The sequence below is a fragment of the Pan troglodytes genome, chromosome 21 (genome assembly GCF_028858775.2).
Source record: "Pan troglodytes isolate AG18354 chromosome 21, NHGRI_mPanTro3-v2.0_pri, whole genome shotgun sequence".
Classification (NCBI taxonomy): Eukaryota; Metazoa; Chordata; class Mammalia; order Primates; family Hominidae; genus Pan; species Pan troglodytes.
This window is the reverse complement of record NC_072419.2, coordinates 39,534,500-39,656,395: the sequence shown is the minus strand read 5'-3', so window position 1 is coordinate 39,656,395 and position 121,896 is coordinate 39,534,500. Positions and strand designations below refer to the sequence as shown.

At 47.8% G+C, this 121,896-nt stretch overlaps 2 protein-coding genes across 13 annotated transcripts; both read left to right on the top strand.

Moving 5' to 3' along the window:
• The first annotated feature begins 2,985 nt into the window (after positions 1 to 2,985).
• On the top strand, positions 2,986 to 39,086 carry SNTA1 (syntrophin alpha 1). Of its 4 annotated transcripts, none has more exons than XM_003316860.4 (8): positions 2,986 to 3,439; positions 7,737 to 7,922; positions 28,823 to 29,027; positions 34,255 to 34,462; positions 34,611 to 34,741; positions 36,706 to 36,902; positions 38,156 to 38,343; positions 38,445 to 39,086. In XM_003316860.4, exons 1-8 carry the CDS (start codon positions 3,130 to 3,132, stop codon positions 38,535 to 38,537), a joined length of 1,518 nt encoding a protein of 505 aa, XP_003316908.2. In that variant the 5' UTR covers positions 2,986 to 3,129; the 3' UTR covers positions 38,538 to 39,086. The 4 variants fall into 4 exon arrangements, with proteins under 4 accessions (XP_003316908.2, XP_009435334.2, XP_009435336.2 ...); XM_009437059.3 differs by having other exon boundaries at positions 2,987 to 3,439; positions 38,448 to 39,086; XM_009437061.3 differs by having other exon boundaries at positions 2,987 to 3,439; positions 36,706 to 36,934.
• Positions 39,087 to 45,464: 6,378 nt separating this feature from the next.
• CDK5RAP1 (CDK5 regulatory subunit associated protein 1) lies at positions 45,465 to 87,115 on the top strand. 9 transcript variants are annotated; one of them, XR_010154199.1, is made up of 15 exons: positions 45,521 to 45,610; positions 49,959 to 50,282; positions 51,932 to 52,035; positions 52,988 to 53,022; positions 54,798 to 54,898; positions 58,124 to 58,334; positions 59,888 to 60,008; positions 65,943 to 66,173; positions 71,766 to 71,863; positions 73,284 to 73,339; positions 75,352 to 75,482; positions 78,968 to 79,117; positions 82,838 to 82,995; positions 85,461 to 85,601; positions 86,831 to 87,115. XR_010154199.1 is itself a non-coding variant. In XM_003953706.5 (14 exons), exons 1-14 carry the CDS (start codon positions 45,480 to 45,482, stop codon positions 86,909 to 86,911), a joined length of 1,683 nt encoding a protein of 560 aa, XP_003953755.3. In that variant the 5' UTR covers positions 45,465 to 45,479; the 3' UTR covers positions 86,912 to 87,115. The 9 variants fall into 9 exon arrangements, 8 of the variants coding, with proteins under 8 accessions (XP_003953755.3, XP_016793206.2, XP_063658894.1 ...); XM_003953706.5 differs by lacking the exon at positions 82,838 to 82,995 and having other exon boundaries at positions 45,465 to 45,610; positions 50,191 to 50,282; XM_016937717.3 differs by lacking the exon at positions 82,838 to 82,995 and having other exon boundaries at positions 45,465 to 45,610; positions 50,107 to 50,282.
• The last annotated feature ends 34,781 nt before the right edge of the window (positions 87,116 to 121,896 follow it).

Genomic DNA, 121,896 nt, shown 5'->3' with positions numbered 1-121,896 from the left:
AAGTGTGATCACAAACACACACACCCATACTCACATACAGATGTACACATATGCATACACACGTCACTGTTTCCTTGGCTCTACATCTTCTTTCTGTGTTAGCCCCTTTGCACACATCACTCCTTTCCCTACTTCCTTCCTTCCTGTTATATCCACAGGAAACTGTCCCCCAGAGGAGAAGCCCTCTCTTAGGGCTCTTTCTCAGCAAGTTTGTCTGAGCCTCATTAAGTCTTTTTTAAGCAGGGCAGTACGTGGGGGGACTTTTAAGGATCTGGTTCCAGGCTTCGGTCTTGGGAAAGGAGCTTCAATTCCCTGCTGGTCTCTTGCCTCCTGCCGGGTCTGTCCTCCCCTCCCTTCTCTACCATTGGAGTGAAGCTTCCACAAGCCAAGTAGGCTGTAGTTATTTATCACAAGTGCTTACCCCAAATTCCTCAGGCTGTCCTACAATCTTTAAGCACAGTCATACTTTTAAGATATCAATGCTTATATACAATGCTATATTCCTTCCCTGCCTCCCTTCTCTCCTTCCTTCCTCTCACTTTCTTTTATTTATTTTTGAGACAGGGTCTTGCTCTGTCACCCAGGCTGGAGTGCAGTGGCATGATTGTGGCTCACAGCAGCAGCCTCAAACAGGCCTCCTGCTGCAGCTTCCTAAGTAGCTGGGAGTACAGGTGCACATTACCACGCTTGGCTAATTTCTTTATTTTGTAGAGATGGAGTCTTGTGAAATTGCCCAAGTGGTCTCAAACTCCTAGCCTCAAGTGATCATTCCTCCTTGGCATCCCATATATATATGTATAAAAGACCCTGGGTTCTTTTTTTAAAACCTGTGTCTCTCCTGTTTTGACACCTACCACTCTAACTTAAAACAATTCCTTCTTTTTTTTGTTGTTCTTTTTTTTTTTGAGACGGAGTCTCACCCTATCACCCAGGCTGGAGTGCAGTGGTGCAATCTCTGCTTGCTGCAATCTCCGCCTCCCGGGTTCAAGTGATTCTCCTGCCTCAGCCTCCTGAGTAGCTGGGATTATAGGTGTCTGCCACTACGCCTGGCTAATTTTTTTATATTTTTAGTAGAGATGGGGTTTCACCATGTTGGCCAGGCTGAGTCTCAAACTCCTGACCTCGTGATCCACCTACCTTGGCCTCCTAAAGTGCTGGGATTACAGGCATGAGCCACCATACCTGGCCCCCTCTTTTTTTTCTTGATGGTATCTTATGTGGAGGATTTTACCCAAAAGTTCAGGGAGGCTAAACACTGGTGTAGTCCTACTTATTTATTGCTCAACATATCCCAGCTAGGAATGGAGGATAGAGACAAGGAGCAGGTATGAAGGCCAGTTGAGCTGTGTGATGTGGTGGATTTTTCAGATTACAATCATGCTTTACCTCTGTATTTGTCAGATTACAATCATGCTTTACCTCTGTATTTGTCAGCTGTCTAGCAGAGTGGTTCAGTGCCCAGGCACTGGTGTCAAACAGGCCTGGGTTTGAATCGCAGCTCTTCCTCACTCATAAATGTGTGACCTAGGCCAATTAGACTAAATCCAAGTTTTCCCTTCTGTATAATAGGGGTGCTCTTTTTTCTTGCTCTGTCACCAAGGCTGGAGTGTGATGGTGCAATCACAGCTCACTGCAGCCTGGACCTCCAAGGCTCAAGCGATCCTCCCACCTCAGCTGTGATTACAGGTGTGAGCCACTGTGCCCAGCTGGGGGTGCTCTTAGCTACTCCAGGAGGCTAATGTAAAGATAACACTTGGAAAATATTCTGCCAGCCCTAGGTAAGAGTAAGCATTCACTAAATGAAAGTGATTATTTCTATAGCATAGGGAGTCACAATTTACCACGTGTTTTCACATTGATTTAATCCTCACACCAGCCCAGTGAAGTAGGTATTATTATGATCCACATTTTACAGATGAGGAAATTGAGGCCTAGAGCAGTGACGTGAGGGGACCAAAGTCGACTTGGAGCTAACAGAGGCAGCAAAGATTAGAAACCATGTCTCCAGTCGCCCAGACCCAGAGCCCCACCTTGCAACCCTCTTCCCACACACCAGGAGTTCTGTTTTTTTTCTGCCAGGCCTCAAAAGTGTGGGACTTCAGGCTTTTCTATACTCGACTGTGAACACAGCCAGGGGTTAATCTCTTAAACTTCCCTCCAGTTTTGAAGTGGGGATCCTGCCCACACCTCCCCCAAGCCCTAAGCGGTGTCGGTAGCTGTCTCCTCCAGGGGGCGGGGCCTGTCATCTTTAGAAGCCACGCCAGCGATAAGCCACGCCCACAGACCAAAGCCTCGACCCCCACCCCCCACCCCCCGCCCTCCCCGATAGGAAACCAACTTCTTCCTCAGCTCCCCAACTAGCAACCGTGCCCGCAAGGTCTCTCGCGGCTCAGCATCTACCTTTTTTTTTTTTTTTTTGACACAGGGTTTCGCTCTGTCACCCAGGCTGGAGTGCAGTGGCGCGATCGCGGCTTACTGCAGCCTCGAGCTTCTGGGCTGTCATCTAGGCCTCCCAAAGTGTTGGGATTACAGGCGTGAGCCACCACGCCCAGCCGGTGTCTACCTCTTAAACTCAAGCCTTGGAGTCCAACGCTCTACCATACGCAGCCCAGCCCTCCGCCATATGCAGCCCAGCCCGATGCCCAGTGCTTCGCACCAGGATACGTGGTTCTGTCTCTTTTTCATGCGCTCCCACGTCCGGGAGTTACAGTCCCGGCCCTCGATGGGCATTCCGAGCGCCGAGCCCCCTGGGCGGGCTCACTGGGTTCCGCCCCCGACGCGAAGCCCCGCCCCCTGACGCCCCGCCCAGCACCACGCCTCCCGGGCTTTTCGCCTTACTTAGCGGCCCGCCCCGCCGCCCTTCTGACCCACCCCCCTAGGTAGTCCCACACGGCGGCCCTCGGCTCCCGGGCCCCGCCTCGGCCTCCTGCATTTGCCCGAGGCCCCCTCCCCAGCACTGGCCACACCCCCGGGTAGCCCCGCCCCCAGAGCTCCTCCCCCAGCGGCCGGGGTAGGGTGGCGGCTGGCCCAGCCGGGCCCCCGCTGCCCTCTGCCCTGGGCGCTTGGTCGGAGCGGGCTGGGCAAGGCGGGACAGGGCGAGCGCGGCGGCCCGGGGGCTCGGAGGCGAAGATGGCGTCCGGCAGGCGCGCCCCGCGCACCGGGCTACTGGAGCTGCGCGCCGGGGCGGGCTCGGGGGCCGGCGGCGAGCGATGGCAGCGGGTGCTGCTGAGTCTGGCGGAGGACGTGCTGACCGTGAGCCCCGCCGACGGCGACCCTGGTCCCGAGCCCGGCGCTCCGCGGGAGCAGGAGCCCGCGCAGCTCAACGGCGCCGCGGAGCCGGGCGCCGGGCCCCCGCAGCTGCCAGAGGCGCTACTGCTCCAGCGGCGCCGCGTGACGGTGCGCAAGGCCGACGCCGGTGGGCTGGGCATCAGCATCAAAGGTGGGCGCGGGACACCGAGGGCGCGGGGTCGTGGTGTCTGGGGGCAGCCGAGGGCGCAGGGGGCTGGCAGCGCGCCCAGGACATGGAGCTGGAGGCTTCCTGTCTAGGGGTAAGGGGGGTCTGAGGAAACAGGTCACGGAGGGCACTGGGCACACCAAGGTTGGAGGGGGTTTCAGTAGTTGGTGGCCTTAGGGGGCACGGAAGACACAGGTGTGGATAAGATTGTGGGAGCACCAAGGACACGTGGGTGGGAGTTCTGTGTGGAGGCGGGGGGGTCTGAGCATGAATATCAAGGACAAGAGGGGTCCCCCGGAAAGCAGAGTGTGGAGAAAGGGGGTTGAGGCCGGGACACCAGTGGGACAGGGAGGAGGGAGTCCCTGAGAAGCAACCAAGGTGGGTGCAGAGGGGAGGCCTGGAGTCTGGGAAGCACAGGGGTGGATAGGAGGCCTGGGTGCAGGCACAGGCTGGGGTCACAGGCAGAAGGCCAGCAAGGACCTAGGAATCTAAGGACCCAGGAAGGCTGCAGGGAGCCCTGACAGCTGGATTTGGGTCTCCTGATCTGACTATCTCCACCTTGCACAGGATAGAGCTTTCAGCCCCCAGGACTGACCGCTAGTGGGGTGCAGTTAGGGTTCAACCAGACTGTGTTTGAATCCAGGATCAGCTGTGTGAGGTTGCAAAAGTCCCGCCCCGCCTCTGAATCTGTTTCCTCAACTGTATAAGAGGATGACAGAGTTGTGATGTTTCTGAGAGCAGGGCTCACCACACCAGCACACTGTAGGTGCCTAGTTAATTACTGCTGTTAGCGGAGAGGAAAAATGGAGGCCAGCAGATACTCCCAAAGCAACTAAACATAGTTGTTAAAATCCTTGCACACCCCCAGCTGCTGGGTTCACTATTCCTGCCCATCTGTTTCTCAGGGTCCCAGCCCCCAGCAGGTGCTTTGGGAAAGGGTATCAGCCTTTGTCTCCACCTTGAATACATACCATACCCTCTGGGGTCTCCCTGGTACTGGTTCTGTTGACTAGTGCCTCCAGACCGTTTGGCTTGGCTGAGGCGGTGGGGATGGTGGTGAATGCCACCACTGTGTGCCAGGTGCTGTGCCCAGGACACTAGTCTCATGATCCACTTCATCCTGGCAACAAGTGGTGAAAGGTAGGGAGTATAATTCCCATATTGCAGGTGAAGAAACTGAGACTCAGAAAGTTAAAATGATTTTCCCACGATTACATAGTGAGTGTCAGTGCTGGGATTTGAACCTTAATTATCAGCTACTGTCCCTCAGAGAGTGCTCAGGGAAGTTGATTCTTTCCTGTAGAAGGGCAGATCCCCAGGCAGCCAACCAAGAGGGGCTAAAAAGGAGAAATGAGAAAATGAGGGTGTGGGCACCAGTCTTACCCCCAATCTCCAGCATGGGATAGGGCAACAGATGAATCCAAAAATTATACACTCAGTGTGTCAAAGCAGGAAGGAACTTATTCATACAGAATTCCATTCTGCAGATGGACACACTGAGACTCAGAGAGGAGCAGGGACTTTGCAAGGTCACACAAAGTTACTCCCCAGCTCCATACTTCTAGGTGGAGGGGAGGGTACTTTTAGGAGACTTCAGGTATTTCCATTGGATCCAAATCTGGGCTCCTGTTGCCATGGTAACCCCTCCTATAGAGTCTAGCTTAGTCTGAGGCAGCCATGAGTGATCATAGCTTCAAACTGAACTGAAGCCCCTAGTTTCAGGTGGGGGAGGGCAGATATAAATAGAAACCCCTTCCTCTCCTAGACTTCAAGCTCTGTGCAGATAAGCAAACGGTCGGGCCTGTGTGGGCGTCAAGAGAGGTGTTCCAGTCCCAGCTCCGCCACCAGACTTGTGTGACCTTGGAACAATGACCTCCCACTCTGGGCCACTAATTCTTCATCTTCAGTATTCTGGGGATGAGCCAGGAGTGTGATATCTGAGGGCCTGACTTGTCGTCTGTGGTAGGGCTAATAGTGTTGGTTCTGGAGCCTGGAGGCCTATGTGCAAATACTTGCTTCGCTACTTACTAGTTGAGTGACCTTGGACAAGGGGCTTCCCTCCACACTTCAGTTTCCCTAATAGGAAACTGAACATACCTATGTGATGGGGTATTGTAAAGACGCAATGAATCAACATTGAAAGCATTTAGCACAGTGCTTGGCATTTGGTAAGTGCAACTAAGGTGAACTCTTATTACTATTTCTTATTTTAAAAGGGCATTTAAGAGTTTGGTAATAAAGATGTTTAGTAAAATGTATTAGCTTCTTTTGTATCCAAGATGCCATTCAGGCAGGTTTTTAGAATCTCTAGACTCTAAGGCTTTGGTTTCCAGCCTGGACTTTGGATTGTAAAACATTATGATTGCTAAAGCAGTCTTTTGAGGCCATAGGAATAGCCGACTTGTCTCTTGATTCCGGTTTGAGGGGTATCAGTGGGTTCCCACATTGTTGCCTTTGTGTGTGTGTGTGTGTGTGTGTGTGTGTGTGTGTGTGAGAGACAGTCTTGCTCTGTTGCCCAGGGTGGAGTGCAGTGGTGCGATCTCGGCTCACTGCAATCTCCACCTCCTGGGTTCAAGCAGTTCTCGTGCCTCAGCCTCCTGAGTAGCTGGAATTATGGGCACACACCGCCACGCCTGGCTAATTTTTGTATTTTTGTTTTATTTTGAGATGGAGTCTTGTTCTGTTGCCCATGCTGGAGTGCAGTGGTGTGATCTTGGCTCACTGCAACCTCCACCTCCTGGGTTCAAGCAATTCTGCTGCCTCAGCCTCCTGAGTAGCTGGGACTACAGGCATGTGCCACCAGGCCCAGCTAATTTTTTGTGTTTGTATTTATTTATTTATTTATTTATTTTTTGAGATGGAGTTTCGCTCTTATTGCCCAGGCTGGAGTGCAATGGTGCAATCTTGGCTCATTGCAACCTCAGCCTCCCGGTTCAAGCAATTCTCCTGACTCAGCCTCCCGAGTAACTGGGATTACAGGCATGCGCCCCCATGCCCGGCTAATATTTGTACTTTTAGAAGAGATGGGGTTTTGCCATGTTGGCCAGGCTGGTCTTGAACCCCTAACCTCAGGTGATCCGCCCATCTTGGCCTCCCAAAGTGCTGGGATTACAGGCGTGAGCCACCACGCCCAGCCATATTTTTTATTTGTTTATTTTTTTATTATGTATTTATTTACTTTTTTGAGCAGAGTTTCACTCTTGTTGCCCAGGCTAGAGAGCAATGGCGTGATCTCGGCTCACTGCAACCTCCGCCTCCTGGGTCCAAGCGATTCTCCTGCCTCAGCCTCCCGAGTAGCTGGGATTACAGGCATCCGCTACCACGCCCAGTTAATTTTTTGTATTTTTGGTAGGGACAGGGTTTCACTATGTTGGCCAGGCTGGTCTCGAACTCCTGACCTTAGGTGATCCACCTGGCAGCCTTGGCCTCCCAAAGTGCTGGGATTACAGGCATAAGCCACTGCACCTGGCCCTTTTTTGTGTTTTTAGTAGAGGCAGGATTTCGCTATGTTGGCCAGGCTGGTCTCAAACTACTGGTCTCAAGTGATCTGACCACCTTGGCCTCCCAAAGTGTTGGGATTACAGGTGTGAGCCACTTTGTCCGGTTATTTTCATTTTTAATTTTTGTGGGTACATAGTAGGCATATATATTTATGGGTTGCATGAGAAAATCGAAAACATTTAAGAAAAAGTTGTTGAAGCACTTTGTAAGTTGCACAAACACTGGTGAACACCCAAAGCACTTAATCAAGAGATCCAGGGATCAAACTATAGCATTATGAATTTTGAAAATGATTTATTTAATTAATTAATTTATTGAGACAGGGTCTCCTTCTGCCACCGAAGCTAGAGTGCAGTGGCACAATCTCAGCTCACTGCAGCCTCGACCTCCTGGGCTCAAGTGATCCTCCTACTTCAGCTTCCCTAGTAGCTGAGACCACAGGTGCCTGGCTAATTTTTGTATTTTTAGTAGAGGCGGGGTTTTCCCATGTTGCCCAGGCTGATCCTGAACTCCTGACCTCAGGTGATCTGCCCACCTCAGCCTTCTAAGGTGCTGGGATTACAGGCATGAGCCACCGGACCTAATCAAAAATGATTTATTATTAGTGTTACTAGTGTCCCAAACTTCCAAGATTTTTCTCAGATTCCCTTTATTCTCCCATTGCCTTTTCCAGCACTGGGCTAGGCACCAAGGGAAGCCTTCAGAAATAATTGTGTCTTGATGTGACTCCCAAGTGTTGGAGTATCTGCCTAAGTCTTGTCCTCCTTCTGTACCTGTGCAGGCGGCCGGGAGAACAAGATGCCTATTCTCATTTCCAAGATCTTCAAGGGATTGGCAGCTGACCAGACAGAGGCCCTTTTTGTGGGGGATGCCATCCTGTCTGTGAATGGGGAAGACTTGTCTTCTGCTACCCATGATGAGGCGGTGCAGGTCCTCAAGAAGACAGGCAAGGAGGTGGTGCTGGAGGGTAAGCACTGACGTTCCAGGGTTCAGAGGGGCTGGGTGGAGGTGTTCCACTGCTTCTCTACCTCCCCCAGGCCTCAGAAGGCCCCATCCCAGCACTGGGGGCTGGGAGGTGGGCAGGACTGAAAACAGAAACAGAACTTGGGGACCTGCCTGAAGACAGTGTGGGGTGGTGGAGGGAGAGTTGGCATAGAGCCAAGCAGACCTGATTTGCATTTTCTGTCTTCCAGTCACTAGCTGTGTAGCCCTGGACAAGTCACTTAATTTCCCTGATCCTTAGTTTCCTCATCTGTAAAACAGGGATGTAGCTCCTGCCTTTCTGGGTTGTTGCGACTAGGGCAAAAAGGTACATGGCAGAGTGTGCCAGCACCTGAGTGACACAGGGAGAGAGGGGTGCGGACTGGGGAAGGGGCAGGTCAGATTCTTTCCTGTGGGGCCTGGAGAGCTCTTGACTTCAGGTTCTTTTAGTGCCTGGGCCTTAAAACCCCAAGACCCATCCTCCTTTGGGAGAAGCCTTGGCTTTTATTTTACTTTATTTTTTTTTTGAGATGGAATCTTGCTCTGTTGTCCAGGCTGGAATACAGTGGCATGATCTTGGTTCATCGCAACCTCTGCCTCCTGGGTTCAAGTGATCCTCCTGCCTCAGCCTCCCAAGTAGCTGGGATTACAGGTGTGCGTCACCATGCCCAGCTAATTTTTATATTTTTGTAGAGACAGGGTTTTGCCATGTTGGCCAGGCTAGTCTTGAACTCCTGGCCTTAGGTGATCCACCCACCTCAGTCTCCCAAAGTGCTGAGATTACAGGCATGAGCCACCATGCCCAGAAGCCTTGGCTTTTATAGAGTAGGACATCAAATCCTTCCAGCCAGGATCAGAGAGGAGTTTTGTGGAGGAACCTTGGTTGAATGGCTTTCTCCACTGTTCCCTCACAGTGTGGTCTTGGGTGGGACCCTTGCCCTCTGTGGGCCTCGGTTTCCCCATCAGTTGTTACAGGCCTCCTGCTGAGGTTGTCCCATGACCATCTTGTGCCATGTCTCTCAAGAGGTTTCTGCTTTGCTCAGCCCTTTCCTCAAACTCTGTCAGCTCTGGAAGCCCCGTGGGGGCCTGAGGAATGTGTCTCTGGCTTATGGCCCAGAACAGGCACAGGGAGGTGGCGGGGGATGATGGAGAATAACACGGCCAGAGAAGCTGCTGAGTTGAGTCCCAGGCCCAAATCCTGGTGGGTTGCCTTGGTTTCCCTAAAGGAGTGTCCAAGAGGCCACAGAAGCAAATAGGTTCTCGGTCCTTGGTTGACCCAGATATAAAATAAAATAAAATTTAAATAAAGAAAATAAAATATAAAGTTTTATTTTATATTTTAGGTATATCTATTTAAATGCCATGGATGCATTTTTTTTTCTTGTTTTCTTTTTCGAGACAGGTTCTTGCTCTATCACCCAGGCTGGAGTACAGTAGTATGATCTTGGCTCAATGCACCCTCTACCCCCCGGGGCTCAAACAATCCTCCCACCTCAACCTCCTGAGTGGCTGGGACTACAGATGCATGCCACCACACCTGGTTAATTTTTTTTTTTTTTCTGAGATGGAGTCTCACTCTGTTGCCCAGGCTGGAGTGCAGTGGCATGATCTTGGCTCACTGCAACCTCCGTCTCCCGGGTTCAAGCAATTCTTCTCCCTCCGCCTCCTGAGTAGCTGGGATTACAGGCACCCACCACCATGCCTGGCTAATTTTTTTATTTTTAGTAGAGATGAGGTTTCACCATATTGGCCAGGCTGGTCTCAAACTCCTGAGCTTGTGATCCACCTGCCTCAGCCTCCAAAAGTGCTGGGATTACAGGTGTGAGCCCCTGCGCCTGGCTTTTTTTTTTTTTTTTTTTTGAGATGGAGTCTTACTCTGTCGCCCAGGCTGGAGTGCAGTGGCGCGATCTTGGCTCACTGCAACCTCCGCCTTCCAGGTTCAAGCGATTCTTCTGCCTTAGCCTTCCGAATAGCTGGGACTACAGGTGCGCACCACCATGCCTGGCTAATTTTTTTTTTGTATTTTTAGTAGAGACAGGGTTTCACCATATTGGCCAGGCTGGTCTCGAACTCCTGACCTCGTGATCTGCCTGCCTCGGCCTCCCAAAGTGCTGGGATTACAGGCGTGAGCCACCACACCTAGCCAATTTTTTGTAGAGACAGGGTTTCACCATGTTGCCTGGGCTGGTCTCCAACTCCTGGGCTTAAGGAATCCTCCCACCTAAGTCTCCCAAAGTGCTGGGATTGCAGGCCACAGTGCCCAGTCTAGATGCATTTTTTTGATACTTAAAAAAAGCTGACTCTAGAGTGTTGATCCTTAGAAGCTTAAGTGTATCAATCATATTTTAATGGCAAAGTTAAATAATAGAATGCCACATAAATGATATGGATATAAGAGACTTTCCCCACATGCCTCATTACTTTGATATTTATAGTCAGCAATGCGGTTTGAAACCACTGACATTCATCGAAATGTCATATTTTAGTTGACTTGAAAGCTCTTTTAGCTTCTGTTGTTTGAAAGTTTAGTCTATGGTAAAATTTCTGCTATAGACACAATTCAAATCCACATTCACACGGAGGTCCCCTCACCTCCTCATCTTTATTTTTTATTTTTATTTATTTATATTTTTGAGACAGAGTCTTGCTCTGTCACCCAGGTTGGAGTGCAGTGGCAGGATCTCGGCTCACTGCAAGCTCCGCCTCCCGGGTTCACGCCATTCTCCTGCTCAGCCTCCCAAGTAGCTGGGACTACAGGTGCCCGCCACCACACCTGGCTAATTTTTTGTATTATTAGTAGAGACGTGGTTTCACCGTGTTAGCCAGGATGGTCTCGATCTCCTGACCTTGTGATCTGCCCGCCCCGGCCTCCCAAAGTGCTGGGATTACACGCGTGAGCCACCGCGCCCGGCCCACCTCCTCATCTTTAGATTAAAAATGTATCTATCTGGGTTCCTATGTATGTCGTTTTGAGAAGGTAGTATCTGTAAATGTGTGACCTTGAAGCATCTTCTGACTTTAGGAGCGAATACTCAAGCCTTCTCTCTAACTCATGTCATCCATTCCTCCTCACTAAGCCAAGAGACATTCATGGACATCTACTGTGTGCCTGCTGTGTATATTAAGGTCAGAAGCTAAACTACACCCAGGGCCTCTCCTGAAGGAGTTCACCATGTGGTAGGGGAGACAAAACATAAACACTATCTCCTCTACACAAACTGTGTTTTTTTCTTGAGGCAGGGTCTCACTCTGTTGCCCAGGCTGGAGTGCAGTAGTGCGATCTCAGCTTACTGCAACCTCCTTCTCCCAGGTTCAAGCGATTCTCTGCCTCAGTTCTGTAGCTGGGATTACAGGTGTGCACCACCACGGCCCGGTTAATTTTTGTATTTTTAGTAGAGACAGGGTTTTGCCATGTTGGCCAGGCTGGTCTCGAACTCCCGGCCTCAGTGATCTGCCCGCCTGGGCCTCCCAAAGTGCTGGGATTAAAGACATGAGCCACCATGCCTGGTCTACAGAAACTCTTTAAAAGCCGGTGGCTAGGTGCTGTGACTCACGCCTGTAATCCCAGCACTTTGGGAGGCTGAGGCGGGTGGATCACCTGAGGCCAGGAGTTTGAGACCAGCCTGGCCAACATGGCGAAACCCCGTCTCTACTAAAAATACAAAAATTAGCTGAGCCATGGTGGCGCGTGCCTGTAATCCCAGCTACTCAGGAGGCTGAGGTAGGAAAATCTTGAACACGGGAGGCAGAGGTTGCAGTGAGCCGTGATTGTGCCGCTGCACTCCAGCCTGGGCGACAAGAGCAAGACTCCATCTCAAAAAAAAAAAAAAAAAAAAAAAAAAAAAAAAAAGCTGGTGCCTGAAATCCTGTCTGCTCTGCAATAAATCTCTGTTTGGCCTTGGGTAAGACCCTTGCCTTCTGGGGGACTCAGTTTTCCTATTGAAGTTAGGCTAGATCAGAGGTGATCAATAGCTTTTATTTAGAGTGGCAGCTCCAGGCAGGCGTGGTGGCTTACGCCTGTAATCCCAACACTTTGGGAGGCTTAGGTGGGCAGATCACTTGAGCCTAGGAGTTCGAGACCAGCTTGGGCAACACAGTGAGATTTCACCTCTGTAGGAAAAAAAAAAAAAGAGTGTAAGCGTCAGCTCCACTGGTAGTTCTGTGAGTTCCATATTTGGAAGGATTGGGAGGCTTTGTCTGGGCTCAGCAGAAAGGAGCTGGAATTGATTAGCAATGTCTACTACAGATGCAGTAGAGAAGTAACATGTGTATCATCCCAGGACTGAGGGGCCCCTGCTCTTATATTCTCTGAGATGTTTCACAGGACGAGATCATTCCTTGGTGAACCCTGCCTATGGCCTGGGTAAGAGAAAGAAGAATGTGGCCTTCATGTTTTTCCCCACTTTTCCTTAGTTGAAGTCTTTTTCGACCTATTCTCCTGGCCCAAGATCTCATGGAAGGAGGTCATTCCACTCAAGATAGCAAAAAGAGGGGAGGAGGAGTGGTGGAAGGCACTGGAGTCAGGAATCTCTGAATGGCAAGAGTGATCAGAGAGGTCTGAAGGATAGGAGGATGCTGGGCCGTGGCTGGTCCTTGAGACTTTGGGGAGTGGAGAAGGTCTGGGCCTGGCAGTTGCACCAGTCTGGAGCAGCCAGTGTTCCTGGGACCCTCTCTGGGCCTAGGTTTCCCCGGAGTCTAATCACTGACCACATTGTTCAACATTTCCCCACTCACATCCCATTACTGAGGACGCCTCCAAGGGGCCATGGAAGGATGGCCTGTCCTTTGGATGTGAACTTGGCAAGGCAACTGGATATTTTTCCAGCTCAGTGGATAGTGAATCCCCTGAGGATGTCCTGGGAGAATAAGCATTACCAGCAAACTCCAGGTGTCAGCTAGAGCCTTACTTCCCTGGCCTAAGTTGGGGGCTCAGCTGAGCCTCAGCAACCCCAACCTGCCTCCTAGAACATTTCTTCTACTAGGTCAGGGGTTTGCAGAAATGTCCTGATCCTGTTCTCAGCCAGAGGGGTGTGTTTGTGACCACAGTCTGGGCCCAAGTTGGCAGCCAACATGTGTCTGTCCGCTGCTTAGAGAGGCCCGTTGTGTGTGCAGACCTCAAGCCAGGGCCAGCCTGGGCCCTTGAAGGCCAGGCCTGGGGGAAGAGGGAGGGACAGCCTCAAGGAAAACACCCTTCCCTCCTCCCATTCCAGTGTGGCTGGCAGGACTGTGACAACAGTGAGCCTGTCATGCATTAAAAATAATGCTGGCTGGGCGCGGTGACTCATGCCTATAATCCTAGCACTTTGGGAGGCTGAGGCAGGCAGATCAACTGAGGTCAGGGGTTCGAGACTAGCCTGGGCAACATGGTGAAACCCCGTCTCTACTAATAATATACAAAAATTAGCTGAGCATGGTGACACGCGCCTGTAATCCCAGCTACTCGGGAGGCTGAGGTAGGAGAATTGCTTGAACCCAGGAGGCAGAGGTTTCAGTGAGCCAAGATCGAACCATTGTACTCCAGCCTGGGGCAACAAGAGCAAAACTCCATCTCAAAAAAAAAAAAAAAAAAAGAAAAACCCCACAAAAAACAAAAAATAATACTAAGGCCAGGCAAGGTGGCTCACGCCTGTAATCCCAGCACTTTGGGAGGCTGAGGTGGGTGGACCACCTGAGGTCAGGAGTTCGAGACCAGCCTGGCCAAAATGGTGAAACCCCATCTCTACGAAAAATATAAAAATTAGCTGGGCGTGGTGGCAGGCACCTGTAATCCCAGCTACTCAGGAGGCTGAGACAGGAGAATCACTTGAACCCAGGAGGTGGACGTCGCAGTGAGCCAAGATTGCACCACTGCATTCCAGCTTGGGTGACAGAGTGAGTCTCTATCTCAAAAAAAAAAAATTAATAAAGTGAGTTTTAGTGCTTTATATAAAGTAAGGAAGGTATAGCCCTCATAGAGATCAGGCTTTTATTTATTTATTTAGGATCTCACTCTGTTGCCCAGCCTATAGCACAGAGGTGTGATTGCAGCTCACTGCAGCCTCAACTCTGGGTTCAAGCGATCCTCCTATCTCAGCCTCTCAAGTAGCCGGGACAACGGCATGTGCTACCACACCTGCCTAATTAAAAAAAATTAATAGAAACAGGGTCTCCCTGTGTTGTCCAGGCTAGTCTTGAACTCCTGGGCTCTAGCAGTCCTCCCAAAGTGCTGGGGTTACAGGCATGAGCCACTGTGCCTGATCCTGTTATTGTTTTCTTTAGTAAACTGGAAGCTGTTTGAGGGCAGGAACCACGTATAGCTTGTCTCTCAGCCCCCAGGTCTGGCACTGAGCACAACATACATTAGATCTTGGTGAGTGTTTGGAGACTGATCAGTGGGGTATATCTTGAACCCTTTCTACTTTACCTTTCACCTTTTCAATTGCTGTTGACTTTCCTAAATGTTTAAGATGGGACTTGAGAATCATGCTGAGCTTGACTGACTCTTGAGCTTTTCTGTTCTGAGTCCTCAGAACTCTAAGGCCAGCTCCCTACTGGCTCTTCCCAGGAAGATGGCCACTGCCAGGTGTCCTGCCTTTGATCTGGCTTGATGCATCACCACTGTCAAAAGCGGGATGTCATTCTGGATGTAGCTAATTTGGGGCCACCCTGTTTCAACTTAGCTGAGTCATGCTGTGCCCCAGAGATGCTGGAGGGACCCCTGTCCCAGGAAGAGGGCATGAATGGAACTCCTGTTCAGTTCTCCCACGGCCGCAAAGACCTGTTGTTCTGACCATTGTTCTCAGGGAAAAGTTTACTTGGCTGCGCACACGCATAGCTTTGGACCATGTGACTCCCCACAAACAAAACTTGGCTTAATCCAGCCCTGGCCTGTTCCCCGGACCTTGATTAAAATGTCTTGTGGGCCTCTGGAGGCAGGTTCTGGCCCTGACGAGCTGTGTGACCCTGGCTGCTGCTGGTGGTGGAGGAAATAATAGTGATAATAATCAGGATGGTAGCATCTGCTGCTTATTGAGCATCCACACTGTGCTCAACACCATGAGCACCTACTGTGCTAAGTCCCTTCCCTATGCTTGTTTTTTTCTTTGAGATGGAGTCTCGCTCCATTGCCCAGGCTGGAGTACAGTGGCACGATCTCGGCTCACTGCAACCTCCACCTCCCTGGTTCAAGCGATTCTCCTACTTCAGCCTCCCGAGTAGCTGGGACTACAGGCTCGTGCCACCATGCCTGGCTAATTTTTTGTATTTTTAGTAGAGATGGGGTTTCACCACGTTGGCCAGGCTGGTCTCGAACTCCTGACCTCAGGTGATCCACCCGCCTCGGCCTCCCAAAGTGCTGGGATTACAGGTGTGAACCACCGTGCCCGGCCCTTCCCTATGTTATTTAATTGAATCCTCAATGTCATCCCTGCGAATTAGGTACATTGTTCATTGTATAGATGAGAACACTGAAGCTCAGAGAGGTGACATTACTTGCCCAAGGTCACAGTGTGGCAGAGATGGAATATGAGCTCAGGTCTTTCAGATGCCAAAACTCATATATATATATTTTAATCAAAAACAAAAATTTTGTAAGAGACAGGGTCTCACTCTGTCATGCAGGCTGGAATGCAGTTGCATGATCATGGCTCACTGTAGCCTCGACTTCCTGGGCTCAAGTGATCCTCCCACCACAGCCTCTCCAGTAGCTGGGACTACAGGCATGTGCCACCATACCCAGCTATTATTGTTTTGATTTTTTGTAGAGACAGGGTCTCACTATATTGTCCAGGCTGGTCTCAAACTCCTGGACTCAAGTGATTCTCCTGCCTCAGCCTCCTGACGTGCTGGGATTACAGGTGTGAGCCAGTGTGCCTGGCTGAAAACCCATATTCTTTTTTTTTTTTTTGAGACGGAGTCTCGCTCTGTTGCCCAGGCTGGAGTACAGTGGCGTGATCTCGGCTCACTGCAATCTGCGCCTCCCCAGTTCAAGTGATTCTTCTGCCTCAGTCTCTAAAGTAGCTGGGATTACAGGCATGCACCACCACACCTGGCTAATTTTTGTATTTTTAGTAGAGATGAGATCTCACCATGTTAGCCAGGCTGGTCTCAAATTCCTGACCTCAGGTGATCCACCCTCCTCTGCCTTCCAAAGTGCTGGGATTTACAGGTGTGAGCCACTGCGCCCTGCGAAAACTCATTTTCTTAAATACTTATCTGCACTACAGGTTATGTCACTTCTCTGAGACTCAGTTTACTCACCCATTAAATAAAGATACTATGACTGGGTGCGGTGGCTCCCACCTGTTATCCCAGCACTTTGGGAGGCTGAGGCGGGTGGATCACCTGAGGTCAGGAGTTCAAGACTAGCCTGGTCAACATGGTGAAACCCCGTCTCTACTAAAAATACAAAATTTAGCGCGTGCCTGTAGTCCCAGCTACTCAGGAGGCTGAGGCAGGAGAATTGCTTGAGCCCAGGAGGTGGAGGTTGCAGTGAGCTGAGATCACGCCACGGCACTCCAGCCTGGGCGACAGAGTGAGACTCCGTCTCAAAAAAAAAAAAAAAGAAAAAAGTAATAAAAATGAACATAAATAAGGATATTAATTCATCTCATCAAATTGGTGAAATAAGGTGAAGGTGTGTTCGAGAGAGTTGAGCTTGGCCCCAATATATAGTAGGCGCTCAATAAGTACTGCTTTCTCCCATCACTAAGATTCTAGAACCCTGAATCTAGGCTTCCGAGTTGATACGAGCATTATCTCTGAACTATGGCTTGTATGGCTTGGTATGTGGTGGTATATTTTTGAAAAATAAACTAGATTTTTTAGAAAATTTAAAAAGTAATACATACTCATTCAAAAATATCCAGCTTAGCCTGAGCAACATAGCGAAACCCTGTCTCTCCAAAAAAAAAGTTACAAAAATTAGCCAGGCATGGTGGCACATTCCTGTAGTCCCAGCTACTTGGGATGCTGAGGCTGAAGGATCATTTGAGCCTGGGATGTGGAGGATGGAGTGAGCTGAGATTGTGCCATTGCACTCCAACTTGGGTGACAGAGTGAGACCCTGTCTCGAAAAAAAAAAAGTGGCTCATGCCTATAATTCCAGCACTTTCAGAGGCTGAGGTGGGAGGATTCCTTGAGACCAGGAGTTCGAGACTAGCCTAGGCAACATGGCAAGACCTTGTCTTTACAATTTTTTTGTTTTTGTTTTTGTTTTTTTGAGATGGAGTTTCTCTCTTGTTGGCCAGGCTGGAGTGCAATGGCATGATCTCGGCTCACTGCAACCTCTGCCTCCTGGGTTCAAGCGATTCTCGTGCCTCAGCCTCCCGAGTAGCTGGGATTACAGGCGCGCACCAACACATCTGGCTAATTTTTGTATTTTTAGTAGAGATGGGGTTTCGCCACTCCTGCCCTCAGGTGATCCACCTGCCTCGGACTCCCAAAGTGCTAGGATTACAGGCATGAGCCACTATGCCTGACCCAATTTTTTTTTTTTTTTTTTTTTTTTTAGGTGGAGTCTCACTGTGTTACCCAGGCTGGAGTGCAGTGGACTATCTTGGCTCAATCAAACCTCCACCTCCTGGGTTCAAGCAATTCTCCTACCTCACCTTCTCAAGTAGCTGGGATCACAGGCATGTGCCACCATGCCTGCCTAATTTCTGTATATAGTATAGGTGGGGTTTCACCATGTTGGCCAGGTCTCAAACTCCTGACCTCAAGTGATCTGCCTAAGGCCTCCCAAAGTCCTGGGATTACAGGCATAAGCCACCGTGCCTGGCCTACAAAAAATTTTTGTTTTTTTTGAGACCGAGTCTTGCTTTGTTGCCCAGGTTGCAGTGCAGTGGTACGATCTTGGCTCACTGCAACCTTTGCCTCCCAGGTTCAAGCAGTTTTCCTGCCTCAGCCTCCCAAGTAGCTGGGATTATAGGCGCCTGCCACCACACCTGGCTAATTTTTGTGTTTTTAGTAGGGATGGGGTTTCACTGTCTTGGTCAGGCTGGTTTTGAACTCCTGACCTCAAGCAATCCACCTGCCTCGGCCTCCCAGAGTGCTGGAATTACAGGCGTGAGCCACTGTGCCTGGCCAAAAATTTTTTTAAAAATTAGCTGGGCATAGTGTTGTGCATCTGTAATCCCAGCTACTCAGGAGGCTGGGTAGGAGGATTGCTTGAGCCCAGGAGTTCAAGGCTGTACCCAAACTATGATTATGCCACTGTACTCTAATCTGGGCAACAAAGCAAGACACTGTCTCTTAAAAAAAAAATTACCAATGAGAGTGTAAAGGGATCATCTTATAGAGATAACCAGTGTTGATACTTTCACACATTTTCTTCCAGAAAGTTTCCATATTTGCTTTTATCATGTAATAAGTTGAGAACATGTAAGTCTCATTCTTTTTTATCTTTTAATATTTTTTATTTTATAATTTTTTTGAGACAGTGTCTCACTCTGTTGCCCAGGTTGGAGTGCAGTGGCATAATCATTGCTCACTGCAGCCTCGACCTCCTGGATTCAAGCGACCCTCCCATCTCAGCCTCCTGAATAGCTGGGACTACAGGTGCACACCACCACACCCAGCTAAATTTTTGTGCTTTTTGTGGAGATGGGATTTCGCCATGTTGCCCAGGCTGGTCTTGAACTACTGAGCTCAGGTGATCTGCCCACCATCGGCCTCCCAAAGTGCTGCGATTACACGTGTGAGCCACTGTGCCCGGCCCCTCATTCTTTTTAATGGTTATGTGGTGTCCCATTATTGGGCTGGAGGACTACACATCTGTAGTCCTATTTACTCCTGAAGCTGAGGTTAGAGGATTGTTTGAGGCCAGGAATTCGAGGCCGGAGTGCACTATGATGCACCTGTGAACAGCCACTGCACTCCAGCTTGGACAACATAGCAAGACCCCATGTCTACAAATTAAAAAAAAAATCCCATGGATTTGTTTATTCATGTAACATATATTTACTGAGCTCCTGCTCTGTGCCAGGACTAGATGCAGGCACCAAGGATATAGCTGTGAACAAGACTGAGTAGTGAGTGTCTGCCAGTCAGGGAGTTCACATCTTGTTTTTAGCAGCCCCTATTCATGAATATTCATGTTGTCCCTAGCCTCTTGCAGGATGGACAATAGCGCTATAAGCCTTCTGTGCACCTGTGAGCACTCATCTGAAGGGTGGTTCTTGGAAGGGTTGCTGTTAGGTCAAAAGGGTCACATGCTTTTGGGATTTTGTATAGGTTGTAACCCCTGTACTACTCAAGGGTGTGGTAAGGTGAGATTTTATCCCCCAAAGTGTGGCAACCCCTGGGCTCTGCTGGTCATCCCTGTTATAGGGCCTGCCAGAGTCTGGGGACTATTTATAGTTCAGCCTTGCTAGACCAGCAAGACCTTAAAGGTCATCCCTTCCAGGGCCTGTTGGAATCCCAAGTCCTCTTCACACCATCCTGGGTGGATGGGTGGGCAGCTGGAACTTGAATCCTCAAGTTCAAGTTGAGGGTTGACATATCAGTGCCCATTATATAGGCAAAGAAACTGAGGCTCAGAGAGACCTTGCCTCATGCAAGTGATATTACGGGGCCTGGATTCAAATCCTTGTCTGTCTGTCATCACATTACATGCCTATCCCCTTATACTGTCACACTAGGAACAGCAGCAGAAATCATAACCACACTGCTGTCTCCAGACAGCCCTGTTCTATGCCAGGCAGGAGAAGGTGCTTTACAGGTATTGAATCTTTCACTTATTTATTTATTTTTAAATTGGCTTTTTTTTTTTTTTTTTTGAGACAGGGTTTCTCTCTGTCACCCAGGCTAGAGTACAGTGGCACAATCACAGCTCACTTTAGCCTCAACCTCCTGGGCTCAAGTGATCCTCCCACCTCAGCCTCCTGAGTAGCTGGGATTATAGGTGTGCACCACCACACCTGGCTAATTTTGTGTATTTTTGGTAGAGACGGAGTTTTGCCATGTTGGCCAGGCTGCTCTTAAACTCCTGGGCTCAAGCGATCGTCCTGCCTTGGACTCCCAAAGTGCTCACAGGTGTGAGCCACTGAGCCCAGACGAATCTTTTTTTTTGTTTTTGTTTGTTTGTTTGAGATGTCTGTCACCCAGGCTGGAGTGCAATGTCACGATCTTGGCTCACTGCAACCTCATTGCCTCCCGGGTTCAAGTGATTCTCCTGCCTCAGCCTCCCAAGTAGTTGGGATTACAGGTGTCTGCCACCATGCCTGACTAATTTTTGTATTTTTAGGAGAGACGAGGTTTCATCATGTTGGCCAGGCTGGTCTCGAACTCCTGACCTCAAGTGATCCGCCCGCCTCGGCCACCCAAAGTGCTGGGATTACAGGCATGAGCCACTGTGCCCAACCTGCAGCTGAATCTTTTTTTTTTTTTTTTTGTGACGGAGTCTCGCTCTGTCACCCTGGCTGGAGTGCAGTGGGGCGATCCTGGCTCACTGCAACCTCTGCCTCCTGAGTTCAAGCAATTCTCCTGCCTCAGCCTCCCAAGTAGCTGGGATTACAGGTGTGTGCCACCACACCTGGCTAATTTTTTTGTATTTTTAGTAGAGACAGGGTTTCACCATGTTGGCCAGGCTGGTCTTGAACTCCTGCCCTCAGGTGATCTGCCCACCTCGGCCTCCCAAACTGCTGGGATTACAGGCGTGAGTCACTGCGCCTGGCCCAGCTGAATCTTTTAATACCCTTTAAAGTAGATATATTTTACTTCTATTTTTACTTTTATTTTTTTTAATGTTTTATTGATTGATTGATTGAGACGGAGTCTTGCTCTGTCATGCAGGCTGGAGTGCCATGGTACGATCTTGGCTCACTGCAACCTCTGTCTCCCTGATTCAAGCGATTCTCCTGCCTCAGCCTCCCAAGTAGCTGGGATTATAGGCATGTACCACCATGCCTGGCTAATTTTTTTTTGTATTTTTAGTGGAGATAGGGTTTCACCATGTTGGCCAGGCTGGTCTCGAACTTCTGACCTCAGGTGATCTGCCCGCCTCGACCTCGTGAAGCACTGGGATTATAGGCGGGAGCCAGTGTGCCCGGCCCTTCCATTTTTAAAATAAGGAAACAGAGGCTCGCAGAGGTCAAGTCACTTGTCCAAGGTCACAGAGCAAGGACGTTATTACAAGCCTGCCTCACTCCAGGGCCCACTTTCTTTCTTTCCTTTTTGTTTTAGACAGGTTCTCACTGTGTGGCCCAGGCTGGAGTGCTGTGGCACAATCATGGCTCACTGCAACCTCTGCCTTCCAGGCTCAAGTAATCCTCCCATCTCAGCCTCCCTAGTAGGTAGGACTATAGCTGCACACTACCACACCTGGCTAATTTTTTGTATATTTAGTAGAGATGGGGTTTCGCTATGTTGCCCAGGCTGGTCTTGAACTCCTGGGCTCAAAAGATCCCCCTGCCTCGGCCTCCCACAGTGCTGGAATTATAGGCGTGAGCCACCATGCCCGGCCCCAGACCCACTTTCAATGTTTTTGCTCCACACTGAGAAGCCCCAGGGCTTTCAGTGTTTATTCATCTAACACATTTTTTTCTTTTATTTACTTATGTACTTATTTATAGATACAGGGTCTTGTTCTGTCACCCAGGCCGGAGTGTAGTTGCATGATCATAGCAGCCTTGACCTCCCTGGCTCAAGTGATCCTCCCATCTCAGCCTCCTGAGTAGCTGGGGCTACAGGTGTGCTCTACCATGCCCGGCTAATTTTTTTTTTTTGAGATGGAGTCTCGCTCTGTCACCTAGGCTGGAGTGCAGTGGCGTGATCTCGGCTCACTGCAACCTCTGCTTCCTGGGTTCAAGCGATTCTCCTGCCTCAGCCTCCCGAGTGGCTGGGACTACAGGTGCGTGCCACCACTTCTGGCTAATTTGTTGTAGTTTTAGTAGAGACGGGGTTTCACCGTGTTAGTCAGGATGGTCTTAATCTCCTGACCTTGTGATCTGCCCGCGTCGGCCCCCCAAAATGCTGGGATTACAGGCACGAGCCACTGTGCCCGGCCTAGTTTTTAAAAATTTTTTGTAGGCCAGGCACGGTGGCTCATACCTGTAATCCCAGCACATTGGAGGTTGAGATGGGTGGGTTGCTTGAGCCCAGGAATTTGAGACTAACCTGGGCAACATGACAAAACCCCATCTCTACAAAAAATAAAAAAATTAGCCAGGCATAATAACATGAGCCTCTGATCCCAGCTACTCGGAAGGCTGAGGTGGGAGGATCGCTTAAGCCTAGGAGGTCAAGACTGCAGTGAGCTGTGATCATACCACCGCACTCCAGCCTGGGTGAGAGTGAGTCCCTGTCTCGAAATTTTTTTTTTTTAATTTTTTCAAGACAGGGTCTCCCTATGTCACCCAGGCTGGTTTCAAACTCCTGGGCTCAAGCAATCCTCCCACCTAAGGCTTCCAAAGTCCTGAGATTACAGGTGTGAGCCACTGTGCCTGGCCCAGATTTCTTTTACTGCTTACTTGGTATATGTCAGGTACTATTTTCTTTTTTTTTCTTTCTTTCTTTTTTTTTTTTGAGATGGCGTTTCACTCTTGTTGCCCAGGCTGGAGTGCAATGGTACAATCTTGGCTCACTGCAACCTCTGCCTCCCACGTTCAAGCCACTCTCCTGCCTCAGCCTCCCAAGTAGTTGGGATTACAGGCATGCGCAACCACATCCAGCTAATTTTGTATTTTTAGTAGAGACAGGGTTTCACCATGTTGGTCAGGCTGGTCTCCAACTCCCGACCTCAGGTGATCCACTCGCCTCGGCCTCCCAAAGTGTTGGGAATACAGGTGTGAGCCACCGCGCCCGGCCGTCAGGTACTATTCTTGATGGTGAGGATACCCTAGTGAACTGGAAAACAGGGCAGCCCCTGCTCTCCGGGAACTGACATTCTGGTTAGGGGAGAAAGGCCATGGGCTAGTAAACAAATGGCTCTATCATCTAATTTCAAGCAGCGGTAAGTAAATGACCACCCACTGAACAGACAAGGAACAGCTTGAGCTTAGAGGACAGGCTTCCCTTCAGCCAGGACATTCAGTCACAGACATTTATTAAGCACTGGGATAAGTACTGGAGATCCTGTTGCCCAAACAGATGTGTTCCCTTCTCTCAGCAACGCATATGTGACCCCCAGTCCACTTATACTGGGCCTGATGAGTGATCCTGCCCTGTTTCTCTTCCATGTGTTTCCAGTGGAATCTATTCCTGGCTCTTTGGGGCCAGAGCCAGATCCTGGCTTCCCTCCTTGGCAGAGCTGGAGCTCCCTGGAAATTGGGGCCTCTGTTTATAGGTGCCTCAGCTTCCCTGAGGAGGAAGGGCCCATGTGTCACTGCTTATCAGGCTCCCAGGCCGGGGCTTGGCTGGGGAGGGTGGGGGCACTGGCCGGGCCTATCTTTGGAGTCTCGAGAATGCTGGCCACAGGGCTGTGGTCGTGCCCTCAGCTCTCTAGGCCATAGGCTTTGGCAGCCCCACCCTGCCTTGTCGGGTGACTCAGGCAGAAATCAGAGAGGGGAGGAGGCCTCAGAGTTGGGCTATTTATGGCCACACTCCGGGGCCCCCAGGACCCCACCCCCACTCTGGGACAGGCCACTTGGTTTGTGAAATGCAAGCCCTGATTCTGGCATCAGCTGGTATGCTGTCCATTTATAGCATGTTCCTGTGGGAAAGGAGGGGGACCCAGATCTGGGATGGCTGGGTGAGCAGGGGATCTGGCAGTTTCTCTGGCTTCAAAGTTGACAAATGTTCATTTGCTGAGCACGTAGCGTATGAGATCTCTGCTGGATTCTGGGGACACAGAGAAGAGTCAGACCAGGTCCCTGCCCTCAAAGTGCTCTCAGCTTAGTTGGGGACACAGACCCTACACAGACAATCACAGGGGAGTGAGGCGTAGGGGACTGCGGAGGTGATGGGTGTGATGGATCCAGACTGAGCATCTGATCACCTCTTCTGAGGTGACCTCTGAGCTGGGCCTGTCTCCTGGGCTATGGCACCTCTTCCCTCCTGCTAAATGAGCCTGTCCTGCCCTGGCATTCATTTTTCCATTCACAGAACACTGATACTGGGTTGGTTGGTTTGTTTGAAATGGGTCTTGCTCTGTTATCCAGGCTGACTATAGCCTCAACCTTCTGGGCTCAAGCAAGCCTCCCACCTTAGCCTCCCATCTCACCCTCCCAAGTACCTAGGACTACAGATGCACACCACCATGCCCAGCTAGTTTTTTGTATTTTTGGTAGAGACAGGGTTTTGCCATGTTGCCCAGGCTGCTCTCAAACTCCTAGGCTCAAGCGATCTGCCTGCCTCAGCCTCCCCAACTGCTGGGACTACAGGCGTGAGCTACTGCCCAGCCAACTCTGGGTTTGAAGAGCAAGCCCAGTTTCTTTCTTTTTCTTTTCTTTTTTTTTTTTTTTTTGAGACAGAGTCTTGCTCTGTCGCCCAGGCTGGAGTGCAATGGCACGATCTCAGCTCACTGCAACTTCCACCTCCTGGGTTCAAGCGATTCTCCTGCCTCAGCCTCCTGAGTAGCTGGGACTATAGGTGCACGCCACCATGCCCGGCTAATTTTTGTATTTTTAGTAGAGACGAGGTTTCACCACGTTGGCCAAGATGGTCTCGATCTCCTGACCTCGTGATCCACCCGCCTCGGCCTCCCAAGTGCTGGGATTACAGGCGTGAGGCACTGTGCCCGGCAATTTCTTTTAGGAGTTCCCAGTTTTGTGGAGGAGACAACCCTAACACACAGAATCGGAGACCTAGGAAGCGTGGGCAAGAAAGGCTGATAAGTGAGAAACACCTGCTTCTTGAGTCCTTAATACTCACCACATGCCTTACAACATTTTATTTAATCCTGACATCTCTCTGAGGCAGACTTTTTTTTTTTTTTTTTTGGAGACAGGGTCTTGCTCTGTCGCCCAGGCTAGAGTGCAGTGGCATAATCTTGGCTTACTGCAACCTCTGCCTCCTGGGCTCAAGCAATCCTCCCATCTCAGCCTCCTGAGTAGCTGGGACTACAGGCGCACACTACCATGCCTGGCTAATGTTTTGTGTTTTTGGTAGAGACAAGGTTTTGCTATGTTGCCCAACCTGGTCTTGAACTCCTGGGCTCAAGCAGTCTACCTGCCTCGGGCTCCCAAAGTGCTGGGATTACAGGCGTCTGCCACCATGTCTGGCTGTAGTTATTAATCTTTTATTTTTATTATTTTATTATTTTTTATTTTTATTATTATTTTTTTGAGATGGAGTTTCACTCTTGTTGCCCAGGCTGGAGTGCAATGGCACAATCTTGGCTCACTGCAGCCTCTGCCTCCTGGGTTCAAGCAATTCTCCTGCCTCAGCCTCCTGAGTAGCTGGGATTACAGGTGCGCACTACCATGGCCTGGCTAATTTTTGTATTTTTAGTAGAGACGGGGTTTCGCCATGTTGGCCAGGTGGTCTTGAACTCCCAGCTTCAGGTGATCCTCCCGCCTCAGCCTCCCAAAGTGCTGGGATTACAGGCGTCAGCCACTGTGCCCAGCCCTATTCATCTTTTATTGACTAGCAGATTGAGGCCCAGAGAGGTAAATGACCTTGTCCATGGTTACACAGTTAGACAGTGCTGGAGCTGGAATTCAAATCCAAGAGCATCTGACTCCAGAGGGAATTGCATTTTCTTTCTTTCTCTTTTTTTTTTTTTTGAGACAGGGTATCACTCTGTTACCCAGACTGGAGTGCAATGGCGTAATCATGGCTTGCTGCAGCCTCTGCTTGCTGGGTTCAAGCGATCCTCCTGCCTCAGCCTCTTGATTAGCTGGAATCACAGGCATGTGTCACCACACCTGGCTAATTTTTTTTTAAATTTTACTTTCTTTTTCTTTTTTTTTTTGAGACGGGGTCTTGCTCTGTCCCTCAGGCTGGAGTGCAGTGGCGCGATCTTGGCTCACTGGAACCTCCGCCTCCCGGGTTCAAGCAATTCTCCTGCCTCAGCCTCCCAAGTAGCTGGGATTACAGGTGCCCACGACCACGCCCAGCTAATTTTTTTCTGTATTTTTAGTAAAGACAGGGTTTCGCCATGTTGGCCAGGCTCGTCTCAAACTCCTGAGCTCAAGCGATCCACCCACTGTGGCCTACCAAAGTGCTGGGATTACAGACATGAGCCACCACACAAGGCCAGGAACTGCATTTTCAATAGTGTGGAAGTTTGGAAGCTCATACAGCCTCTGAGTAGTTAGTGTGATTGGACCAGAGGGTGAGATTAGGGATATGGCAAGAAGTGAAGCCAGGGAGGAAGACAGGACCTGTGGGCAGGGCCCACGTCCTAGAGGGCATTGAAGTTAGGCAAAGGGTGCAGGGGAGGCAGAGCAGGGCTTTGAGCAGGACGTGGCCACTTGTAGCAAGGAGATGTAGCAGTTGCACCATTGGGGGCTGTATTTGTCAGGATGCTTTTGACTGCAAGTAACAGGAATCCAATTCAATGAGGTTTAAACATCAAAGAAAATGTGTTATCCTCCCGAACATCTTGAGACAGCATGGCTCCAGGGAAGATTAATTTATGGGCTCATGGTATCATCGAAAACTCAGGTCTCTCCATCTTTCTGCTTCACCATCCTCAATGTGTGGATCCCAAACTTTGTGGTCAAAAAGTAGGCTGGGCACAGTGGTTCACGCCTGTAATCCCAGCACTTTTGGAGGCTGAGGCCGGCGGAGCACCTGAGGTCAGGAATTCAAGACCAGCCTGGCCAGCATGGCGAAACCCCATCTCTACTAAAAATACAAAAATTAGCTGGGTGTGGTGGTACGCACCTGTAATCCCAGCTACTTGGGAGGCTGAGGCAGGAGATTCGCTTGAACCCGGGAGGCAGAGGTTGCAGTGAGCCAATACTGCACCATTGTACTCCAGCCTGGGCGACAGAGTGAGACTCTGTCACAAAAAAAAGAAAAGAAAAAAAAAAAGTGGCTGTCGTTGCGCTAGGAACAAGCTCCCTCCCAGCAACTTTGAAAGGCTAAAGGAGGAAAAAAGGAAGGCAGTTTTTTTTCCCTCACATCTCATTGGCCAGAACTGTATCATTTGCCCCTTTCTAAACCAATCAAGCAAAAAGGATGGAATGATCATGATTTGATTTGACCAATCAAGATTCTCCCTCTAAGCTGGGGAGAAGCTGAGCCTCTAGGGCTCAGGGTTCTCTTAGCAAAGGAAAAAGAGGGGAGATGGTTTTTGGCTGTCAAGTAGGCTGTGATATGTCCCACTTCTGCTGCCCTTTGAGACATAATCCAATAGTCAGTCCTGGGGTAAGTCGTTGCTACAGTGATGATAAGTCATTTGAGTCCTAGTCCCCAAAAGTCAGACCCAGGCTTGCTTCTCCCAAAAAAACCTGACCCTGGTTTCTTTCAACATTGCTTCTATCCCAACCCCAATAGGGTTTGTAACTCCCTCTTATTTGCCTCCATTTGCTTTGAATCCTATCTGAGCCTCAGAGGCATCTCCTGCGACAGAAATAGCTTCTTATCTGGTTCTTCCAGGGAGGTGGGCTAAGAATTACTTCCTAACTCCTTCCTGGGCTGTCCACTCACAGGGCACGTTGGCTGGGCTTTGACTGCAGACGTCAGATAGCTAGCAAGCCAGATGGCCCTGGGAGCAGGTGTGGTTGAGAGCAGAGGAAGAGAGGCTGCCCACGGGCTAGCAGGCATCAGGCACCCACAGAGGGTATATCCTCGTTGGGAGAAGAGAGACAAGGTCTTGGGAAAGTCATCATTTTTTTTTTTTGAGGCAGTCCCACTTCATCATCCAGGCTGGAGTGCGCAATCTTGGCTCATTGCAACCTTTGCTTCCCATGTTCAAGTGATTCTCATGCCTCAGCCTCTCGAGTAGCTGGGATTACAGGCATGCACCACCCTGCCCAGCTAACTTTTGTATTATTAGTAGAGACAGGGTTTCACCTTGTTGGCCAGGGTGGTCTTGAACTCCTGACATCAAGTGATCCACACTGCCTTGGCCTCCCAAAGTGCTGGAATTACAGGCGTGAGCCACCATGCCCAGCCTGGGAGTCTTTTTTTTTTTTTTTTTTTTTTTTTTTTGAGACAGAATCTTGTTCTGTCACCCAGGCTGGAGTACAGTGGCACAATCTTGGCTCACTGCAACCTCCTCCTCCCGGGTTCAAGTGATTCTCCTGCCTCAGCCTCCCCAGTTGCTGGGATTACAGGTGCGAGCCACCACGCCCGGCTAGCTTTTGTATTTTCAGTAGAGACGGGGTTTCACCATGTTGGTCAGGCTGGTTTCAAACTTTTGACCTCAAATGATCTGCCCGCCTTGGCCTCCCAAAGTGCTAGGATTACAGGCATGAGCCAACATGCCCAGCCTGGGAAAGTCTTGTAACCACCTTCTTGTATACACTGTCTAGGAGTTCAAGACCAGCAACATGGCGTGACCCCATCTCTACAAAAAATTAATAGCTGGGTGTGGTAGTGCGTACCTGTAGACCCAGCTACTTGGGGAGCTGAGGTGGGAGGATTGATTGATCTGGGAGATTGAGGCTGTAGCGAGCTGTGATCACACCATGGCACTCTAGTCTGGGTGACAGAGAGAAACTGTCTCAAAAAAAAAAAAAAAAGTCACATGGCCACACCTCACTGCAAAGGAGGCTGGGAAATAGAGTCTTTCTTCCAGGTGGCTGTATGTCTATTAACCATGGGGAAAATGAGAGAAGGGATATAGGCGGGCCCTATCTCTATATAGGGATAGAGAGAAGGGATACAGTATTTTCTGCTCCACTGCCCTGTCAGAGACTTTAACTTAGAAGAATTTGTTAATATCACTACTGGACTCTTGCTTACTAAGGGTCTAATAGTGACACGTAAATTAAACTCTTAATAAATTAGTGACAATTGTGATATGTGCTGGGAGCCCATGTCACAGTGGTGACTGCTGATGTCTCTCCCAATCAGTCAAGTATATGAAGGACGTCTCACCGTATTTCAAGAACTCTACTGGTGGGACCTCGGTCGGCTGGGACTCACCTCCTGCCTCACCCCTTCAGCGGCAGCCTTCCTCCCCTGGCCCCACACCCCGGAACCTCAGCGAGGCCAAACACGTGTCCTTGAAGATGGCATATGTCTCGAAGAGGTGCACCCCCAATGACCCAGAGCCCAGGTAAGGCTGGGGTTGGGGGCAACTCAGATGGACAGATGCCCTGGCGTCAGGTGGTGGGACCAACGGAAAGACACCTCTGTGTTGTACGAATGACCAGCACAATGCCAGGACATAGTAGGTGCTTAAAAAATAGATTGACTGGAAGCCTGAGTGAAGCCATGGAGATGATGGTGTGCTTTGCTTCTCACTTCTTCCTCTGGGCAGCTCACATCTGGGGATGAACTTGGTCTGGGGAAGAACCCTGCGTTCCAGTCCTGGTCCTCTTTGAACTAGGCCCTTTTCCTCACTGACCTTTAGATTCTCCATTGTGAGATGAGGTTGTTGGACTCACTGATCCTCTCGTCTCTTCCCACTCTGCTGGAGCTCTGAGATGTCTGGTAACCTTTTTATCAGGGCCATGGAAGGTTACATCCTTCACATCTGAGCAGCCTTTAACAGTTCATTGATAATACTGATACCACCTAACATTTACTGAGTGTTTACTGTGTACCCAGCACTGTGTTGAGTGCTTTCCCTGTGCAATATTATTTAGCTCTCACAGAGGCCCAATGGGCAAAGTCCTATTATTTCACCTCCATTTTATTTTATTTTATTATTATTTTTGAGCCAGAGTTTTGCTCTGTCGCCCAGGCTGGAGTGCAGTGGTGCAAAGATCTTGGCTCACTGCAATTTCTGCCTCCTGGGTTCAGGTGATTCTCCTGCCTTAGCCTCCTAAGTAGCTGGGACTACAGGCGCCCACCACCACACCTGGCGGACTTTTTTTTTTTTTTTTTTTGACAGAGTCTCACTCTGTTGCCCAAGTTGGAGTGCAATGGCATGATCTTGGCTCACTGAAACCTCTGCCTTCCAGGTTCAAGCAATTCTCCTCCCTCAGCCTCCCAAGTAGCTGGGATTACGGGCGCCTGCCACCACGCCTGGCTAATTATTTGTATTTTTAGTAGAGACGGGGTTCTCCATGTTGGTCAGGCTGGTCACGAACTCCTGACCTCAGGTGATTCCCCCGCCTCAGCCTCCCAAAGTGCTGGGATTATAGGTGTGAGCTACTGTGCCCTGCCTAACTTTTGTATTTTTTGTAGAGATGGGGTTCCACCATGTTGGCCACGCTGGTTTCGCACTGCTGACCTCAGGTGATTTGCCTGCCTCGGCCTCCCAAAGTGCTGAGATTACAGGCATGAGCCATCGTTCCCGGCTCACCTCCATTTTATAGATGAGGACAGAGAGGGGAAGTAACCTACTTGAGATCACACAACCAGAAAGGGTGGCACTTGCCTCAATCCTGGTAGTCCTTTCTGCTTTGGAAGGTGCAAGATGCCTGAGTGATGGTGGTGGCTAAATGGAGCATATTTGGTCAAGTGGGATATGCATTGTTGGAGGTGATGCTTAACTGGTATATGCATTACAAGCTTGGGCTGTGGGTCCTAGTGACAGCCTAGGTTCAATGCCAAGCAAATGCCCAACATTGGCTGGGAGGGCTGGTTAACGTCCAGCATCCAAATCTCTTGGTCTCACTCGATGCCACACCTCTTGCCTGCCCCCATGAGGCAAGAACTGGTGATTCACAGGTCACTTGCTGATGCTCTAAAAAAGAGCCTTTGTTTTTGTTTTTGAGATGGAGTATCGCTCTGTTGCCCAGGCTGGAGTGCAGTGGTGTAATCTTGGCTCACTGCGGTCCCCTTCTCCCGGGTTCAAGCGATTCTCCTGCCTCAGACTTCTGAGTAGCTGGGATTACAGGCACCTGCCAACATGCCCAGCTAATTTTGTATTTTTATTAGAGATGGGGTTTCACCATGTTGGTCAGGCTGGTTTGGAACTCCTGACCTCAGGTGATCTGCCCACCTCGGCCTCCTGAAGTGCTAGGATTACAGGCATGAGCCATCGCCTGTATTTTTAATAGACTAATTTTTGTATATATATATATTTTTGCGACAGAGTCTTCTCTGTTGCCAGGCTGGATGGAGTGCAGTGGTACGATCTCAGCTCACTGCAACCTCCGCCTCCTAGGTTCAGGCAATTCTCCTGCCTCAGCCTCCTGAGTAGCTGGGACTACAGGTGCACGCCGCCATGCCTGACTAATTTTTTTTTTTTTGTATTTTAGCAGAGATGGGGGTTCACCATGTTGCCCAGGCTGGTCTTGAACTCTTGAGCTCAGGCATTCTGCCTGCCTCGGCCTCCCAAAGTGCTAGGATTACAGGCATGAGCCACCGCGCCCGGCTGTATTTTTACTAGAGACAGGGTTTCACCACATTGGCCAGGCTGATCTCAAACTCCTGACCTCAAGATCCACCCACCTTGGGCTCCCAAAGTGCTGGGATTACAGGGGTGAGCCACCATGCCCGGCCCGGAAGGGCCTTCTCTGAGTGTGAAGGTGAAGCAGTATTAGTCCTTCTAGAGACTCATAGAACCTTAGATTCCCAGCCTGATCCCAGACATTACCTGAAACGTGTGTATATGTTTCTAAGTGTGCGCACGTGTAGATGACATGTAAATGCAAGTGCTTGTATGTATATATGAGAGCATTTGCATGTATATGAGTATAGATTTGTACATGTGTTTGTTTATATGTTATTTGTATGTGTATGCACATATGTGTGTGCATGTGTGTTTTAACATGTACATGCCTGAGTACCTACATAGGTAACCTGAATATAACTGGGGTTCCATATGGCCCACTGTCAGTGCAGTATCCCAGTCATAGGGATACAGCCTGGCAACCAAAATATAATGAAAACTGCTTCAAACTTTTACTCAGTGTTAGGACTGCACTGGGCTGCAAGTACAGAAACTCCAACAAGCAATGACTTAAATAAAAGGGGTTAATTTTCCCACATGTTTAAAAAGAAGTCCAGGGGTCAGCTATTCAGGCTGCTGTAGATGCTCAAGGATGCCATCAAGGAACTAGGCTTCTAGCTTCCTGCTCTACCATTTTAATTATGGGTGGTTTTCTTCTTCGTGGAGGCAGGATGGTGGCTGCATCCCAAGAATTGTGTTCATATTCCAGGCAGAAATAAGACAAAAGCCAAAGAGTCTTTTCTGCTAGTATTTTGGCTATCTGTTGCTGTATCACAAACCATCCCTAAAATTTAGTGGTTTAGAAAACAATAATTTATTATTTCTTTTTGAGATGGGGGATCTCGCTCTGTCACCCAGGCTGGAGTGCAGTGGTGCGATCTCAGCTCACTGCAACCTCTGCCTCCCAGGTTCAAGTGATTCTGGTGCCTCAGCCTCCCAAGTAGCTGGGACCACAGGTGCCCGCCATGACGTCTGGCTAATTTTTTGTGTTTTTAGAGGAGATGGGGTTTTGCCCTGTTGGCTAGGTTGGTTTTGAACTCCTGGCCTCAAGTGATCTGCCCGGCTCAGCTTCCCAAAGTGCTGGGATTACAGGTGTGAGCCACCATGCCTGGCCTCAAGCCTCTTTAGTTTTGTTGCTGTTTTGTTTTTCTGTTTTTTTTTTTTTTTTTTTTTGAGACGGAGTCTCGCTGTGTCTCCCAGGTTGGAGTGCAGTGGCGCGATCTCGGCTCACTGCAAGCTCCGCCTTCCGGGTTCACGCCATTCTCCTGCCTCAGCCTCCCAAGTAGCTGGGACTACAGGCGCCCGCCAACACGCCCGGCTAATTTTTTGTATTTTTAGTAGAAACGGGGTTTCACCGTGTTAGCCAAGATGGTCTCGATCTCCTGACCTCGTGATCCGCCCGTCTCGGCCTCCCAAAGTGCTAGGATTACAGGCGTGAGCCACCGCGCCCGGCCTTTTTTGTTTTTTGTTTTGTTTTTTTTGAGACGGAGTTTCGCTTTTGTTGCCCAGGCTGGAGTGCAATGGCACGATCTCGGCTCACTACAACCTCCACTTTCTGGGTTCAAGCGATTCTCCTGCCTCAGCCTCCCTAGTAGCTGGGATTACAGGCATGTGCCACCACACCCAGCTAATTTTGTATTTTTAGTAGAGATGGGTTTTCTCCATGTTGATCAGGCTGGTCTTGAACTCCCTACCTCAGGTGATCCACCCGCTTTGGCTTCCCAAAGTGCTGGGATTACAGGCGTGAGCCATCACACCCTGTCTGTTTTTCTGTTTTTTTAAGATGAGGTCTTGTGCTGTCATCTAGGCTGGAGTGCACTGGCACCCTTATAGCTTACTGCAGCCTCAAACTCCTGGGCTCAAGTGGTTCTCCTGCCTCAGCCTCTAAGTAGCTGGGACTATAGGCACGTGTCACCATGCCTGGCTAATTAAAAAAAAATTTTTTTTTTCTTTTTTAGAGATGAGTGTCTCACTTTGTTGTCCAGGCTGGTCTCGAACTCCTGGGCTCAAGCCATCGTCCTGGCTCAGTCTCCCGAAGTTCTGGGATTACAGGCGTGAGCCACCATGCCCAGCTTAGTTTTTTTTTTTTTTTTTTCCCTGCTCTTATTAGTGAATTAGTTTGGTTCTGTGCAACAAGGAGAACCTGGGAGCTGGCCCAGAAGAGGATGTTCCTTAGAAACCAGGAGAAAGGGGCAAGATTAGGAATAGCCACACAGCAATAATTTAGGCCCTATCACACCATCATGCATGTTTGAGTGTGTGTGTATATTTGTGTGTATCTGCATAAGTGTAGGCTGGGCACGGTGGCTCATGCCTGTGATCCCAGCACTTTGGAGGGCGAAGGCGGGGTGATCATTTGAGGTCAGGAGTTCGAGACTAGCCTGGCCAACATGGTGAAACCCCATCTCTACTAAAAATAAAAAAATAAGGCCAGGCATGGTGGCTCATGCCTGTAATCCCAGCACTTTGGGAGGCTGAGGCAGGCGGATCACGGGGTCAGGAGATCGAGACCATCCTGGCCAACATGGTGAAACCCCATCTCTATTAAAAATACAAAAATTATCTGGGTGTGGTGGCGTGTGCCTGTAATCCCAGCTACTTGGGAGGCTGAGGCAGGAGAATCACTTGAACCTGGGAGGCGGAGGTTGGGCCATTGCAGTGCAGCCTGGGTGACAGAGCGAGGCTCCGTTTCAAAAACAACAACAAAAACCCCACAAAATATATGAACACGTGTATGTATGTCACACTCGCTTGTTCCTATGCCCCATGAGGCCCCAGCAACTGTGGCTGGAGCCCAGCAGTGAGGGTTGCTCCTGATTCTCTCACGGACATCCCCCTGGTTTCTCCTGGTTTGGTGGTGGGTGGGGTTTCTTGGGCCAGGGTTGGGCAGCTGCAGCCTAATGGTCAGGTCCTTGTCTCCACCCATTTGTGCCTGCAGGTATCTGGAGATCTGCTCGGCAGATGGTCAAGACACCCTCTTCCTGAGGGCCAAGGATGAGGCTAGTGCGAGGTCGTGGGCGACTGCCATCCAAGCCCAGGTCAACGCTCTGACGCCGCGGGTCAAGGATGAGCTGCAGGCACTGTTGGCAGCCACCAGCACAGCTGGGAGCCAGGACATCAAGCAGATTGGCTGGCTAACTGAGCAGGTACCTGCTGGGCCTGGGACCTATCCCTCCCTCTCTTCCGCTCCTTTGGAGCTGGCCCTGTTCCCAGTGCCCCTGGCCACCTCACCCTGCCCTGGCCCTCTGCCCTCTCTTCCCCCACCCATCCTCACTGCTGTTTTGTTCTCTGCAGCTGCCCAGTGGGGGCACAGCCCCCACCCTGGCCCTGCTAACTGAAAAGGAACTGCTCCTCTACTTGTCTCTCCCCGAGACCCGCGAGGCCCTGAGCCGGCCAGCCCGTACTGCCCCACTCATCGCCACCAGGTACCCACGGGCAGGGGCAGTATGTCTCCCCCAGAACTTGCCAGGAGATGCTCCAGCAGGGCCCCAGAAGCTGGGAACTCCAACCCTGTCCACCCTCAGCTATTCCCCAGGTGACCTGAAGCAAGTCTCTGCCCTGTATGGGCCTCAGTTTCCTCATCTGTAAAATGGGTGCTTGGAACTAAAGGATATAAGGTCCCCATTAGCCACTCATTCGCTGACACTTATGCCTTGTGCTGCATGGTTCAGAGGGCACAGAGCTGACCCCAACAGTTTCTGCCTCCAGAGAGAACCTTGTCTGGCTGGGGAGACAGACCCAGGAACAGCCATTACAGTGCAGGGTTTGTAGGAGCCACTTAACTCTGTTGGGGTAGTAGAGGAAGGCTTCAGGGAGGAGGTGACATTTGAGCTGGACTTTGATGGATGAGTAGAAGTTTTCTGTTTAAGAAAGGGTGAAAGAGCATCCCATGCAGAGAGAACATCATGGTCAAAAGTACAGAGGCATGAAGGGCTATAGCATGTTCATGGAGCTATGAGTTTGTGATAACCAGAATTCATGCAGGAAATGGAGAGAAGGGAGTTGGCAGGGCCTGATCTTGAAGAGCTTCTATTGCCTGATTAAGGAATGTTAGCTTTAGCTTAAGAGTTTGGTAGTGTTGAAGGGTTTAAGCTGGGGAGCGAGGTGCTCTGGTTGCTTTAAGAGAATCCCTGTGGCTGCCACGTGGAGAATGCAGTGGAGAGTGCAGGATGGAAGTGGGGAGGTGCTGCAGTCATGCAGGAGAGATGATGGTGGCTGGGGGAGGTGGAGGTGGGTGGCAGGAGCAGATGGGGAAGAAAGGCAGCATTGGCATTGGAAACCACATGGGTGTAAAATTAACAGGGCTCCGTGCTTGCCAGATGGGGCGGGTGAAGGAGGGGTCCGGAATGAACAGGAGGTTTGGAGCTTGTGTCTGGGTGAGCGTGGGACTGGGGGTGGGGGTGGAAAGGGAGGAGGCTGGAGCAAGATGCTGAGTTAAGTCCAGAGTGTGTGTGGGATGGAGAGGGAGCTTGGATAGGAAGCTTGGGGACTCGAGGGTCTGCAGCTCAGGGCTGGAAAGTCGAAGGCTGGTGTCAGCAGCAGTCTGTGGCGGGGGGAACTGAGCTATAGGAGAAAGAGTGGGTGGAGGGAGGAACAAAGAGGGATATGGGGCAGAACTCTCTGCCCCAGAGAGGGGCAGTTGGCTTACCAAGGCCACACAGCAAGTGAGAGTCAAGCTGCAGGGGTCTGAAGTCCTTGTCCCCCATGTCTCCTTACCTCAGGCTGGCTCTGGCCCATGTGTCAGGAGCCTGCTGGCTACTAGGGATAACTAGGTCCTGGACTGTCTGCCTAATCAAGTGATTCAAGTTAGGCAACAAAAGTTTACTGAGCACCTACTGTGGTCAGGCATGGTTTTAGTTACTGGGAATACAGTGGTGAACACAAGATCAAAATTTCTAACCTAGTTGACATTCTAGTGAAAAAGACAGTCAAAAACCAACGAAAACAAATAATAAAAAGTATAATTTCTGGTACCATGATTAAAAAGTAAGGCTAGTGAGTGACAAGGGTGCTATTTTGGACTGGGAGGTCAGGGAAGGCTTCTCAGAGGAGGTGACATTTAAACTAACATCTGAAGGAAGTGAGGGAGTGAGCCGTGCAGATAATCAGGGAAGCATGTATAGGCAGAGGGAAGAGCATATGCAAAGGTGCTGAGGCAGGCATGTGCTAGGTGTGTGTGACGACACCAGTATAGCCAGAGCCAAGGGAGTGATGGGGAGGGTGGCAGGAGATGTCTCCTGCTGAGTCAATCAGTGCCCCCTGGAAAGTCCTGTCCTGTTAGGTGGTAAAGGATTTACAGGGTTTCTTCCCAGGTCACTGGCCCCTTTGCCCAGAACTATTTGCCTCCGGCCCGAGGCCTCATGCTCAGCCCTCTGCCCCCAACCCCCAGACTGGTGCACTCAGGCCCCTCCAAGGGCTCAGTGCTCTACGATGCAGAGCTCTCTTTTGCCCTGCGCACGGGCACGCGTCACGGTGTGGACACTCACCTGTTCAGCGTGGAGTCACCGCAGGAGCTGGCTGCCTGGACCCGCCAGCTTGTGGATGGCTGTCACCGGGCCGCCGAGGGTGTGCAGGAGGTGTCTACAGGTGTGCTGGGAGGATCTGGGAGTGTCCCTCTGGTAATAAGCCTCTTATCCCCAGGGGCATTCAAGCTTCCTTCTTTAGGGCACTTCAGGAGGGGATAGAAAATGGGGTTTGGAGGTCAAGGTGGGTGGATCACCTGAGGTCAGAAGTTTGAGACCAGCCTGGCAAACATGGCAAAACCCTGTCTCTACTAATAATACAAAAATTGGCCAGGTGCAGTGGCTCACGCCTGTAATCCCAGCACTTTGGGAGGCTGAGGCGGGTGGATCACTTGAGGTCAGCAGTTTGAGACCAGCCTGGCCAAAATGGTGAAACCTTGTCTCTACTAAAAATACAAAAATTAGCCGGGCATGGTGGTGGGCGCCTGTAGTCCTAGCTACTCGGGAGGCTGAGGCAGAATTGTTTGAATCTGGGAGGTGGAGGTTGTAGTGGGCCCAGATTGCGCCACTGCACTCCAGCCTGGGCGACAGAGCAAGACTGTCTCAAAAAAAAAAAAATAATAATAATACAAAAATTAGCCGGGCATGGTACTAGGTGCCTGTAGTCCCAGCTACGCAGGAAGCTGAGGCACGAGAATCACTTGAACCCGGGAGGTGGAGGTTGTGGTGAGCCGAGATTGCGCCCACTGCACTCCAGCCTGGGTAACAGAGTGAGACTGTTTCTCCAAAAAAAAAAAAAGGAAGTTGGGTTTGGGCCCTCTGTTTTGGATGTGCAGGTGCCCTAGCAGGCAGAGACTCTTCTCCCTGGGGTTTTCTTGCCCCAGTTTTGTCAATCTGCTGGTGAGGATGTGAGAGATGGCACTTGGGGTAGGGTTGCCAGAGGAAATAAATACAGGACACCCAGCCTCATTTGAATTTCAGGTTAACAATGAATACTTTTTTCACAGAAGTATGCCCAAATTAGTCATTGTTTATCTGAAATTTAAATTTAGCCGGGTAACTCTGCAGGTCTCCAAGGGCGGTGCTTGGTAGATCTGATGATGCCTTTTTCAGCAGTGAGCCTCCTGTCCATGGCACATTTTAAGCTCCCCCTTTCTACTTGTGCTGCTGGAAGTGGGACTGGAAGTGGGTGTAGGTCCTCTGAGGGTGGGGGTGATGACTCTCTGCAGGGTGGGTGTACTGGTGCCACGACAAACAGTGAGCCTCCCATCCCTGGAGGCATTCAGGCCCCACTTTGTAAGCTGCGGTGGGGGTTGGAGGTTGGGGTGTAGTCTCTGAGGTGCCAGCTGTGCCTGTACCTATGTGCCCTCCCTGCAGCCTGCACGTGGAATGGGCGTCCCTGCAGCCTGTCTGTGCACATCGACAAGGGCTTCACACTGTGGGCGGCTGAGCCAGGTGCAGCCCGAGCTGTGCTCCTGCGACAGCCCTTCGAGAAGCTGCAGATGTCTTCAGATGACGGTGCCAGTCTCCTTTTCCTGGATTTTGGAGGTGCTGAAGGCGAGATCGTGAGTGAGGGGCTGCCTCTGCACCCTGGGGAGGAGGGGGTGTGCACTCTCGGAGGCCAGGCTGGCCAGGGCCCTGACTCTTCTCTCCATCCACCCTCCAGCAGCTGGACCTGCACTCGTGTCCCAAAACCATAGTCTTCATCATCCACTCCTTCCTGTCGGCCAAAGTCACCCGCCTCGGGCTGTTGGCCTAGAAGTCGCCGGATGCACTAGCCCTGAAGAGGGGTGTCCATGACATGGCCTGAGCTGGGCCTCCACCGACTGCCTGCTCACCCCTGGGCTGAGGGAAGGGAGAGGAGAGGAACAAGGGCCTCCGAGACCCCACCCCTGAGGGAGACTGGATTGGTCTTGGGGCCCAGGACCCAGACGCAGGACAGAGTGGACTCTGCCTGTGATGGGGTGGCCTTCCTGCTGCCCCCCTCCACCAGTGCCTTTTGCAGAGAGATATTTTGTGTACACAGAAGCCATTCCGAGTCTGGGACCTGCCCCTGTGCGGATCCTGACCCCAGCCAACAGCTGAGCTGCCAGGCCTCCTCGAGGCCCCTAAGCCATCCCCAGAGGTCCCATCTGAAGCTGGAGTACCCTGGGGTCAGCAAAAGAGAAAGAAGAGGAGATTTTCTGTTTGTTTTTCCCCTCAGCCCTGCCACCGTGGGGAGTCTGGTTTTTCTCTTCATCCTCTCTCTCTCCTCCTTACTCTTGGATAAATAAACAGCCTGTGAGCACACAGGCAGCCTGGCCCAGTGTATGTGGTCTGTGCCTTGGCCTTTGGGTCCTGGGGTGGCCCCTGCAGTCCCAAGATGGACCAGACCAAGGACTAGGGCACTTTTCCCTGGAGAAGAACAGACCTTTACCACATGGGCCAAAGACAGTGTATTGGTTATCTATTGTTGTGTGACAAATTACCCAAAATTTGCAGCTTAAAATGACAAATATTCATTATCTCTTAGGTTCTGTGGGTCAGAAATTTGAGAGGGGCTAAGCTGGGCTGTTCTTGTCTCAGGGTCGCTCATGAGGTTGCAGTCAAGTTGTCGGCTAGGGCTGCAGTCATCTGAAGGCTTGACTGGGGCTGGAGGATCCATTCTAATACTGCTCATGCACATGGCTGTGGGTAGGAGGTCTCAGTTCCTCACCATGTAGGGCTAACCCTAGAGCTGCTGCTTGAGTTTTCTCATGATATGGTAGTTGGCTTTCCCCACAGTGAGACAGAAGAGAGAGCAAGGAGGAAGCCACAAACAGTGCCTCTTATGACGCGGTCTTGGAAGCCTTACACTGTTGCTTCTGCTTTGTTCTATTCATTAGAAATGAGTCACTAAGTTCAGTCCACACTCAAAGGGAGGGGAATTAGGCTCCACCTCTTGAAGAAAGGAATGTCAAAGAATTTGTGGACCCATGTCAAAGCCATCTTAGAGAGCTTCAGGACCCTTTCCTGCAGAAGGGAGGTGGAGTGGAATGTGTTTGGTACTTCGGAAACTGCGATGTGCTGGCTGGATGTGAGTGGGCAGTGGTTATGACTCCCTACCTAAAATCACAATGACAATGGCAATGATGGAGAACTTTTTTTTTTTTTGAGACGGAGTCTTGCTCTGTCACCCAGGCGGGGTCTCAGCTCACTGCAACATCCACCTCCCAGTTCAAGCGATTCTCCTGCCTCAGCCTCCCGAGTAGCTGGGATTACAGGCGCCCACCACCATGCCCCACTAATGTTTTGTATTTTTAGTAGAGATAGGGTTTCACCATGTTGGCCAGGCTGGTTTTAAACTCCTGACCTCAAGTGATCCTCCTGCATCAGCTTCCCAAAGTGCTAGGACACCGCGCCAAGCCCAGAACTTTTTTTTTTTTTAAACTTTTGAAAAGTTCAGTTTCTTTAATGTAGCGACAAGATAAAACAAAGATGATGTGCCTGGTGCGATGGCTCATGCCTGTAATCCCAGCACTCTGGGAGGCTGAGGTGGGCGGATCACCTGAGGTCAGGAGTTCAAGACCAGCCTGGCCAACATGGTGAAACCCTGTTGCTACTAAAAATACAAAACTTAGCCGGGCATGGTGGCACCTGCCTGTAATCCCAGCTACTCAGGAGGCTGAGGCAGGAGAATTGCTTGAACCTGGGAGGTGAAGGTTGCGGTGAGCTGAGATCGCGGCCACTGCACTCCAGCCTGGGTAACAGAGTGAGACTCGGTCTCAGAAAAACAAACAAAACAAACAACAACAACAACAACAAATTAGCCAGATATGGTGGTGTGCACTTGTAATCTCAGCTACTCAGGAGGCTGAGACAGGAGAATCATTTGAACCCTGGAGGTGGAGTTTGCAGCGAGCAGAGATTGCGCTACTGCACTCCAGCCTGGGCCCCAGAGCGTGACTCTGTCTCAAAAAAAAAAAAAAAAAAAAAGAGAGACCAGGTAATTTAACTTTGAGGCAATCACTTTTAGCTTACTTATAATGGTAGCATTGTTTCTTTGTGAGAATGAAATTTTCTCAGCTTATCCACTAAATTTTCAGCAACATCCCAAACCACCAAAGACTCACTCCTTTTCCTTCTGGCCATCAGCAGTCTGGTGCCTTCACTTGGAACACCGCCCTCCGCCCTATTTTTTGTTTTGGAGGTGGGGTCTCGCTTTGTTGCCCAGGCTGGAGTGCAGTTGCGGGATCCCAGCTTACTGCAGTCTTGGCCTCCCAGGCTCAAGTGATCCTCCTACCTCAGCCTCCCAAGTTGCTAAGACTATAGGACTGTGCCACCATGGCTGGCTAATTTTTTATTTTTTAATTTGTTGTAGAGATGGGGTCTTGCCATGTTACCCAGGCTGGTCTCACACTCCTGAACTCAAGCAATCCTCCTGTCTTGGCCTCAAGCAATTCTCTTGCCTCAGCCTCCTGAGCAGCTGGGATTACAGGCGCTCGCCACCATGCCCGGCTAATTTTTTTGTATTTTTAGTAGAGACGGGGGTTTCACCATGTTGGCCAGGCTGGTCTTGAACTCCTGACCTCAGGTGATCCGCCTGCCTCGGCTTCCCAAAGTGCTGGGATTACAGGTGTGAGCCACTGCGCCTGGCCATAATTTTTGCACTTTTATTAGAGATGTGGTTTCACCATGTTGGCCAGGCTGGTCTTGAACTCCTGACCTCCAGTGATCTTCCCACCTTGGCCTCCCAAAGTGCTGGGATTACAGACATGAGCCACTGTGCCTGGCCACTATATGTATATTTCTACATCTAGAATGAGATTTATTATAAGGAATTGGCTCAAGTGATTACAGAGGCCGAGAAGTCCTACAATTTGCCATCTGCAAGCTGCACACCGAGGAAAGGTGGTGGTGTAAATTCCAGTTTGAATCTAAAAGACTGAGAATCAGGAGTGCCAATGGTGTTTAAGTCCCAGTCCAAGGGCAGGAGAAGACCAATGTCTCAGCTTAAGCAGTCAGGCAGACAGAGAATTCAACCTTGCTCTGTCTTCCTGTCCTATTTGGGTCCCCAAGGGGTTAGATGATGTCCATTCAGATTGTGGAGGGTAGTCTACTCTACTCAGTCCACCAAAGCTAATCTCTTCCTCAAGAAACACCCAGAAATAACGTTTAACTAGATATCTGGGCAACCTGTGGCCCAGTCAAGTTGACACAAATAATTAACCAGCACAGTGTTCTGCATTATTTCCCAGTGTTCTCCAGCAGGATTAAGACCTAGATGCCTGCAAGAAAGTTGCTTGTTAACAATGTTTATTGGCTGTCTCCCCTCCCTGTTTCACTCCCCTACTACCCTACCAGTGTTTCCTGAGATTACTTTGCAAATCAACTACCTGCACTCAAATACTTGTCTCAGTAGCCGGGCACAGTAGCTCATGCCTGTAATCCCAGCACTTTGGGAGGCCAAGGTGGGTGGATCACCTCAGGTGGGGAGTTAGAGACCAGTCTGGCCAATATGGTGAAACCCTGTTTCTACTAAAAATACAAAAATTAGCCGGGCATGGTGGCGCTTGCCTGTAATCCCAGTTACTCAGGAGGCTGAGGCAGGAGAATCGCTTGAACCCGGGTGGTGGAGGTTGCAGTGAGCCAAGATTGGGCCACTACACTCTAGCCTGTGTAACAGAGTGAGACTTGGTCTAAAAAAAAAAAAATACTTGTCTCAGGTCTGCTTCTGGGGAGCCCAAACTAAGACAGAAAGCAGTCATTTATTCATTCAACAAATTTTCATTAAGCCCTTCTATGAGTCAGACCCTTTGTAGATCATGGGGATAAAGTCATGAACAAGACACGACGTGTCCCTCCCTAGCTGATAGTCCAGGGAATAGGCAATGATAAGAAAATAAGTAACGCCAACATTTTGAATAGTGACAAATATGGTGAAGAAAATAATAAGAGAAGTGATAGAGTAGTTTATATGAAGTGGTCAGAGAGGGTCTCTCTGAAGAGCTGATATTTATGCTGAGACCTAAAGGATGAGAAGGGGCCAGCCATGAAACAATTTTGGAGAAGAGCATTCCAGAAAGATAACAGTAAGAAGAGAAGCTCTGTGGGCATGGTGTTGCGTGCCTGTAATCCCAGCTACTTGGGAGGCTGTGGCAGGATAATTGCTTGAACCTGGGAGGCGGAGGTTGTAGTGAGCCAACATCACGCCATTGCACTCCAGCCTGGGTAACAGAGCAAGACTCCGTCTCAAAAAAGAAAAGAAAAAAAAAAAGGACAGAGGGTCTGAAATAAACATTTGCTTGGGTTATTGAAGGAGCAAGATAAAATTATGTAGTTGAAGTATAGTCAACTAGAAAGAACACAGTAGGAGAAGTAAGTGGTAAGAAGTACGTGGGTTGGAGAAGTAAAAGTAAGCAGGGGGCCAGACATGGTGGCTCATGCTTGTAATTCCAGCACTTTGGTAGGCTGAGATAGGAGGATCACTTGAGGCAGGAGTTTGAGACCAGCCTGGCCAACATGGCGAAACCCCATCTCTAGTAAAAACAAAAATCAGCCGGGCGTGGTGGTGGGCGCCTGTAATCCTAGCACTTTAGGAGGTCAAGGTGGGCGGATCACTTGAGGCCAGGAGTTTGAGACCAATCTGGCCAACATGGTGAAACCCTGCTCTACTAAAAATACAAAAATTAGTTTGACGTGGTGGTGCACGCCTGTAATCCCAGCTACTCGGGAGGCTGAGGCAGGAGAGTCGCTTTAACCTGGGAGGCGGATGTTGCAGTGAGCCGAGATTGCACTACTGCACTCCAGCCTGGGCGACAGAGTGAGTGAGACGTCGTCTCAAAAAAAAAAGCAGGGGCCACATCATGCAGGCCCCTAGGATACAGTAGGAAATCTGGATTTTATTGCACGGGCAATGGAAAGCTCTTAAGCTTTTTTTTTTGTTTTTTTCTTTTCTTTTCTTTTCTTTTTTTTTGAGATGGAGTCTTGCTCTGTCGCCCAGGCTGGAGTGCAGTGGCTCCATCTTGGCTCACTGCAATCTCCGCTTCCCAGGTTCAAGCAATTGTCCTGCCTCAGCCTCCCGAGTAGCTGGGACTACAGGCACGCGGCACCATGCCCAGCTATTTTTTATTTTTTATTTTCAGTAGAGACGGGGTTTTACCATATTGGCCAGGTTGGTCTCGAATTCCTGACCTCATGATCCACCCACCTCAGCCTCCCAAAGTGCTGGGATTACAGGCATGAGCCACCGTGCCCGGCTGTTTTTGTTTGTTTCTTTTTCAAGACATGGTCTCATTCTGGTACCCATGCTGGAGTGCAGTGTTGAGGTCATGGTTCACTGCCGCCTCAACTTCCCTGGCTCAAGCAATCCTCCCTGCCTCAGCCTTCTGAGTAGCTGGGACCACAGGTACCCACCACCATGCCGGGGTAATTTTTGTGTTTTTTGTAGAGATGGGGTTTTATCATGTTGCTCAGGCTAGTCTAGAACTCCTGGGCTCAAGCAATCTGCCCATCTTGGCCTCCCAAAGTGCTGGGATTACAGATGTGAGCCACCACGCCCGGCCTGCCACGGAGAGTTTTCAGGAGAGGGGTGATATAATTTGATTTAATAAAACAAACACAAATTCCCTTAGGCTATGTGTGGGAAACTGTTCTCAGGAGACAAGGTGACCATTAGCAGGCTACTGTGATTGTTTCTGATGAGACAATGGTGGCCTGGGTAGTTGTAGCTACCGAGTAGACAGATTTGACATTTTGGAGTTAGAGTTGACAGGGCTTACTGACAGATAGAATGTGGGGATCCAGGGAGGTGAAGAAAATGACCATTCAGTTCCTCCTAGTGCACCTGGAAGGATGGTTGGGCCATTTACTGAGATGGGCCAGAATGACAGGTACAGGTTTTTGGTGAAGGTGCATGTGTGGAAATGAAGAGTTCTGTATAAGTTAGAGATGGTCATCAGACACTCAAGAAGGGGTGTCAAGTAGGCAGCTGAGCTATGGCTCTGGTACTGCAGGGAGGGTCCAGCTGGAGATGTGAATCAGGAAGTCATTAACCTACAGGGCAGCACCCTCCAATAGAAATAGAGCGTGAACCTCTTAGGTGACTTAAAATTTCCCAGTAAGGACCGGACACGGTGGCTCATGCCTACAATCCCGGCACTTTGGGAGGCCAAGGTGGGAGGATGGCTTGCGCCTAGGTAGGAGTTTGAGACCAACCTGGGCAACATGGGGAGACTGGTCTCTACAAAAAAATAAAAAAAATTTTAGCTGGGCGTGGTGGCGCCTGCCTATAGTCCCAGCCACTTGGGAGGCTGAGGTGGGAGGATTGCTTTAGCATGGGAGGCGGAAGCTGCAGTGAGCCATGATCACACCATATTATTTTTCCCCCGGCTAGCCACATTGAAAAAGTAAAAAGAAACAACAGGTGAACTTAATTCAAATATTTCTACCACCATAGCTACAAATAAAAAAAACTAATTCAACAAATGTACTTATTTAATCCAATATATCCCAACAATTATTGCAGCACATAATCAATATAAACATTATATATATGAACTATTTGACATTTCTTCTTCCACATCCGGTGTATCTGACATTTAGCGCACATTTGATTTGCACTCACCCACTTTGAGGAGCTCAATTGCCGCTTAAGTCCGTGGCTAGTGGCTGCCCTAAAGTTCAGCACCGCCACGGAGCTTTGGGTCCACCCGGACTGTAAAAAGGAAGCACTTCCGTTAGCATGACCCGGCCTGAAGTAGCGGCGGAACGGAAGTCGCTTGTGTATGAGCGCAGCGGCGGACCTGTGAGGGGATCCGACTTGCCGGCAGAACTTAGGCTGCGGGACCCCGGGCACTGTTGCTGCTGCGGGAGGTGAGCAGCGCGGCCGCCAGGGTGGGCTGCGCACCCGCTTTTGACTGGCGCCTGGGGCAGGAGGGGCCGCGGATCCCGGGAAGCGCACGGTGTTCAAGAGGGAGGATGGCACGGTGGTTATGGCGTGGGGCCTGGCGTCAGGCTGTAGGGGTTCGTACCCTAACCCCGCCGCCTAACCCCGTGTGACCTTGGACAGGTCACCTCCACTTCTTTCAAGGCTTCGCTTCGCCACCCGTGAAGTGGGGTTGACAGTACAGCCTGCCTCGCAGGGTTGCTGTGAGGGTTATAGGTAATAATTCGCGGAAAATGCTTTGCACCATGCCTAACGCATTGTAACCAGCCAATACAATGTTTGGGATGTTGTACGCTGTTGTTCCAGCCTCATTGCCGACTGTCAGAATTAATTTCGAGCCTCCAGAGAGGCTTCTACATTGCGTTATGCAAAGCATTTTGCTTGTATTATTGCATTTGATCCCACAGTAGGCTTATGGAGATAGGTGCTATTATCCCCATCTAGAGGCTCCCAGAGTTTAAGACAGGTGCCTAAGGTTTAGCTGGCTTGGCAGCAGTGGGGTCAGATTCTGACTCCAGGGTCCATACTTTTTTTTTTCTTGAGACGGAGTCTTGCTCTGTCGCCCAGGCTGGAGTGCAGTGACGCGATCTCGGCTCACTGTAGCCCCTGCCCCGCGAGTTCCAGCGATTCTCCTGCCTCAGCCTCCTGGGTAGCTAGGATTACAGGCGCATACCACCACACCCGGCTAAGTTTTGTATTTTTAGTGGAGTTCATACTCTTAACCAGGATGCTGTAATACTCTCTGTGAAAGGGGGTGTGGGCTGTGAATGTGCAGTTAGTGAACGCTTACTGTATCTCAAGTTGGGTTTTTAATATTTTATAACACTTCTGGGGTGGTAGGTGCTGCTTTTATCCTTATTTTACACACGTGGAATTGGCGGCTCAGAGACAGAAATTTGTCTTGCCAAAGGTCACACAGCAATTATGGAGTAGAAAGGGGCGATTTTAAAGCTCACACTTTAAGGCTGTTCTTCTCTGATTCTTGAAACTGGGTTGGCATTGCTCCTAAGTGCTAGTAGCAGATGTGGCAGGTGATCTCATTGGAAAGGTAATGGGCCACATCTGCTCTTTACACATGTATAGCAGGGTTCCCCTAACCCTAGGTGGTAGAATGGTACCTGTCCGTGCCCTGTGAGGAACCGGGTTGCACAGCAGGAGGTGAGCAGCAAAGCTGGCATTACTGCCCGAGCTCTGCCTCCCGTCAGATTGGCCACGGCATTAGTTTCTCAGGAACACAAACCCTATTGTGAACTGCGTATATGCAAGGCATCTAGTTTGTGCATTCCATTTCCTTTTTTTTTTTTTGAGACAAGGTCTCTCTCTCTCTGTTGCCCAGGCTGGAGTGCGGTGGCGCAATCTCAGCTCACTGCAATCTCTGCCTCCCCGGCTCAAGTGATCCTCCTACCTCAGCTTCCCAAGTTGCTGGGATTACAGGCACATACCACAATGGCCGGCTAATTTTTTATTTTTTAATTTGTTGTAGAGACAACAAATTAACATGGTCTTGCCATGTTGCCCAGGCTGGTCTCGAACTCCTGAGCTCAAACAATCCGCCTGCCTCGGCCTCCCAAAGTGCTGGGATTATAGATGTCAGCCACCGCACTGGCTCAAGATTGCATGCTCCTTGTGAGAATCTAAATGCCTGAGGTGGAACAGTTTCAACACACCCCTGCTTCCCTGTCTGTGGAAAAATTGTCTTCCATGAAACCAATTCCTAGTACCAAAAAGGTTGGGAACCACTGATGTTTAGCACCTGCCGTGAGGCAGCTACCACAATGGGAGATGGTGAAGGTGTAGAAATGAATGATACTTGTTCCCTGCTTGCAGGAACCTGCCAGTTTACTAGGGCTGGCAGAAGTGTCAGTGATAATTAACAGCAAAGTGTGATGAGTCTTGTGATGGAGAGGTAGAATAGAGCTTTGGGAACCCAGAGGAGGACCCCACCTAGACTTCGGGGGTGATGGCCAGAGCAGGCTTCCCAGAGGAAGAAAGCTGAAAGTACCATAGGCCACTAGAGAGAAGATAAATACCAGCCAGAGAACAGCATGTGTAAAATCCTATAAGCTAGTGAAGATTAATACAAAGAAGTGTGGCATGGCTGGAGTGTGGTAGGCCATAGATGTGGGGTCCAGTAAAAATATATGGTGATCCTAGAATTCTTCCTTAGTCAGAAAATTAAAAAAAAAAAAAAGTAAATAGTATGGCTTCATCTCCTGTACCTTAGTCACCTAAGTCTTCCTGGGAGGCAACTATTGTTTCTTATGCATTCTAGAGATATTGTATGTACCTGCAAATAGGTACCTAAATATTCCCACCCTCTTTCCCCACAGATTCAACAATAGTATAATGTAGGTAGCATGGAGCATATTGCTTCCTTGCCTTTGTCATGTATAGGTTCAGCCTCATTTATTTTTATTTTTATTTTTTTGAGATAGGGTCTTACTCTGTCACCCAGGCTGGAGTGCAGTGGTGCGATTATGGCTTACTGCAGCATTGATCTCCTGGGCTCAAGCAATCCTTTCATCTCAACCTCCTGAGTAGCTGGGACTACAGGTGTGCATCACTGTGCTCGGCTATTTTTTGTTATTTTTATAGAGATGAGGTCTCACTATGTTGCCCAGGCTGGTCTCGAATTCCTGGCTCAAGTGATGTTTCTGTCTCAGCTTCCCAAAATGCTGGGATTATAGGCATGAGCCACTGCACCCGGCCACCAGCCTTGGTTTCTAACAGTTGTATCTTGTTTCATTGTATGGATGCACCAGAACTTACTTAACTAGTCCTTTATTGATAACATTTAGATCTTTCCCTTTCCTTTGCTATTAGAAACACTGTTGCATTGAATATCTTTTATTTTTATTTTTTGAGACAGTCTCACTCTGTTGCCCAGGCTAGAGTGCAGTGGCGTGATCTTGGCTCACTGCAACCTTCTCCTCCTGAGCTCAAGAGATTCTCATGCCTCAGTCTCCCGGGTATCTCAGAATACAGGTGTGTGCCACCACATCCAGCTAATTTTTTGTATTTTTAGTAGAGATGAGGTTTCACTGTGTTGGCCAGGCTGGTCTCGAACTCCTGGCCTCAGGTGATCCACCAGCCTCAGCATCCCAAAGTGCTGGGATTACAGGCATGAGCCACTGTGCCTAGACTGAATGTCTTTATACATAGGTCATTTTGTATGTGTATAGATTTATCTGCAGGATAAATATGAGTGGAAATCCTTTGTCAGATGGTTTGCACACTTGTAATTTCGATGGAAAGTGGCAAATTGTTCTCTATAAAGGTTGTGTTATTTTCTAAACCAAGTGTGAGAGGGTCTGGGTGGAAAGTTTGAAGGTAGTAGTTTGAAACTCTTTTTTTTTTTTGTTTTGAGATGGAGTTTCGCTCTGTTGTCCAGACTGTAGTGCAGTGGTGCGATCTCGGTTCATAGCAACTTGTGCTTCCTGGGTTCAAGCGATTCTCCTGTCTCAGCCTCCTGAGTAGTTGGGACTATAGGCACTTGCCACCACATCTGGCTAACTTTTGTATTTTTAGTAGAAATGGGGTTTTGCCATGTTGGTCAGGCTGGTCTTGAACTCCTGCCCTCAAGTGATCCTCCTGCCTCAGCCTCCCAAAGTCCTGCCTGGGATTACAGGCATGAGCGGCTGCATCCAGCCAAGACTCTTGAAGGGTAGAAGGAGTCACTGATCGGGCATACAATGCCCTCACATTAGTTGCTTTCCTTCTGAAGGAACTCAGAGGAAGATGCCCTCAGACAGTGAGTGGTTTTCACTTTATTAAGAGGCAGTGTAGCAAGATGGATATTGGCACGGGCTTTGTATTCATACAGATTTTTATCTGAGTCCTTGTTTGACTGCTTACTGGCTGTAGGAGCTTAGGTGAGTTCCTCAACCTATGTCTTTCGGAATAGGAACAATAATAGTGTCTGCTTCCTAGGATTGCTGTAAAGATTTAATGAGTTAATACACTTAAAGCCTTGGGAACTGGTCTTGGCACAAGGTGCTATTTTGTCATTTTGTCAGGGCTTTCCATCTTATCTCTACCACCCCTTGTTTTGAAAACACTGCCTGGATTTGCATCTCATCTCTGGCACTCCTTTGTGTGGTCTTGGGCAAGTTGCCTCAGTTTTTTCCAACTGTAAAACAGAGGTCATATTATTAGGAGTACCTTCTTCATGGGCTTTTGTGAGGGGTAAATGGATGTATACACCTGAAGTGCTCACAGCAGTGTCCTGTCCATAGTGTTCAATAAATGCTGGTGATGTCTGTCATTCTTTTGCAGACTGTGGGCTGTTTAGTGCCATGCATCCTTTACAGTGTGTCCTCCAAGTGCAGAGGTCTCTGGGTTGGGGACCATTGGCCTCTGTGTCTTGGCTGACGCTGAGGATGTGCAGGGCACACAGCAGTCTCTCTAGTACCATGTGTCCCAGTCCAGAGAGGCAGGAGGATGGAGCTCGGAAGGATTTCAGCTCCAGGCTGGCTGCTGGACCGACTTTTCAACATTTTTTAAAAAGTGCCTCAGCTCCTCAGGAGAAGCTGTCTTCAGAAGTGGAAGACCCACCTCCCTATCTCACGATGGATGAACTTCTTGGAAGGCAGAGAAAAGGTTGGTTTTACTTCGCTTATCCCTTTGGGCTTCCTGCCTTGCTCCTCTTTGTCATTCCTGGCATGATTCTTTTATTACAGAACTGGCTTGGAAGGTTAACAGTGTGGGAAGGCTGTGGGAATCATTAGACTCCACCAAGTAATATTAATATCAAGAAACTCGACTGGGCACGGTGGCTCATGCCTGTAATCCCAGCACTTTGGGAGGCTGAGATGCGTGGATTGCTTGAGCCCAGGAGTTCAAGAACAGCCTGGGTAACATGGTGAAACACTGTCTCTACAAAAAATAAAAAATTAGCCGGGTATGATAGCGTGCACCTGTAGTCCTAGCTACTCAGGAGGCTGAGGTGGGAGAATCATTTGATCAAAAGCTGATTATCATTCAGCTCTTAACTTTTAGTTGGAATTTATTGGAGTCTGGAAATAAGACCTGCTGGTGGGGACAGGGGTTGATCTTGGAATATAGTTTGAAGCTGCCAGAATGTGAAATTCATATTCTTACAACTGTGTACAAAATTAGTTTTACTTCGTAATATAGCCTTGCTTTCATTTAAGATGAAGTTACTGTAAGAAGATGCCTCATTTTAATTTTGTGACTTTATGTACCCTCTGGCCACTGCTGCTACTTCCAGAGGCTGGAAAACCTCTTTATTTTGAGGAGGAGTGTAACATGTGGATTTAAACTTATTTTCCCTTCAGGCTGATGAACACTATCAGTTAGCCCTTTCTTTTCTTTTCTTTTCTTTTTTTTTTTTTTTTTGAGTCTTGCTCTATCTCCCAGGCTGGAGCACAATGGTGCGATCTCAGCTCACTGCAACCTCTGCCTCCTGGGTTCAAGTGATTCTCCTGCCTCAGCCTCCTGAGTAGCTGGGATTACAGGTGCACGCCACCACACCTGGCTAATTTTTGTATTTTTAGTGGAGACGTGGGTTTCACCATTTTGGCCAGGCTGGTCTCGAACTCCTGACCTCAAGTGGTCCACCCGCCTTGGCCTCCCAAAGTGCTGGGATTACAGGCGTGAGCCACCACGCTCAGCCTAGTCCTTCCTTTTCTAACTGTTTTTATAACTCTATTTCCTTGATTCTCAGGTACATGTTTTCCCCATTTAAAAGATAACATGGCTTGTAATTGGTGTGGATATATAATGTGGTATTTTTTTTGTTTGTTTGAGACAGGTTCTCACTCTGTTGCCCAGGCTGAGTGCAGTGGTGTGATCATGGCTCACGGCAGCCTCAGTCTCCTGGGCTTGAGCAGTTCTACCTCAGCCTCCTGAGTAGCTGGGACCACAGGCATGTATCACTTGGCTAATTTTTAAATTTTTTGTAGAGACAGGGTCTCCCTATGTTGCCCTGGCTGGTCTCAAACTCCTGGGCTCAAGTAATCCTCCTGTCTCAGTCTCCCAAAGTACTGGGATTATAGGCATGAACCACTGTGCCCAGCCTAATATGGTATTTCTTTTGTTCTGAAGGTCTATCATTAATTTGGGGGTACATCTGGCAATTTATGTTATCTTAAGATTGAAGCAATAGCGGACTTAGTGGATAACCAGATGCCTCAGATATTTCTAGAGCATTTGGGAAGGAGACCTTTTGAGACACGAGACCCCTTGTTGTCTGTCTACCATGGATTCCCCCTAACCTCTCACTGCAGTCTACCTCGAGACCTATGGCTGCCAGATGAATGTGAATGACACAGAGATAGCCTGGTCCATCTTACAGAAGAGTGGCTACCTGCGAACCAGTAACCTCCAGGAGGTACATGCATTTCCTATTTCCTTTGTTTCCTGGACCTGGGCAAGATTCTGCATTTGTGCCAGTTCTTAGGTGTAGTTTCAGGAGCAGGGTGCCCCCTGGTGAGAGAGAGTTCCCTTGGGTGAGGTGTTCACCATGGGACTGAGTTGTACTTTTGTTCCAGCTGTTTTTGAAACTTTTATGGTGATGTGCGCCTTCAGACAAGGAGCTAAGTTAAGAATTGGCTGTGGGGAGGGAAGTTGGAGAGTTACTGTTTAACGAGTACAGGGTTTTAGTTGCAGAAGATGAAAAAGTTATGGAAAATGCGTAGTTATGAAATTGCAGATGTTCTTAATGCCACAGGACTGTACCCTTAAAAGTGGTTAAAATGTCCAGGTGTGGGTCACCATGCCTGCAATCCCAGGACTTTGGGAGGCCAAGGCAGGAGGATTGCTTGAAGACAGGAGTTTGAGGCTGCAGTGAGCTATGGTTATGCTATTGCTCTTCAGCCTGGGCAAGTGAGCGAGACTCCTTTCTCTATTAAAAAAAAAAAAAGGAAAAAAATAGTTAAAGAAAAATAATAGGCCGGGTGCAGTGGCTCATGCCTGTAATCCTAGCATTTTGGGAGGCCAAGGCGGGTGGATCACTTGAGGTCAGGAGTTTGAGACCAGCTTGGCTAACATGGTAAAACCCCATCTCTACTAAAAATACAAAAATTAAATGGGCGTGGTGGTGGGCACCTGTAATCCCAGGCTGAGGCAGGAGAATTGCTTGAACCGCTCGGGAGGTGGAGGTTGCAGTGAGCCGAGATTGCCCCACTGCACTCCAGCCTGGGAAACAGAGTGAGACTCTGTCTCAAAAAAAAAAAAAAAAAAAAAGGAAAAAAAAATAATAAAGAGCTGTAGGGCAGGAATTGTACAAGGCTAATATCCAAGATATTATGTAATTTTCCTTGTTTTCCTTTCTCTCCATTCAGGCAGATGTGATTCTCCTTGTCACATGCTCTGTCAGGTGCGAATTTGTTCTTTTCCTAGGAGTGAATGTATTTCATGTAATAATGCCAGAGCTAACAGTGCCTGGCCTGGCTGTCTATGGAGATGAGCCAGTGGCCCCGTGGCAGTAGGACTTGCAGTTTTCCCACAGTGGAGATAGTCTTTATACAACTGGCTGACATCGGCTGGGCATGTACCGTGGTGTCAGGTTCTGAGTGAGTAACATAATGCATTAACAAATTTAATGATCACAACAACCCTGTGTGGTTGGTGCTGTTATAGATGAGGAAACCAAGAATGTGCCGAGCCACTCAGCTCTTCCTGAGCTTTGTTTTGTAACTAATGGCATATGTTTATAATATAGCTGCCCGGGGTAGGATGTAGTCATAGGCTCGGGGAGTTTTGAGTAGAGACGGGTGACTCCCATCAGAGGTGAACGTACCTCCTTTCTCACTTTGTTTCTGTGTTCAAGACATGCTAGTGTTAATGTTTCCATATCCGGCTATACCCTCAATTAATTCATCTGACATTTTTCTTCTGTAGGCCTCTGCTGCTTGACACCGAACTATGTGCTTTGGGTGATTCAGAAATGAACCCTTCTTCCATGGCCTGGCTTTAAGGAGCCTAGTCTGATATGGGAACTAAGATAGATGAACAAATAGCTCCAACATCTGGCAAAAAATGCTAGTTCAAAAAAAATCAAACAATGAGGCTGGGTGTAGTAGGTCACACCTATAATCCCAGCACTCTTGGAGGCCGAGGTGGGAGGATCACTTGAGTCCAGGAGTTCAAGGCTGCAGTGAACTATTCAAGACCAGCCTAGGCACAAAGTAAAGCCCTGTATCTACAAAGAAAAATAAAAGATAAATTGCTGGCCAGGCACGGTTGCTCACACCTGTAATCCCAGCACTTTGGGAGGCCAGAGTGGGCATATCATGAGGTCAGGAGTTGAAGACCAGCCTGGCCAACATAGTGAAACCCCATCTCTACTAAAAATACAAAAATTAGCCAGGCGTGGTGGTGCACGCCTGTAATCCCAGCTACTCAGGAGGCTGAGGCAGGATAATTGCTTGAACCAGGGAGTTGGAGGTTGCAGTGAGCCGAGATTGCGCTGTTGCACTCCAGCCTGGTGACAAAGCGAGACTCCATCTCAAAAAAAAAAAAGGAGAAATTGCTAAGTATAGGGAAAAATCTAGTTAAAGTAGAAGGGCATTAGGATCTGGAATCATAAAAAAAAAAGTTGAAGGGCAGTTAAAGGGAGGACAAACTGTCCAACAGAGGAGAACTGGAAGGCCTTGTGAAGTAGATTGTTTCTGAGTTTGGCTTAAAGGCTTGTCAGGATTTGAAGATGTGTAGGAAGGATGTCATTTTAGGAAAGGTAAATTATAGCAAGTGTTGCTTCTTCAGGTGGCCCCCTACCTACCTTCCGTAAGTCTAAATGGCAGATACACATTTAAGGCAGGGCTGTCCAATCTTTTGACTTCCCTGGGCCACATTGGAAGAAGAAGAATTGTCTTGGGCCACACATAAGATACACTAACACTAATAATAGCTGATGAGCTAAAAAACAAAAAAATCCCCCCCCCAAAAAATCTAATGTTTTACAAAAGTTTATGAATTTGTGTTGGGCTGCATTCAAAGCCATCCTGGCTGCATGCGGCCCGTGGGCTGCAGGTTGGAAAAGCTTGATTTAAAGGGTTGAAGGTGGTTTTTATTTTCTTCCCACTGACCTACTCTCTTAGATTCCTCTGTGGTTTATTTTTGGTTCAGTCTTGCCTCCTTTGATCTCTCTAGGGAGAAGGCTGAGCAGACCATCTGGAACCGTTTACATCAGCTTAAAGCCTTGAAGACAAGGTGGCCCCGCTCCCGGGTTCCTCTGAGGATTGGAATTCTAGGTATCTGGTAATTTGCACATTTTGTCAGCTTTGAAACTTGGACTCTATGTGGCTTTATTTGCTAGTGTTTCCTTTAGAGGCTGGATTCCCAGTGTCTGAAGAAATCTTATATATCCCATGCAATTCTTGTACTTACTGCCAGAGGTGACAGGATTAAATGAGATAAAGTTCATGAAAGGGCTTTCCGTAGTTCCTTGAAGTAATAGGTGCTCAGAAAGTGGTATATCCTGCCTAGAGTCTAATGTGGCTCATGGTAGCACAGAGTTATGGGTAGAGTTGGAGTCTGAAGGGACAGCATAAATTTCTTTTTTTTTTCTTTGAGATGGAGTTTCGCTCTTGTTGTCCAGGCTGGAGTGCAATGGCGAGATCTTGGCTCACCGCAACTTCTGGGTGCAAGTGATTCTCCTGCCTCAGCCTCCCGAGTAGCTGGGATTACAGGCTTGCACCACTATGGCTGGCTAATTTTGTATTTTTAGTAGAGACGGGTTTCTCCATGTTGGTCAGGCTGGTCTCGAACTCCTGACCTCGGGTGATCTGCCTGCCTCGGCCTCCCAGAGTGTTGGGATTACAGGCATGAGCCACTGTGCCTGGCCTGACAGCACAAATTTCTAATGTGGGTACCTTTCATTCTGACTCCTGAAGCAAGCTCAAGTGAAGATTTAGGTTTGCCTCACCAATATGGTAACCACTAGCCACATGCGGCTATTTAAATTTACCTATAATTAAATAAAATTTAAAATTCACTTCTTTAGTTCCATTAGCCACATTTCAACCTCTCAGTTGCCACACATGACCACATGACTAGGGGCTACCAGTTTGTACAGTGCAATTATTTTTCCATCCAGCATACTCTGTCACCCTTTTTTTTTTTTTTTCTAAAAACAGAGTCTCACACTGTTGCCCAGACTGGAGTGGCATGATCATGGCTCATTGCAGCCTCCAACTCCTGGGCTCAAATGAACCTCTCACCTCAGCCTCCTGGGTAGCTAGGTCTACAGGTGTGTACCACCACACTTAGCTAATTTTTTGACCTTTTGTAGAAACAGGGTCTTGCTATATTGCCCAGGCTGGTCTAGAACTTCTGGGCTGAAGTGTGATCCTCTTGCCTCAGTCTCCCAGAGTGCTGGGATTATAGGTGTGAGCCACTGCACCAGGCCTATCATCTTATTAGAAAGTTAGGTTGGGCAGTTCTGATCTATATGACTGGAGACATTTCAAAAATAAATATTCTCTACCCTTTTCTGTCTCAGAATTTAGTTAATGTATTTAACATTATGGAAAAACAGACTATCTCCATTGTGGAATAGTTAAATTAATCTCTCCTAATGATGGGTCCACACACAGATGGAGCATATTTAGTTATCAGATCCATGTAGTAATTGACACAGGAGGATGGAAGGGTCAGCTGAAATGTTCTGTTCCATTTCAGTTCTTCACTGTAGAAGCCTCAGGGTGTATATCTACTAAGAATTTCAGAAATCCCAAGAATAATTAAAAAAACTGTAGTAAAATATATATGAAATTACCATTTTAATCCTTTTTAATAGTACATTTCTGTGGCACTAAGTATATTCACATTGTTTTGCACCCATCACCACCATCCATCTGCAGGACTTTTTTCTCTTCCCAAACTGAGACTACATATCCATTGAACACACACTCCCCATTCCTCCTTCCCTCAGCCCCTGGCAATCACCATTTTACTTTCTGTTTATGAATCTGACTACTCTAGATACCTCATGTAAGTGGAACCATACAATTTTGTCTTTTTTTGTGACTGTCTTATTTGGCTTATCATAATGTCCTCAGGGTTCATGAGGTTACCTGTTGTAGCCTGTGTCAGAATTTCCTCCTTCTTTTTTTTTTTTTTTTTGGTGACAGGGTCTCAGTTTGTCGCCCAGGCTGGAGTGCAGTGGCGTGATCATGGCTCACTGCAGCCTCAACCTCCCAGGCTCAAGCAATCCTCCTGCCTCAGCCTCCTGAGTAGCTGGGACTGCAGGCATGTGCCATGAGGACTGACTAATTTTTTTATTTTTTGTAGAGATGTGGGTCTCACTATGTTGCCAGGGCTGATCCTGAACTCCTGGGCTCAAGTGATCCACCCTCCTTGGCCTCCCAAAGTGCTGGGATTACAGGTGTGAGCCATAGCACCTGGCCAGAATTTCCTTCCTTTATAAGGCTGAGTAATACTCCGTTGTAAAAAAAAAAAAATTCCATTGTGTATATGTAGTACATTTTGTTTGTTCATTGAAAAATTATTTATTTATTTAACTGGCTTTGTGTAGATGCAAATATCTCTTCATTCATTAATAGACACTTGGGTTGCTTGCACCTTTTGGCTATTGTGGATAATAGTGCTATGAACATGGGCATACAAACAAGAATAGCTGTTAAGTGTTTTCAAAGGGTATTTGTAATACAGTGGACTTTAAGATATTATAACTTTAATAACATAATTTTTTTAAGGATATGGAAAATAACAGCATAAATGGCTCACTCATTTCTTACAGGTTTTAGCAAGTATTATAGGCTAGAAGAGAGGGAAAGGGTTCAAGTGTAGTTGTGGGTAAGTAAATTCCAGACACAAAATACTTTTTATTTCAGCACTAAGTAATTTTCAGTTGAAAGAAGACATGGTTCATGTCTTGAAAGGTTTGTGGGTGGTGGTTTAATTTTTTTTTTTTTTTTTTGAGACGGAGTTTCGCCCTTGTTGCCCAGGCTGGAGTACAATGGTGCGATCTTGGCCCACCGCAACCTCTGCCTCCTGGGTTCAAGCGATTCTCCTGCCCCTCAGCCTCCCAAGTAGCTGGGATTACAGGCATGTGCCACCATGCCTGGGTAATTTTGTATTTTTAGTAGAGACGGGGTTTCTCCATGTTGGTCAGGCTGGTCTTGAACCCTCAACCTCAGGTGATCTGCCTGCCTCGGCCTCCCAAAGTGTGGGGATTACAGCCATGAGCCACCGCACCTGGCTGGTGGTTTAATTTTTTTCTGGGCATTTAATTGAATTGCTCTGAAACCCTTTTCTGTGATTTTCTTATATAGGAAGATGCAGGCTCCAGTGCGATGGGAGTGTTGGTTAAATTTGAAGGATGATACTCAATTCTTAGAGAAGTTTTCTGTGCCCTGGTCTCTAATCCCAGCTAGGGATAAAGTGGAATAAGAAGAAGGCATTAAACACCAGGTGAATTTGGGGAAAGGTGCTTGTTTCTTTTTCCCTTTCAGGCTGCATGGCTGAGAGGTTGAAGGAGGAGATTCTCAACAGAGAGAAAATGGTAGATATTTTGGCTGGTCCTGACGCCTACCGGGACCTTCCCCGGCTGCTGGCTGTTGCTGAGTCGGGTCAGCAAGCTGCCAACGTGCTGCTCTCTCTGGACGAGACCTATGCTGATGTCATGCCAGTCCAGACAAGCGCCAGTGCCACGTCTGCCTTTGTGTGAGTCACTGCCTAAGAGATAGGGAATAAGCCTCTTCTTTCTTTCACACCTTTTTTTTTTTTTGAGACAGGGTCTCACTCTTGTCATCCAGGCTAGAGTGCAGTGTCATGATCAGGGCTCACTGCAGCCTTGACCTCCTGGGCTCTTGCTTTAGTCCCCCGAGTAGCTGGGACTACAGGTGTGCACCACCACACCCGGCTAATTTTTTTTTGAATTTTTACAGAGATAGGGTCTCACTATATTGCCCAGGCTGGTCTCAAACTCCTGAGCTTGGGTGATCCTCCCGCCTCAGCCTTCCAAAATCCTGGGATTATAAGGGTGAGCCACTGCACCTGGCCATGGCATTAAATTTTCTGTAACAGAGGTTGCCAAATAGCTTACTACCTCTTTTTGTAAATAAGATTTTATTGGAATACAAGCATGCCCATTTATTCACATATTGCCTCTGGCTGCTTTTGCCACTAAAGCAAGGTTAAATACTTGGGACAGAGACTATAGCCTGCTAAGTCTCAAATATTTACTATAGGGTTTTTTTTTTTTTTTTTACACAGAAAAGTTTGTCAACCTCTGTTTATTTTAATGGCTATATAATATTCTCTTGTTGGAATGCTTAGTAAAAATAATAGCTAACATTTATTACATAATTCTTCAGTGAACGTCTTTGATACATAGCCGTAATTATTTCCTTCAGATAGATTGAGGCTTTCACATACAGGATGTGAATTAAAGAGAGTGATTTAACTTAGATATCTAATAGTTGGATCCGGAAGGCGTGAGAAATGTAGAATTCTGTGTTTTAAATCCAGGGTCTCCTTGCCCTATATGCACACATATACACACACTTTGTAATATTTATTTTTTTCTGGTCTGGATGTAAAAAGTTCAGATAATATACTCATATAAACAGTAGGTACAAACATATTCAGGCTGTCTGGAAAAAAGAATTTAAAAACAGTAGAGGGGCCAGGTGTGGTGGCTCACGCCTGTAATCCCAGCACTTTGGGAGGCTGAGGTGGGTGGATCATGAAGTCAAAAGATCGAGACCATCCTGGCCAACATGGAGAAATCCCATCTCTACTAAAAATACAAAAATTAGCCGGGCGTGGTGGCAGGCGCCTGTAGTCTCAGCTACTTAGGAGGCTGAGGCAGGAGAATCACTTGAACCTGGGAGGTGGAGGTTGCAGTGAGCTGAGATTGCAACTGCACTCCAGCCTGGTGACAGAATGAGACTCCGTCTCAAACAAAACAAAACAAAAAAACAGTAGAAAGTCCAAGTGTGGTAAATGTGTACTCTAGCTCCTCACCGCTGTGCTTCCTCAGGCTAGTCATTGTCCCACTGGTTATAGTTTGGTTTATATTCTGTGATTAGATACCAATTTTTAAAGATAAAAAAGGTCTACTTTAGTGCTTAGATCTCAGATTGGTCCAGTGTGAGCATTGTGGCAAGAGGATTCAGAGCCAAAGAATAATGCTATTGAAGCTGATACCTGCTCCTTGGGTCACACCAGCACACCCTGCTACTGTTACTAAGTTCTGGTACTTTCTTCTCCAGGTCGATCATGCGAGGCTGTGACAACATGTGTAGCTACTGCATTGTTCCTTTCACCCGGGGCAGGGAGAGGAGTCGGCCTATTGCCTCCATTCTAGAGGAAGTGAAGAAGCTTTCTGAGCAGGTGAAGCGTTCTCCAGGCTTTCTTGCTGTGAACATGTTTGGGGGAGGATGAGGATAACCTTTGTAGTTTTGAGCCTATGCTGTCTCTGACTTATTGAAGTTTAGGACCATGCCTGGCCAGAAAGAACTACTTTGGTGTACATCATTGGTTTATTGCCCACAAATTAGAGAGCTCCACTATGGAGGCAGCATGGTGGATGGAGGGGGCATGGGATTACAGTCAGGTGATGGAGTGTGAATTCTGGCTTGGTTCCTAGGCATGTCAATTTAACTGTCGTCGTAATGCAGTTTCCTCATCTATGAAAAGAGAATAAAAGAATACCTTGCTTGCAGGGTTATTAGAAGGATTGGAGGAAAAGTTTTTAAATTACCTGGCACATAGCTAAGTTTTTGAGAAATTATGAATTTGTCTCTTCCAGGAAAAACTCCCAGATTTATTGTTCATTTTATCACTGAGCCAGCTCACTAGTTGAGGGACAGAATAGATGAGGGGAATAAGGTGGATCAGAAGCCACAGGGGAGATCTGCTCTTCTTTCTCCCACTGGGAGCTGGTCCTCAGCTTTTGAGGAGGTCTTTTCCTTAGCCCCAGGCCTGAATCTGCTACCCCTGCAGAAGAGGACAATAGGTGGGAATATGGTGGCTTTTCCTAACAGTGGTGTCTCCCTGCTTCCTTACTTGTTTGGCTCAGGAATCATGGGAGAGGGCCAGGGTAGCCCCTGCCCCAGTTCTTTTTTTATTTTTTATTTTTGAGAGGGGCTTTCACTTTGTCACCCAAGCTGGAGTACAGTGGTGTGGTCAGAGCTCACTGCAGCATCACGTGCCTGGACTCAAGCAATTCTCCCACTTCAGCCTCCCAAGTAGCTGGGACCACAGGTAGGTGCCACCACGCCCAGTGAATTTTTAAATTATTTGTAGAGATGAGGTCTCACTATGTTCCCAGGCTGGTCTAGAACTCCTGGGATCAAGTAATCCTACTGTCTTGGCCTCCCAAAGTGCTGGGATTACAGTCATGAGCCACTGTGCCTGGCCTCCCTGCTCTAGTTCTAAGTCACCAGTTTGCTATCATCCTCACATTCTGGCAGTGCTGTCTTCTCTTGCCCTACCCCCAGATAATCAGTGGCCCCTAGCTGCTCCCCTGCTCTGTGAGGCATTCTCCATACCCCACCTCTCCAAGTGCTTCCTGGTCTAAAGTTGTCTCCTTCCTCTCCCCTTCCAGCTCGCCCTCAGTACCAAAACTCACTCCTTCAGGATAGAGACATTCTGTTTAAATAAACTGAGATGGTGACAAAACTCCCCAACCTTTCTAGGCCATTTGCCTATAAAAGAAGGAACTTAATAACATTAAAGTGAATCTTAGTGAATTCAAGGCCATAGACTTGTGGAAAATTAAGATTTTACTTGTATTTTAAAGTATCTGTTAGTCACTTAATAATTTTGCTTGTTTAGTAATTTTTAAAGATTTTTTCTTTCATTTAGATTTTTTAGACTACAGTTGCAAAGAGTATAGAATATTGTACCTTTAACAGAATGTCCATTTATTTATTCAAACAATGGTTATCTATTGGAAGTCTTCTAAATAAGCAACTTTTATAAAAAGTCTTTTCAATCTTTTTATATGAAAAATACTTAAATATACTGAAAAGAGGGAATAGTATAATGACCCCTCTGCCCCAGCTAACAATCACCTAAATTTAACAATTGTTGCATTTTGCCATATTTGTTTCATTTACTTTTATTTTTTATTTTTTTTTGGCTGGAGTGTAGTGGTATGATCTCGGCTCACTGCAGCCTCCACCTCCCAGATTCAAGCGATTCTCCTGCCTTATCCTCCTGAGTAGCTGGGATTTCAGGTGCCTGGCACCACACCTGGCTAATTTTTTTTTTTTTTTTGAGACAGAGTTTTGCTCTTATTACCCAGGCTGGAGTGCAATGGTGTGATCTCGGCTCACCACAACCTCCGCCTCCCGGGTTCAAACGATTCTCCTGCCTCAGCCTCCTGAGTAGCTGGGATTATAGGCATGCGCCACCACACCTGGCTAATTTTGTATTTTTTAAGTAGAGACGGGGTTTCTCCGTGTTGTTCAGGCTGGTCTTGATCTCCCGACCTCAGGTGATCCTCCCGCCTCGGCCTCCCTAAGTGTTGGGATTACAGGTAAGAGCCACTGCGCCCAGCTTAATTTTTGTATTTTTAATAGAGATGGGGTTTCACCATGTTAGGCTGGTCTCAAACTCCTGATCTCAAGTGATCCACCCGCCTCGGCCTCCCAAAGTGCTGGGATTACAGGTGTGAGCCCACTACGCCTGGCCTCATTTATTTTTTTCTTATTGAAAACGTATTTCAAAGTAGAGCATGTCGTTTCATCCTTGAGTATGCATCTCTAAAAAATAAGGATATTTTCTTTTTTAAAAATTTAAAAATCTTTTTATTATTTATTTATTTATTTATTTTTGAGATGGAGTTTCGCTCTTTTTGCCCAGGCTGGAGTGCAATGGCACAATCTTGGCTCACCGCAACCTCCGCCTCCCAGGTTCAAGTGATTCTCCTGCCTCAGCCTCCCAAGTAGCTGGGATTACAGGTGTGCACCACTACACCCAGCTAATTTTGTATTTTCAGTAGAGATGGGGTTTCACCATGTTGGCCAGGCTAGTCTCAAACTCCTGACCTCAGGTGATTCACCCGGCTCAGCCTCCCAAAGGGCTAGGATTACAGGTGTGAGCCACTATGCCTGGCCTATTTATTTATTTATTTATTTATTTATTTTGAGACAGAGTCTTGTTCTGTTGCCCAGGCTGGAGTGCAGTGTTATGATCTTGGCTTACTGCAACCTCTGCCCCCGGGACTCAAGTGATCCTCCTGCCTCAGCCTCCTGAGTAGCTGGGATTATAGGCACGTACCACCATGTGCTGCTAAAGAATATTTTTATTTTATTTTATTTATTTATTTAGAGACGGAATTTTGCTCTTTTTGCCCATGCTGGAGTGCAATAGCACGATCTCAGCTCACTGCAACCTCCACCTCCTGGGTTCATGTGATTCTCCTGCTTCAGCCTCCTGAGTAACTGGGACTACAGGCATGCGCCACCATACTCAGCTCATTTTTGTATTTTTAGTAGAGACGGGGTTTCACCATGTTGGGCAGGCTGGTCTTGAACTCCTGACCTCAGGTGATCCACCTGCCTTGGCCTCCTAAAGTGCTAGGATTACAGACATGAGCCACCGTGCCCGGCCAAGAGTATTTTTAATACCATTAGTTCTTCCAGTAAGATTAACAGAAATTGCTAAATACTGTCTCTTTCCAGTTCATCCTTATTCGGAGTTCCCCAATTGTTCCTTAAGTCATTCTGCATTTGGTTTGTATGTCTTTTTATATATGTGTGTGTATTTTACTTAGTTTTATATCCTACTTTTTAATAAACTTTTTGTTTTGGAATGACTTTACATTTACAGGAAAGTTGCAAAGAGAGTTTCCTCGAGCATTGCCATCTTTCTTTGGTACATTTTTTGGTGCTGTAATCCCAGCACTTTGGGAGGCCAAGGCAGGAGGGTGCCTTGAGCGTAGGAGTTCAAGACCAGCCTGGGCAACACTGGGAGCTGCTGTCTCTATTACAAAACAAACAAAGCAAAAACTAAGAGATTAATATTGGTATGTTACTATTAACTCTCTTCAGACTTTATTTGGATTTTGCCAGTTTCTCCACTAACGTCTTACTTCGTTTCCAGGATCTAATCTAGGATCCACATTGCATTTAGTATATCCTGCTTTTTAGATTAACAATATATCACGACTTACACAAATAAATAGCCTTTATGGAGACTGGAGTTAGGACAACTAAACGCATCACACGGTCCTCGATTGGGATTCTGATCAGGGAAAAAAATGTTATAAAGAACATTATTTGGGCCGGGTGTGGTGGCTCACACCTGTAATCCTAGCATTTTGGGAGACCGTGGTGTGCAGATTGTCTGAGATCCGGAGTTTGAGACTAGCCTGGGCAACTTGGCAAAACCCGTCTCTACTAAAAAATACAAAAAGTTAGCCTGGCGTGGTGACACACGCCTGTAGTCCCAGCTACTCAGGAGGCTGAAGCAGGAGAATCGCTTGAACCTGGGAGGCGGAGATTGCAGTGAGCCAAGATCACGCTAGTGCACTCCAGCCTGGGCAACAGAGTGAGACTCTGTCTCAAAAAACAACAATAACAACAACAACAACAACAAAACATTATTTGGACTATTGGTAACATTTGATTTATGGAAAGTAGATAATAGTGTTGTGTCAATATTTCTGATTTTGATAATTGTCCTGAAATTATATAGGAGAATGCCCTTGTTTTTAGGAAATACATACTAAAATATTTGGGAGTAAAAGAGTATGATATCTGTGACTTTTTCTCAGAAGGCTTAAAAAAATGTAGTCATATGTATGTTGAGAGAGAGTGTATATGAGTGTCTGAATGTGAATGATAAACAAATGGGGTACAGTGTTAACATTTGATGAATTTGGGCAAAGAGTATATGGGAATTCTTTTAATATTGCAGTTTGTCCGTAAATTATGTCAAAGTTACAAAACAAGTCTTTTTTAGCAACCATTATTTGTGAAACTTTATAATATAACATTTCTATTTTTTGAGATGGAGTCTCGCTCTGTTGCCCAGGCTGGAGTGCAGTGGCATGGTCTCGGCTCACTGCAGCCTCTGCCTCCTGGGTTCAAGCGATTCTCCTGCCTCACCCTCCTTAGTAGCTGGGATTAGGTGCCTGCCACCACGCCCAGCTAATTTTTTGTATTTTTAGTAGAGAAGGGATTTCACCATGTTAGCCAGGCTGGTCTGAACTCCTGACCGTGTGATCCGCCCACCTTGGCCTCCCAAAGTACTGGGATTTCAGGAGGGAGCCACTGCACCTGGCCTATAATATAAATTTTCAAACAGACAAATAGACTAGTATAATAGAAAAACGTGATTGTTAACATTTTGTCATACACCTATCTCCATGCACCCATAAATGTATTTTTTCTGAACCATTTGAAGTAATTTGTAGACCTCAGGACACTTGCCCCTAGATACTTTCAGTATGTATCTTCTATGAGTAACAATTTTTCTCTTCATAACCATGATATCATTATCATATGTAGGAAAATCAATAGTTATTTAAGCCAGACACTTTGGGAGGCTGAAGTGGGAGGATTGCTTGAGTTTAGGAGTTTAAAACCAGTCCGTGCAACGTGGTGAAATCCCATCTCTACAAAAGTAAAAAAAGGTAGTCCCAGCTACTTGGGAGGCTGAGGCAGGAGGACTGCTTAAGCCTGGGAGGTTGAGGCTACAGTGAGCTATGATCGTGCTGCTGCACTCCAGCCTGGGCAACAGAGGGAGACCCTGTCTCAAGAAGAAGAAGAAAAAAATCTAAAACAGCTCTTTTATTTTTTGTTGTTGTTCTTTGCTTTAAATGATGCATTAACTTTTTGAAGAGATCAGACATGAGTCTCCTTTGTCTGATTTTTTCCTCATGTTGTCATTTAATATATCTCCTTGAATTCTAGTAACTGGAAGGTAGGTGTAAAAGCTTGATTAGTTCAGGTTAAATATTTCTGGTGAGAATACTTTATATAGTCATGGTGTATAACATTCAAATGACAGATCTATCATAAATTAACCATTATTGTGGATTATTGAGTTTGTTTCCAGTTTTGATTCTAAATAATGTTTTGAAGATTAATTTTTATATAAGGCTTTATTATGAGGTTTAGCTCTTTAGGTAAGATGTCTAAGCTTGAAATTATTCGGTTATAGACACAACACACTTATAGGTGACTCTTGGTAGGTTCGATTTTTCTTTTGTTTAAAACGAAAGATATGTTAATTTCAGCTAATTTTTAATTAGTGTTTTTTTATGAAGCTACCCAAAAGTTTTAAAATTCCAATATATTTTCCCATGTTTAGGGGCTGAAAGAAGTGACACTTCTTGGTCAGAATGTTAATAGTTTTCGGGACAATTCAGAGGTCCAGTTCAACAATGCAGTACCTACCAATCTCAGTCGTGGCTTTACCACCAACTATAAAACCAAGCAAGGAGGACTTCGTTTTGCTCATCTTCTGGATCAGGTCTCCAGAGTAGATCCTGAAATGAGGATCCGCTTTACCTCTCCCCACCCCAAGGATTTTCCCGATGAGGTGAGCGTCAGGTTAGCTGTGACAAACTGATATTAGTATTCTTGAGCATGCCAAAGGCTGGACCCAGTAGGGATGCAGCAGAGACCTGGAGTCCTGCTTAGGGATTCTGTGGGGTATTGCTGCATCACCCTCTGGATCTGCTGGTCCTTTGAAGATTTGAAGTCCACCAGTGGCTGGGCACAGGGCTTACACCAATAATCTCAACACTTGGAGAGGCTGAGGCAGGTGGATTACTTGAGCTCAGGAGTTGGAAACCAGCCTGGGCAACATGGCGAAACCCCGTCTCTACTGCAAATACAAAAAATTAGCTGGGTGGGGTGGCATACGACTGTAGTTCCGGCTACTTGGGAGACTGAGGTGGCATACGACTGTAGTTCCAGCTACTTGGGAGACTGAGGTGGGAGAATCACATGAGCCCAGGAAGTCGAGGCTGCAGTGAGCTGAGATCGCACCACTGCCCTCCATCCTGGGTGAGATAGCGAGACCCTGTCTCGAAAAAAAAGTCTGCCAAGGTGGGAGTGGAGGTAGGACTGATATTCAGCGGGAGGTTAAGACCACCTGCGGGACCGTGAGGGCTGTACAGAGAGGATTTGTTACAAAGTGGGCAGCTGAGTGGTAATAATGGTGGTGGGGCGGTAATGGTGGTGTGGGGCGGACAGGAAGGAGGTGATGTGGTGCTCTGGGAAACAGCCCAGACTTTCGCCTCAGACAGACCCGGGTTCAAATCTCAGCTTTTCTACTGTTTTACCAGCGACAATGTGATGTTTTCAACTTTTCATCTTTATCTGTAAAATGGGGTTAATAAGGGGTTAACAATTACCTCCTGCTTTGGGTTGTTGTGAAATAGATACAAAGGCATACCTTGTTTTATTGCACTCTGCAGATATTATGGAGTTATTTTTAACAAATGGAAGGTTTGTGGCAACTCTGAATAAGTCTGTCAGCACCATTTTTCCAACAGCATGTGCTTACTTCATGTCTCTGTGTCATATTTTGGTAATTTTCACAATATTTCAAACTTCATTATTATTACGTCTGTTGTGGTGATCTGTGATCAGTGCTATTTAATGTTATTCTTAAAATTGTTTCGGGACACCATGAGCCACACCCACATAAGACAGTGACCTAAATTGGTAAATGATGTGTGTGTTCTCACTGCTGCACAGACGGCCATTCCCCCATCTCTCTCCCTTTTCTCAGGCCTCCCTATTCCCTGAGACACAACAATATTGAAATTGGGCCATTTAATCACCCTACAATGGCCTCTAAAGTGCTCAAGTGAAGGGAAGGGTCGCAGGGCTCTCACTTGAAATCAAAAGCCAGAAATGTTTAAGCTTACTGAGGAAATCATGTTGAAAGCCGAGCTAGGCTGAAAGCTAGGCCTCTTATGTCAACCAGCCAAGTTGTAAATGCAAAGGAAAAGTTCATGAAGGAAATTAAAAGTACTACTCCACTGAACACATGAATGATAAGAAAACAACACAACCTCTTTGGCCGGGTGTGATGGCTCACAGGCCGGGCGCAGTGACTCACACCTTTAATCCCAGCATTTTGGGAGGCCAAGGTGGGTGGATCACCTGAGGTCAGGAGTTCTAGACCAGCCTGGCCAACATGGCAAAACTCTGTCTCTACTAAAAATAGAAAAATTAGCTGGGTTTGGTCGTGCAGACCTGTAATCCTAGCTGCTTGGGAGGCTGAGGCAGGAGAATTGCTTGAACCCGGGAGGCAGAGGTTGCAGTGAGCTGAGATTGTGCCACTGCATTCCAGCCTGGGCAATAGAGTGAGACTCCATCTCAAAAAGAAAAACAAGAAAACCCAAAAAAACCACTAACAACAAAACCCAGCCTTTTTGCTGATATGGAGAAAGCTTTAGTGATCTGGAGAGAAGATCAAAGAAGCCGCAGCACTGCCTTAAGCCAAAGCCTAATCCAGGGCAAGGCCTTACCTCTCTTCAGTTCTCTGAAGGCCAAGAGAGGTGAGGAAGCTGAAGAAGAAAAGTTTGAAGCTAGCAGAGGTTGACTTACAAGGTTTGAGGAAAGAAGCCATCTCTCTAACATCAAAGTGCAAGGGGAAGCCATAGTGCTGATGTAGAAGCTGTGCAAGTTATCCAGAAGATCTAGCTAAGATCAATGCTGAAGGTGGTTCTACTAAACAACAGATTTGCAGTGTAAATGAACAGTCTTCTGTTGGAAGAAGATGTCATCTGGGACTTTCATAGCTAGAGAAGAGAAATCAGTGCCATTCTTCAAAGCTTCAAAGGACAGGCTGACTCTGTCTCTTGTTTCCTTTTAAAAAAGCTAGAGGTGGGGTCTTGCCATATTGCCCAGGCTGGTCTTGAACACCTGACCTCAAGCAGTTCTCCCACCTAGGCCTCTCAAAGTGCTGGGATCACAGGCGTGAGCTACTGCGCCCAGCCAGACTCTCTTGTTAGGGGCCAAAGCAGCTGGTGACTTTAAGTTGAAGCCAGTGTTGATTTGCCATTCTGAAAATCCTAGGGCCCTTAAGAATGATGCTAAAGAGGATGTTACTTCCTCCACTGAAGTCGTGAGCCCCTCAAAATCATCCATGAATGTTGAAATCAGTATCTTCCAAACTCCTATTAATGTTGACATTTCGACCTCTTCCCATGAATCATTAATGTTCTTAATGGCATCTAGAATGATGAATTCTTTCTGGAATGTTTTCAGTTTACTCTGCCCAGATCCATCACAAAAGTCACTATCTACGACAGCTATAGCTTTATGAAATATATTTCTTAAATAATAAGAATTGATCTTATATAAACTAAAAATTAAAATAATAGGGCTTGAAAGTTGAAATTACTCCTTGATCCATGGGCTGCAAAATGGATATTGTGTTAGCAGGCATAAAAACAACACTAATAATCTCCTTGTACATCTCTTTCAGAGCTCTGGGATGACCAGGTGCATTGTCAATGAACAGTCACATTTAGAAAGGAATCTTTTTTCCTAAGCAGTAGGTCTCAACAGTGAGCTTAAAATATTCAGTGGTGGCTCATCCCTGTAATCCCAGCACTTTGGGAGGTTGAGGCAGGAGAATCACTTGAGCCTACGAGTTGGACACCAGCCCAGGCAGCATGACAACTTTATAGTTTTTATTTTTTATTTTTATTTTTATTTATTTATTTATTTATTTATTTTCTTTTTTTTTTTTTTGAGACAGAGTCTCCCTCTCGCCCAGGCCAGAATGCAGTGGCACGATCTGGGATCACTGCAAGCTCCGCCTCCCAGGTTCACGCCATTCTCCTGCCTCGGCCTCCCGAGTAGCTGGGACTACAGGCACCCGCTACCATGCCCGGCTAATTTTTTTGTATTTTTAGTAGAGACGGGGTTTCACCATGTTAGCCAGGATGGTCTCGATCTCCTGACCTTGTGATCTGCCTGCCTCGGCCTCCCAAAGTGCTGGGATTACAGGCATGAGCCACCGCGCCCGGCCTATTTTTTATTTTTATTTTTTTTCGAGACTGAGTCTTGCTCTGTCACCCAGGCTGGAGTGCGGTGGTGCAATCTCAGCTCACTGCAACCTCTGCCTCCCAGGTTCAAGCAATTCTCCTGCCTTGCCTCCCAAATAGCTGGGACTACAGGCACGCACCACCATGCCTGGCTAATTTTTGTATTCTTAGCAGAGACTTAGTAGAGATGTTGGCCAGGCTGGTCTCGAACTCTTGACCTCATGATCCACCCACCTTGGCCTCCTAAAGTGCTGGGATTACAGGCGTGAGCCACTGTGCCCAGCCCTATAATTTTTAAATAAAAAAATTAGCTGGGCACGGTGGCACATGCCTATAGTCGTAGTTACTTGGGAGGCTGGAACAGGATGATCGCTTGGCCTAGCAGTTCAAGGTTGAGGTGAGCTACAGTTTCATTGCACTCTAGCGAGGGTGATAGAGTGAGACCCTATCTCGATATATTTAAAAAATATAAATATAATGAAATTAAGGTATGTACATTGTTTTCACTTAATAGACTGCAGTATAGAGTAAATATAACTTTTATTTGCACTGGGAAACCAAAAAATTTGTGTCACTCACTTTATTGCAATATTCTCTTCATTGTGGTGATCTGGAACCAAACCTGTGATATCTCTGAGGTATGCCTATATTGTGTCAAAGGTACTTAGCACAGTGCCTGGCATGGAGTAGGTAGCCCACATCTGAAACCTTTTTCTGGAGGTTTTTTGTTTCAGTGAAAAGTCTTTCTTTTGGCCCCCCACTTTTGTCTTTTTTCCTCTGGATTGTCTTCTTATTGAGTTGTAAAAGTTCTTTACATATCCTTTATTTTTTTGACCACTGCAAAGAAGCCTTTCTTGCAATGGAGGAGAGAGACTGGACTGTGTTCTCTTTATGTTTTCTTTTCTTTTTCCTTTTTTTTTTTTTTTTTTGAGATGGAGTCTTGCTCTGTCACCCAGGCTAGAGTGCAGTGGTGTGATCTGGCCTCACTGCAACCTCTGCCTCCCGGGTTCAAGTGATTCTCCTGCCTCAACCTCCTGAGTAGCTGAGATTACAGGTGCACACCACCATGTCCAGCTAATTTTTGTATTTTTAGTAGAGACGGGGTTTTACCATGTTGGCCAAGCTGGTCTCGAACTGCTGACCTCAAATGATTTGCCCACCTCAGCCTCCCAAAGTGCTGGGATTACAAGCGTGAGCCACTGCGCCCAGCCTCTTTATGTATTCTTGATTCAAATCCTTTGTCAATATGTTTTCAAATATTTTCCCCTAGTATCAGTTTTTTGATGGTATCTGTTTTTTTCTTTCTTCTTCTTTTAAACATTAAAAAAAAAAATAGACCCAAGGTCTCACTATGTTGTCCAGGCTGGTCTTGAACTCTTGGCCTCAAGCAATCCTCCTGACTTGGCCTCCCAAAGTGCTGGGATTACAGAGGTGAGCCATGACACCTGACCTGATGGTATCTTTAAAAATGACTAGTTTGGGCTGGGCGTGGTGGCTCACGCCTGTAATCCCAGCACTTTGGGAGGCTGAGGCAGGCGGATCACTTGAGGTCAGTATTTCTTGCCCAGCCTGGGCAACATCATCTCTACTAAAAATACAAAAGTTAGCCAGGTGTGGTGGTTTGCGCCTGTAATCCCTGCTACTGGGGAGGCCGAGGCAGGAGAATCGCTTGAACCCAGGAGACAGAGGTTGCAGTGAGTGGAGATGGCACCACTGTACTCCAGCCTGGGCAATGGAGTGATACTCTGTCTCAAAAAAAAAAAAAAAAGAAAGTGACTGCTTTGTAAGCTAGCTGAAAGAAGTGCCATTTTTTTCCTGCTTTGCCTGCTGACCCTAGTGTCAGCACTACCTGTATTCAGCTCCATGGCTTTAATCTGACCTCTGCTTACTTTCTTCTCTCTACTCTTTGAAAGCAGAGATGCCATCAGGTGAAGTGTCTGAGACAAATAGAACGGGGCTTGAACAAAAGTTAGGGAATAGGTGATTTTGTGTGTCTGGTTTAATTAGCCTCTTAATTATGTGAAAATTGACCTTGGAGGATACATAGTAAGAGCGGTATTGCTTTCTGTAAGGTTCTTTGGTGAGATTGTGATTACCTATAATGTGTTCTGTTTCATCAGGTTCTGCAGCTGATTCATGAGAGAGATAACATCTGTAAACAGATCCACCTGCCAGCCCAGAGTGGAAGCAGCCGTGTGTTGGAGGCCATGCGGAGGGGGTCAGGCTTGCTTGGAGAGGGGGCATCCCTCACTTTTCCATGTTTCCTTAATGACCAAACAGTGTCCTTGTTGCCAAGAACCTAGCATAGTGTGTGGCACAAAGTAGCTGCTCAGTAAATATTTATTGTATGACTAAGCCACTGGGCACTGGAGTTTGCTTCTGCTCACTTCATAAGCAAAGGCTAAGGACTGGTCACCCATTTTCACTGTTTAGTTTAAAAAGCATAAATATTTACTGAGCAGCTACTGTGTGACAGTAAGTATTTATTGTATGACTATGCCACGGGGCACTGGAGCTTGCTTCGCTAACTCCATAACATAGGCTAAGGACTGGGTCACCCATTTTCACTGTTTAGTATGTTTTTTTTTAATTAAGCACCTACGGTGTGGCACACTCTGAGATTTTAATTCTTTAATGTTAACATTAAGGTTTTGTTACATCTTGGAATTTAAATGTCGCTCTATGTTTTCACTTTCTTTGAGAATAATAAGTATTACACAGATGAGACTGAAGGGAGAATCTGTCCCAAGGCAAGCTGTATGGAATTAGTGCTTTGTCTTGTTTTCCACAGGGCATAGTGTTTTAGAGGTCCTCTAAAATGTTTAATCTGTCTAGATTTATTAGTTAAATAAAAAAAGCTATTTAGAATAGTTTGTGCTGGCCAGGCACTGTGGCTTCTGCCTGTAATCCAAGCACTTTGGGAGACTGAGGTGGGCAGATTGCCTGAGCTCAGTAGTTTGAGAATAGACCAGCTTGGGCAACATGGGGAAACCCAGTCTTTACACACACACACACCTGGGCAACATGGCGAAACCCAGTCTCTACACACACAAACACACACACACACACCTGGGCAACATGGTGAAACCCAGTCCCTACACACACACACACATGCACACACCTGGACAACATGGTGAAACCCAGTCCCTACACACACACACACACACACACGGGCAACATGGCGAAACCCAGTCTCTACACACACACACACACACACACACACACAGACACAGACACAGACACACACACACACACACACTAGCTGGGTGTGGTGGCGCACATCTGTGGTCCCAGCTACTCAAGAGGCTGAGGTGGAAGGATCACTTGAGCCCAGTAAATTGAGTTGCAGTGAACCGAGATTGTGCCATTGCACTCCAGCCTGAGAGACAGAGTGAGACTGTCTCAAAAAAAAAAAAAAAAAAGTTTATGTCCTTAAATAAAAATTCATAGGCTCTAGATTAGATTAGAAGATACAGCTTGGATCAAAAGGGCTCTTTTGGATACTTTAATTTACTCGTGTGCTCTGCCATGTGGATGAGAAGTGATTACATGTGGGAATTCATAGTGTTATCTTTTTATAGCATTCATTTAAAAAGGTTGGATTTATGTAGGCCTTTTCCTTTTGTTGTTTATTGCAGATATTCAAGAGAAGCTTATGTGGAGTTAGTTCACCATATTAGAGAATCTATTCCAGGTACATTTAAGAAACTCATTCCGCTGAGCATGTTACTCTACCAGTGACCAGCCTTGTGGTTAGATACAGTCAACACCTTTGGCATTTCCTTGTGACACAATTTCATAACTTTTGTGCTCTTCTTCTTTCTCTTTCTCTCTCCTCGTACTCTTTCTTTTATGTCTTTCTGATTTTTTGTTGTCTTAGTCCTGCAGGAAATACTTAGGTGTGGATCACCTTGTGGCCTCAAGGCTATAGAGATTCCTTTTCTATGGTCTTTGTATCTGGACATAGAGGAAAGACCTTATCTTATCTTGTAAGATGACAAAGTTATGTCTAAATTAGTTCTGATTTGAGAACCATTGATATCTTTTTTTTTTTTTTAGAAATAAGAACTTACTATTCTTATTTATTCATCTTCATTTTCTATATTTTATACCACATTTGACTTTCTTTTTGAGGCCGATTTTACAGATACATTTTAAAATCACTTTTGAGTTAGAATACTTTAAGCATAATATGGAGAGAATAACACTTAGATTATGCCTTTGGGGAACTTCCAGATTAGGTGGGAAAAGAAAGCAGTTACAGTGTTGTTTATTTTCAGATATGCTTCAGAGAAGTCTTGATGAAATGAGGAAATGTAGGTATAAAGATGATTGTACAGATCAGCAGTAAAATGTGTACTTTTTCTAACTAGCTTTATGGCAACTTATTACTGTAAATTTTAGAGATAATTCCTTTCGTATTATCTTATTCCATATTCCCCTTCACTGTCCCCTTCCTCCTAATAAAATACTCTGTAGTCATTTAGTTTAGATTTGGTTGAGGGTGTATACATTTTTCCTCAAATTTCTAATTATTACAACTTTTTTTTTTGAGACAGAATCTTGCTCTATTGCCCAGGCTAGAGTGCAGTGGCGCAATCTCGGCTCACTGCAGCTTCTGCCTGCCAGGTTCAAGCGATTCTTGTGCCTCAGCCTCCCAAGTAGCCGGGACTACAGGCCACCATGCCCAGCTAATTTTTGTATTTTTTGGTAGAGATGGGGTTTCACCATGTTGCCCAGGCTGGTCCCGAACTCCTGACCTCAAGTGATCTGCCCGCCTCAGCCTGCCAAAGTGGTGGGATTACAGGCATGAGCCACTGCACCTGGCCTAATTATTTTAACTTTTATGCACAAATACTTTCGTTTTGATGGGGCAGGGTAATGCAGAGGCTAGGTATGTGGCTATGGGTCAAGCTCCACTGTTACAGGTCGTGTGATAGCAGATAAGAGACTTCATTTCTGTGGGATGCAGCTTTCTCATCTGTAAAATGGAGTTAATAGTACTCACCTCATTGGGTCATTGGAATAATTTTTTTGGTGGGGGATAGGTTATCATTCTGTCGCCCAGGCTGGAATGCAGTGGCATGAACACAGTTCACTGCAGCCTTGACCTCCCTGGGCTCAGGTGATCCTCCCACCTCAGCCTCCTGAGTAGCTGGGACTACACTTGAATACCACCCTGCCTGGCTAATTTTTGTATTTTTTGTAGAGATGGGATTTTGCCATATTGGCCAGGCTGGTCTCGAACTCCTGACCTCAAGTGATCCACCCACCTTGGCCTCTCAAAGTGCTGGGATTACAGGGGTGGGCTACCGCACGCAACCACTACTACTGTCTTAGATGACCATTGTATCAAACCAAATTCAGAAATATATTTTTGTATGAAGCACCACAAGGTTTTCACTGGTAAGAGGACTGATATGAAAATGTGGACTCCCTACTGTGTCCCTAAATGCAGCATTGGAAGTGGAAATACCTTTTCTAGTGCTTAGGGGAAATGTAGGCCAAGAAGCTGGTCTCTGTCATGGAATGCTGTGGATGAACAGGGCTATCCCGCCTTACTCTCTACTATTTTGTTTTACTTATGAATAGTCCTAGGGAGGACCTTATAGTTGCTATCCCTCCCTTGTAATCCGCATATGCTGAAGGCCTCCCTTGAAGGTAAACAGCAGGCAGTGACCTGTCATCCTTTGCTGTGTGTGACAGGTGTGAGCCTTAGCAGCGATTTCATTGCTGGCTTTTGTGGTGAGACGGAGGAAGATCACGTCCAGACAGTCTCTTTGCTCCGGGAAGTTCAGTACAACATGGGCTTCCTCTTTGCCTACAGCATGAGACAGGTGAGCCCTGGGGTTGGGGAGGACTGACATCATTCCTGACCAGTTTTGGGGTGATTGTAGAGAACAGGGCAGAAAAGAGAGTGGCGGCAAGGCAGTCCTTGAGAAACCACAGGCTCTTACGATTCACTTCCGTTCATTTTTCTAGTACACTCTGTCTACTCTGAAACGGTTCAGCAATTTGATGATACATGCTTACTGTGCCAGTATTCCTCATTAAAATATTTTAAAATTATGTTTAGATTGTTTGCAATTTGAATATGGAAGGAGAAAACCTTTTCTTTACGAGAAACCTAAAATTGTTTCTTAACATGCAGAACTCCTTTTTGGTCTGCAGATGTGATTTATTTTACCGGGGCCCCTGGTCATCTTCCCAGCCATCCTCAGTGATTCCTAATTTCTGTTTTCCTAGGCAAGTGAACTCACTTGGAGGCTTCCCAGGAAACAAAGCAGATTCCCAGGCAAAGCAGAAGGAGATTAGGAAAGGAGAGATTAGTGCACTTTTCCTGCAGAGAAGGATAGTCCTGGTTGGCTGTCATTTTCTTGATTGTAGGCATGGATTTGCATGGTTCACTCCTCATTCCCTCAGTCACCTTTGTGGCAATGTGCTTGTGTTTGGGCAGGAGGTTGAAGGCCCCCTGTGGCCAGGGGGCTCAGAAAAGCTGGCTGACAAACGACTGAACCCATGACTTTATTGTCATTGTTACTGAGCTGCCATCAACCAAATTAATTTTTTTGTTTTATTAAGAGGCAGTGTCTTTCTATGCTGTCCAAGTTAGTCTCAAACTCCTGGCTCAGGCAGTCCTTTCACCACGCTCTCTCAAAGTGCTGAGATGACAGGTGTGAGTCATGACACCTCAACTAATTCGTTTTAAAGCCACTGCATAGTGTTCTGTGGGCAGCGTAACTGTGCCATGTATGTATCATATTCATGTATCTTTTAGTGTTTTGGAGAGATGAAGCTTCAGAGGAGCTGTTAGTTTCTGTTTTGCTTCTTTTTTTTTTTTTTTTTGAGACGGAGTCTCAGTCTCGCTCTGTCGCCCAGGCTGGAGTGCAGTTGCGCAATTTCGACTCACTGCAAGCTCTGCCTCCCGGGTTCATGCCATTCTCCTGCCTCAGCCTCCCGAGTAGCTGGGACTACAGGCACCCGCCACCATGCCCCGCTAATTTTTTGTATTTTTAGTAGAGACGGGGTTTCACCGCATTAGCCAGGATGGTCTCAATCTCCTGACCTCGTGATCTGCCTGCCTCGGCCTCCCAAAGTGCTGGGATTACAGGTGTGAGCCACCGTGCCCAGCCCCTTCTATTTTGCTTCTTTTCCATGAACATCACAAATATGCAAGAGAAATTCTTTTTTTTTTTTTTTTTTTTTTTTTTTTTGAGACAGTCTCGCTGTGTCACCAGGCTGGAGTGCAGTGGCATGATCTTGGCTCACAGCAACCTCCACCTTCCAGGTTCAAGCAATCCTCCTGCCTCAGCCTCCCGAGTAGCTGGGATTACTGGTGTGTGCCACCACACCTGGCTAATTTTTGTATTTTTTAGTAGAGACAGGGTTTTACCATGTTGGCCAGGATGGTCTTGATCTCTCGACCTCGTGATCCACCCACCTCAGCCTCCCAAGAGAAATTCTTTTTTTTTATTTTTTGAGACGGAGTCTCGCTCTTGTTGCCCAGGCTGAAGTGCAATGGCACGATCTCAGCTCACCACAACCTCCACCTTCCAGGTTCAAGTTTTTCTCCTGCCTCAGCCTCCCGAGTAGCTGGGATTATAGGCATGTGCCACCACGCCTGGCTAATTTTGTATTTTTAGTAGAGATGGGGTTTCTCCATGTTGGTCAGGTGGGTCTCAAACTCCCGACCTCAGGTGATCCACCACCTCAGCCTCCCAAAGTGCTGGGATTACAGGCATGAGCCACTGCGCCCGGCCTGAGAAATTCTTTTTAATACTAGGATTGGTAGAGGTGGGAGTTTGAGACCAACCTGGATAACACAGGGAGACCCTTCTCTACCAAAAAACAAAAACAAAAAAAATTAGCCAAGAGTGGTGGCACATGCCTGTGATCCCAGCTATTTGGGAGGCTGAAGTGGGAGGATCACTTGAGCCTGGGAGGTTGAAACTGTGGTGATCCAAGATTGTGCCACTGCACTCCGGTTTGGCAACAGAGTGAGACCCTGTCTCAAAAAAGAAAAAAAAAATCCTAGGGATGGGAAATGGGTTTTCAGCTTGTGGCAGAAGCATCCTATGGTCAGTGAATATGAATGTTCACTTTGGGACCTAATTCCTAAGGGTTAAGGTTATAGGAACTTAATCAAGAACCTAGTGGATGAGAGCAAGCACTCAAATTGTGCCTCTGCTGCTTAATAACTATGTGACATTGGGCAAATGTCTTGGTTTCCAACATTAGTACCAACCTCATAGGGTTGTTCTGGGGATTAAGTAAGATAATATGTTTAAAGCAGTTATAATTGTGTTTCATGCATAGTAAATGCACAACAGAGGTAAGTTATTGTTGTTAGTAGTAAGACAGAATGGAGTAAACTCTGCAATATTTTTAGGATTCTCCATTTTCCTCCATGGATACTTCTCTTCAAGGTAGATTGGTTTGAATGTCCAAACTTTGGTATATAGATATTCCTTTTATTCCATACTTTTGTCTAGCTCAGTGGTTCTCCAGCTGTACTGAGCATGAGCTCATGTCATAAAGATATAATACACACTGTGGTTTTGGATGATTTAAAGGTGTTTTAAGGATAAATTCCCTTTTTTCTTTTGGACTAGGTAATACATGCTTGAATAAAATTCAAAAGGTTAAGTGCTGTACATGAGTAGTTCTTCCTTCTTCCCAGGTTACCTAGTTTTTTAGTTCCTTCCCTGAAGGCAACCACTCTTAGCAATTTCTTTTGTAACTTTCTGGGCATATTTCATGTGTTTATAAGCATGCCTGTATGTATTCTGTCTACACTAAAGTTACATGTGTTGATCTGTACTTTGCTTATTTCAAGTAACAGTAGATTTTGGAGAATAATCCACATTAGTACATATAGAACTATCATTCTGTTTAACAGCTGCACAATATTCCATTGTATAGATAAACCATAATTTCTGTGACTACTTGCCTATTGAAATATTTAGGCTGCATTGCATCTTATGTCTTCTTAAATAGTACTGCTGAGTAACCTAGTATATGTGAGTCATTTGGTATATGTATAAGTGTAACGTTAGGATAAATATCAAGAGTAATTTTGGGTCTATGATTTTCATGTGCTAAATTTAGAATTTAACCCTTGCAAAAATGTGACTCCACTACCTTTTTATCTTGGAATGCTCCCAGAGCCAGAGAAACCTCTTGCCTCTGGCTTGGGTTTCTGTACATGTGTCTGTTACTTGTAGGTAGAATGAACATGGTCCCCCTCTGTGCATTAAGAATAGATTCTACAAGTCCTTGGTGACCTCCATCTTCTCTCTCTCTTTTTTTTTTTTTTTAATAGAAGACACGGGCATATCATAGGCTGAAGGATGATGTCCCGGAAGAGGTAAAATTAAGGCGTTTGGAGGAACTCATCACTATCTTCCGAGAAGAAGCAACAAAAGCCAATCAGACCTCTGTGGGCTGTACCCAGTTGGTGCTAGTGGAAGGGGTGAGGCCATATGTGTGTGTGTTATGTTGTTTTTTATGTTTCAGAACATTAGATCTTTGATTTTTTCCTCATTATGTTGCCTAGGCTGGACTCAAACTGCTGGGCTCAAGTGATTCTCCTGCCTCAGCCTCCCAAGTAGGTGGGACTACAGGCTGATGTTTTAAATCAAAGTTTTTGTAGTTTTCAGTATACAGATTTTGTCCATGTTTTGTTAGATTTACACCTAAGTATTTCTTTTCTTTTTTTGAGACGGAGTCTCGCTCTTTTGCCCAGGCTGGAGTGCAGTGGCACAGTCTCGGCCCACTGCAACCTCTGCTTCCCAGGTTCAAGCGATTCTCTTGTCTCTGCCTCCCGAGTAGCTGGGATTACAGGTGTGTGTCACCATGCCTGGCTAATTTTTGTATTTTTTAGTAGAGACGGGGTTTCATCATGTTGGCCAGGCTGGTCTCGAAGTTATCCGCCCACCTCAGCCTCCCAAAGTGCTAGGATTACGGGCATGAGCCACCATGCCTGGCTTTTTTTTTTTTTTTTTTTGAGATGGAGTCTCACTCTTTCACTTAGGCTGGAGTGCAGTGGCATGATCTTGGCTTACTGCAACCTCTGTCTCCCAGGCTCAAGCAATTCTCCTGCCTCAGCCTCCAGAGTAGCTGGGATTGCAGGCATCCACTACCACACCCAGCTAATTTTTGTATTTTTAGTAGAGACAGGATTTCACCATGTTGTCCAGGCTGGTCTCAAACTCCTGACCTCAGGTGTTCCACCCACCTTGGCCTCCCAAAGAGCTGGGATTACAGGTGTGAGCCACCGCTCTCGACCACAAAGCTCTTTCTTATACATCCAACATAGCCATTACTTACTTGGGGCTAGAGAATAAATGGGTTTTTCAAGGCCAGCAGTTGGAGTCATTGCTTTCCCTTAGAGGAGACTTTCTTTCCTCCAGACATGGCCAGTTTAAAACACCAAGTTGCTACGTCCAGAGTGGCAGAAAAGATGATAATGGCTCACATCCCTCAGCATTTACTGTCTGCCAGGAACTGCGCACTTTATGGCCATCGGCACAGAGTGCCACCACTGTCCTTGGAGAAAGGTGCTATTACTAGCTCCCTTTTGTGCATGAAGGTAATGAGCTCAGAGACAGAGCATAACTTCCCTAAGGTTACATAGCTAGTGTGTGGCAGAGTCAGAATTAGATACAGCTCTCTCTCCAGAGTCTATAATCACCCTGCCCTTTTTTTTTTTTTTTTTTTTTTTTTTACATTATAGAGGATTTTAAACATATATAAATATAGAGGCTGGGCGCAGTGGCTTGTGCCTGTAATCCCAGCACTTTGGGGGGCCGAGGCGGGTAGATCACTTGAGGCCAGGAGTTCGAGACCAGCCTGGCCAACATGGTGAATCCCCATCTCTACTAAAAATACAAAAATTAGTTGGGTATGGTGGTGCACACCTGTAGTCCCAGCTACTCAGGAGGCTGAGGTGGGAGAATTGCTTGAACCTGGGAGGCGGAGGTTGCAGTGAGCTGAGATCGGGCCATTGCACTCCAGCCTGGGCAACAGAGTGAGACTCTGTTTCAAAAAAACCCAAATAAACAAACAAACAAAAATATAGAGAATAGTATAATGAATGCTGGCATACCTATTAACCAGCCTCAACAAATGTCAATACTGCTGGGCATGGTGGCTCAAGCCTGTGATCCTAGCACTTTGGAAGGCCAAGCCTGGAGGATCGCGTGAGCCCAGGAGTTCAAAACCAGCTTAGGCAACATGGTGAAACCTAATCTCTACAAATTAAATAAATAAAAATTAGTCAAGTGTGGTGGTGCCCACCTGTAGTCACAGCTACTTGGGAAGCTGATGTGAGAAGATTGCTTGAATCCAGGAGGTCGAGGGTGCAGTAAGATGAGATTGTGCCACCTTACTCCAGCCTGGGTGACACAGCGAGAGTCTGTATCAAAAAAAAAAAAAAAAAGAGGCTGGGCACGGTGGCTCATGCCTGGAATCCCACCACTTTGGAAGGCCGAGGCGGGTGGATCACCTGAGGTCGGGAGTTGGAGACCAGCCTGACCAACATGGAGAAACCCTGTCTCTACTAAAAATACAAAATTAGCTGGGCATAGTGGCACATGCCTGTAATCCCAGTTACTCGGGAGGCTGAGGCAAGAGAATGGCTTGAACCTGGGAGGCAGAGGTTATGGTGAGCCGAGATCGCGCCATTGTACTCTAGCCTGGGCAACAAAAGCGAAACTCCGTCTCAAAAAAAAAATAAGCCAAAAAATAGTTGTCAATACTTGACTAATCTTGTTTCATTTCCACTGCTCCTGGTGGGTGATTTTAAAGCAAGTATAAGATACCTCTTCAGGCCAGGCGCGGTGGCTCACGTCTGTAATCCCAGCACTTTGGGAGGCTGAGGCAGGTGGATCATGAGGTCAGGAGTTCAGGACCAGCCTGGCCAAGATGGTGAAACCCCATCTCTACTAAAAATACAAAAATTAGCCAAGTGTGGTGGCAGGCACCTGTAATCCCAGTGACTCTGGGAGGCTGAGGCAGAGAATTGCTTGAACCTGGGAGGCAGAGGTTGCAGTGAGCCAAGATCGCGCCACTGCACTCCAGCCTGGGTCACACAGCGAGACTCCATCTCAAAAAAAAAAAAAAAAAAAGATATTTCTTCAGTAAATATTTCAGTATATATGTCTAGAAGATAAGGACTTTAAAAAATTATAAACAAAATGCTATTATCATACCTGACAATAATTGACAAAAATGTCTCAATATTCTTTTTAGATTTCCAAAGCACTTCTAATTTTCTTAATATTACCAAATATTTGCTCAGTGTTCTAATTTCCCTGTTTGTCTCATGAATGTTCTTTTACACTTGCTTTTTTTCAAATCATAGAACCTGAAATCTCAATTTAATTGATTTTATTATTTATTTTTTATATTTTTTGAGACAGTCTCTCGTTCTGTCTCCCTGGCTGGAGTGTGGTGGTGTAATGATAGCTCACTGTAACTTTGAACTCCTTGGGCTCATGCGACCCTCCTGCTTCAGCCTCCGGAGTAGCTGGTACTATAATGTGTACAACCACGCCTGGCTAATGTTTCAAATTTTTTGTAGAGATGGGGTTTTGCTCTGTTGCCCAGGTTGGTCTCAAACTCCTTGCCTCATGCAATCCTCCTACCTCAGCCTCCCAAAGTTCTGGGATTACAGGCATGAGCCACTGCAGTGGCCTGAACTCTCTTTTAAAAAAAAAAAAATTACTGTAAAACAACTGCAAACCCATAGAGAAGTTCCAAGTGTATTATAAAGAACTTTTTTTCCCCTTGAATCATTTCAGAGTAAGTTGCTGCCCTGATGTCCCCAAACCCCCAAATACTGTAATGTGTATCTTGTACAAACAGGGACATTCTCCTAGATAACTGTAGTACAACTATGAAAATCAGGAAATTAACCTTGTTAGATTACTACCATCCAATCCTGAGACCCCATGTAAGTTTCCTCCAGTTGTCTTCGAACTGTCCTTTATAGGAAAAGGATTTGGTTTAGTATCATATGTTGCATTTAACTGTTATGTCTCTTTAGTCTCCTTTAGTCTAGGATGGTTCGTCATTATTTCTTTGACTTCCATGACCTTGACACTTAAAGATTACAGGCCAGTTATTTTGTAGAATGTCCATAATTTGATGTATTTTCATGATAAGATTCAGGTTATGCATTCTTTGGCAGGAATACCAGAGAGATGATGTTGCATTCTAATCGTATACTGTGAGGTGGCATACAATTTTGATTTGTCTCATTGCTGATGATGTTAACTTTGAAAACATGGAAGATACTGTCTGCCAGCCTTCTTGACTGTAAAGTTACTCTTTTTCCTTTTGTAACTAGTAAGTATTTTGTAGGGAATAGTAGAGCCTCTAAATCTCAGCTGAAGGTTGTTTCCCTAAAGTGGTATTCATTTAAAGACTGAACTCCTTTCTGTGTCTTTGATTACTTAAGAATATAGCATGTTGTCAGAGCTTGATTTTCTAATGGCAGATTATGTGCCCTTTGGATTCTCTTTGGCCCATTATTTTAACCCCAAACTGGGTACCACTCAGTGTATATAATGTAAGATTCTTGTAATGATATACTTCTGTCCCTTCCTCCTCCTTTTGTACTATTTTTACAGAGTTTTACTTTTGTATCCCTAAATCATTGTTATTTTTGCTTTAAACAATTATCTTTTAAAGGAACTTTAAAAAATGAGAGAAAGTCTGTATTTACCCACTCATTTACTATTTCTGGCATTCTTCATCCCTTGTGTACGTTCACGTTTCCACTGGGCATCATTTTGTTTGTGCTTGAAAGGCTTCCTTTAACATTGCTTGTAATGCAGGTCTTTTGGCAATGATGCCGCTCAGCTTCTGTTTGTCTGAAAAGATCTTTATTTCACCTTCCTTTTAAAAATATATTTTCACCGAGTGTTGACTTTTAGGTTGACATTTTGAAGATATCATTCTGTTGACTTCTGACATACGTGATTCTGACAGGTTTGTGGTCATTCTTCTTTACTCTATGCCATTTTCTTTGGCTGCTTTTAAGATTTTGCTTTATCACTGTTTTTAGGAATTTGATGTGGCTGGGGGTGGTTTTCTTTGTGTTTACCCCTTTGTGTTTTCTTTGGGATTTTTTTGAGGCTTTTTAGTTTCTGGGGTTATAGTTTTCATCAAATCTGGAAAAATTTCACCTGTTACTCTTCAGATTTTTTTGCTCTGCTTCCTCTTCCACCCACCTTCACCGCTTCCGTACTTGAATTACACATATGTCCCACCACTTGATATTGTCCCAGAGGTCACAGAGATTGTTCCCTCCCTCTCTCCCTTCCTTCCTTTTTTTTTTTTTTTTTTTGAGACAGAGGCTCACTCTGTTGCCCACACTGGAGTGCAGTGGTGTGATCTCGGCTCACTGCAACCTCTGCCTCCCAGGTTTAAGCGATTCTCCTGCCTCAGTCTCCTGAGTCACTGGGACTACAGATGTGCGCCACCACACCTGGCTAATTTTTGTGTTTTCAGTAGAGACGGGGTTTCGCCATGTTGTCCAGGTTGGTCTCAAACTCCTGACCTCAGGTAATTCACTCGCCTCAGCCTCCCAAAGTGCTGGAATTACAGGCGTGAGCCACTGCGCCTGGCCAGGAAAACTTTTTTATTCTCTGGATAGTTTAGTTTCACTACTAAGATGTGGCCTTCTGTCAGGAATTGCTAGTGAATATATCCCAAGGAATCGATGAGCACAATTTCCACCCTCCAAGAACTTATGACTGTGACAAATCCATAAACTCTTATATTTGGTAGTGGATTCCAGGCCACATGTGAGTTCTGGGAACTGTTCAGTGGACAGTTGCCAGGTTACTGTCTTTGCCTGACTTCATGGAGTTTTATGCTACACATGCAAGTGTTAGTGTTCAGTGAAGACTCATAAGGACCCCCTGCATATTTCTGAAGTTCTTTTTCCGCTTTGCTCCCTTCTCTCTAGAATTTGCTTCACAGTTTCTAACTATTTCAGTCTCCCTGAACCTTGATCCCTCTCTCTTCAGTGCAGGGAGGACCACTGTGCTGTGCTTGAGCTCTCCCCTCCTGCTTCACAGGCTCTCGTCTGGCATGTACCTTCTGTCAGAAAGCAGGGGTGATTGGGGGGCTCACTTTGTTTTCCTTCTCTCACAGTTCACAGTCTTGTATGATCTTTTGTCCAGTATCCGAAAACAGTTGTTTCATATATTTTACCCAATTCGCTGGTTATTATTTATAAGGCTGAAGGGTAAACTTGTTTCTGTCTCTTTACCATGGCTGGAAGAGAAGGGTTTCTGTAGACTCTAGAAGTTAATCCCATCATAGTGATGTTAGTATCTTCCTGGCTCTGTCTTCTGTGTGTTGTGTTGGAGATTCTGCCTTTCAGTCTGTCTATTCAGTAAGGGCAAGTAATGCAGGCCAAACAATCCCAGAACATTCATTCATAAGTGACTAGTATGAGACTGGGTGAAGTGAAAGTTGGTTTTCCAAATGCATCGCTCATAAGTCTCTGGCTTTAGGCCTGTTGGAGGTCCATTCCTGCAGAAGGCAGTTCTGCACAGACTTATTGATTAATTGATTCATTATAATATAGTTAGCAAAACTTTACAGTGTTTCTGTTGTGGGCCATACACTGCCCTTGCTGGTGAAGCAGCAGCAAACACTGAGTCTTCAGTGATTCCTTGGTTAAGGAATGCTCTGTGGGTCAGACTCTTGGGGATCCGAGACAGAGAAGGCACAATTTCTACCCTCCAAGAACTTACAACTGTGACAAATCCACGAACTCTTCTCTCTTCTTTCTGCAGCTCAGTAAACGCTCTGCCACTGACCTGTGTGGCAGGAATGATGGAAACCTTAAGGTGATCTTCCCTGATGCAGAGATGGAGGATGTCAATAACCCTGGGCTCAGGGTCAGAGCCCAGCCTGGGGACTATGTGCTGGTGAAGGTGAGGAGTCCTTTTGGGCTTTTGGCTTGCACTGTGAAATGGGTGTTGGTTTGGATATTTGTGGTAATAAAGTTTTTTCCTAGAGACACATTTTATTAAAATAAAAATCCCCTCTCAACCAGTACAATGGAAGGGCACTTTGGATTGGATTTTAGACTGCTCCTTACTAATGGCCTCTTATTCTTCTTACCTATTCTCCTGCCCTGGAAGCGTTCTTTGTGGGAATTTGGTGAGTTTGGAGTATGCAGTGGCGTGTAGTTTCTTGCTGCAGAGAGGCCAGGAGGTGGAGTGATTTCGAGTGAGTAGAGAGTGTTCCCTGTTGGAGATCAACATTTTTTTTGTGATCTCCGACGGCTCAGGCCTCTTTAACTTACATGTGCTCCAGTTTCTTGGGTCTCTTCCCTGGACTCACAGATCAGCTATATGGCTGTGGGATTTTCTCTCCCTTTCTTTCTCTCTTTCTTTTTCTCCCTTTCACTGGCGATATGCTTCTCTTATTCTGTCCTTCCATTTCTTCCTTTCTTCTGCCTTCTCTTCTCACACTGCCCAGTTCTGCTACTGCCACCTTCCCTGTCTTGTTCTCATATCTGCTTCGCCTCAGAACCAGAAGCTGGCAGGACGCAGACTGATGCCCTAGAGCATCCACAGAAGTTCCTTTAAGGGCAGGGAAAATGCCTGTTTTGTTTCTGTTTGTTTATCTTTGTTTATCTTCTAGCACCTAGGGCAATTCCGGGTACAAAATATGTACTTAGTAAGTATTTACTAATGGACTGACTTGTTCTTATGATAAGACATGTGACCACAGATAACTTTGGGGTCACATTCTTTTAGCTCTCAATTGGAGGAGAGAGAACATTTCTCACCAGATGTTGGCTGTAAATATCCTAAGGAAGGATTTGACTGGCTCAGCCTTGGAGTTAGGAGGGCAGGGCCTGTGATGGGCAGTTTCACCTGAATTTTATGGTTAGAGCTGAGGAGGAGCCATCTTCCAAGAGAAAAGGGAGAAGTGGCTGGGACTGACCTGCTTTGATTTCTTAAATTATATCCATTGCCGTTCCATGAGACCTCGCTTCCTGCCAGGATCGGGGGCACACAGGAGCCATGTGGTCTCTGCCAGCCGGTCGCCTCCATCAGATTCCTTTTGAGGGCTTCTCCTCTAGAGGCTCCCCGTGAAGTCCCAGTGCTACAGTCCTAGTTATTTTGCCTTCTTCTGCCTGGTTTTCTTTCAGATCACCTCGGCCAGTTCTCAGACACTTAGGGGCCATGTTCTCTGCAGGACCACTCTGAGGGACTCTTCTGCATATTGCTGACCTGAGAGGATGGCCTCAGAGCTGACTTGGGCAGTCCTCCCCAACAGGAAGGGGAGACATTGCCGGCCACTGAGGAAAGAGGTCATGAAGGTGGAGATAAGCTGCAAGGCGCGAAGCAACTTTGTGTCAGTGGAAAACGTGTCTCTTTAAAGCTGCTATGTGAACAGCTTTTACAGTCATTAAATTTACCTAAACTAAGGTTAACCCTTTGTCTCTCACTTTGACTTCGTTTTTACCTTGGTTAGTGTTTCTGGAGTTTTCCCTGCAGTCTGTGTTAAGTGTTTCCCCACCCAGTTTCTCCTGTGGACACTGCTCCCTCTCAGGTTTTCTCCCCTGGGCCCTAGGAGGCAGAGACTGAAGGAGAGGAAGGTGGGGAGAACCATTTGCTTGGGAAAACTGCTCTTGACCTTTCTGACATTTGCATTGGATGCCACTGACTTAGCTGCCTATCGCTGCACTTTATTTTGCATGTTTTACCTGAGGATTTCCCTCATGGACCTCTTTTTATCTGGCACCAAAGTTGACTTTTAAATTGTTCTAAAGCCACTCAAGCAAAAAAGTTGATAAAACACTGCTTTCCTTTACAACCCCCAACATAAAAAAATTATTTGTTGGAGAAAAATGTTTTTTTTACATGAGATGAAACAATATTGTCTGGGTGCGGTGGCTCACACCTATAATCCCAGCACTTTGGGAGGCTGAGGCGGGTGGATCACTTGAACTCAGGAGATCAAGACCAGCCTGGTCAACATGGTGAAACCCTGACTCTGCTAAAGAAAAATCCAAAAGTTAGCCGGGCATGGTGGCAGGCACCTGTAGTCCTAGCTACTCAGGAGGGTGAGGCAGGAGAATCACTGAACCTGGGAAGTGGAGGCTGCAGTGAGCTGAGGTCATGCCACTGCCCTCCAGGCTGGGGGACAGAGCAAGACTCCGTCTCAAAAAAAAAGAAAAAAAAAAAAACTATTAATTCAAAACATAAGCCGGGGATGGTGGCTCATACCAGTAATCCCACCACTTTGGGAGGCTGAGGCGGGTGGATTGCTTGAGCCCAGGAGTTGGAGACCAACCTGAGCAATGTGGCAAGACCCTGACTTTACAGGAAAAAAATAAATAAATAAATTAGCTGGGTGTGGTGGTGCAGGCCTTGTAGTCCCAGCTACTTGAGAGGCTGAGGTGGGAGGATCACTTGAGCCCAGGAGATAGAGGCTGCAGTGAGCCGCGATTACACCGCCACACTCTAGCCTGGGTGACAGAGCAAGACCCTTTCTCAAAAAAATAAAAAACAAGAAAAACCATCAAAACTTACAGATATGGGTTAGCTCTATCACTCATTTCTTTAAACGTTTTCATGAGTATTCAGTCAAAACCAACTATCCCCTTGAAATATTATCTGTCTGAATTTCCAAGTGGACCACAGGACTGTAGACAATCTTGGAATGTCCTCAGAAGGCTCTGTGATGGATCAGGCACAGAGTAAAAACCCGAGTCCTTTCAAATGGAAGAGGAAAAGACAAGGATAGAAGAAGCTTTTCAAACTTCATCTTCTTTCCTGTAGCTGTGGTCTCTTCTTCCTCCTCTGCCTCCTTGGAAGCCTCCTTGCCCTCCAAAGCCTCCCTGGCCTTTGCCACCAGTGGACCTCTTTTTCAGCCTGTGAGGTCTGACAGCACTTGGAGTTTTAGAAAATGTCATTACCAGGCGGGGCACAGTGGCTCACGCCTGTAATCCCAGCACTTTGGGAGGCCGAGGCAGGTGGATCACCTGAGGTCAGGAGTTCAAGACCAGTCTTGCCAACATGGCAAAACCCTGTCTGTACTAAAAATAACAAAAAAAATTAGCTGGGCATGTTGGTGGGTGCCTGTAATCCCAGCAATTTGGGAGGCTGAGGCAGGAGAATAGCTTGAACCCAGAAGGTGGAGGTTGCAGTGAGCCGAGATCGCGCCATTGCACTCCAACCTGGGCGACGAGCGAAACTCAGTCTCAAAAAAAAAAAAAAAAAAAAAAGATGTCATTACTTTTTAGGCTTTAAAAAAATTACGTCTCTTTTCCCTTGGACCTATTAGTAGGTTTCGAGTAGTGGTTCTGAGCCCCCTTCACCACCAAGGTTATTTCATTTTGTGGGTATCATGAAAAAAATATCCAAGAGATGGTAGCATGGAATTTTTGGAGTCAGAGGACTTTGGTTCACATCCCCACTTTATTGCTTGAGAGTTGTCTGAAACTGAGTAGTTAATTTACTCTTCTCCTCTTCTCTGTCTTGTGTTTTTTTTTTTTTTTTTTTTTTTGAGGTGGAGCCTCGCTCTGTCACCCAGGCTGGAGTGCAGTGGCACGATCTTGGCTCACTGCAACCTCTGCCTCCTGGGTTCAAGCGATTCTCTCCTGCCTCAGCCTCCCGAGTAGCTGGGATTACAGGCGCCTGCCACCACGCCCAGCTAATTTTTTATTTTATTTTTAGTAGAGAAAGAGTTTCACTGTGTTGGCCAGGCTGGTCTCAAACTCCTTCCTGACTTCAAGTGATCCGCCTGCCTTGGCCTCCCAAAATGCTGGGATTACAGGCATGAGCCACTGTGCCCGGCCTGGCTTGGTTTTTTGATGTGAAACATGAAGATAATCACATGCATATCTCACGTGGAATTCAGTGACACAATCATGCTTCTAGAGAGTTTAGCACAGTCCATGGAACATTATAAGGTCTTATCAAATGGGAGAGATCATCAAAAGATTTTGCTTCTCAAACAGATTGTGTATATTAGGATACACTGGGGCTTTTATTGTGTGTCTGGCCATGATGTCCTTTAGACCTTCTTCATTTACCTGCACAACAGGAACCTCTTCCTCAGGTGCTGGTTCAGCGCTCAAGGATTGGTTTCTACTCTTAGGGTCCGTCTTCTATTGAGAACATTTATCTGTGATGGTTCCTTACCCTAGTCCTTTCTTCAGAAGGCACTTAAAGCAGGTTTTGAAATTATTTCAATTTTTATAAAAAGGTAAAACAGGCCGGGTGTGGTGGCTCACGCCTGTAATCCCAGCACTTTGGGAGGTCAAGGCGGGTGGATGACTTGAGGTCTGGAGTTTGAGACCAGCCTGACCAACATGGCGAAACCCCGTCTCTGCTAAAAATACACAAATTAGCCAGGCGTGGTGGCACATGCCTGTAATCCCAGCTATTCGGGAGGCTGAGGCAGGAGAATGGCTTGAACCCAGGAGGTGGAGGCTGCAGTGAGCTGAGAGTGCACCACTGCACTCCAGTCTGGGTGACAGAGTGAGACCCTGTCTCAAAAACAACAAACAAACAAAAGGTAAAACATACATATGGTAAATAATCCAAACAATACAGTAGGTATCTGTAATCAATCACCTCCCCGCCTACTAATCCCCTAGTTCCCTTTTACAAAATCCAGCACATTAATCATTTTCTAATGTATCTTTTCAGAGATAATCTCTGTGTATAAAATGATTTATATTTGTGATTATTTTACACAAATGATTGTATACCATACACACTATTAACAGCTTTATTGAGGTATGTGTAATTTACATACAATTGATGTGTACATTTTTTCTTTTCTTTTTTTTTTTGAGATGGAGTTTTGCTTTTGTTGCCCAGGCTGGAGTGCAATGGTGCGATCGATCTCGGCTCACCGCAACCTCCGCCTCCTGGGTTCCAGCGATTCTCCTGCGTCAGCCTCCTGAGTAGCTGGGATTATAGGCATGCGCCACCACGCCTGGCTAATTTTGTATTTTTATAGAGATGGGGTTTCACTATGTTGGCCAGGCCGGTTTTGAATTCCTGACCTCAGGTGATCCAACCACCCCGTCCTCCCAAAGTCTTGGAATTACAGGTGTGAGCCACCATGCCTGGCCATTCCTGACCTTTTCTTTCCAGAGTGTGTGTGGCACTGAGCACCTGGCACTACAATCTTTTCTCACATACCATCAATAAATATATTGAAAACATAAAAAACTTGGGGGGTGTTGTATTGTGTTCAGAGCTGTCAGGAAACAAAGTACAGAGAAATATTAGATTCAGGTAAAAATACAACTCCATTGTAGAGCTAAGTAGGATGTCAGTTGCTCCTTAAAGTCACTTATAAATTGGAAACTACTGAGCAGAAAGAGTCAATGTAAGATGAACAACAGCATGTGAGTTCAAAACTCCGTCCTGATTTCTCTGTAATTTTGCAGATACTTCCCAAGAACCTTGTGATTATTTTGCTTATGTAGTTTTTTTTTTTTTTTTTTTTTTTTCCTTAGAGACAGAGTCTTGCTCTGTTGCCCAGAGCTGGAGTGCAGTGGCATGATCTCAGCTCACTGCAAACTCTGCCTCCCGGGTTCAAGTAATTCTCCTGCCTCAGCCTCCTGGGATTATAGGCACCTGCCATCATACCCAGCTAATTTTTGTATTTTTAGTAGAGACAGGGTTTCACCAAGTTGGCCAGGATGGTCTCAAACTCCTGACCTTGTGATCCACCCACCTCGGCCTCCCCCCACCTCGGCCTCCCAAAGTGCTGGGATTACAGGCGTGAGCCACTGCACCCAGCCGGTTATGTGATTTTTATCAGACCTTAGATCATCTCTTATATAGACAGGCAGATTATGTAGTTACAGACAGTACCTCAGAAGTTCGACGTCTGTGATCAGTTTGTCTTTCGAAATCTTGCTCACGAATGAGATGATTAATTCCTGAATTAATACAAAATGAACATGAGTTAACAATAACACCTTGGCCTGGCTATCAGCAAACATGTCACACTGCGCGATGGCCAACAGGGTCCCAGGTCAGAGGGTTGTCTGCCTGGCCTTATCCTCCTAAGCCAACCTGCTCACTCCATTCTCCCTTTGGGGGCTGAGCCCACCAGCCTGGCTGGACTCCCTCATCCTAGGGACACCCAGACACTCTGAGCCTCAGAGTTTAGGGAGTAACTAAACCCACTAAACACTGCTCCTTGCAATTCTTCCTCTCAACTCTGCTCTGATTCATTTCTCAGCACTCACCATTTGCCCGGTGACAAAGCTCCCACCGTCCTTGGTGATGTTAACCCAGTAGCTGGCTTGGATTTTATGTCTGGCCGGTGGGAGTAGGTTAGTTTGGTGATTCTTGCATCCAGGTTATTTCTCTGTTAGAAAGAAGTCATCATTTAGAGTGTGTTGAGTAAGGGCTGCAGGATGTTGCAGTATGAAACACTCTCGCATCATTCAGATCATTCATACAAATATTTATTGATCGTCTGGTGTAAGTTGGTCACCTGCGTGCTGGTGCAGCTGGTGTGACCATGACAGACAAGGCCTATTTCTAAACATTCACCTTGATAATGTTTCCTTTCTTTGAAGGATGGTGGGGGCATGCAACATGTAAAATCTTACTTTTCTATTACACCTTGTCCAATCTGAAGCCTGTCTCTCTGTATGCCTTTGTGGGAAGAGAGTTCTGCACTTGATCATTTGATCACTTTGGGACACGCTTTTAAAAAAATTATATTTTGTTTCAAAGAGAGCCTGGCACATAGAGAAAAGTCAATTATGATTGTTACTATTGCTACTATTCCCTCTGCCACTTCTAGGGCCGGTAGCAAATGAACAACTGCCTTATGTTTTTTGCTCATTCTGTGACTGTTGGTGCTTCCTTCCCTCACTCTCGTCATCTGTAAAACGGGGATAAGAAACCCTACATCCTAGTGCTGTTTTGAGGATGAAATGATGTTGGTTATGTAAAGACACCTGGTTTTGCCCCTAGCACACAGATGGCACTTAGAACCCCTCCTCCCCCACTTTTTTTTTTTCTGAGACAAAGTCTTACTCTGTCACCCAGGCTGCAGTATAGTGGTGCAATCACAGCTCACTGCAGCCTCAACCTCCCTGGCTCTGGTGATCCTCCTGCCTCAGCCTCCCAAGTAGCTGGGACTTACAGGCATGCACCACTAGGCCTGGCTAATTTTTTGCAGAGATAAGGTGACAACATGTTGTCCACGCTGGTCTTGAACTCCTGGACTCAAGCAATTTGCCTGCCTCGGCCTCCCAAAGTGTGGGGATTACTGGCATGAGCCACCTCACCCGGCTTCAGACCACATTTTTCCTCCCAAGTCCCTGTTCTCTGCTTTCCACCAACATAAACCAGGACCCATTTACATGACAATGAAGGGAAAAGGTGCATCCCATGGCAATCGTGTATTAACCTGAAAGAACATTCAGAATCCACTTTCACCCCCACCTTCTTGCTGTCAGAGGCTGACCGGCTGAGCTTGAGGAAAGTGCTGAGCCACGCCGGGCCCCGTGGACGACCCTTACCTGCACAGAGCTCTGCTTGGCAGTGTGAGTGATGATGACCTTCAGCATCGTGTAGGACAGAATTAGGGAAACGCTGACATTTTTAGTGTCTGAAGAGAGAGAACTTCCAGGCACAGTGTCCAGGCACAGTGACGGTATTTTTGTTAAAGTGGGCTTTAGCCTACAGTGAAAAAGCAGAAAAAACATCTCGGTAATCACATGAGACCGACACCCATTTCAATGCCTTTGGAGGTCTGACTGGGGAGGTGGAGGGTGAGGTGGTCCTGAAGGTATTGCTGTGGGAGGAGCCTGAGGACACATGGCTGTTGACCTCCCCAACTCCACTGTGGTGGGGGACCGTGGGCATGGTGGGGTTTGCAGTGCCCTGAGGGCAGGCACCTGGTGAAGGAGGAGCTGCTGCTGAGCTCCGGCTGCCCGTGGACCCCGTGCAGTTAGGCTCAGGGCACCCAGATCTCTGACTTTCCAGGAGAAGCCACATTCATTATTTTTCAGGTGAATGGCCCTTAAGTGTTTCTCCCAGTAAGGTGCGTGTGTGTGTGTGTGTGTGTGTGTGTGTGTATCACTTTTTTTTTTTTTGAGACAGAGTCTCACTCTGTTGCCAGGCTGGAGTGCAGCGGTGCAATCTCGGCTCACTGCAACCTCTGCCTCCTCCTATCCAAGTGATCCTTCCACCTCAGCCTCCCTAGCAGCTAGGACTACAGGCACATGCCACCATGCCTGGCTGATTTTTGGATTTTTTGTAGGGACAGGATTTTGTCATGTTGCTCAGGCTGGTTTCCAACTCCTGGATTCAAGCGATCCACTCACCTTGGCCTCCCAAAGTGCTGGGATTCTAGGTGTGAGCCACCTCGCCTGGCCAACAGTCACATTCCTTACCTTCCTGTACATGCGCTATCAGCCTGGCAGGCCCTCATTCCTTCCCACATTCCAAAGCCCATCTTGTCTGTAATTTCCTTTCATGGATATTCTGACCTTCATTGGTTAATATGCATTTCCCCCTGCTTATGAAATGCAAACTCCACAGAGCAGGAAAGTTAGAAGTTTCAGCAAAGTAAACTTTGCTATTGTTAGTTTAAAAACTAACAATAGCCGGGCATGGTGGTGCACACCTGTAATCCCAGCACTTTGGGAGGCCGAGGCAGGCAGATCATTTGAGGTCAGGAGTTTGAGACCAGCCTGATGAACATGGAGAAACCCCATCTTTACTACAACAACAGAGAAATTAGCCAGGTGTGGTGGTGTGCACCTGTAGTCCCAGCTACTCGGGAGGCTGAGGCAGAAAAATCATTTGAATCCAGGAGGCAGAGGTTGCAGTGAGCCAAGATCACGCCACTGCACTCCAGCCTGGGCGACAGAATGAGACTCCATCTCAAAATAAAATAAAATAAAACTAACAATAGCTGGGTGTGGTGGCTCACACTTGTAATCCCAGCACTTTGGGAGGCCCAGGCAGGAGGATTGCTTGAGCCCAGGAGTTTGAGACCAGCCTGAGCAACATAGCAAGACCTGGTCTCCACAAAAAATTAAAAAAAAAAAAAAGAAGTTAGCTGAGCACCTTGGCATATACCTGTGGTCCCAACTACTTGAGAGGCTGAGGTGGGAGGATCACCTGAACCTAGGAGATCCAGGCTGCAGTGAGCTGTGATTGTGCCTCTGCACTCCAGCCCCGGTGACAGAGTGAGACCTTGTCTCAAAAACAAAACAAAACAAAACAACTTCACAAGCATTTCTGTATACCATTATAAATGTTGTCAGCATTTCTAATCTTGTACTTGGTTTAATTATTTGCTTTTTGTTTCAGGTTTTTTGTCTTTTAAATTCCCATGATGAATACCCCTATGTCTTTGTGTTTAAATGTATCTGTACTTAGGTTTTTTGGACAGATTCCTGTAAGTGAAGCTAACTGAGTCTAAAACCTTGCCTCTTTCAGCACTTTTCATGACCTAGTTTTGCCTTCTCTAGTGGCTTAGTGGGGTGGGTGGGGTGAGTGGGTCCTGTCATTTTCTTTTTTTTTTTTTTTTGAGATGGAGTCTCACTCTGTCACCCAGACTGGAGTGCAGTGGCACGATCTCGGCTCACTGCAACCTCCGCCTCCCAGGTTCACGCCATTCTCCTGCCTCAGCCTCCCGAGTAGCTGGGACTACAGGCGCCCGCCACCACGCCCAGCTATTTTTTTGTATTTTTAGTAGAGACGGGGTTTCACTGTGTTATCCAGGATGGGCTCGATCTCCTGACCTCGTAATCCGCCCGCCTAGGCCTCCCAAAGTGCTGGGATTACAGTCGTGAGCCACCACACCCAGCCTGTCAACATTTTTGTTCACATTATTGGAGGATGAGGCTCCCTGGACCATTCTCTTGCCTTGCCCACCTGTACTGGGGCAGAGGGGCAGCTGTGTGCAGTGCCCACTTTGCCCCATCCTCACCCATGCTACTGTCCTCTCTGTTGTCTCTACCTGGTCTTTGCTCACTGGACGTTACAACCCTGGGGCAGGGTGACCCAGTGGACTGCTGTGTGCACAGACTCACCCTTTTCCACCTATGAAGGCCGTAGTCGTGGCTTGGACATGGATCCCATTGCCTGTCGTGGTTGACTTCATGCTCTCCACAGTTACTTTTTCAACCTGTAATCTGCAAAGCGAAAGCATCAAGAGTCAGTTCTGTTTCAATGAATCAGCCTGGACAGCAGGAGAAATGCCTTTGAAGCAGACAATTAACAGCCTACCAAGCCACCATCCAGTCCCTTGACCCCTCAGCTGTCTAATCTGCCCAGGCCTATAAGCTCAAAAATGTTGATCCTGTTTCCCCCTGAAAGGATACAGGCACAGCATAGAGCGAGAATATTTCTGGTGAAATATATCAATCTCAAGCAATATACCCATCCCAATCCGTGGGACTGTTGGAAGTTGAAAATGAGCATCTAAATCAGCAGGTTTCTGGTGGAGAAGTCATACATAGGGTCAAGGAAGCACTTACCCCAGCAAGAGCTGTTCCAGGTCAGCATTTTTCAGCAGGTCTGGGAGTGCATTGCTGATGCCTGAGGGCAGGGTGCTGTTCAGCACGCCCTGAGCAGACTCTTTGAGGTCTTGGACTTTGTCGGTCACATCCTTCAGAGGCCGCTGGAGAGTGGAGAGACCAGTGCCACTGAGGAGTCCTTTTACAGGGTTCTTGTCTGAACCAGTGGGTAGTAGGCTCACCAGACCCTCCGTCCCCTGGGGTAGCAGACCACTGACAGCACCAGTGAGTTCTGAGAGCAATGGAAGGTTCGAGGACTTGCCGCCATTTCCCTCACCTAGGATACCACTGAGGCTGGCACCTCCAAGTATATCAAGGGGTGAAGTGAGGTCTAATAGAGACAGCAGGTCCAAGTCGCTCACTGTGGATAATACGGTCCCAAGCAAACCAGCCAAGTTAACCTTCTCACACTTCAGAATCTTCTCAATCTGCAGGGGCAAGGTGGCATTCATATCTGAAAAGGGTCAAGAGACACATTCTTGCTGTGGCCTTCCCAGTTGGTTCAGCAAGAAGAAGCTTTCCTGCCAGGCAGCTGGCACCTTTGAATTGAGGGGTCCATAGGAACTGTATATGGTGCCTCCTGGAAAAAACAGTGCTTGCTACTGCCTACTCCAAGGACAGCCTGGTGTCAGAGAAATTTGCCTGTGCCCTTATTAAGAGCTACCATTTATTAGCAACTACTATGAGATCAGCCTGCTGTTGAGTACATCTAAGGGGATTTGGGCATGGAGTGAAGGGGCCTCGTGCCACTGGACTGCAGCCTAGGCAACAGAGCAAGACCCTGTCTCAACACAAACACAAACACAAACAAAACAAAGCAACCAAAATTAACCACCATTACCTCCAAATCACTGTGTGATGCGTACAAAGCTGTCTTTTTTTTTTTTTTTTTAACCATGTGTGGTCTTTTTTCTATATATTTGAAGTATTTTGTACCAAGGAAGGCTGCTGGAAGAGCAAAGCACATGTCTTCCTGAGTCAAAGCAGTCTGCATTGGAGTCGTGGGGCTGGCCCTTTGGTCATGCAGCATGTGCCAGGTCTCCCTGTGTGGCCCTGTCCTCTCATCCTGGATGGCTGAGGTGGGCCATGACTGTGAGGCTGGCGTCAGAGCACTGAGAGCCTTCCTGCTGGCCTTCATTTGCTAGTAAATCTCTGCTCCTTCTGGCTCCTCAGTGGGAGTCACTTCTTTGCCCAGCCTTAAATTCCTGAGTTGCTCTGCCCTCACTCTCTGCGGGGTTCTTGGAGGAAAGAATTCCTCATTGTCTAATGCAGGAGGTGAGACTCAGGGAGTGAGTGAACAAAAGGAGTTTGGAGAGAGCAAATCGGGTCAAGGGGATGATGGCGGGGCCCAGATTTCCCATTTCCTGGCTCCTGTTAAAGCGGATTGAGGTTTCAGCACCTGTGGGAGTCTGGGTGAGCCCTGGGGCCCAGCAGGGAGGGGCTGGGCAGTCTCTCCGCACAGTCTCCAGGTGAGGTGGGAGGTAATCAGTCTGCCGGGTGGGAGAGTTCCCTCCTCCAGGGTTGTGTAGACCAGCCCTAACCTACGTGTGGACCCTGGACAAGCAGCCTCAGTGCCATCTTGGAGCAGATGAGGAAGCCAGACTCTCAGGCCCACTGCAGTAGTGCCGGACCAGAATGGCTAGGGGGGCCTGGGCAACTGTTCTTTCACAAGCTTCTAAGGTGAGTCCAACACCCCCTCATGTTCGGGACCCACATGTTCAGAAGGCAGAACCCCCCGCTGAGCTTAGGAATGAGAAGCCTGTGTGAGGGGCTGAAAGAACCAAGGGTGTGTAGCCCTTACTTACAGTCTTCGAGTTTGCTGTCAGATATGAAGTACTTGGTGACGCGTGGACACCTGCCTCCTTTGGTCCTCGCTGGGTATTTTCCGGTTAGAGGGACTTTTGAGGCTGACAGACTTCCAGGGAGCAATCCAGGTGGAAAACGGACAGGCAAAGTGGGTATTAGGGAAGGCCTATCTGCGAGCTCCAGCTGGCCAAGTGCTTCCTCGACCGCCAACATGACAGCCAGGGCCCAGAGAGTCAGCATCGTGGTGGCTGATACCTGCAAAAGAGGGCTTCTTCAGACACCACATTCCCCAGGGACCATCAGGCCACCATGTACGTTTGTGTAGGACGTCCACATACTAGGGTCCTGGCCCTTGCGGGAGGGCGCCATTCCCATCGTAGATATTCTAGTCTGTATGCTGCAGTCATGGGAAAATGTTGCAGTATGTAGCAGTCAATGTCTTGAAGAAAGGGCTTTTTCCTACTTCTTTTCTTTTCTTTTCTTTTTCGAGACGGAGTCTTGCTCCTGTCACCCAGGCTGGAGTGCAATGGCATGATCTTGGCTCACTGCAACCTCCGCCTCCCGGGTTCAAGCGATTCTTCTGCCTCAGCCTCCTGAGTAGCTGGGATTACAGGTGCCTGCCACCACGCCTAGCTAATTTTTGTATTTTTAGTAGAGACAGGGTTTTGCCATGTTGGCCAGGCTGGTCTCGAACTCCTGGCCTCGTGATCCACCCGCCTTGACCTCCCTACTTCTTTTCAACTGTGCATAGACCTACTCTCCAGGCTGGTCATTGCGTTTAAGTACAGGCCAAGCCCTGCTCACTGGTGTTACCTTCAGGTCACATATTCTCATGCCACCTTCCTCTGTCACATCCCTGGAGCCATCTGAGTCACCAACTGGGGAACTGGAGAGTTCTGAATCCTGCAGCTGCACTCTCAGGTCTATCTCTTGTCACTGGGGTGTGTGCATATGTCTGCTCACACTGAGGATTCTGAGACTCAGGAGGCAGAGAGCTGGTTCCACACCCAGTCAGGACACCCCTGTTTGAGTGTGAGCTGTGCTGGGTGACTTTCGAGATTGATCCCCACCACTGACCCTCACTTTCCTCCAAAAGTGTGATTCCCAAGTTTTTCCCTCTAACGTTTAGGGTGAGGTGGAGGTTTGTGTCCCCTGGCATTTTACCTTGGTGAGGCAAGGTGAGCTTGTTTTGTAAAATTGGGTTGGGGGCCTTTTTTTTTTTTCCCCCACAAGGTCTTGCTCTGTCACCCAGGCTGGAGTGCAGTGGGGCAATCTCAGCTCACTGCAGCCTCTACCTCCCAGGCTCAAGTGACTCTCGTGCCTCAGCCTCCTGAGTAGCTGGGATTACAGGTGCGCACCACCACACCCAGCTAATTTTTGTATTTTTAGTAGAGAAGAGGTTTCACTGTGTTGGTCAGGCTGGTCTCTGACTCTTGACCTCAGGTGATCCACTTGCCTCGGCCTCCCAAAGTGCTGGGATTACAGGTGTGAACCACTGTGCCAGGCTGGGTTGTGAATCTTTGCCCTTGCCATGTATAGGCATTAACAAAAGCAAGCCATTTGCCATTTGCCAACACCCTAAAAAAGTGTCTATCCCGGCCTGAGTAAAAGGGTGAGACCCCGTCTCTACAAAAAAAAAAAAAAAAAAAAAAAAAATTTAGCTGGGCGTGGTGGTTCATACCTGTAATCTACTTGGGAGGCTGAGGTGGGAGGATCGGTTGAGCCCAGGAAGTTGAGGCTGCAGTGAGACAAGTTCACACCACTGCACTCCAGCCTGGGCAACAGATCGAGACTCTATCCCTAAAAAAGAAGAGCAACTATGGCAGGAATGTGAGGAAGGGTACAATCTGAATGAAGCCAGTGAGAATTCTTCAGTTTGAATTAATTAGGCCTTATGAAAAAAATCTCAACACAGCTTCATTAATTTTTAAAATTTTACTCTCATCTGCGGGAAATTCAACCTCAGTATCTCACATGACATCTAAGCATACTTTCGCAGAAAATAAATCTATGCCTGTGACTGAGTTGATGGCAATATTGTCAGACTTTAACTTGAGTGAAACCTTTTGAGAATCCCAGGACTAAATCCATTCTCTGAAAACCAATGCCTAACAGGCAATTGTCAACCACCTTCCCTGTGCTAGGCAGAGTGCATTTCAGCAGGGGAGGGACATTGCTAAAGCGATCAAAAAATGCATAAACCCTCGTTATGGGTCCTTAGATGGACTGTGCGTTGCTTGTTGCCACCTGAGAGCTGGACCTTCTCTTTCACCCGTTCGACGCAGCAAGTTCTTACCTTGCCTGCGGTGGATGGGTCCAAGTTTTCGGAAGCTGCCTTTCCTTCTGCTCCTGCCGCCAGACTGTTGATGACAGAGCTGCATCCCAATTTTATAGCCCAATGTCTGTCTGAAAAGTCAGACAAGAAGGGACACAATCCAAGCATGCTGATAAGGGCAGCGTGATTCAGGCTGCCTTCCAAATCATCCCCTTCTCATTGCTGCAACATTGCCAGTGTCTTCCTGAAAGATGTTTGGAGTGCTTGGAGCTTCTTGTGAAGGGGGCGGGCAGGCCAGGTGTCTGTCTCTCTGAGGTAGGTTAGATAGTAGAGCCTCTCTTAAAAAAAACACTTATCAAATTTATGGCAAGAACAAGCCACTTGGTATTCCATGAACCGCATCTGGGGCTTGTGGTTAAAGACATCCTGTAGCAGAGAGGAGCAAGAACCGAGGGGAAAAAAAAAAAAAAAAAAAAAAATCCCCAGGCCTGCACAGGTGCGGAAACCTGGAACTAATGACCTCAAACTGACCTAGGCTCTTTTTGATGCTAAAAAAAACTTTAGTTTAGCTATACCCATGGGTAGAGATTTAAGATTTTAATGAGACATGCGATGTATGTAATAGGGCGTACAGCCACTGAATATGCAGGCCTCATAAAGCACCCCCAACGTGTTTCGTAGCAGCCCCTCTTTCTTGCCCCTTGATGAATAATCATGCAAATCTCCCATAAAGGAAGATCCCTCCCATCACACGGAGCTGTCTCACTTTTGATGAGCTGTCAGAGGGTTCTTTTGCTTTGTAATAAACTCTTTTTTTTTTTTTTGAGACGGAAATTTATTGTCACCAGGCTGGTGTGCAATGGTGTGATCTTGGCTCACTGCAACCTCCGCCTCCCAGGTTCAAGCGATTCTCCTGCCTCAGCCTCCTTAGTAGCTGGAATTACAGGTGTACACCACCACACCGGCTAATTTTTGTATTTTTAGTAGAAACAGGGTTTTGCCATGTTGGCCAGGCTGGTCTCAAACTCCTGACCTCAGGTGACCTACCCACCTTGGCCTCCCAAAGTGCTGAGATTACAGGCGTGAGCCACCGTGCCCAGCCTGCTTTGTAATAAACCCTTTTGTTTACTTTTACTCTGGACTAGCTCTCAGATTCTTTTGTGGGGCAAAGTCAAGAACATGAACCAGCCCGCTGACGTCTCCTGATTTTAATTCTCCATTTTAAGCCGTTAGGAGCCATTGGGGCACTAGAGAGTGACAGAGCAGAGGGACTGAGAGGCTGGCAGGTAGCAGCCCTGGGGGAGCCCTCTCTGGTGCCCGTGCTGTGCTCTGGGCATGGATGGCACTCAGCACTGAGTCCATGAGCTGCTGAGCCACTGACTCTGGGCACTGGAGTCAGAAAGTTTTTTTTTGTTTTTTTGAGATGGAGTTTCACTCTTGCTTCCCAGCCTGGAGTTCAGCGGCACAATCTTGGTTCACTGCAACCTCTGCTTCTGGGGTTCAAGTGATTCTTGTGTTTCAGCTTCCCAAGTAGCTGGGATTACAGGTTTGCACCACGACGCCCGGCTAATTTTTGTATTTTTAGTAGAGATGGGGTTTCACCATGTTGGCCAGGCTGGTCTCAATCTCCTGACCTCAGGTGATCCACCTCCCAAAGTGCTGGGATTACAGGTGTGAGCCACCACGCCTGGCCTGGAGTCAGAAAGTTCTGGGCTCAGATCCTGGGTAGGCCGCTTGCTTGTTGTGTGGTCCTTGGCTTCCATTACCATCATGCACTTCTCTGGTTACAAATGTGCCAGGCTCTGGCAGGTGGGAAAGACCCAACCCTGTCTCTGGTGGCGGGGCTCTTCCAGTTTTATGCGTGGGACAGATGTGAATGAAGTAATTCAGTGTACGCCACTACTTATTGAGGGACTAGTGAAGAAAGGGTGTGTTCTGAGGGAAAGGAGCCCAGTTCTGTGAGGGAACAGGAGAAATCTGGGAGGGCTTCCCTTAGGAGGTGATGTGAGAGCTGCTGTCTGAAGGATGAGCGGGTGTCATTGAGGTGATCTATGATCATCCTGCAGAGAAACATCCCAGGTAGAGAGAAAAGTGTTCACAGGCTCTGTAGTGAGTGGGTGGCCCTGAGGTGAGTTTGGGGCATTCACCTCTCCTGGGAGAAGGTTGCTGGGAAGATTAGAAGAAGCAGATAAATAATTTAGTATAGAAGTTGACAGAAAGGGTCAGATGCGGTGGCTCATGCCTGTAATCCTAGCACTTTGGGAGGCCAAGGTGGGCAGATCATGAGGTCAGGAGATCGAAACCATCCTGGCTAACATGGTGAAACCCCATCTCTACCAAAAATACAAAAAATTAGCCAGGCATGGTGGCACATGCCTATAATCCCAGCTACTCAGGAGGTGGAGGCAGGAGAATCACTTGAACCCAGGAGGCGGAGCTTGCAGTGAGCCGAGATTGCACCACTGCACTCCAGCCTGGGTGACAGAGCAAGACTCTGTCTCAAAAAAAAAAAAAAAAAAAAAAGAGTTGACGGAAAGGAAAAAACCTTATGAATGCGTCTGGGTAGTTAATTCAGTTCAAATGTGCCTAAAGTAAGTAGAGTAGATGGCCCCTGTCTATTGGGTTCAATCAGCCCCCAAGATACATGACATTCTTGTGCATTCATACAGTAGTGACTGTATGGGGCAGTCCCTGTTCCCTATGGCAAATGTGTCCCAACCTCTGTTTCATGGTCCAGGCTCTGGGCCTGACTGCACAGCGGGGAGGTGGGCCTCTCCTTGTCTGGAGATTCTCTGAGTGACTTTTTTTTTTTTTTTGAGACAGTGTCTCATTCTGTCACCCAGGCTGGAGTGCAGTGGTGCTATCTCGGCTCACTGCAGCTTCCATCTCCTGGGTTCAAGCGATTCTCCTGCCTCAGCCTCCTGAGCAGTTGGGACTACAGGTGTGCACGATCATGCCTGGCTAATTTTTGTATTTTTAGAAGAGATGGGGTTTTGCCATGTCAGCCAGGCAGGTCTTGAGCTCCTGGCCTCAAGAAATCCGCCCGCCTCTGCCTCCCAAAGTGCTGGGATTACAGGGGTGAGCCACCGTGCCTGGCCTCTCTGAGCATCTTAATTCATTACAGGCTCCAAAAAGCCCCACAGTAATGGGCCTGCGTGCTCTTGTTCATTCCTTCATTCCCACAGACACATATTGTGCCAGGCAGTGTTTCTGGACAGCAGTAGAACATTGCATATCACAGACAGGGTTCCAGCCCTAAGGCTGCTGATGGTCAGCTGGGAGAGACTGACACTCCTAGCTCATCCCAGGGATGAGTGAATGAGCATGGATCAGGCTCGGAGGGAAAGGAAGCTGGTTCCGGGAGCTGCACGAGCTGGGCTTGGGCAGAGCATCTGGAAGGTTCTCTGGAGAGTCCATGTGGCAGCCATGGGCCTGGGCCTGCCCTTTATTCCAGTACCTCTGAGTTCAGAAGAACCTGGAGGTCCCAATAGACATCATTATCACCTTGGTGCGTATGTTACAGGTTTTAATTCTTGGTTCCTCTCTTCCCCAACTTCTGGATCCTGCTTTAATAAGTAAGGGTGGAGGTGCAGGAATGTTTTAGAAGGCCTCTCTGCAGGCGGCCCAGATTGGAGAACCACTAGTCTAGTCCATTCTGCACCCTCATTTTGTAGGTGAGGACACTGAGTTCCAGAGCAGGGGTCACATGCCCCAAGACACCCAGAAGTCTGGAGCTGGTCTAGGATTTGGACTTGGATCATCCTACTGGACATAAAATGACCTTCCAGTACCGACTTTTCCTTTCTGGAAATGAAGTGGGAAGTTGTCAGGGTTCCAGCATGTGTGCAACACATGCATTCTTTCAGCAAACAGCCCCTGCACTTTCTCCCTGCCAGGTACTGCGGTGGGTGGTAGGGATCAGGCAGGGGACATGCCATACTGTGTCCTCCCTCATGCAGTTCACCCCTTAGTGGGGGACACTGATAACAGGACAATTCTATTTTTTTTTTTTTTTTTTGAGACAGAGCTCTGTCTCCCAGGCTGGAGTGCAGTGGTATGATCTTGGCTCACTGCAACTTTTGCCTCCTGGGTTCAAGCAATCCTCTCACCTCCCAAGTAGCTGGGACTATAGGTGCGTGGTACCACGCCCAGCTAATTTTTCTATTTTTAGTGGAGACAGGGTTTTGCCATGTTGCCCAGGCTGGTCTCAAATTCCTGGACTCAAGGAATCCACCTGCCTTGGACTCCCAAAGTGCTGGGATTACAGATGTGAGCCACAGCACCCGGCCTGACAATTCTTGATAATGATACATGTGTGAAGAAAGAGAAACAAAGATGATGGAGAAGAGGGGGTGAGATTCCTTTGGACCCACACCTCTGTGCTGAGTGACATTTTATCCCAGACGTGGGTGACATGATGATGGATCGAACCATGCAAAGACCTGGGGAGTGAGTAATGGATGCAGGGCAGTTGGAAAGTATAAAAAACCTGAGTGGGCATGAGCTTGAGTAGCCCTAGGGGTGAGAGCTTGGCTGAAGATGAAGGAGACAGTAGAGAAATGGGAAGGAAGATGTTGATCCGCAGATGTTACCAGGCAAGGAGCTGCCCTGCTCTGAACGCCTTCCGGGTGAAATCATCAATAAGAGCCTGTTTTCTGTTGCCTGTGACCAGATGCATCCTGAGGGATACACTGTGGTAGACTTTGGATTTTTGTTTTCAGGGTGATTGGAAGGTGGAGGGGTTTAAGCTTGGGAGTTACATAACTGGCTCAGCCCACTTTGCTTCCCCTGGTTGCCCCTGGAATGAGACTTGAATGGTGTCACTAGGCTGCTGAGGTTCTCATTTATATTTAAGAAATTCAGCTGGGAGCAATGGCTCATGCCTGTAATCCCAACACTTTGGGAGGCCAAGGCAGGTAGATTGCTTGAGCTCATGAGTGCAAGACCAGCCTGGGCAGCATGGCGAAACCCTGTCTCCACAAAAATACAAAAATTATCTAGGCATGGTGGCATGTGCCTGTGGTCCCAACTACTCGGGAGGCTGAGTTTGGAGGATCGTTTAGCCCAGGAGGTTGAGGCTGCAGTGAACCTTAATCACACCACTGCACTCCAGCCTGGGTAAGAGGGCAAGACCCTGTCTCAAAAAAAAAAAAAAAAAAAAATCTAGTCTTTGGACAGGGCTCCTTCTTACCTGTTATCTCATCGAATGGCTCCCCAAATTCTAGAACCTATTCTTTGGGCCTGAGGCTTTCCCTGTATAGCAGGAGAAGGCCCAGTCACCATCTAGGTTCCTATCACTTGAAGATTTGTGATTTTGTTTTGTGCATCCTATCATGCTGTTTGGTGTAACCACAGCTTACAAAGCAAGAGTCCAGGTGAGGAAGCTGATTTTGCCTCAGGGGGTGGTGAATGCCCACTTCAGGGACCTGCAGGCTAGGCATTGGACTGGGGTCCTGCCTTCAAGCAGGCTCAGCATGTCTGCTGCATGGCCCTCCCTAGGCTGCAGGACCTCTCCAGCTCCACTGCAGTTCTCATGCCGTGAACCTCAACTATGGTTTCATTTGTCAAAGGCCCCACTTTGGACATTGCTGAACAGACAGTGCGTAGACCTTTGTATTAGATACGTAGACCTTTGCATCAAATGTCAGAGGGCAGAACTTAGAGTTTTATTCATGATGATAAGTAGGAGCCAAAACTCAACTGTCCTGGGTCTTATTTTTCTTGGACATTTGAGGGAAATTGAATCATCTTTGAGATGAAATTTGTGCCACCCATTGATGGGTGTGGCCCTTGAGTTTGGTGCCTCGAATGATTCTCTGAACCCAAACAATGAACCCAACCACAGAGGTCATGAAGGGGAAGGGGCACATCCGGGAGGCAGCCTCTGATGGGCCTCGGGGCTTTCTGCTTCTTTGTCTCTCTCCTCTTCAACTTTAGGAGGTGGGGCAGCCATTGACTTCTGCTAATCCAGGGTCCCCATGGTGGATTACGTGACATAGGGTGGCTTATCAGCTGGGAACAACGGCCAGTTTGTCCCTGAGCCCTAAGCGATTTGACCTGCAGACTCTTTGAAGGGAAGTCCTTTTCAAGGCTGGCCAAGTCTTGGCTGAGATCACAATGACCAGTGATAATGCAGTCTGCCAACTCTTAATAGCCTCTGTGTGAGATCACAATAGGCCAGGTTGAGCCGAGGATGTCCCAGGGACAGAAACTTCAGGATTCTTTAGTGATGGACACACGTCTGCATACATGTTTATGCTTTTATCTTTTTATGTGCTTGTCTGTGTCTGTCTAGGCCCCTGGAACTCGGAGGCCATGGCCTGCCTTCCTTGGCTCAGTCCTCTGGCGTAATCAGTGTCAGATCTCTGCCAGTCACACGAGGTCACGGGGGGCTACCGCAGGCAGTTTGTGTCCCTGGACCCTCTGAAGTTGCATATAAAATTTGGTGTTAATGTTCACTTCTCAGAGATATGTTTAATGAGATTCTTTTTTTTTTTTTTTTTTTGAGACAGGGTCTCGCTTTGTTGCCCAGGCTGGAATGTAGTGGTGCCATCACAGCTCACTGCAGCCTTGACCTTTTGGGCTCAAGCCATCCTCCCACCTTAACTGAGACTATAGGTTCATGTTACCATGCCCAGCTAGCTTTTTCCTATGTTTTTGGTAGAGATGGGATCTCACTATGTTGCCCAGGCTGGTTTCAAACTGCTGGGCTCAATGATACCCCCACGTTGCTTTAATAAGATTCTTGATGGGCCTTGTGATGTATAAACGGTGAAGAACCAATGGTTTAGGAAAAGGCAGAGTTTCTGGTCACAGAGTTTGGGGCCAGGCAGGCCTTGATATGAATCTTGGTTCTGCTGCCTCCTGGCTGTGTGGCCTTGGGACATTATCTAATATTTTTGTTCCTTAGTTTCCTCATCTATAAAGTGGGGATGAAATCATGCCTATCATAGGGTTGCTGTGAGGATTAAACAAGATGAAATATGTCACCCTGCCTAGGATATGTGAGTCTCCATAATCTACTATCATCATCATTATCTACTATTGCATCAGCCACGCTCAGGTCTTTTTCTACCTTTCGCTCAGATTTTATGCCATTCTCCTATCTACAGAATCTAGATTTTCACAACTATTTACACCTTGTTTGAAACAGTAAAATATGGATTTTGGGGGGTTATGTTTCTTTATCTCCTCCCAAAAATGGATCATTTAGAATGCTTTTACTAGACAGAAAGCAGGTATAGAGACATTTTAACCTCACTCTGAAGTTTCTTCGTTTTTGAGACAGGGTCTCACTCTGTCACCCAGGCTGGAGTGCAGTGGCACGATCTTGGCTCACTGCAACCTCTGCCTCCTGGGCTCACGTGATCCTCCCACCTCATCCTCCCAAGTAGCTGGGACTATAGGCCACCAAGCCTGGCTAATTTTTGTATTTTTTGTAGAGACAAGGTTTCACTATATTTCCCAGGCTGGTCTCGAATTCCTGACCTCAGGTGATCCACCCTCCTCGGCCTTCCAAAGTGCCGGGATTACAGGCATGAGCCATCGTGCCTGGCCTGAAGTTTCATTTTCAGTGGGGGTGTAAAGTTTTCTGGACACATGCTCCCAAACTAGATATGTGAACAAACCTTGTCACAAATGTGTAAGAGGTTTCAAAGCGAAGTACTGTATTTAAGACGTGTTTGCAGATATTTCAGTTTTGGCTGTTTCTTTTCCATCCACTTGCTCACAGATGTCAACACTCAGGGTTAGGCCTGTGGTTTCTGCTTTGTAAGTCAAAGTTGAGTGTGGCTGTCCCAAGAGGGCGTTCCCTTCCTTCCCAGAGGACATGTGGCTCATGGGCACTCTGGTTCTGCTGCATCTCCTCTGAGCACCCCCTGCCTCTTTGCACCCACTGGGTACACATTGTTTCGTGCGTTCAGGATGCCAGTGGGCATCTTTTTATAGAAGGGCAACAGGTTGGCTCTGAATAGCTCCAGTGTCACTATGGCTGCATTTGCCTGTGGGCTCAGCCAGCTTGGGTTTCACATAAGGGAGAACTAACGCTGCCCAGGATGGAGAGACAGGGTGTGTCATGGAAATCACACTAAAACTTGGGTCAGAAGCAGTTGCCCACAACCTCCAAAATCCCACTACTGAGCACTCAGCAAATGCTCTCCACTCTTACAACAACCTATCTTCCTCCTCGCTCCTCCTCCTCTTCCTCCCCCGTCCTCCTCCTCAGCAGCATCACCACTTTCCCCATTTAGACGTGAAGAAACTGCAGCTCAGAGAAGTTAAGTTACTTCTCTGCAGAAGTGGCAGGGCTGAGATTCAAAGGCAGACATGTCTGGAGCAAAGCCTTGTCCCAGGATATGCCCCTTGTCTTCTTGATCCGATAGTCCATGAGATGCCTCAGGGCTGGGGCGTGTCTCACTCATCTTGCACATCTCTGTCTCCACCTAGCGTGCAGTAAATGCATGAATGAAGGAATGCACGAATGAATGGGCCAGCTCCTCTGAGCCTCAGTTTCTCTGTCTGTCAAATAGGCTAATAAGTCCCTGTCTGCCTCTCTTTGATGGGGCTTATGGGAATCAGAGAAGACAGTGGCTCTGAGTGCCTAAAGTGATAGCTGATGTGAGGCAGGGAGTTCCCTCCACCTTCAGCCTTCCTTTCTCCTGTCTCTACCACTCTTCAGAACAACACTGGGCAGAGATATGAGCTCCCTCAGGGTAGTTGGTTTGAACATCTCAGGGTTGATCCCTGATGTCTCACAATAAAACAGCACTGGATTTCCCCCAAAGCTCTGGGAGTCTGTAGCTTTGTAGCTCTGGCTCAATCTCTTTTCTTCTAAAAATGCATGACATTAGGAATCTGAGGCAGGAGGATTGCTTGAGCCCAGGAGCTCCAGACCAGCCTGGGCAACATAGTGAGACCCCTTCTCTTAAGAAAAAAAAAAAAGTCTGACATATTCAGATCACATCACTCTCCTGCTTAAAATAGTGAATCACCATTCCGCACAGAATGGTGCCCATATTTTTGGCCTAGCCCTTGAGGCCCTGTGCAGTTGGACCTCTGCCTGCCTCTCCAACCTCATTTCCTACCACTTCTTGCTTATTTCACTGTCTGCACTGGCTTTCTGTTAGTTTCTCAGATAGACCCACCTTATTTCCACCCCAGGACCTTTGCACATTCTGTTCCCACTGCCCAGAACCCTTTCCTCCACATTTTACCTGGCTCACTCACACTGCAGGTCTCAGCTCGAACAGCTTCTCCTTCAAGAGGCCTTCCCCGGTCACCTCTTCTAAAGTAGGCTACCCCAGCCATTGTTTTTATTTTGAGACAGAGCCTCACTCTGTCACCCAGCCTGGAGTGCAGTGGCACGATCTTGGCTCACTGCAGCCTCCGCCTTTGTGTTCAAGCGATTCTCCTGCCTCAGCCTCCCTAGTAGCTGGGACCACAGGCAAGTGCCACCACGCCTGGCTAATTTTTGTATTTTTAGTAGAGATGGGGTTTCACCATGTTGGCCAGGCTGGTCTGGAACTCCTGGCCTCAAGTGATTGCCTTCCTCAACCTCCCAGAGTTCTGGGATTACAGGCATGAGCCACCGTGCCCGGCCACGCTGCCATTCTTCTCTCTCCTGGCACCCTGTAGTTTTCCTTCTTGGCTCTCATTGGAATTTGTAGTCCTTTGTCTTTTTATTGGCTGGGTTATTTAACATTGTCTCCATCACAAGTTTTGTGAGGGCAGAAACCATTCTTGCTGTGTTTTGCTCATGTGGCACAAAGTAAGTGTCGATACCTATCCCTACAATTATTGAATGAATGAGAACATTTTCCCCCAATCATAAAAGTCAACCATGTTCACCATAAAAGTTTTGGAAACAGTATTAAGAATAAAATAAAAGTAACCTGCGATCCTACCACTCAAGCTGTCTGACAATCACAGCCTACATTTTGAGTTTATTTATTTATTGAGACAAGGCCTGGCTCTATTGCCTGGGCTGGAGTGCAGTGGCGCCATCCCAGCTCACTGCAACCTCTGCCTCCTAGGCTCAAGCCACCCTTCCATCTCAGCCACTCGAGTAGCTGGGACTACAGGCATGCACCACCATGCCTGGCTAATTTTTTTGGTATTTTTTGTAGTGATGAGGTTTCATCATGCTGCCCAAGCTGGTCTCGAACTCACGAGCTCAAGCAATCTGCTTGCCTTGGCCTCCCATAGTGTTGGGATTACTGGTGTGAGCCACTGTGCCCAGCTCATTTATTTTATATATGTATATTTAATTTTCAGATAATCTCTAAATAGGTTTGTATCCTAGTCTTCTTGTATTTTCTTATGAATGCTCTTTTAAAACATTATTTTAATGCCTGTACAAATTTTTTATTAGGAATTTATCATAAAAATAAATCTTGTATTGTTGGACATTTAGATTGTTCTCAAATTTTCACCATAAAACCAGTGCTATGGTAACCATCTTTGTCTGCATCTCTGATTATTTTTTTTTCTTTTTCTTTTTTTTTTTTTTTTTTGAGACAGAGTCTTGCTCTGTTGCCCAGGCTGGAGTGCAATGGCATGATCTCAGCTCACTGCAACCTCTGCCTCCTGGGTTCAAGCAATTCTTCTGCCTCAACCTCCCAAGTAGCTGGGATTACAGGCACCCACCACTACACCAGGCTAATTTTTTTTGTATTTTTAGTAGAGACGGGGTTTCACCATGTTAGTCAGGCTGGTCTCGAACTCCTGACCTCAGGTGATCCGCCCACCTCGGCCTCCCAAAGTGCTGGGATTACAGGCATGAGCCACCGCGCCCGGCCATCTCTGATTATTTCTTTAGGAAATTCCCAGAAGTGGGAATTAATCATATGCATTTCAAATAATGTGAATATGTTCGAGATTCTTCATCCATCTGAGATTTGGCTTGCTCTTGTTGACCTCAAGCACTTGGGTATCTTGTGGAGGAAGATGTCAATTAGTGAAATGTCTGAATTATGAATTTACTTAGGATAAAAAAGCAGTTTGATTCCATGTAACATTTCAAACTAGGTTTTGTTTGTTTTAAGGTATCACTTAGAAGAGCTCTTTGCTCTAATAAATAGGTAAGAGTTATTTATTCTGAAAAATATTTGTATGAACATGGGGAATCTGAAATCCTTGACCCCTGCCTCTCTTGGTTCCAGCGACTGTGTGTCTCAGCTGGGAGTGGGGCTAGATTAGTGATGATGAATTCGTTCATCCACCATCCATCTGCCCACCCTCCTATCCAACCATCCATCTATCCATCCACCATCCATCTTCCTACCTTCCTATCCATCCATCCACCATCCATCTACCCAATCCTCCCATCCATTCATCCATCCACAGTCCATCTAACCATCCTCCCATCCATTCATCCATCCACCATCCATCTACCCACCCTCCTATCCATCCATCTATCCATCCATCATCCATCTACCCATCCTCCCATCCATTCATCCATCCACCATCCACCTATCCATCCTTACATTCATTCGTCCATCCACCATCCATCTACCCACCCTCCTATCCATCCATCTATCCATCCACCATCCATCTTCCTACCTTCCCATCCATCCATCCATCTATCCATCCACCATCCATCTTCTACCTTCCCATCCATCCATCCATCCATCCACCATCCATCTACCCATCCTTCCATCTACCCAGCCTCCTATCCATCCGTGGTCCTCACCACCTTACAAATAGGAATAATCACACTCCCTGTCTGGCACCAGCCAGTGTTACCTGAAGATCTGATGGGAAGACGGGTGCATGAGCCTGCAAACTGCAAAGTGAGATGCACCGTGGAAGATGCATCTGTGGAAATCTTGGGAGGGGATCGAGGGGCTTTCGTGGTGGGTGGGAAAGGCTTGCCGGTGCCTGGACAGGTCATCCTGGCTGAGGAGGCCAAGGCCTGCCCAGCTTCTTCAAGGTCCCAAGGAATTCTCCATTCAAGCATTTTGTACCAAGTATCTACCATGTGCTGGGCACCGAGCTGACACATGGGTGGGAAATCTCTGGGCTTGGGGTGAGGGTTCAGCTTGTCTTCCAGCCTCCACCCAATCTTAGTTGTGTCATATATGCACACCAAGGGCTGGGAGACTTTGCAAGTTCATGTGCAGGGTGGTCCTGCCCTCTAGGTCAAGACCTCTGGGGCTGCCCACTGGGGTCTTTTTTCCCTTCAAGGTTGGGCTTGTGGTTCATAAATGAAACAGATCAGGGAGCCACGTAAAGAACCCACAGCAAGGCTCGCTCTGAACCCCAACCTTCTGCTGCGGGACAGCGATCCTGCCCCAGACCCATGAAAGCCTCCATGGTTTGGGCTGTGTGGTGGTGAAGGGCCCCCGGGAAACTCTGGTTTTCTGAGGCCAGCCAGGCCTACCAGGGAGCTGAACGCTTGCTCACTCCCAAGACAGAGGCTGCCACGAGCCTCCATCCTGCTGCTCCCAGGGATTTTATCATAATCAGTGTGAAGTTTCTCCTCATCTGCCTTTTCCTGGGGCCAGGCCTACCTGCTGTGGACAGCGACAGGTGCCTGTGGGTGGGGCGCTCTGTGCTTTGCCTTCTCTCTGCCCCGGCGAACACCTACCGTGCACGTTTTGACTGCAAGGCCCTCTGGGGCGGGATCTTTTTCTGTTCACTGCCCTGCCCTGCCAGGGCCACGTGGGCGAGGGGAGCTGGGGTGGGGCATGTGTGTGTCCTGGGCCCGCGTCCACGATGGCACTGTTCTTGGGCGTGCGCCATGCCTTGCGGGCCTGGGGACTCTGGGGTGTGGTTGTCTCACGACCACCCACTTGGACCCAGCTCCCAGCCTGGGGGTCTTGCCGCCTCCCTCAGCTCCTTTCCTCCTCACTCAGGGTCTCCCAGGCGTCTCTGGGCTTCTGTGGTTCCCGCTTTCTTAGAGACCCCCAAGCCCCCCATCTTTCCTGCTTCCTTCCTCCCTCTCCATCAGCGAGGCTTTCCGGTGTGCATGGTTCCTTGTGTCCCCTCCACACCCTATCCTGTCAGGCTGGGACTTTTGAAACTCAAACACCTCTTCACCATTTTCTGAGGAACTCTCCCTTCCTGGAGACACTGAATATAGAATTCAGAATTCCTTTCTCAGGGGCCACGGGAAGCCAAGAAATATCAGGGGGAAAAAGCCCGCATTTAAATATTTCAAGACAGTCTCCCCTCCTCACAGAACCCCTTAGCACACTCAGAACCGACTCTTGCTCAGGCAAGAACCCTCTGTATTGCAGCTGAGGTTTTGGAACACTGTGGCCCTTTGCAGGCCGTCAGGGGCTGGAGAACTTGTGGAGGGGGGTGAACTGGCTCTCGGTCAGAAGCCACTACTTGCCCGGAATGGTCAGCAGCAGGTAATCCTGTGGGTAGAAGCAGAGCACGTTTCCCACCATCCTTGTCCTTGATGCCCAAAACACCAGCTCCGCCTGAGGCTGCTCCCACTACACCTTAGAGGGGCCATGTGTGTCCTAAGGATACACTTTCCCCTGGATGAAGAGGGCAGAGTTAGGGGCCCTTGGACAAGGGGAGAGAAAGGAGGGGGAGGGGGAATCTCAGGAAAGCTTGTGAGGGAAGGAACAGATCAGACTCTGGGACTCTTCCTGAGAGCCTATGTGTCAAGGGCCCTCTAACATTTCTGTGTCGGGGTTTGTCCTGCCGGGGTCGCCCTGAAGTGGGCCGCTCACCAGCTAGAGCCTCTCACACATTGCCACCCACAATGCCACCCACAATGCCCAAACCTCTGCCAGACCCGACCATGCTGCTGGGATCTGTCTGCTCCTGCATCTATTGTTTTCCACCAGAATGGGAGCTCCTGGAGTGTTCCAGGGCTGAGTCTAACTCATCTTTTTGTCTCAGCATTGCCCAGCACCGGGCCAGGCACAGAGCAGTCAGTGAGGTATACTGACTGACTGAATGAGTGATGGTGAATGAATGAGTGGGTCATGGTCATCAGGGCAGCCATGTAAGGATGTGTAGGTTGTGCACTGCCCAACTCCAGGTGGCATTGTTCATGTAAACTACTGTACAAGTGGTGCGCCCTGCAGTTGTGTCATGTGTGGCCTGCACAAGAGCATGAAGAAGCCGGGAGGTAACTCAGCGAGTAAGCCAATGAGCTCATTTGCCTTCTTTTCCCTTGCTTCTCACAGGCCAGTTAGGAGACAGCTGCTGGGGCTGGTTCAAGGCTCAGGCTGGGTCCTGGCTCTGCTCCTCTCTGATATTCAGAGCACAGGTGGGCCCTGCCCACGCTGGGTGCACTCTGAGCAGACGGGTCCACCTGGCCAGGATTTGCAGCATCATTTTTGGAGCAGCCCAGGCCTTGCAGGCCCTGTAGTGGCCCCTGTGGTCCTCAATGGAGTGCGTCTGGGCCTCCCCTCCCTACTAGGGACACCAGGGGCTGAATCTAGGAGAGGGGTCTGCAGGGTGGGGCTGGAAGCAGGGTTTGATGAGGCACACTGCTGCCGGCCCCTGCTGCCTCCTTTTGTGCAGCGCAGGGTCTCTCTGTGTGGGATTAGGGTTGAGTTCTGTTAAGCACCTGAGCAGGGCTGGCTGAAGACAATGGTCCTAACACTTCCTCATGTTCGTAAGGAGAGCCCTGACTTCCAGCTCCTAGGGAGAATTATTATTATTATTATTATTTTGAGACAGAGTCTTGCTCTGTTGCCCAGGCTGGAGTGCAGTGGCATGATATTGGCTCGCTGCAACCTCCACCTCCTGGGTTCAAGCAATTCTCCTGCCTCAGCCTCCCGAGTAGCTGGGACTACAGGTGCACACCACCATGCCCGGCTCATTTTTTGTATTTTTAGTAGAGATGGGGTTTCACCATATTGGCCAGGCTGGTCTCTTGGCCAGGCTGGTCTCAAACTCCTGACCTCGTCATCCACCTGCCTCGGCCTCCCAAACTGCTGGGATTACAGGCATGAGCCACCGTGCCTGGCCAGAATTTTCTTTATCCCCATTTTCCAGATACGAACGATAGGCTCAGAGAGGGTCAGCAGCTTGCCCATGGTCATGCAGCCAGGAGGTTCCGTATGATTGTCTCTGCCTTGGTCCCTCCTGCTCTGCTGTTTACAGATGGGAATCTTTTAAAGGTGGGAGATAAAGAAATGAAGGGCATCTCTAAGCCCCGCCCATTCCCCTGACCCCTATCCACCTCTTCTCAGGTTCAGCCCACAGCGGGAAGGGAGGAGGGCTGGGCAGGCAGGGCAGCTCCAGGGGCAGATTCAGAGCTGGCAAACTCTCCCGGGGGTTCCTCTGTGGTTCCTTCGCTGGTTTCCTCTACCCTCTGGTCTCTGCTGCATTTTGCCTCCCTGGTATTTGGGTGCCCTTGGGCAGGCCCTGGTTCCCACCCTCTGCGGTTCACAGACAGCAGGCATCAGAGGCAACAGCCCTGTTCGGGGGTCTGGAGTTCTCGGGAGGTGGGTGGTCGGGGCTAAGGGTACAGACTTTGAAGTCAGATGAACCCCTGTTGGATCCCGGTTCTGCTGCCCTGGGCACGTTTCTCTGACTCTCTGAGCCTCAGTTCCCTCCGTTGTTAAGTGGGAGGGAATTACAGCATCAGCTTCATGGAGCTCATTGTGAAAGTCATTTGTGTAGGGGCATTGATGCTCTCCAAGAGCCCTGTGGTCTGGGTCCCTGCGGGACTTGTACAGCCCCTGGGAGTCTCAGTTTCCTCATCTGTAAGTGCGGAGTCACATGCAGGATGGCTTTGAGAGGAGGCGAAGTAAGAAGGCTAAGGGCCGGGACACAAGCGCCTCCTCAGCTTCTTCTTCTGCAGGATGAGACGAGGCACCTCTAGGGCTCAAAGTCACTTATAGCCACGACCACCCATGTGCGTCTCAGGCAGCTCTTTTTCCCCAGCCTTACCTCTGAGAGGTCCCTTTGGGCCTGGTGGAAGGACTCCTGATGTTGGGCACAGGGAGGCTGTGTTCTCTGAGCAGCTCTGCCAGAGGGGCGGGCAGGGGACCTCAGTGCCCTGGTGGGCAGAGGTGGTCCCTGGCTGCTCCACTGCTCAGAATGGGGAAGGGACAGGGTGTGTTCCCCCACCCCTGCTCAGGGTGGACTATCTCCATCCCCCATCAGGCAGCCCCTGAACAGCAAGCAGCTCCAGCTGGGAAAGCTGGTCTCTAAAGGGCTGCTCCACCCATTCACTAAGAACCTTATTAAGGGAAATCCTTGAACCTATTCAGTGACTGAACACATTCTTCTCAGCAACATTTTAAGGAATGTTCACTTTGTTGAAGGATTCTTATAAATCTGTTAGTGAATTTTGTTATTTTTTAATTGAGGGGAATAGCCCCAAACACTATATGCTCCCCCCCGAAAAATGCTAAAATGTTGGTAGAAACAGAAAATGTCCTTAAAAAAGGATTAGAAACAAGTCGGAATAAACTAAAAAATTAACCTTAAAACACTAGAAATTTGGTCATATTAATAAGAAAATATCCATTGAATATATCAAAGAAGGAAATATTCACAAATGCTTATAAAATACATGAAACATTATCCTTAAAGCAAGATTTTGGGAAATGGGTAAATTTGGTAAACTTGGAGAATTGGTCATTTTGCAATTTGAGTTTCAGTGAGTTAGCCATTTGGCTGGGAATTGATTTTTGGCAAACTGAGTCTCCCAGATTTGACCTTGGGGGCCTGGCCTGGGCCCCTCCTGCTCCCTCTCCTGCGCTGACCAGGCTTTGCCCCAACCTATGCCCACATCATCACTTAGAGCTCAGGGGAGGGTCCGATACCCCCTTGCTGGCCTAATTGTCATTACCTGCCGGCCCCTCTAGTGTCACTCTAAGTCCCAACATGAATCGGAGCTCAGGGAGAAGCTCTGTTGGGGAAGCCAGTGTTCTGGGCTCAGCTCTGCAGACTTGCTGTGTGACCTTGAATAAATCACTTAATCTCTCTGGGCCTGGTGGGGAGGGATCTCAGGTGACTTCTCGGATGACTGAGGTCTGAGCTGTTTCTCCTGCATGTATTTCTTGAGTGCCTCCTGCATGCGAGGTACTGGACAGGGTGCTGGAGATGCAACAAGAAACCGAGGGGTCCCTGCCCTGGGGCAGCTCACTGTCTGGCTGGGGACACAGGCACTCACCAAATCATCACATGGGTGAATGGGGGATTGTTACACAAACCGTGTCGGAAGCCCCGAGATCTACGGAGCAGAGAAGCTCTGCACACACTCGTAGCACTCAGTCCTCCTCCCTCCATCTTCCTGGCATCACCTCCCCCGAAGCCACCTTCACTTCCCCAGCTCAGGGTCTGCTTCTGAAGGAGCCCAAACCAAGGCAATGGTGTTTGGAAGAGTTTAGGTTTGTTGCTGATATCTAAAGATGGGGGTGAAATCTCAGAAAGTTCAGCTTTCTGGTGTCTCTTAAAGATAATCTGCGGTTCTGCTGTGCTGAGAACATTCGGCTGAGCAGAGTGGAGCCGCCCACTGGGCGGGGGCGTGTTCACCAAAGGCCCCACCTGGGCCTCTTCACCTGGATGTTACCCGCCTGCCCCTGCAGGTGTTGGAGATGTGAGCTGTGGGTGCCATCACCTCTGAGGGCCTTTTCCATTCCGATTTCCATCATGCCAACCTCCACCCACCTCGAGAAGCCCTCCCTGCGCACTTGTCCCAGTTCTAACCTTCCATCATTGCTTGCTGTCCGGGTGAAGAATAGGAGGGCACCCATGGTCCCTTCCGCAGCCCCCTCATATGACACTCCCCGGATTTCAGCATCTCTACCCTGCCTCCTCTGCCTTACCTGTGGGCAATTCTTTAATTAAAAAAATATTTTTGTAGAGACAGGGTCTTGCCATGTTGCCCAGGCTGGTCTTGAACTCCTGAGCTCAAGTGATCCTCCCGTGTTGGCCTCCTAAAGTGGGAGGATTACAGGTGTGAGCCACCACGCCTGGCCACCTGTGGGCAGTTTTTAGCCAACCCCAGGCAGAAGTCAGCTGTCTTGGAGATGTTTAATGCTGCTCTGAGTATGGTATGTGGGTGTGACAGAGAAAGTGGGGATCACTGTTGTGATGGGCAGAAACACCCTCTTCAAAAGCTGTAAGAGAAGGGCCCCTGAATGTCCTTCCTGCAACAGATGACAGAGGAACAGGAAGGACATTTCAGCTGGGTCAGCAGATTCTGGCCTGAGGAAGGATGGGACACCAGTGTTCAGATGCTCACAGGGGATCAGAAGTCCTGGGGACTCCACTTTTTTTTTTTTTTTTTTTTGAGACAGAGTCTCTGTCACCCAGGCTGGACTGCAGGGGCGTGGTCTCGGCTCACTGCAACCTCCGCCTCCCAGGTTCAAGCAATTCTCCTGTCTCAGCCTCCTGAGTAGCTGGGATTACAGGTGTGTACTACCATGCCTGGCTAATTTTTTGTATTTTTAGTAGAGATGGGGTTTCACCGTGCTAGCCAGGATGGTCTCTATCTCCTGACCTTGTGATCTGCCTGCCTTGGCCTCCCAAAGTACTGGGATTACAGGCGTGAGCCACCATGCCCGGTCACGTAGTTCCTGATTTCTTAGGGAAAATGCAGCCTTCAAAAAAAGTTTCTATGAAGAATTGAAATTAGGTCAGAACAGGAGAAGAATCTGTGTTCTAGCCGGAGGGACCCCCTTGACCCCCAGCCCCCAGGAATGCTTGTTCGGGCTTGGTCCCTTCTCATCTGGCCCTCACCCCCACCCTGTGTCATTGTCTTCTCCAGCTACTGGTTCATGTTGATCCAGACCAGGCATGTGTGGGCCTTGCCGGGGGTGGGGGTACAGGTGGGTGCTGGGTGCTCTTGGATGGCAGGGGGGCCAGGGCTGGACACAGCGGGAGGGACTCAGCCCAGTGGAGGGACAGCGTTTTGTAATGAGAGTCACTTGGCTCTAGAATTACTGTTGCCTTGAAGCCAGAGGACCCCTTGGTGTTGAGGGGGTTGTCTATGGGCCTCCGTAACTCACACGATCACCTTATAAGCCAGAAATAGGATGTTACCCCACCAGCCAGATACAATACATGATCTTCGCCAAGAAAGGCCGAGAAGTGATTCCCACCAGCCAGAGATGACCAGTTTGTTTGTTTGTTTTTTTGCCGCAGAATCATGTCAACTAAGACCCCAGGATACTGTTTCCCCATGGATGCCATGTGGCTCACCCATGGTGGGGACCCTCCTGACCCCTTATTTGAGGCACCTTCTCAACTTCAAAGTCCGTGGAACGGGAAATAGGAATCCCAAGGGGGCTCAGAATAGAGAAGCTGAAACTTTTGGGAGGCTATATTTCCCCAGATTTCCTCCCAGGGCCCCGCCCTCTCTAGCCTGGGTAACCCTCTCTCTGGGGGAGTGGAGAAACACCGCAGCTCTCCATGAGCTCCAGGCCTCTGGACTTCCTCCTGTGATGGCTTTTGATGCCATCACGCCCAAGGGAGGCAGTCAAAGGGCTTAACCACCACCTGGCAAGGGCTCCGAGCTGAGGGTCTTGGAGGCAGAATCCTTTAGTTGCTGAGGTCCTTGTGGAGCACCAGAGGTGAACAAAGGGGTGCAGGTGTGAAAGTATTTTAACACTTTAGCAGCGGGCACAGCTCGCTGGCCCTGGAGGGGTTCTCACAGCGGACCCAGGCCCCCTAGGGAACAAAGACCTTTGAGTCTCACTAACTGATATGATTGGCTGTGTCTCCACCCAAGTCTCATCATGAATTGTAACTCCCATAATTCCCACCTGTTGTGGGAGGGACCCGGTGGGAGATTATTGAATCCTGGGGGCAATTTTCCCCATACTTTTCTCATGGTAGTGAATAAGTCTCACGAGATCTGATGGTTTTTATCAGGGGAAACCCCTTTTGCTTGGTTCTCATTCTCTCTTGTCTGCTGCCATGTAAGACATGACTTTCACCTTCTGCCATGATTGTGAGGCCTCCTCAGCCACTTGGAACTGTGAGTCCCTTAAACCCCTTTTTCATTACCCAGTCTTTTGTATGTCTTTATCAGCAGCATGAAAATAGACTAATACACTCACCCAGGAAACTGAGACAGAGGAGGTGATGCTGAGCCCCAGTAGCACTAGCAAGCCCGGCTGGATGATGGTGGCCGTGTGGCCGTCAAGGCGGACCGTGGGAGGATCAGGGGTGTTGATGGTCAGTTGTATGCTCCCTCTGGACTGACTGGAAGCCTGGGTGAAATTACAGCAGAAAAGGTGCAGGCATTGACTAAAGATGGCTTTCCTCAGCTCCCAGCTTGGAAGAACGGAGGCAAGGCTATCTTAGGAGTCAAGGGTCTGGGGTTCTGTTCTAGCACTGCAGCAACTTGCTGTGTGACCTTGGCCAGGTCACTTACCCTCCCTGAGCTTCTTGGAGGTGGGATAACATCCTCCTTCTCCTGAACATACATAGCAGGTAAGAGTATAGAGTTTTGGAACCGGAGTTCCAGCTCCACCACTGGGAAGCTGTGGGCCTGAGGCAAGTTTCTTAATCTCTCTGTGCTTTGATTTTCACACTTGTAAAATAGGGATAATAATTGCAACTAGCCCAGAGGTTGTTGTGAAGATTCAATGAGTTAATTTGTATAAAGTGCTTAGAAAAGAACCCGGCACCTAGTACTGCCATATACTTGTCAGCTGTTGTGGTTATTGTTATTGCTTGTCTATCAGGGGCTCTGTTCTGAAACACTTTGGAGAAAGGACATTGAGCAAGGATCTTGGAGTCAGGGACGGGGTTCCAATCCTGGTTCTACCATTTACTGAGCGATGTGAGCTTGGGCGAGTGAGCTCACCTTGCTGAGCCTCAGTTTGCTCACCTGTAAAAGGGGGTGACAGTGCAGGGTTACTGGAGGGTTGCACTGATGTAGTGGGAGGGACCTGTGCACAGTCACTGCCCACCATTATCTAGGTGTCCCCCCAGCAGGCTTGGGTCTTATTCAGGAGTGAATAGTAATGGCAGGCACAGGGCCATGGTCACCTGAGCTGAGCCCTGAGCTAAGTGCCTTACTTACATCATCTCATTAAATCCTCACAATGCCTGTGTAGCAGATGCAGTGATTTTTGGATTCCACGGCAGGAAACCCTGGCCTAAGGGAACATGCCCATGTGGCCTGACCTGGCCCAGCTCCTGTCGCGGAATCTCCCCTGAGACCCTGGCTGGGCTTCTGGAGGAGGAGCTGGCAACACACCCACCCTGGGCCTGGGCTCCAGCTCAATCCGTGACAATAGCTGAATGAGGTCTGCAGCCTGGAAAAGGGGCAAAGTGTGTGTTGGTCTTTAAAATCCTGCAGACGGGCTCTGAGCTGGCTGGTTGGGGAGGGAGCTCAGTGGGGCTCAATGAGCTGTAACTACTGGATGTACCGCCTGCCACTGGTCCGTCCCAGCGTAAGAGGAGGTTTCTCACCATGATTTATCTGGACAGGCTAACTTTGTATTGTTTCAATGATTTTTCTCCTGACATTTTATTATGAAAATGTCTATACATACAACAAAGCTGACAGGGTCTCACTCTGTCGCCCAGGCTGGAGTGCAATGGTATGATCTTGGCTCACTGCAGCCTCCGCCTCCCAGGTTCAAGCAATTCTGGTGCTTCAGCCTCCCCAGTAGCTGGGACTACAGGTGTGTACCACCACGCCTGGCTAAGTTAAATTTATTTTTCACCA

Bases quoted from the DNA above. Each gene is read 5' to 3' on its own strand.
- CDK5RAP1 (XM_016937717.3), top strand. From the start codon at position 45,480: ATGACCCGGCCTGAAGTAGCGGCGGAACGGAAGTCGCTTGTGTATGAG. The intron at 45,611-50,106 runs GTGAGCAGCGCG...CATGTGTCCCAG, and splicing joins CACTGTTGCTGCTGCGGGAG to TCCAGAGAGGCAGGAGGATG. The intron at 60,009-65,942 runs GTGAAGCGTTCT...TCCCATGTTTAG, and splicing joins TGAAGAAGCTTTCTGAGCAG to GGGCTGAAAGAAGTGACACT.
- SNTA1 (XM_003316860.4), top strand. From the start codon at position 3,130: ATGGCGTCCGGCAGGCGCGCCCCGCGCACCGGGCTACTGGAGCTGCGC. The intron at 34,463-34,610 runs GTACCTGCTGGG...TGTTCTCTGCAG, and splicing joins TTGGCTGGCTAACTGAGCAG to CTGCCCAGTGGGGGCACAGC. The intron at 38,344-38,444 runs GTGAGTGAGGGG...TCCACCCTCCAG, and splicing joins GAGGTGCTGAAGGCGAGATC to CAGCTGGACCTGCACTCGTG.